The sequence below is a fragment of the Rhopalosiphum maidis genome, chromosome 1 (genome assembly GCF_003676215.2).
Source record: "Rhopalosiphum maidis isolate BTI-1 chromosome 1, ASM367621v3, whole genome shotgun sequence".
Lineage (NCBI taxonomy): Eukaryota > Metazoa > Arthropoda > Insecta > Hemiptera > Aphididae > Rhopalosiphum > Rhopalosiphum maidis.
The window spans coordinates 75,514,685-75,658,863 of NC_040877.1; the positions used below are offsets into that span (position 1 = coordinate 75,514,685).

General features: G+C 29.6%; 8 protein-coding genes across 8 annotated transcripts; 2 read left to right on the forward strand and 6 right to left on the reverse strand.

The window, feature by feature from the left end:
- Positions 1 to 676: 676 nt before the first annotated feature.
- Positions 677 to 2,966, reverse strand: LOC113557030 (cytochrome b561-like). The gene is made up of 6 exons (XM_026962306.1): positions 2,818 to 2,966; positions 2,564 to 2,660; positions 2,360 to 2,501; positions 1,278 to 1,486; positions 1,036 to 1,190; positions 677 to 932 (listed from the first exon to the last, which is right to left on the reverse strand). The coding sequence occupies exons 2-6, from the start codon at positions 2,609 to 2,611 to the stop codon at positions 779 to 781; spliced, it is 708 nt and encodes a 235-aa protein (XP_026818107.1). The 5' UTR covers positions 2,612 to 2,660; positions 2,818 to 2,966; the 3' UTR covers positions 677 to 778.
- A 9,550-nt stretch (positions 2,967 to 12,516) lies between these two features.
- Positions 12,517 to 59,886, reverse strand: LOC113556351 (dual oxidase). The gene is given in 23 exon segments (XM_026961230.2): positions 12,517 to 12,943; positions 13,032 to 13,160; positions 13,252 to 13,407; positions 13,500 to 13,664; positions 13,775 to 14,038; positions 14,040 to 14,290; positions 14,381 to 14,755; positions 14,856 to 15,019; positions 15,105 to 15,250; positions 15,326 to 15,529; positions 16,084 to 16,212; positions 16,643 to 16,942; positions 17,711 to 18,040; positions 18,501 to 18,702; positions 18,781 to 19,031; positions 19,134 to 19,325; positions 19,470 to 19,706; positions 19,831 to 19,997; positions 20,086 to 20,290; positions 20,589 to 20,776; positions 20,867 to 21,028; positions 31,983 to 32,063; positions 59,456 to 59,886. Coding segments are annotated over 23 exon segments (4,530 nt in total). The 5' UTR covers positions 59,559 to 59,886; the 3' UTR covers positions 12,517 to 12,814.
- Positions 59,887 to 64,399: 4,513 nt separating this feature from the next.
- Positions 64,400 to 65,262, forward strand: LOC113558682. Its single transcript, XM_026964185.1, has 2 exons — positions 64,400 to 64,754; positions 64,817 to 65,262. The coding sequence occupies exons 1-2, from the start codon at positions 64,566 to 64,568 to the stop codon at positions 65,108 to 65,110; spliced, it is 483 nt and encodes a 160-aa protein (XP_026819986.1). The 5' UTR covers positions 64,400 to 64,565; the 3' UTR covers positions 65,111 to 65,262.
- A 271-nt stretch (positions 65,263 to 65,533) lies between these two features.
- Positions 65,534 to 69,311, reverse strand: LOC113558873 (EF-hand domain-containing protein D2 homolog). Its single transcript, XM_026964457.1, has 4 exons — positions 69,163 to 69,311; positions 66,202 to 66,349; positions 66,001 to 66,117; positions 65,534 to 65,936 (listed from the first exon to the last, which is right to left on the reverse strand). The coding sequence occupies exons 1-4, from the start codon at positions 69,309 to 69,311 to the stop codon at positions 65,919 to 65,921; spliced, it is 432 nt and encodes a 143-aa protein (XP_026820258.1). The 3' UTR covers positions 65,534 to 65,918.
- Positions 69,312 to 76,397: 7,086 nt separating this feature from the next.
- On the reverse strand, positions 76,398 to 79,991 carry LOC113559334 (ADP,ATP carrier protein 1-like). Its single transcript, XM_026965028.2, has 3 exons — positions 79,686 to 79,991; positions 77,239 to 77,500; positions 76,398 to 77,176 (listed from the first exon to the last, which is right to left on the reverse strand). Exons 1-3 carry the CDS (start codon positions 79,855 to 79,857, stop codon positions 76,699 to 76,701), a joined length of 912 nt encoding a protein of 303 aa, XP_026820829.1. The 5' UTR covers positions 79,858 to 79,991; the 3' UTR covers positions 76,398 to 76,698.
- A 2,451-nt stretch (positions 79,992 to 82,442) lies between these two features.
- On the reverse strand, positions 82,443 to 89,612 carry LOC113556013 (staphylococcal nuclease domain-containing protein 1). The gene is made up of 15 exons (XM_026960704.2): positions 89,030 to 89,612; positions 87,529 to 87,638; positions 86,769 to 86,944; positions 86,536 to 86,687; positions 86,158 to 86,325; positions 85,854 to 85,997; positions 85,622 to 85,786; positions 85,411 to 85,556; positions 85,128 to 85,337; positions 84,848 to 85,034; positions 84,646 to 84,787; positions 84,210 to 84,511; positions 83,879 to 84,125; positions 83,377 to 83,795; positions 82,443 to 83,307 (listed from the first exon to the last, which is right to left on the reverse strand). The coding sequence occupies exons 1-15, from the start codon at positions 89,102 to 89,104 to the stop codon at positions 83,197 to 83,199; spliced, it is 2,754 nt and encodes a 917-aa protein (XP_026816505.1). The 5' UTR covers positions 89,105 to 89,612; the 3' UTR covers positions 82,443 to 83,196.
- A 3,361-nt stretch (positions 89,613 to 92,973) lies between these two features.
- Positions 92,974 to 101,928, reverse strand: LOC113557136 (pyruvate dehydrogenase phosphatase regulatory subunit, mitochondrial). Its single transcript, XM_026962463.1, has 15 exons — positions 101,803 to 101,928; positions 101,434 to 101,698; positions 101,141 to 101,353; positions 100,900 to 101,063; positions 100,410 to 100,646; positions 100,220 to 100,330; positions 99,739 to 99,908; positions 98,904 to 99,096; positions 98,616 to 98,774; positions 98,220 to 98,380; positions 96,206 to 96,354; positions 95,845 to 96,142; positions 94,057 to 94,236; positions 93,770 to 93,970; positions 92,974 to 93,698 (listed from the first exon to the last, which is right to left on the reverse strand). Exons 2-15 carry the CDS (start codon positions 101,688 to 101,690, stop codon positions 93,468 to 93,470), a joined length of 2,724 nt encoding a protein of 907 aa, XP_026818264.1. The 5' UTR covers positions 101,691 to 101,698; positions 101,803 to 101,928; the 3' UTR covers positions 92,974 to 93,467.
- On the forward strand, positions 96,499 to 97,213 carry LOC113557137 (acylphosphatase-2-like). The gene has a single exon (XM_026962464.2). It carries the CDS (start codon positions 96,836 to 96,838, stop codon positions 97,133 to 97,135), a length of 300 nt encoding a protein of 99 aa, XP_026818265.1. The 5' UTR covers positions 96,499 to 96,835; the 3' UTR covers positions 97,136 to 97,213.
- Positions 101,929 to 144,179: the final 42,251 nt, after the last annotated feature.

A 144,179-nucleotide genomic window follows, 5' to 3' on the forward strand; every position in this document is an offset into this window, starting at 1 on the left:
TTTTCACAGATATATATATATATATAATATTATTATTAGACATATATTATTATGCTAATTAGTTATTATAATTTACAATTTACGAAATTTACGTAATGCCGAGGTCAAGATAATAAATTAATAAAATTAAAAATAATATATTAGATTTATAACTTCGTCAATAGTATCTATGCTAGTTATAAAAAATATTAGGTTTCGTTCTTATGAGATTTTTTTGTCTCGTGAGAGACCATACCTAAAATTTAACTTAATGTATTATTTAAGCAATGTTACACGGGAGTTAAGCAATGCGAAAACAGTCATTCCCATATAGTGATTTTCAATGAAAAAAAAGGTATGTATACAACATAAACATTTTTTTTGTTAGGTATTTAATTTAAAATGTCAGTAATTCATATAATATATTCCATTTCAATAGTACGGCGAATAGGGTTTGCAGATCTATATTGGCTATTTTCTCATAACTAGACATAACTGTACAATGTAAACGTTAGTAATGTATAAAGTACGAGTCATTAATACCAAGTACAAACTTACTAATTACAAATTTCTTCAACTAATTATACATTTTAATAAAAATATCTATTATTGGACAAATTTAAAATATAAAACTATTTCAATTCACTTATACATCTGTTTCAGTTTATAGGTATCAAAATAATAAAAACAAAATAGGTAATTTCAAATAATAATTTTTGTTATAATTTTAAAGTTCAGTCAACATCTTTGATGGAGATACAAAACACAAAACCTTAAAACTTATACATTATCTAAAAGTTTATTTGAGTAAAGTTTCATATTCTAATTTAGGACGTCTCTTGAATTCAGGTTTGGTAATCATATAAACCACTAGTACACAGTAAAATACACAAAAAATTCCCAAAATATTTCCAAGCACACCTTCTGCCGGAAACAGTTTGTATTTATTACTTCTGTAAAAATAGTAAATATGTAGTAAACGTTTGTGTTAAAAATAAATAATACCATTGATCATAAATAGTATTTAATAATAATAATAATAATAATAATACATACAGAGAAAAAATAATTTTTTCACAGAATCCTAGTACAGCAGTTGCAATTGCTAAAGTGAAAATGGAAATGCCAAAAAATACGTGATAAGGTGCCAAAGTTTCTCTATGTTGGGCAGCTACTCCGGGATACAAGAAACACCAGAGTCCACTAATAAACTACAGAGTATCAAAAATATATAATTTTAATTATAAAATATTATACATTCTATAAATTATATATATATATATATTAGTTAGACTTACCTGGGATAGGAACATTAAAATAGTGATAATTCCTAACCAACTGTGTAAAGAATACAAATGAGGAATTTTAGGTACACTATATTGGTGTGAAACAAAAGCAGCAAATCCAGCAATTACAATAAGGATTAATATACAACCATGAATAAGTGAATGTTGTTTTTTTAATTTTTTTTTCGTATTATTCGGAAATGTACGATAATGAAGAATAGCTAAAATAATATAAATAGAACAGTAAAAATCATATTTAGGAATAAAAACAATTTAGCATTTTAAATTAAGAATGTAAAATATTTTTTACATCATTTTGTTTATTCAAAAAAACTTAATTTTATTTTATTATTTCAATATTTTTCATAAATTACATTAATCATTATTATAAAGTTATACCCTCCTCCTCCACAACACATGCATAGAAACATTTCATCATTATCAGATATCCCTCTAATTTGAATTTTGAAACGTTTTTGTTGCTAATAATTAGAGTGCTGTGAGGTACTGATGAGTGAATTTGCGAGACTTATGTCGAAATTTGTTCTCTACTTATTCTACTTGCAAACATTATATCATATAATTCTGGGGAAATAAGTGAAATTTAAAAAAGTCATATTTTTGTTGGTATATATAGAACGAGTTTCCTATTTTTTTAATCTAATCTGATTTTAAAATTCACATTTGGAGAGCTTGTAATTAAATTTATTTATTGTATAGAATTTTAGAATATTCTTAGTTATTATTAAAAAAAAATGCCCTTCTCCATTTCTAAGTCCTAGGAACGTGTATTATTTCTCAATATAATATACATTGACTCTCAATATATAAATTGTAAATTAATAATATTATATGATAGAAAAACGTGAAGAATATTTCATTGGTGACCAAAATAGTGTACTGGCCGAAAAGTGTCCCGCCCTTATATTTCGGGTATACAGTAATCCAGGGTTGTATTTACAACTTTTGAATGTAATTAATAACTGATATAATTATTTAGTTAAAGATATCAATTTGATTTTGGTACAAAATAACAAAATATTTTAGACAATAACGTTTTATAAATTTTAATTTAAAATTTTGTTGAAACTTACCATTTGCAAATAAATAAACGAATGCGATCGTCATCAATAATGGGTGCCAGTTAAATATTATTTTTGGTTCGGTAAAACTAAATCCTCCCCGATATTGAACAATCCAATAGTATACAAAATATATTAGTGTTAGTCCAATAATCTAAAATTTAAACTCATAAAAACTAATATAATTTATCAAAAGAATGTATTCAAATATATTACCTGAAATAGTATGTAGAATTTTGTATATAAACCAATCCCACCAAACATTTTTTAATATTAATTAATTGTATTCTTCAAAATTATTCTGTTAACGTAGCTGCAATATTTTAATAAATACTAATAGTTTGTTACTTAGTTCATATTAATATAACATCATGATGTTATATATACTAATATATATCTTTGAATCAATGCATTAATTTTATTAAAACCTGTTTAAAATGTATAGAATTAAAAATGAATATAAAATTTACCCGCGTTTCGGTATCCTAATCCTAGTGTATTGAACGCGTGTTAAATATTAACTGTTACCTAGTTTTGCTAGCTGAGTAGCAATGTAGTCATGTCGTTATAACATATATATATATACAGCGTGATTCTTTAAACGTAAGACAATCATTATTAAAAAGATTTTGGTCATTTGTTTGACAGGTAGGTAAACTACAAACATTGAAGAATTGTGAAAAAGTGAATAAAAAAAAAAAAAAATATTTAGTTTAGATGATATTTATAAATCATGACATTCTTTATTTATAATTTAGCTTAAAGATACATATTTATATTTAATAACCTACTGTGAGTAATATATTTTTACTTAATAACGTTTTAATTAGGTAAGTTAAATTTTTCTAATGTCTAATAAAAATGATAAAACATCCTTTTTTTTTATTATTATTAGTGACCTATGCCATATTTCAATCAACGATGAAGCAACATATTATCAGAAATGTCGGTACCGTGTACAGTAGTGTACTCGGATAATTTTCACTATTTAGAATTTATATTTATAAATACGATATTTAAACTTGAAATTATCTATAACTATAGATAGATTTTGAAATATAATAAATTGAATAAATCAATTTAATCAAAAAATGGTTTAGCGTAAAAATTTCAGTTTTTCCTCAATTTTTTTGTACTTTTTTTCGATTATAACATAAAATATTAGGAATTAATAGTTAAATTAGTTATTTAATTTCGATATCTTTAAAGTACAAACTAGATCCAATTTTATATCGAAAACCATTCTTAAAGTTGAAATTCAAAGTATTTTATCGATTACTTATCGTGAACATAAACGTCATAAACACATGCAAAAAACACACATCATTGTAAAATTAATATACATTCATCAATCCGCTTAAAATCTAAATCATAATTTAGTAACATAATATATATTCTTCATATTTCATAATATACATTAGTTTAGTTTAAATCGTTAATACATATTAATACATTTTAAATGATTTAAATGATCATGCACATCTACATATAGATGATTGTGCTTTATATCATAGACAGCTACAGTTACATATGTCAATTTTAAATTTATTTTGATATGGTAAAAATACGATAATTTTATCTAACTTAATTTAGTTATAGCAAAAAACCAAAATCGTGCATTCCTTTTTTTCATCGTTTAACATAACTACAGCATGACGCAAATTATAACAATATGCATAGACGAAAACATTTTTATAAACTACCATATTATATGATCAAAATGCTGCATAAATATTATGCTTAACCGGTTACTTATCTGTAAAAAGGTCAATAAGAAAATGCATACTGTAAAACGACTAAATTAAATTATTTATATTTATACATAAAATACAGCAAAATCTAGGAAGGTCCCATATTACATCAAATAAAATCCGGTTTATCAACTATATTCAAGTTTTTAAGAATACTTTTTATTTAAATGTAAAATATTAAAAAACAAAAAAGGTGGATAAATTAATATAACTTTGCTATACAATATAGATATCAAGTGTGTGTCACTGTTAAATGGATGTGTTAGATTTCAATTCAATAATATATAAAAGTACAACATTGTACAGGAAACACGATTCTGATCCGAAATGGTCTATCAATCTATTATATCACTAAGTACATTTCATAATATATTTTTTTTATTGCTTTTAGATATTTAGTTGTTTATAGTAAAATTCATAATATTATACGTAAAAGTTTTAAGACACCATTAACAATGTTTTCTAAAGATTCTAAAATTTCTTATGCCTATAAATAACTCAAACAGAATCAAAATATTTTAGAATTAATAATTATACTATAATATGAAGGAAATAATAAAATAAACATATGGTACAAATTTTAAGTATTTAAAATTACTGGTTTTTGAATTACAAAAAAATATCAAAATTCAATTGAAGAGAACTAGTTATTATTTTATTAAGGATAAACATTCAATGTTGTAAAAAAAAGAATTTCTAGCATTCGTGAAAAATTAATGTGACTTTCTGGTAATCTGTTTTTGTTATTATGATTAGAAATATTAATGAGAAATCATGTACTAAATTTTTAAATTTTAAATTTAAACAGAAAATTTGTTACGAATTTCTAACTAAAATATAATTTATATTTGTTCGCTACTTTAATAAGTATTATCAAAATTTTAATTTTAAACGTTTATTAATATTGCATTGCAACTTTGTATCTTCGATTTTTTTTTTTTATTGTAAAATGAATAGGCGTGCACACAAAACGCGCAGGGTGTGTCCAGTCACACCCTGTGATATTTCATGGTATTTATATTTTTAAAGCGAATTTAAAAAATGATTAGGATAATTCACTGTGTGCACTCTATTTTTGAAAGTCTGTATACAGTTTAACGTAAAGACGTGTAGTTACTAGTATTATTTATTACAAATTGTTATGAGTTAATTGTAATTGTGTATTGAGAAATCAATTATTCAATGTTTTACTTGTGATTATCTATTATTGATAACATTATTCATTTATTTTTATTTTTTATTGTATTTTAACTTCAATGTTAACTCACCACGGCTACTCTCTCGAAATGATGTTTGGTAATGTGAAACTTATATTTTTCTATAATATGTATATTAAAAGCACATTAAGTTTAAAAAAGTTTAATAGTTTTAATATAGAGGACCGTTAATAATATATGGGTACTATCTGCTTTTGAAGTCTGCGCACACTTAGGAGGAACTCTATATTACATTTTCAAACTTTTTAATCAAGCGATTTATTTTTATCTACATTTATTGATACAGATATTTTTATATGTTATAAATGCTGCAAGTATCTCAAAAAGTGTCAAAAAAATTATACCGTGTACTAAAAATTTTTATTTTTGGACTCTATATTATCAAATAAATCCAATTTATTAACTGAAACTACCCTAACATCGAAAATCAAAGAATATTTTTTACTGCCTCAATTCTCAAAAGATAACAAACTAAAAAAAAACACTGAATTAATTAATTTATAAGTATTTAGATTCACCTATAGATGATCCGTGATTGACCAATGTATTATGACGTATCCATGTGTCACCTATTCTAATCATCAAAAATTAATTACATAATTTTGACTTGTAACTTAAATTAACTACTAATTTTAAAAAGTATTATTTATTAATATATTTTTGTTTGTTATGACTAAGTAGTTTATATAAGAAAATTATTTTTAAAACCGTTTATAGCTTTTGCAATATTTGGCGAGTATTTTATGTTAAAAAATCTCTCTCTGTATACTATATATATTTATATAATACTTATTGATTAGGTTATTTAAGCCAGTTTTAAAATAAAAAGTAAACCAAAAGTTGATTAAACTATTAGCTAAATATTATTAGTAATACTATTTAGGTAGGTTCATTACTAAATAAAGTAGGTAATTATTTATCTATGATTTATCAATAAGTAAAAAAATGAACTAATATTTACAATAATAACTTATGTAATAATATATTTCACTAATTTATTATAAACCGAATACTTTTATAATTAATTATTACAATTTATAGTTATATAATGCTACAAATATATTAGGTTATTATCTATAATAGTGTTATCTATTAAAGAACTAATCTAGTACTTTATTTTAATGGTAATATAAGATTATTAATATTATTTGACATTTGTACGTGTTATATACTTATACTATTATAAATTATAATGAAGTATAAACTTTCATTATTTAAAATTGTTTTTCAGTATGAGTTCAGCTAGTTTTGATCTAGAATCATTTATTCTTGAGATATCCTAAGAAAACTCAACCTAGAATTTAGGTAAGTATTCTTTTATCACTCAACTGTGTTTTTGATTTTACTTTGTATAGGTAAGTATACAATTTTCTGTGGTTTCTACAAAATGTTTTCTAGAAAAAAAAAACAAAACATCATTATACAATTCAAACATTCATCGCTCCAATCTGAATCTAAAAAATAATTATTTAAATAATTAAAAAACAGTGTTACCGAATTAAAATTAATATATAAGATAGATAATAGATAGTAAATATATATTGTAACATTAGTAACTAGAAAACGAGAAAAAAAAATTAATAAAATATTTTCGCATCAAATTATTAATTATTTTAAAAGTACATATTTTAAGTCTTATATCAAATTGAAATAAATAATAGATAACGAAATCGAGATATTTATGTTTATGTATGTGTTTTGTGTTTATAATATAAACCTATAATACCATGTTTGTATGTATGTGTGTGTGTATTGTAGTGAACAAATCAATTAACCGCGGAGTAGTTACTCAGTAATCGTGGTGAAAATAAAAGGATATGGTGAAATATTTTCTAAGAATTATTTTTATTGAAAATTTCTAAATTTAATTGAAATTACTCTAGTGTTTTACATATGGAGTTGCCTATAAAAAAGTCATATAATTTTACATGTAAATTTCAAGAGCGGCTCGTCAGGAGAGACTGTGTCTCCCTTTAAAAATAAACTAGCTACTTGTAAATAATGTAATTAATTAAAAATAATAATGTATAGAAATTAGAAATATTTTTATTTGAATTGAAAATATTTTATATCGTTTTCATTGTTTATTATTATAAATTAAAAGGTTAATATCTCGATGAAAATACTATTTTAGTCATTTCTGCGAGTCATATTACTGCTCGTTACGACAGTCGCCGGTTCAGTGAAACAGAAGCTCGTCAGTTGCAACCGTAACATTGAATGGCATGGCTGGTTGGTCGGAGGGAGCTGCGTATCATAGACGCTATTGAACCTGGGTTCACGACAGTAATTGCCATACAGCTGCGTCGTGTAGCAAGTGTTTAATTATTTTTTCTAGTTTTAGACGTTTTATTCACGATTTATTAATTATTTAATAATTAATATACATATATTCGTCTAATATTTATTATTTTTTACATTTTTATAAGCATTTCGGCATTTATTCATATTTTAAAATGCAAAAAGAAAATATAATAGAATTTTTACTGAACCAGTGGTTTTAATGCTTTAGCATACGAACAAAAAAATGTTCGTTGTTATATGGAATTTATGTTATATAATTTTAGTCTCCCCAGAATATTTACCCACGAGCCGCTACTGGTAAATTTAAGAAGGAGGTAATATTTATTGATAAAAAGAAAGCTTTTGATTCTATAGCTCAAAATATTATGTTAAAAAAAAACTTGAGTATTGTGGTATACGAGGAATATCTCTAACTCTCTTTAAATCATGTTTTTCGAATAGAACTCAAGTGGTTAAAATAGAAAATGTTCTAAGTAATGAAATTGAAAATCCTTTTGGAGTCCAACAAGGCATCACTGTATATTAGGTTGTATATTATTTTAGGATTATATTAATGGATTATTAAACCGCAACATTGATGGTAAAATTATCAGCTTCGTGGATGAAACAGTTATATTATTTAATGATAAATTCTTAGATAAAGTAATTGGCAAAACGAATGAAGAATTATCATTAGTTAATCATTGGTTATATAATTACTCATTTCATAGATACTTTCATAGGTACCTTTGTCCCATTAAATCACGTCTACGTAACAGTACTCCTATTGGATATTGTTATTATTATTATTATTATATTGAAATATTGAATAGTAGATATCAAAGCACGTAGTACCTCCCCACAAATAAAAAAAGGTTTATGTCTTCAAGACAGATATTTTCTAAAGTCTAATACAATGAAGTTGAGTTACAATATGCTTCAATACAAGTAATTAAAACTTGTTTTAGTTTACAATATTTCTAATGCATTTTACAATTGTTTGTATGCTCTTACATTTACATTTAGACATTTTCGCTTTCTTAGTATTTTCAATTTTACAATCAGTATGATGTATGTTGATTACAATAGTGATTAAATAGTTTGATAAGTATAATAAATTGGTTAGTGGTATCATTATTATTTTTTTATATTTATACAATAAAATGTGTGATTAGCGAATAATATTATTAGAATACACGTGATTAGTATAACCATAGGCGTAACTAGTTCTTTAAGTTAGGGAGGGAGGCTAGATTAAACTGTTTTATAGCAAATATGCTTTAATTAGTCTATTATTTATTATTTCTAATGCTATTTAAAACTGACTTGAATGATTATTCGTAAACATTATAATTATGTTTTATATTGTAGGCAAAAATAAAGTTAATACTAATATGTAAAGTGCTGGATTTGTATGCATTTGCATATTTATTCTTGTTGATCGTATGATATGCTAAGTGAGCATAAAATTTGTTTCATGACATAACAATTTAAAAATGAAACTTTTTTAGCGCATATTTCGACATATTTCTATTTAAGGGATTATTTTACAATTTTAATAGCATATTTCATATTTTAGTGCATATTTCGATGTTTTTGGTTTTATTAGATATTTTTTAAATATACAGTATTATAATATAATATTATAAAATGATTGTTATACAATGCAATTCACATTTAGGTAAGTTAATTTATTTTAAGATACATTTTTTATATAAATTGATTCTTACTTTTTTTTTTATATAGATTAAAACTACCTACAAAAAAAAAAAGAAAAAATTAAGAAAAATAGATAAGTATTTATAGTAGGGTTCGATAATTTTTTTAAATTTAAAAAAACATTTTTTAATTGTATTAATTAAATCTTTGAAAAACAAATTTTTTTGTTAATTTTTTTTATGCATATTTTAACATTTTAGTGTATATTTAGGTTATTTTAGCGCATATTTAGTTGGTTTTTAATGCATATAAATCCGCGCTCTACAGTAATATGTTTATAAGCAAATACATTTAGCCGAAAATTCCAGTGGGGGGGGGCTGAAGCCCACCCAAGCCCTCCCTTAGTTACACTATGAATATAACTATGTCATTGTATAATAAATTATGTGCTGAACATAATAAAATTATTTATTCTTGTATCTAATAAATAAATCAATTAGTGAAATACAAATAAATCTTCAATAATAATTTGTTAATATTATGAATAAATTTCAGTCTTATAAAGCATAATAATTATACAGTTTTCATTTTTTTTTCTATTTTTTGTTTCTTAGTTTTGCGATAGCCGTCAACCGCAGCGCACGCGGCTTATCTGTGCGCTAATGTGTTTAGGGTGAATCGTCCAGTTATTGAACACCCTCCAGTAATTGAACATCGCTAACAAATGTTTTAATTTTCAGAAAATTATGTATCTAATATGAAAAATTAATAGTTAATATTGTTACTTGTTAGTTGTTATCAGTTCACACACTGGGCTTGAAGTGTTCAAACACTAGCTCGGTGTGTTCAATCACTGGGATTACAATTTTTTTAAACTATAAGTCTATAACTTATATGCTTAAGAGTAATTTGGTTTTAGATTGGTTTCTTAGTAATAATTTTAAAGTATACAAATATACCAATCTACCAATCCAAATTGTATAAATATAAAATAAAAAGCCTATTTATAATTACATTATAAAAGTAAACAAATCCTAAACTGTTTAATCATTGCAAGTCTGTTTACCTGTTTTTTTTCTTACCTACCTCAAATTTCGCAAATTTGGATTACTGTGTGTCGTACTAATTAATTTTATTTTTCTGTTCGTACGGTTATATTATGTTTCGTATTCACTTGCTTTGCTGTAAGCAATATAAGCAAACGACGCAAAATAGCTGTTTTCGACAACCATCTGGTGTACGTATATATACAATACGCTGTACACGCTGTTTCTTATCGTAGGCCGCTACGATGGTCTTGTTATTGATGTTGTTATTATTATATTAATAAATACGTTATCGCAGTGTAATATTTTGACGTTACCGTTAATTAAACTGAATACTAATCACAGTTTCTTTTTCTATCTCTAAAAATGTAAATCAATAATAATAAACCTCCTTCCTTGTCAAAAAATATACAAATAAATATTGGATCTTATTCGAAAAAAATGTAACCACAAGTAACAATTCATCAGGTGGAGAACGGATAAAAAAGCAAAAACCAAAATGAATTCACTTTGATTTTTCGACATTAAACCTTACCTTACCCCTAACAAACACGTAACACACTATTTTCTACGGCAAATTTATTTGAAGTTCTCTCTCAGAATGTTAATACAGACCAAAACCAGAGAATAATCTTATCGATTTAGATCAGGGTGATATTCCGGCTACAATAAAACCACTTTCCTCTGTCTTTGTCAAAGAATTGAAGACTTTCCTGCACTATACCTGTCTTTAATTGAGCTCATCGATATCGATAACTTTACATGTAAGTCTGTGACTGATTGTTTAAAAATCCGGACATCAAACCCTGCATTAGTGCACTTTTTTAAAGATGGAAAAGCTGAATTCCATACTTACCAGCTTAAGGAGGATAAGGCTCTGCAAGTCGTTATTCGTATTCTCCACTCAACCATACCATTTAAATAAAACTAACTATTCGCTCATTCGAAGTAAGACAAGCAACATAATAAATTTAATAAACAATTTTATTTTTATTATCACGTTATTAATTTATCATTTAAATTAAAATATTTAGAAAATTTATTCTGCTTGAGAATATAAATATAAAATTAAAAACATGTCATTCTATAGTGATTTAAAAAGTAAAAGATATAAAATAATAGTAAAAATGTACGCCCTATTATGTGAGAAAAATAATTCTGAAACGTTATAACTTTTCTAGACGAAGAGTTGTCATTGTTAAACAAATAATAATAGTTATCCTGTTTATTATTTTATACACATCGTCATACATGTACATATATTTAGTTGTCTTAATAGTTCTAAATACCTACTGTATAGTTTGTTGTAGATAATATAAATTAATCGACTTGTGGAAAGTAGTATAAATAAAATAAAAAACACATCATCTTGTATTCAACTGCATTTATTTGACAGAATTTTTAATAATAAACCGGCTACATATAATATAACCATATTGTAATATACCACTATTTAATTCATTTTTTATTCCAAACATTCCATCATACAATCCACAATTCAATTGCGTTCTTATATTATATTTATTGATAATATAACAATTAAAATACCATTACCAACTATACTTGGGACTCAATTGGCGAACTTAACGGTCAGCGTTCACTTTACGATAATCATAATAACCATAATAACCATACACTATACAGACATTTTTTATACACACTATTTGAGATATAATTATAAACTTATTAATACTGAAAATATTAAAAGTTAAATAGCTTTAAATATTGAAGAAATATTTAACACAGCTATATGAGTGTATATGTTATGATAACATTATTTACGTTCTATTGTGATACTTCTTAAATCCGTATGAAAGTATATTATTGTAATTTCGAAATAAAGATTAACTTTATGATCACTATTTTTGAAACTAATTGAAAAATGTTAATCCAAATACATACCTATGTTATAATGCAACGTATAGGATTAATATTATACTATAAATAGTATAAATACTAAATAGCCACAGGCGTTATTGTCACAACGTTATGTACCATACACATTAAAGTTTATTAAATATTTATACATTTTTGGACGGCGTAAAAGTATGCAATTTAGCTACATCATTGCACCATATTATTGAAAACGGGTCGGTTTATTAACCAATTGGTTTATATTCACTCAATATCAATAATACTTCGAAATAGAGACTTGTTAGGAAGAATTTCTTGTAATTTATAATTATGTATTAGAATTGTAATAAAATACATAGTATACACAAATGGATATGTAATTTTTCATAACGTTTATATAAATTGGAAAACATCCTCATCGATATATTTACGTGTACACAGAAATAAACATGACCGAAAGGTTATGTTTGCATTCAACAAAATTTGACGCAACTCACGGTAGATGTATAGTAAATAAATTAACTCTACAATATAATGATAATAAAAAAATTATTTTACACAAATTTTAATATTTTAATAATTAGGAAATAAGGCACCTAAGAATAAAATGTAATGGCCAAAGATCACAACGTATGAGTAAAAACAGACGATTACTGTTTATCCAAAGTTCTCAAAGTGATGAATGAAGTATGGCAATTTTCTACCCTTATTTACTTCTTCGCACGCCGTCATAACGCTCTTTGTCAGCGGCCGTGGTCCGCAGCTGAACACTCCAATCTTGCTTACCTATAATACGATTATTATAAATATCATTATTACCGCCGTAGTTAAACAATCGGGCGTGATAGATCACAGTAATGGATAAAAGACTTACGTAGCTATGTTTCTTCTGAACAAATTTCAAAAATGATGACATGTCCGGTCTACCGAAATGATTTACCGCTTTCAGTCCAGTAAACATGCTCATTTTGCTCAGTCGTTGAAAGTGATTTTCACAAATATACTATTTTAAGAATTACATGAAACCATAAAAAATCTATATTAATGAACGTCGCGTGTTGTGTGATTGCTGCATAAAAGTTATATATACGTACCAACATGGTAGTTCGCAAATCAAACTTATGGAAGAATTGAGTAATGAATATATGTATTTCTAAAACATTAGTCACGTCTTTTTTCTCGACGTCACGCAGCACGTCAATGAACCATTCAAAGTGTTTGTGCGAGGGGCATATCCATAAAAAGTATACCTAAAATCGAAAATTAATAAATTTAATAAAGCATTTTACAAATTATTGGAAAATTTAAGTGCTTTTATCAATAACAAAAAAATTGTACATACTTTTTTACAGGAAACTCCTGAGTAACGGTTTGTCGACGTACCGAATACTAAATCGTTTAGGATAGAAGCGTATGGAGTAATACCTATACCTCCGCCGACCATGACTGCCACTTCAAACTTATACCAGTCTTGATTTCCACCTCCGAATGGTCCTTCGAGACGTATCTGCACACGAGACAAAAAAAAAAAAAACAAAAATTAATTTTTACATATAACAATGCTTGTTAAACCAAATTTTTGTAAAAATATTGTAGTTTATAAATCTATTACATTACCTTTGGCTGATGAAATTCGGGATTTATATTGCTCGGATCGAAGAAATTTCTCAACTTCCATGTCCAATGTCCTTGCGCCTTGATATGGCAGGACAAAAAGTTTTCATGTGGGGCCGAAGTCAACGTGAACGAATGATATTCCGTAGACTTCAGAGCAGTACAATTCAAACGTATCCATTGACCTGACAAGTACTTAAAGTTCGGTGGGCGATAGAACTTCACTTTGAGTACATCGGATGGTAGCAGTTCAGTTTCTAATATGTCCTAAGGCCATATATTTAGTCCTCAGACTCACCACCTTATCCAAAATGAATATTATCCCAGGACCGATGAAGTATTTCCAGAATTTCGGTGGCCCGGTTATCCTGGCTAGCCCGTGTAATAACATGAGTACATACATTGCCACGTACAGACAGTGAGTGGACCAAAAGTACACATATGCTTTTTTTCGTATTATGGGATGCGCAAACGTAAATATGATGATCATTATCACGAACAAGCATACTCCGGTTACTCCTGAAAATAAATAGGTAATACACTATGAAGTTTCCAATTTATATTTCGATTCTGTCGATTACAGTACACACTCGAATTGTGCTCACGTACCCGTAATTGTTTTAAAGAGCCAGAATGATATTCCTGGCTTATAGTCTGACGGGAAGTGTATTTCGGACGTCAAACAGTGGAGGTTTTCTAATGGCTGAGTAGATACGTGATAGAAATTTATTATATGACCGACGGTGTGTATGATGGAAAAAAAGAACGCAGTGCACGCGATCACTTTGTGGAAAGGTATGTGAGAGTCCAGTGGTATATACTGTTGTATTGAAAAGTCTTTTAGCTTCGTCAGCAGATTTCTCGACATGGTGAGCAATAATAAACAATACCCGAACGACAAAGAGGCCGCGGACCCTCTTGTCAACGCTATGCCTACTCCCATTATGTGCCGGAGATCGGTGTGTTCGGCCAAAAATGAATAATCTGAAGAAAAAAAAAGATTTGTTAACAGTATATTAACATAGACGCAAAGTTATATGTAATAAAAAAATAAAACCAATTTTAAAATGATCAAAACGCTTACATATGAATTGGTGAACAAACAATGCAATAGTGATGACGTAGAAGACAAACAAATAAAATATATTTTGTCTGTTCTCTTCCAAATAAGTGACAATGCAATCAATACGACTCTTGATTTTTCCTTTGTCGTCGTGGAGAGACGGATCCACATGAAAACTAGTCATTCTGCAACAAAAAAAAAATAAAACATATAAAATATGTTGTGATTTTTTTTTTATTTGGAAAAAAAAATGTTTATTATTATCTTTACCGCGCAACATTGGTCGATGTGTCTAAGAAGTTTTGTTTTGCACCTTTGCAATCTAATCCAATTGCAACAAAATCACCTTTGTACTCTTTCATCATGAGTTTAAAGTCAGCATACGTCATAAAATCTTTATTCGACAATCCCACATTCTACGAATATTGAGTTAAATAAATTATTTAAAAAAAAAAAATTAAAAATTAAATTGTTATTGTTATTATCAGTACTTGGAACATTCCATCAATCAGTTCAGTGACATGAGCATCCGACAAACTAGTGGTTCGAGCGATCTCCACTAAGGATCTTAACATTTCGGAGAATTCTCCTTTGTCAATCACTCCATTTCGATCGTTGTCACACATATCGAATATGATTCGAAGTTTGTCTTCAGTTTTACCTCGTGAAAAAAGAACAACTGTGTCTAAAAACTCCTGTATACAAATATTCAACCGTTAGTAATATTGAAATCAGTGTGCATAATTCACGTGCAATATTATAAATTAAATAATAGCAATAATATTTATTTATCAATAGGTAGTTTAAAATAGTAAGCATTCGATAGTAAACAGTGATCATTATTTTTTCATTAACATAACACGGTGTATACAATTTAAGTTTTAATCAAACTATGAAAAGTTGAATGGTTATTCAATAAATGGACGAATAGATTGATTTAAATAGTTAATAACTGTACATTTCGCGTATTAATAAATTAGTGGCTAAAGCTTTATGTATCAAAGATTTATTGTATAATTAATAACTTATAAGTAAAAACTATCACGTTTAAGTCATTTTTACGAAAACAATATTGACTGTACCGATAAAACTAAATGAAAAACATTATTTAAATTGATTAAATAATATGGTCCGTTACCTTTTATTATAGCCATAATTATTATCAGTACATGGTTTAGTAAAATATTATATTTCAGCGTTTACAGTATTATAGACATGACACCAATAATATAAATCAAGATGTTCAAACCTGGAACGATATTCTCCCGTCGCTGTCTTTATCTACGATGTTGAACATCATTCTGACAAACACTGCGTCTGCTTTCATACCCAACGCAGATGCGAACTCAGCTTTCGATAATGAAGTCCTCATGACCACCTGAAAAATTATAATAGTTAAATTCAGTTATAATCAATTAATTGTCAACAAATAGAGTCGAATCACACGTTGTAAAATGTCGTGGTGAATATTGCCTTGGACTTCAGGTTTTAGTCGTTATTGGTAGAGTGTATACCTACCTTACTTTATCGTATTCATATACTATAATATGTTGCGTACTAACTCCAGAATTGTACGATTAATTGTTATTGTGAAGTAGATATATTATATTGAATATTTAAAGTTTTGTAATTTTTGCCTAATGCAATAATGTATTGTCAGTATTTTATTATATCATCATTTTATAGCAGCTTATATAATATAAGTTTACTATTTTTACAGATAATAGATATAGAAGTTTTATGAAAAAGTATGGAATTCTGAACTTGGGTACTTTCACGTAATGTAATTTGAAATATTTGATATTTACGTCTCCGTCTTCGTCGCCTCTTCTTCGGTCACCGGGTCGAAGTCCAAAAGTGAGCGCGTATGCTTCTCTGAAAAAGTGTTCTAGTCTTTTTTGTCTCCTCTCTCGCGTTTCGGCTTGGGCCAACAGGAAGTCTCTAGGTGCCTGTAATGTGACTAAGTGTTTTTTGTGCGAATTTAAAAATGCTTCGAACTTGTTGATGAACTTCCGCCTCTCGCCGACAGAGTCGAACTCAAGCACCAGATCGTGGTCTTTCGGCACTCTAATCAAGACCAATGGACGTTTTTTTTTGCTACCATCCACCTGTATATAATAAAATATTACATTATTTGCATTATGTAATGGGCTCATAATCAAAAGCTGCTAATTTTTTTTTTTTTTTTGAAAATTCATTTTTATTTTTTGTACGAGTATATACAAATAGTTATCAATGCTCACGTATTCAAAACCACGAATAATAATTATATAGGGCCATTTTTAAAAATATTTTCGACAACTTAAAGATTTTAAATCAACACATTTCATATATTTGTTATTTAATTGGGATCAAATTATTAGTTCTTATTTCTTAAATTTTATTGTATTCTATTTTATTTACATAAAAAATGTATTACCTAGTGATAACCATAAATTGATATATTGTATTAATTTTTTCAACCATACAACAATGCAATAATACAATATTCTTAATCATTGCATATTTATCAACAAAATTAAAGATATTGTAAGTAATTACACCTCTATAATATTTTGTGTTTTATATTACATCCTATTTTGTTTCCGGGAAACACATTTAATTAGAAATAAAAAATTTCCTGGCATATGTATTTAAATTTACAAAAATACGTTTAATATTATCATTTTTTCACGTCATATTTTTTACAAACCTAAATTACAAGACTTAATTCAACACAACTTAATCTATAGAAAAAGATATTAAAGATTTAAGTTTAAAATCGATTTCCGTGTTATCGGTAATTTAATATTGTGATATAGCGCCTTTCGTTTCCGAGTACTCGTTTATACATACAAAAAGATTATCATTATCAATTATTTTGTACTCGTCGTTACCTGTGATTCTTCGACAGTTATCGTGTCACATTTGGCAAACTTAACCGATCTCAGCTTCTCTCCCTTTCGGTCTACTGTGTGCATTTCATCTTGCGGGCCGAACCGCACCTTCACCAAACGTCTATGGTTCGCATGTAGCCATTCTCTCACCGACATCTTCTCGACTGTTATGCCGTTAGATTTATTACCCGATTTCATTTCTTCTTGCTTCATTCTCAAATGTCTCTTGCGTTTGTTCTGGAGTTTAACGACACCGTAGCCAGCTCCGGCACAAATGAGCGGAACGACTCCCAAAAATATACAAACGTAAATGTACGCCAATTCGTTTCCCTGCAATTGATTAAAGTGACAGTTCATAATTTTATTGTAAGAATAATAATTATTTCATACACATACAATTATTATTTATAATACAATTTGTAGGAGCTTACGATTATAGGTATTCAAAACTTAATGTAATAAAAATAATATAAAATATATTCTTTTGATTAATGATAATTAAAATAATGCAATTAACACATATTACTATTATAACTAAAGGTCAATAATATTATACGACAAAACATATTCTTAATTTTCATCAAGATAGGTTTTATAATTAAATATATATATGCAATATTATTAACCAACATTTAATACATTTTACATATCAATAGAATATATTTTATTTGTAGAAGTCGTAGGTTAATTTATTAGTGATTTTGCTGTTAGCCGTTAAGTAGTAAAAATAAAAAAAAACAGTACAATGAAAGTGATTAAAAAATTCAAAATCATTAACATTTGACATTACCTCAAAATAGTCAAATCCTTTTAGATACGAACATGGTTCTAGTGTAGACGGTTCTATTTGACCCGGCTGTGGACACGGATCTCCTTCGTTCCAGAAGAAGACTTCCCGTTGTATCATATCCGGTTCTATATCTGTACTGTTTACTATTACGTCCCACAAAGTCACCGAACGTACCCATTCAAGCTCTTCGTCCGTGAACATACTGCAAATACATTTTTGCAATAGTTCAGTATATATTTTATGATGAGTTTTCATTAACTAAAAACGGCCGTAGACTCACTCGTTTTTGTCATTCTCAAACCAGAACCGATCGGCTTCTCTGATTCGAACAAACTGGTCCACGATTATTGCGGTGAACAATTCACCGGGACCGTCTTTCGACTCTAACATTCCTCCGATGTACAAATCCACATTGTCTACGCTGCCGTAAGCTTTTTCCAATTTTTCCGCCAAATCGGGATGGCGCCGGAACAGCTCCTCGTTGATGTCTTCGAACTTTTCGACTCGGGGTAGTTCGAAATACGTTCTAATCTAGGAAACACCACCATAATCAATATTACCAACTTTTATAATGCAACTGCTAAAAAGCGCGCGATTTCCTCTTTTACTCTCTTTCTCTTTCGTCAACACTACCGTATTGTAATCTGCCAGCCCGTTGTCCCTGCCACGCATTATGTTGAGTGCACCGAGATCCCTCCGGGAAAATTCGTTGGGCCCGAATAGTTTATCGCGGACATCCGAACACAGGACCGCGTCTTCTCGCTCAGCCAGTTGTGAAGCCATGCCCAACATGAACTCTTCAACGCTACTGTCAGACATCACGTCCTACATACACAATGCAAACGTGATTATACGCAGACGGGCTTAACTTATGCAGTTAGGTATGCGAGTACAGTTGTTTTCACGTGTCGATTCGTCGTTACGTTATTTACAATACACGCGTAGGTATATAATAATATAGATACTCACACTGGAGTCCCACCAATAAGCGCACAGTCTCAGAGCCGGATTCCCCATAGCTGTTTTCCGATAGTTGCATTTTCCGTCTCTCCGATAAATGCCGGGCGGAATCATCGTGTGCCCAAACCGGAAAGCCGACGATTGAAACACATGGCTGATACCTGGGTGTACGTCTAGTTTGTAGCCCGTATACTCTGGCAGTTCTGTTCCTAAGAATGCGGGGATGTATTCGTAAGCAATGATGTTCTGAAAAACGAAGGCAAATAATATATGTATAAAACTATAAAACAATAAATATTCAGTGATCCTATGATAGGCTTGCACGTTTACAAATAATGATCGGCGTACGGTGAACGCGTATAGCGCATACCTGTAAAGTGGCCACCACGAAACGCCTAGCTTTCTGAAACACTTCTTCGTCGGACCAGTCCGGGTGGTCTTGCTGGACCCTGTCGGCGATCACGTTGTGCCATTTGAACAACAATATCCCAAACGATAACAAAGCTGGATTTTGATTGCTTCTGGGATCTCCCAATACTGTACACATACACACGTAATCGGTATAGTACATTATAATATAGTGTGAAATGTTTGTATTATCGAAAGACCATTATGAATCACTTACGGAAAAGTCTCTCGGGACTCAGTGTCCTCAGAATATTGGGAACAGGATTATTGAATAAAGGAACACGCATCGTGTTCCTCACCGGAAATCCATTACTGGGCTCACTTAGTAGCGTACCGTTTTTAAAAGATCTCATGGCGTTTATCCACGCCTCACTTGTGCTATAGATAAAACTTCCGTCGATCCAGCTGGTCACACGGTTTATCTGAAATAGATAGTTTCGTTGTAATCATAAAATAGACCTCATGCTCATAGATCATCCCTGTGAATTAAAATCGGAACCACGGTAGAAAGCACCGGTAATACTATAAACTAAAACTATATTATATATATATGTATACATAATTGCCTGCTTGCATTGGTCACTAAGTTATTTAATAGTAGCCTCATGGCGCATAATGTTAGTAATATAGACAGGGATGGTCTGTGGTTGCAATCGAAATGAAATTCGTTTTTAAACACAGTGTAAAATATTACATGTGTATTAATTACTTTATAGTTACCTGTTGTCTCGGCGTATTTGGACTTTGACCGGTGTTCCGGTCATAACCAGCTCTGTGGAACGGTATCGATTTACCGCCTTCGCACTCGTGGTCGTACATCTCGTCACACTTTTCGATTTCAATTGGATGCACTTCTATAGGACAACCACTTTCGCTGCCCATTACGATTTCAGAACTCACGACTTGACCTGTACCGATTATCAACATGATAAACAATTAATTTTTATAAAATCGTTATTATGCTGGTATTTGTTATATTGTCTTATTATTTTATGTACCGAAAAACGCTAAAATCGCAGTTCTGTTCTTCAGTGACGACAGGCCGTCCGATCCTTTCATGAACAACGAGCTTAATTTTCTGGGGCTGGGTCGGTCTTGACCAGACATCATGTATACGCCATCGGAGTAACTGGCGGGTGTTTTCCGGGTCATGTGACTATCTATAAACAAAAAAAAATGCGATGAAAATAATTTTTTCCAACGACGTTGAGCACATTAATTAAAAACATTTATTTGAGTTAATTAAATTGAGTCAACATTAAAAACGTTACACTGTGAGTTAATATGTATTAAATAAACAAAATATTTAATTTTAAAAGTCTTAAAAGTTAATAGATATAGAGAATTATAATGATTTAACTAAATAGATTTTTTTTCTAATATTACGACTCGGACTCGGGTTACAATTATTTATTTATTTATTACTAAATATTTGGTTTAAAATATAGGGTCTTATACTACCTATTAATATTTATTAAACACTAGCTCTAGTGGCTTAGACTAAGTGTATGTATCAACTAAATTATTAAATAAAGGCATTTTTATTTGTTTATTTAAAAATATTACAATATACTATATTGATAGAGTTTCAATGGATTAAATAAAAATATAACTAATTAATTAGCTATAACTACAATAAATTATAACTTATAATTTGTAGTTATATTCTATAAACAAAATAAAAATTAAACGTACTATTTTTTAAATTTAACTAGAAAAGCCAAGTTGTTACTATGGACTCTTTAATTTATGAAATAATTGTCAAATAACTAGAAAATTACTAATTAGTTAAAATCTTTATAGTTAAATCCTGCCTTTAGTTTTTGGGCACATTTTTGTGTAAAAAATCATCATCAGGTAAATTCATATAATGAATTATTATCATTAATGTTGTAAAAGGTAAACACTCTAGTTCTCAACTTTACCGAGGCCGTTCTATTCATAAATTCGACTAAACTATGAAGGCGCGGCAAATCAACCGGCCATTGTTTGCTTGAGTTGAATAATGTAACTGTTGCGACAAAAGAATGCGCGCAAATGACAAGAGAGATCCAGTTCAAGTGCCCGTTTTAACCTTATGCCTTATTCGATCATTGGGTTTATGATCGTGGTTTTAAAAGCAATAGTATAATTGCGCAACTATAGCATTCGGAGAGTATCATATAAACATTATGGAAAGTAATTTATCAATTAAACCTAACTTTCCTAATGTATGCGATTCATTGACATACATACATATATATAGATATATATTATAAACATTTCAACTGTATGATAGGCTTGCTACTTTCAGCCAGCTCATTATGAGCTACTATACTATTGTCGAGTTGTTTATTATGATGCTTATTACTACACACGGGTTGAGTGTATGTTAATTTAAACTTAATTTTTCTTTTTTAGTATAATATGTTTTTTTTGTTTTCGAAAGTGTTTTGCACACAACTATATTATATGTACATGAGGACATAGTAAACATCTCTACAGTTAAACGTATAATAGGAAAATACTTTGAATGAATTCATGTCAACTCGTTTTACAGCCATGGAGGCCAAACCATCATCACGATCTCACAACTAATTTATAAGCAGAATAATAATAAAAAAAAAATAAAAAAAAAAAACGAGAAAATAATACCATCCATTTGTTTTGTTTTGTTGTTTAGGCGCATTTGCGAGTTGAGCACGATTATTTATTGTCCTTTTTCCACATTATAACGTTACATCATTCCAAGGAAATGTAATTCAATGGAATTTATTTACTCATATTTTATATACGACATAAAGTTTATTTATACACAACACACCAAGTGTGAATCACGTGCTGTATATAGAAAAAAAAACAAATATTTAGGGTAAAAGTATGGTTGCCTTGAGGAAATATTTTTGGGCGCGTAATGCTAGGAGCATGAACCGTCCTTGAGCCTCGAGCAGCTTAGTACGAATGCGGTGAGCGCATTCTGCGTGCGATATAAAAAAAACTTAAGAAAAAAATTAATACATAAACGTCATTACTCAAAGACCAATTCATTTTTTTTTCATTTACATTAAAACGACGTGCCAATGAAAATTTAACGATTAGTAAAAAAAGAAAAAATTACGTTTGGTTTGTATAAATAATAACATCACGCGATAGAGCGCGCGACACTGACGAAACTCGGTAGATCCGAATAAGCAAGGCCAACGCGCGAAAAATTATAAAACAACATAATCTAAAAATTGTGGTGATCGGGAATAATAACAATAAACACAGAAAAACGTTATACTATTAATGTTGGTGTGTTTAACTTTTCGAAAGGACAATATTTTACGACATGCGCACGCGCCACGGGCGCATAAGTACAAGAGAACGATGACCGATGTGTGAAAAACCCGTTTGTCGGCGCGGGGTGTTGTGCTTCTTGTACAGTATAATAAGATAAATACACACTCGACCGAGGCCATCGGGACTTACGCAGAGTCCGAGACACGAGACGGATTTTCGTCGTATCGACTTGGCCGCGGGCGTCGGTCCACACTCCCAGAGGGGATTGAAAAAGATTGACGTTCGGGCGGTGACTTTGTTGTCCGCCGAGTATCTGTATTATAGCTGACGAAATATTTTATTTATGCGTAGTGATGATTGTGAATTTGCGATCCCGTTCCCGAAGCTCCGGGTTAACGTGTTATCTACAGTATCGACGCCTATTGGAATCGCGATTAATATTGATGTGAATTGTGCATAAACAGTTTGCACTCGATCTGCTGTCCACGCGTATGAACTAAAACAAGCATGTAAACTTACTGTAGGTACATATATGTTGTTAAGCGGTGCGTGCGTGAGGTGTGAAGGGTTGTATTTTAAGGGATTATATTAATTGTTGAGTTTTTTTTCGCTTTACGGATTTTTGATTTTTGTGTACACATTAGTATAAATAATATAATGCATTGACTACGTACACATTTAATACACTATTAATATACTAAAACTCTATGAATAATCAACTAAACAACAGACTGAAAATCAAAAGTATCGACACGTAAAAACGTTTGCCTTTCAACCGAATTAATATTGATTAATTTACATTTTATAATCAAACTTTTTAATGAATGCGTTTCCCGCTTATCGATGTGTATAGTATAATAATTATACTTGTACGTATATCGTTTATTATAACAAAAAAAAAAACATAGATAACTTAGATAACTCAGTGTAGTATATTTGACGTTTTAATTATTTACGCGCAAGGCATCGACGCGTTTTTAAAGAAATTGGCAAGTCAATAAAACACAGCAAAAAAATAAAAGTGCCAATATAATAATTACACTGCACACCGGTATGTCTCCGAGGTAGGTATTTCACATTGCCGCGTGTTACTATTATGGTATAATATTATACAGTAGATAATACTCGTTAACTGCTTTTCTTTACCACCCGAACGTCAAAATAGATCTTCGACTTTGATAAAATGTCCACGTGACCACTTATCATAATTTATTATGCGTAATTATAATATATATACATGGCTATCGTAAGTAGATGTACACGTATTTCAATCGCAGTTCCGTTTCGTTCCATCGGTGGCAACCACGTATGATGATTTATATTTCCTGATATTAAAATGTTATTACTTTTGTAATATACGAATATTATGTATAACGTCCGTTTTGCAAAATGATTTATAATATTTATACACATGTATTTGTGCATAATATATCGCTGTATTAACGTACAAGATTATTAATCAGCTAAACAACTTGCGCATTACAACGACTCCAACCGTTCTACATTTAAGTCATAAAAATATATCTTCGTCGCCGTTGCAACAGTTGAGAGTCAATAAATATTAACCAGTTAGCGGTTCTCAAACTGTATTCCACCGAGCCTTAAAAGGCTCCACAAAGCGATTATCTAGTAACTCCGTGGACTAATCCAAATTAAAATCATATTCAATATTCATTTAATTCCATAATGAAAAATAACCCATCGTTTTGTTTTTTGTTTTTGGCTTAAGATAAATCTAAAGATATTACTTATTTTTAGAGTTTTGTTTTAGGCAACTTCAGAGCTTTACGATCAAAAAAGTTTGAGAACCATTGAAATTAAGTGATGCAATTTAATATCCACAATGCGTTAGGTCAATGTCATCTTATTATTGCAGATCGTTCGTTTATAATCTTCGATAATTCGATAAGATAAAGTCTGCAGGGCTCGATTGTCTCGCCATCGCCATGTGCCCACGTATCTTCATGAATCATAAAATTAATTTTATTTTAACGACTTTCACAAGCCACACAATTTGATTTGAAATTACATTTGTTTAAAAACAGTACCCAACAAAAAGAGATTACTCTTTGCAAAGTAAGGGGCTTATATAGTTAGTATCACTGGACCACGAAAATTGCAAAATGAAAGACTAAAATTTGTGCCTGTAGTGCTGGTAACAAAAAAATAGCACATACTTTAGTTAGTATAGACTGTAGACTAAATGTTATTCAATTTAGTAATATACATTATGATTATAATATAATATTATATTATTATAATATTCTTATTATCATTTTATCAAAAGAGCGTGTCATAACCATCATTGATCATATAACGGCATTATGCGCATAGTCAATCCTCATATTTTCGGAAATCTCAAAATATTATTTCTTACATTTATTAGCACTGTCAAAAATTACTAAGATATTATAATATAATATCAACCCGTTTAAAATAATATCAATCCATACAATTTCAATATCGATGCGTCTATAATATAGTCATTCTTAACAGCGTCCAACTACAATCATTGTCGATGTATAATGACGAATGAGTAACAGTAATTAACCGTGTTTAAAGAATTTGGAATTAATCAGGATATGCGTTAAAGTCTTTATTCTACAAGATATACGTCAATAAATATACATTATATGTATATATATAGATGAATAATAATCAGTCTCCGCGGCGATTTCATATATAACCTACGCATATTTGTAATGATTTTTTTCCTTTTCCGTTAAACACCTTGATCGTTATACATATACGTCCGTTGCGTGCTGATAATGTGCTATACTTTAAGTATTACGAATTAATAAGATATGCCGTCACTCCCTCGTCTCTGCGTACCTACCTATTATACGTAGTCGACTGTTACGCCCGCTGTATTGTTGTATATATAAATATTAATCACATTATAATATATTATTATAAGCACACTCGTCGTGTTCATACTCGATACTATAATATAATAATTCGCCAATCGACGTGAATGTGCTAAACTCTTATATTACTTTAGCGCTGCAGCTATATCATATAGTCGGCGAGTTAAATCAAAAAAAAAAATCGTTTAGCATAACGTATATTATTATATTTTTCTTTTGTCCGTGAAATTTCCGAATTCAAGCATGTGTATAGCGTGGATAATATCGTACTCGATATAAACGGTATATACTGCCGTGTCGGGCGCTATCGAATACGTATCTGTTTATAATCTCCGTGATGGTCGTTTACATATTATTATAATAAAACAATAATAACATACAAATACTGCACACCGTACCGTCCACATAATCACGACGACGCGACGTAGACGGTGACGATGTAATATATAACATTATAATGTTGTTAGCGAGTGATTACACACGTTTCCCGCTTGTTTTCATCGCGTGTCGTATTCCTGTCGATTATGAACACAATCGCATGTGGACATTTGATGATAGGTATGATGTGCGGGATCTATGTGTACGGTTTCCGATGGAGTACTTGAAATTGCTCCGAGCCGTGTCTATGATATTCCATCCGCCCGAAAAACACGATAAGGCACTTACTGTCATGTATTTTTAACCACCTGTCGGCTGTCGCGCGCATAGTAAATACTAAAATACCATGGATAATATACTAAATTATTGCTCCTTAAAAAACGTTGAGGATGCCGTCTCTGCTTACCACTTCGCCGTGCCACTGCTCCAATATAGTATCGGGTATGTTACTATTGCACTTGCGCATATGGTGAGATAGTTTTGTCCAGATGCCTATAACAAACTTTTTTTTTGTATATACGTGTCGATTAAAAAATTGCGATTGATTCGTTTTCGCCAACACGTCTCTCCAAAAGAAACTAATGATCAACAATAAACGCATATTATCCGTCGCACCGTTCAAAATAGTCGAATATTGATATTTAGTTGTGCGCGAAACGAATATAAAAGGCAATTTTATAAAACAAAAATCACAACGAAAAATAATTTCATCGTACTCGGCGTACCGAGAGACGTCTGCGTGTCGCTTGAAACTATATAATACGACGCGTTCGCGTGTCATAGATTATTTGCCATCCTTCGAATAGCCAGTACAGAAGAGTGTGGAGTGTGTTCTCGGCGGCTAGAAATTTGACGAATTCTCGTTTTTATTTTCTGCTAGATAAAGACTATTTTCGTTATTATTATCATTATTGTAATTATATTATTATTATATATATATATATAGGATATTATGTCGTGTTGGAACAGCTGCTGCTGTGCCCGGGAGGATTTATTATCGTTGTACGTTCACCCGTACGACCGAATACGCGGCCTCGGTGGCATTGGTTTTCGTCCGCAACAAGAGATATATAACCATCTCGTCGTCGAAATAATACTATGTGGACGATAATCGTTTATTGAATATTATTATGTATAACATATTTACTGCAATTACAACATTCTATAAAATATACGCCAATATAATAATTAATATACACGCGGTGCCTATGTCGTGCTAACTCGTGTATTATGTACACATAGAGGATATTATAATATATATGTTCGATTTTATTGTATGTTTATCGAAACGACGACCTTGCTTCAGATTCGAACAAGGAATAATTCGCCCTTGACGAAAACGCCAGCCAATGGTTGCTGGTCGCTGCGGTTTCTTCACCGCGGATCCCGACGACGTGAAAATCCGCCTACCTCTATACCTGTTCAATGGTATGCGTGTGTTATGTAAATGTAATTAAATTTTGTCTAATAATAATTCGCCCAGTTTGATCGTGTCAGTTAATAAAAAATATATTGCCGTCGAAACTCTGACGTGGCCGCCCCTATATATTATAATATATTACACATTTCGACCGTAGATCGCAATACATCATATACGTGCAGAACGAGACTGCTTTATAATAATTTATAATGTTGTGTATCGAACAGTTTTATTATAATACACATATTATATAACAATGTTATAATATGTTCTATCGCAGAGTCTTGCAGATCTCGCAGTGGTCGTCAGGGTGATCGTCCCTTTATTGGTTATTTTATGTATTAACTATACAATATTTATTTTTATCGACTCATTAAGACACATTTTAACATCTGTCGCCTCCTACGTCGTCATCGTCCGGCCCTCCCAGTCGCGAGATTTTATAAGGCAATATAACTTCATAGATTTACGTATGGAGAACTGTTGTGAAACACAATTTTATTTTATTTATTTTTGTTTTTCACATCTATCAGTTTGCCATAATTAAACTTGGCGGCAGTGGATAATGAATGAGAAAAAATATAAAATAATATTCCCCGTTTCTGGTGGGCGACAAAATCCGTTTTTGGACTGACGCATGCGAATTCTAAGAACAGTACAAACAGCACAATAGGTGCTATCTACTGCAAATATCGTTCGTTAAAAATAATCGACTTGATCGCCAGCGGGTGGTAGGAAATTGACAATCTACAACTAAGTGGGCATTATTAACTAGTTAACAAGTTTAAGCTTCGCTAAAGAGTTAATTTTTCTACATTTTTAACTTTATTGATTAATTAAAGAATCCATCGTAATAATTTAGCTTTTTTCAGATAATTTGAAAAATAAAAAGGTTAAGTTAAAATCATATAAATCATGTTTAATCGTATCTATAACTATAATTATAGTTATTAGTTAATTATTTTAACATAAATATGTTTTTGGGCTGGATATAATGTATTTTTCCTAACCGAACTTTTTTTTATTCAATCACCCGATACTATATATCATATACAATGATTTTAAATATACTAATTTATTTTCTTAGATTTCATAATTTATTTGGTAACATATAAAAGTACTGATCTAAAAAGACATTAGTATATAAAACAGTTGGTTTTAATCTGTTTTTATATTGTTAAATGAGTTTTACAATTTTATACCTTTAAATTGTTTCACAATTTTTTTAGCGTAAAATCACATTTATAGGGTTTGGTTACCAAATCTATTTGGTAATTATGTTACGAAATAATGAAAAATAATTATTTTAAGTGCCTAATCACAACATGTTTGAGAACTGTAAAAAAGTTTGAAAAACTCTACAAATTGAACACCAATTTTACATTTTTGTACAAACTAAAAAAATTAAAAATTAATAAATAAAATAAACCAACATCGACCACGAATAAATATCATGTGCTTGTTTTCGATGCGTCACCCGAATGGTTATTGAAAATATCATAGGAAACACTAATGATAATGTATAGTGACGGTGGTGACTAGGCAATAGCCCGGAAATAATATTATATGAATCGGGTGACGCGTAACTACATTGGTAAGGTCAAATAATAGCACTTATTTTTGTCTAATTGCGCTAGAGACAGAAAATTTATGTTGAAATTAAACTCTTTTAGATAAAATAAAAGAATGACATATACAAAAATAATCATTGATCGTATACCAGTGCTTTTTTGAAAAAACCCTTAATTATTTTTCGTGTTGATTTATACGATTCCATTAATTCCACAACATGTTTTGTTCGGGTGTGTTTCAATCTGTTGTGAACTATTCTCTCGCGATTATAATTATTTATAAATATCCATCTGATAAGTGCGTTCACGTGTGATATACGTATAATAGATTTGAATGACATTCACGGTACTGTAATTGTTCTTATTATCACAACGTTCGTGGTGCTATTGTCTGATAAGTAGATCATCGTTGTACACGTCTTGAATATACGTTTGGTTTATGAATTAACACAAATTGATTAATTTAAATATAATATATGAGCACGAGAATTGTTTTGAGCGTTCAATTATACGTGAGATATCTGCTCGATCGCGAAGCTCAGTTAATCGTTTCAAATTTGCAACGTATAGATATACCACATTATGCGTACATGAACTATAAGCATATGTATATGTATTATGTTATATAATAATAATATACACAATATATACAAATCTCATTCCTTATCTCATTATGCGAATATATTATTGTGTGTGTGTGTGAAATTGTCGTAATCGCAATAGTGATGTTTAATTTATTCTATCGCAAATAGTATGTAGGAAGTGTGTACAGTGAATTAATACATATAATAATGTGCAACAAAGCAGGTTATCACTTATCATTATGATATGTTGCGAATATATGCAATACTACTGTACTGAGAAAGAGAAAAGCGTGAAAGAGAGAAAGAGAAAACTTCTCACTGCACCCAGCACCGGCTGCGAAATTATATTATCATTATTATTTCGTCCATCCAGAGTCCGTGACATTGACATGTGCCGAACGACAGCTGCAATAACCGTCGACCACAGAAACGTAATCAATCAGCATCATTACGTTGGTCACGTTATTACGACGGGTAAACCGCGAATACTGCACGTAATTCAGAAGGAACACAACGACGAGGCAACGAGACGACGACACGACTAATGGACAAAAAGACAGTGACCGACGGGCATAACTATCTATTTTTGAAGGTAAAATATTCGTTAGTTTTTTAAAAAAAAAAAACGTTCTGAATATGACTGAGCGAAATAAAAATGAAGAATATGAGAGACGAAGAAATCATTGATATATAGAGGTCATACAACAAGCCAAATAACAGGATATTCCGAAAGGAAAAACATTTCGAGTGGACTGGCGTTAAAATAAAGATACGTAATTTGCACCACTGTTAGTAACCAAAAATAGTGTTAATAATTTGCACCAAAATGAATACCGCCCGTCTATGTACTCAATTATTTTGTCGATACCCTTGTTGATGTCGATAGGTATTCGACTGACTCGAATGAAAATAATAATTTGTTGGGATTTCTACCTATATCTACCGCATTATCTGATAATCAATACACAGAATGAATTCAATCCACGTAATTGCATTATTGCAAAGTATTAAATTTTGAATTCTTAACAAAAATAATGCATTTATTATTTTATTAATTATTATGATATTATGTATAAATTATGTTTTCATTTAGGTAACATATAGTATTGTTAAGCTCATTTTAACAATATCGTAGGCGCATATTACACATGTTGCATAATATATGTTAGATTGATTTTGGTGCAATCGAATACATCCGGCCAGGCACGTTTAGCGGACGGATGCGAATCCTACACGAAATGTCCTGCCCCGAAACCCCTCCCTAAAAAGAAACGAACGACCAAAGAGAAAGACTCGGCCATAAGGCGAGCAAAGATATTTCAACTGATATCGACGAGTCAATGGAAATGGAAAATGCAAAGGATGTGCTAGATGAAAAAGATTGGTAGAAGCACGCAAACGTCCTCAGTAGCAGAAAAAATGTGACTGCGTAGGAAAGGCGAGTTTTGTTAATTCCGTATTACGACGTGTTTTCAGTGCTGCATTGTACACACGTATATATAATATTATACTAAACTTCGGCGTGCACAAAATGTTTAAATGTATAATAACAACGATAAAAAACAAATAAACCTACAACCGAATACAACTATAATATATATATATATATGTATATTATATCGTACTTATACGATTCGCAGTGTACAACCTCCATTCGATTATACGGCAAAATATTGTGTATATCGGTCGTCGTTGGCGGCGAATGGCGATAGATTATTATTATTAATGACTATTGCGATATATTATCTAGATCGCGGAGACGTAGAGTATAACAATAACGTTTGTACTGAATATATACATAATATAATATTATATTGTTATTATTACAGTAAAATATGATAATGCGACCGTCGTCGATCAGCGAAAAACAACCGGACGACTACGGCGCGATCGTATTTTATATAATGCGTGTCTGCCACTAAACAATGGCGAACGACGTTGACACGACGATAATCTCCTGACATCCGTCGGATCGCTACGATCTGCCGTCGGGTACATTATAATGGGATAAACAACAATAAGCTTTGACATACCGATCGAACCCCATTGCGGATGCGCCAGATTGTTGAACCATCCATCAAACCTCTGTTTTTCCGTGAAGCTGAATTGTTTTTCTGAAAAACAAAAACAAGACGTTATAGTATATAAATCGACACCTGTACATAATGTATTACTCGGTACGGTACATATTAATGTGTTACGTTGTAAAATTTGAAAACTACGATCGGATAAACCCACACTCGTACACCAAGTCGCGGCGTTGCGAAATGGTTATTATATATATTTTTTTTTTCGGCAGTGGCCTTAATGAGCTTATGCGAACACAACGGCCAGTCATTATTAAAAAAATAAAATATAATAATAATAATAAATACTCGGAATTATGACAACGGCCGCGGTGGTCGGTGGTTGTTAAGTAACGGGTCTTTAGGCGCGAGATTAAGTAATTTCTTCGGCGGTTCTCACAGTCTTCACACACACACACACACACACACACACACACACATATACAAAGGGCATCGTCACGACTATCGTTTCGATGAGATCGTGAAAACTTCCAATGATCTGCGTCGGGCATATTACTCGTATTCTAGTCGTATGAGCACTGTAAGTGCTAACGTAGTATAATATGCGGTATATAGCAGCAGTATAGGTCATAACGCATTGCAAAACTGTTACTTATAATTTTTGTGAGTATTTTGATTTACTTTGATTTGACTAATTTATCTTAATTATACGAGATACACACAAAATTATTTGAGTGATAAAAATCAATTGACCGAAAAATATTTGCAAAAAATAAAATAAAAATGTTGAAAAAGTTAGTTTCAAAAAGAATAATATGCATGATTAGACTAAAGAAATGTTAACAATCAATACTTAGCGATGACATCCATAGCTTTAACATGAATTAATTAAGAATAAGTTAAGAATTTTGATTCATAGATTATTTTCTGTTCATACTAACTTACAATATAGGTATTTTTAATTTTTAATGTGTAAACTGTAAAGTACCTATTAGTAGATATCGATCTACCACATTTTTTGTATAGGCACTGTTTTTATTTTTAACCAAATGCTTTAGGTTAATTCATATAATATAAAATCACGTTTTAATCATCTAATAATATAACTTAATTATCAATACCCATTCCGAAAAAAATTGTATTAATGTTTTCGTATCTAGTAGGTTAAAGTCTAAGTCTTAAGATATTGAGTCGTTTTAAATATATATATATGTATTTTGACATCTTGTTAATGCAGCCGCATTATGAAAAGGGTAGTCCTTTGTTGAGTACTTTCTGAATGTAAAATTTTTAATTTCAATAACTTTATTGAAACCATTAATGACTGTGGTTGATTTTAATTTAGTTATTATCTGCAGTTCATAAGTAATTGTTAGCCACTGAAGGGGTATAGCAGGTCTATGTGTGCATTGCACCACTATAGTACTTTCGAACTACCTCTAACCATTAAGTATACAAAACGTACAGTAGGTATACCTACATCTACTTAAAAAAAAAATGTGAAATTATTTCTATCATATACATATTATACAACATCATATTATCATAGAGTATAGTATATACTAACACTAATATTCATAAATCATAATATGTGATTACGACCTACTCATATAATAATAGTATATTTATAAAAGGTATACAATTTGTTTTTACCCAACTTTGTCTGTAAAATTACGACTTACGTGTCGTATTCTTCTATTCACGTAAGTTTCATCTTCAAAATACACAGAAATATTCAATTGTCGTCCGATAACGTGAGTTTTCCGCTCTTATTTAAACGCGAATTTCTATAATAATAACAATAATATTTTACACTGTGTATTGTGTCCGTCGGCTTGTTATAATAACAATAATAATAACATCGTTGATATACAATAGAGTAATCAATCAACGGTATTATTACGCTCAATATAGAGTGATATAACATGTGTAATACAGTTATATCTATTTATTGCAGTGCGGTTTTACACTAACAAATGTGTTGGCGCACACTAATATGGCAATGCACACGCTCAATCCTTTTTTGTCGTTAATACCCAGAGCATGTTTTAATTTATTTATTATATATTATTGTCAAATTAATTACATCAACCATATTACCTAGAATTTTATTATTTAAAAAAAATGTTTTTATATTTAATTAAATAATATTTATTACTGCTTTGTCTGCGGCCGTTAGATAAATTGTGTTGTATATATATATATATATATATATATATATATATATATATATATTAGTATAACTCATTTTTCTGTAAAACAAATAAGAAACTTCCTAGGTTTATTAAAAAACAAAAACGTGATTTAATTTTATTTATCTACAACTCAGATCTGCTATTCATTTATAGTTGTACACGTTACGCCTTATGATTCTATAGCTTTGTATATTATGTTTCAAAACAACCTCAGACCGACAGTATAGATCTAACACCACTATATAATTCACTTTAGGCGAGGAAGGAATAATGATGGTTTGATGGTTAGAATAATGTGTACTTGTTTTAAGTAAATTGGAAAAATCATCACAAAAACAGTAGTTATAAAAATATTGTCAAAGCAAGGACACGAAGCTCACGAATTCCAAAATCACAAGTAAAACATTATTATTTTACAAAAAATTTGGACGAATCGCTCACAGAGTTAGTAAATGCGTTGAGGGCCGAAACATATTTATACCTATGAGGGTATGAAACACTACTGATGTATATAAAATAACCATAGAAAATAAATGGTTTTTCGAAAAGCCAACTATTTGTATCGCGCAAAATCCACAACGGTTGACAATGGAGGTTGCAACCACAGAAATACATATACTTATAAATAACATATGATGAGGAGATTACATTAAAAATAATAAAATTATGAATGATGGTAATAAGAAGAGTTTTTACATCTGATAAAATAAAAGAGACTTTAACGCAGTCACCATGTGAACTCGTTGTGTCACCCGACGCGATGCATGTTGTCGACCTCGCCTAGATGAATCGACTAGCTGCGACAAAGTCATAATATTATAAAGTTATAATTTATATTATGTATACCTATTATAAATTTTATTAAACAGATGTAGACAACGAATGTATTTCGGTCGATATATATAACATAGACAGTACTATACACATTGCACACATATACACACACACACACACAATCATTTATCATATAATATATTACCATATACAATGCGTAAGACGGGACATGGAATCGTGACACTGATACAGCTCGACTTAAAATATTCCGACCGCTGCAAGCTGTAGCGTACTTGGAACGTTGGTAATTAAAATCGCACGCAGTTACATGTATATATCGGAATATAATATACGATAGATGCGGTTGAAATGACGAGTATTATTTTTATTTTTTGTATAAGGAGAAGCGGTTTGATACGATTCGGATGTACGCGCGCACACACATACGGGTCACGTGTGTCTCGTCGATGTGTATATAAGTCAAGGCAGCCTCTTCGACAACGATGCTGGTCGCGCGAGTCGTTGTATCACATAAAGATTTAATATATTATTGCTGCGTCCGTTATATTTATATATATTTATTAAACTGCAGTAGACCCGTTTTCGTCTACGCGGCACATAAACTATTTACAGTATAATATTCTCGTCACGATTGTACGGAATACATGATAAAAAAAAATCACCGTGGAATCATTAGAAACACAACACGTTTCGTGGTGTCCGTCTCTCGTGTCTTGCAGCGAAATTCCTATCGTCCCCCGCCACGGTGCACTTGGATTCCCCGAGCGTGCACACCGCCATTCTTTTCTCGATTAATGAAATTATTCAAATAATTCTAATTTTTTAAGTTGTTAAATATGCATAAAGACCATACGTATGTACTCATTCAGATATTTAGATTTATATAGCATTTAAGGAGTATCCTATAGTAATATAAATTTATTTTTAACAAAATGAAAACAAATTCTGAAAATGTCTAGGTATTTAAATCAAAATTTAAACCAGTAGTTTTTAAATTTTTAATATTATGTATGTTATTAGAAGAAATAATAAGGATAATATTGTCCTTAAAAATAGTTTAACAAAAATTAAAACAGGTGTAATATCAAATGAATATAGGTAGGTACTGGAATTACATAAGATACTCCATTAAAAGTTGGTATTGCCAAGAGAAATTCCTAAAACTGATATAAAAGTCTAAATAATTAAAAATGTGATCCTTAAATTATATTTAAAGTACAAAAAAAATCAGAATTTGAATAAATTCATTATTAATGGAATAAATGAGAGTGGGAATATAATACTTTGTGAATCGGCCTGTATATAATATGATTAATATGTATAGTCAAGTATAATATATATATATATATATATGCACGTTATGCTATTATGTTTTATATTTTTCACAGCCCACTCGTCATCTTCTCCGTGGCAGCACATATCGTCGTTCAACGTCAACATTGTCGTCGACTGAGTTCATGTTGCAGCGATTGCGTAAAGCTCGTTTGACACGGCTGCGGAATTTACACGCACGTGGTTCAAGCTGTTTTCGTACATAATAATTAATACATGTAATATACATAAGCTGTAAATAATATAACATAAAATATGTTCCTATTTCGCACGCGCGCGTAGGATGAATCACGATCGCTTTGACATGCTGTGAAGCTATATATGTATATGAATGATTGTTGACGTTCGCGATTTTTTATATATTTTATTTATGTCCCTACACGGCTACGCCACATCAAAAAAGAAATTCCTGCCACCTCAGTATTTCTTCATGGCATTTCGATTTTTGATCTCGAGTTTCAGTCTTGAAATTAGATCGAGTCACTTTAGAATTTCAAATTTTCTGTCTCCGTGCTCCGCGGATAGTCTTACATATATTTTGAAACAAATACAGTTCGAGTGACAATAGATACTACCAGTAATTAATCGAATTGCTGCCAACGAGATATTTTTTCTCTTCGTATGGGTATCCCACAATATAGCTACATTATATAATAATAACAAACATATTTATGTAGTATTATTTAAATTTTCGATCAAATTGATGTTGGTCGTTTATAAAAATAAATACAATTTAAAAAAAAGTTTTTAGAAAATATAATTGTTAATATTATTGCTTATATATTGTTGATTGCATAACTATATGGGTGTCAAAAGAGTTTTAGCGAAAAACTTACTTCTTAGCCAAACAAAAAAAATAATATATTATTAGTTTACAAATCATTTATTTTTCAAAATAAAGATTATATCCATTAATTCAAGCTATTGTCAAATACTAACTTAGGTATCTTATTTAATCCTTAAGAATACGGCATATATAAAAATCTTGTTATATCCTTGAATAAATTTCAGTGATTTAAAAATATGTTTATGTCCATATGTATTTGGAAATAATATAGTTTTATGACGATATTCGATGGTTGCGATTTAAAAAAAAAAAAATGATAATTGCACACTCCATCAGACGTCCTTTTTGGTCCAGTCATGGACCGACTGACGCATTAAAATGCTTTTTACATGTTAACACAAATTTATTAAATGTTACTTTTTTCGCCATGACGTATTACGGCCTCGTAAATCATACGCTGACGCTACAGAATTGTTAAACATTAAATAATAATACTGCGTAAAACAGTATGTGTGTATGTAAGCAGTAAGCCTCAAGGGCTCACTACCGCGGCAAGTATGCGACTGCTCTATCCTATAAAAACATGTACGATATATCCTATATGCATATATATTGTGTATTATCTATAAATATAATATGCGCAATACGCGTGTCCTGTATAGTGTATAATAGGTATGTACAATTGCGCCACCTCGGTGCAGGGTGATTCATTACGTTTGGCGGGACATGATATTAAAATATATATATATATGCGCTGTCCGTTTCACAATCTGCACAAGTATAACAGGATGAATAAAAATCAAAGTTCTCTCTCCCTCAGTATCTCTATTTATCCGTTGTTAATTTTAAACAACTCAATTTTATAGGGACAAATAGCTGTGTAAGATTTCCATCGAGCTGTTAAAAAAAAAAAAAAAAAGCCGACGAAAATACTACAAGATTTACGATTTATATGTGTATATTGTATACAATACTATACATAGTAACGGTATTAACATAATATTTTACCAGACATTACCAAATTATTAGATTATTAAATACACAATAGTGATAACAAATACATCTATTTTACAACAATCATCAGTAAATATGTAGATTGTATAGTTCACTGGACAAACAAATGATAAACCAAAAATAACTTACATATTCATTCAAAACTAGAACAGTCAAATTTTGACACAAAAATGATTATTTGAAAAAAAAATGGCGAAAATGGTATTATAAATATGTTAAATAAATTTAAATATTTTATGGGAATAAGACAAAATTTAAACTTTCAATATATTTTGTGTATCACAAAATGTTATTAATTTTACAATTATACACTTTTTTGCGGTGCAATTATTTAACTGCAGCATTCCTTTTACCCTCCTCTATATTTTTAAAATAATGCTCGTCTCAAATGAAATTCGTCAGCCAGTAGACCAAAAATTCGTAAATTGATGTTCAATTTTCTTTGTTAACAAATTCATATTTATCTCTATTATGTAATTGATTTATAATGCCACACATGTATGTGCGATGTCAGTAGTTAAAAATAATCAATATACCTGTATCAGTCATATGTGCATCATTATAATAGAGCTTCCTTATTATTGGCATAAGTAAAATATTAGATTTAAAAATTGAGTACAGATCTAGTATTAATGTTCACATAAATCTCCATATTTACTGTTTAAATCTATGAAGTATGAACGTACAATGTAGTTACGACATAAATTATTACATAAAATGTCGAGTAAGTAATCACATTTTATCAAAATTATCAACCAATACAATAAACTAATATTGTACAATGTATGGTACATAATATAATAAATTTCTAGCAACACAACAGTTTTTTGTGTCTTCTGAAAAGTCGATAGAACTGAGATTGATCATAATAGTTCTTAGGTGACGATAATATACATAGGTAGGATTATATTATTATTATAAATTTCTTATGACTCCGGCCTCTGTAAATGTCAACATTCGATAGTGAATGATATAATATGTATAATGTATGTAGTATGCATATTGTACCGCAGTTCAATTTTAAACAATACATCGAGATTATAGCCAATTATTTTGGTGTAGATATGTCAACGTTCGTAATTACTTAAATTATAATAAATAATAATAAGTTATTTTAGTATTAATATGTTATATACATTTGCGTATTACTCGATCGGAAGTGTAAAGAGTTGCATAATGTATACGGTTTTATTTAACTATGTATAATAAACAATAATATAACTTATAAAATAAACATTTTTATTTGACTATCATCATTATAATAAATTTGTTGTAATGGATACGTGTTTACCTATAAATATAATATAAGCTCAGCGCAATACAAGATGTGATAAGATCTCGTCACTCCGATCTCTCCCGCGTGCAGTAATAACTAATAAGTATCTACGCTTGTTTACGTGAGACGAGACGCGACAACGGACTTTTATTCCGTTATTCGCGACAACAGCATCATGTGCGTGCGGGCGAGCAAACTTCATCCAACCGATGTATAGAACCGATGTTTTCGCATATGAAAACAAATATAAATAGTTGTACACGGTTGCGCATATACTATGATTGTTTTATTACGAGTAATTGCAGTGTGCACATATATTCTTCAAAACAGTAAATACTAACTATCTCGAAAAGTATCAACGTATTTTAAAATAGTTTTATCGACACAATAATTAAAAAAGTCATTAAAAAAATCCAATCACACTCATACAAATAAACGATCACATAATGAATTACCTGCCTCTTCCTCTGAACAAAACGTTGGTATCACTTATAAGAATACATGTAAATACCGAAGGCTTACACGGACAGTCAACACCCATATACCGAATGTCATACTTTGAATAACCGCTCTGAACTATTACGACTTCTAACGTATTAATCTTGAAACCAGACATTTTCTTTAAAAGCTTCTCCTCGAGCCAATACATGATCTGATGAAATCCAACTCCAGAACTTAAACATTAATAGAATCCAAACCTTCCAATCGAAATATTCTTGTTAAATTACTAAAACACCCATCTAGCTACGTCTGGAATCACACACTACATCCTCATAAACCATTTTTCCACTCCACATTAATTCTCTTATTGTAAAAATTAAAAAAAAAAAACTACAAATTGTGAAATACATTTCTAATACTCATAATAAAAAAATACGATAATATATACCTTAGCATAAATTACCTTTGTTATTAAATTATAAAATTCAAAAATACAATTAAAAATATATTTGATCCACAACTTTTATTTTTTCAAATTCAATTAAAATGCATAAGTGGTTTAAAAAATTAAAAACTGATGTAGTTAGTTGAGTCAAATATACTAATAAATATTTAACGGCCAATCTTAGAAACTAATTTCAATAAAAGTTATATCAATATTTATCTTGAGACCTAATGTTATAAACTTCTTTTTTAAACCACTATAAATTACTATAATATATATAGTGTATTAGAGTGACTATTACACATGAATTTCATTTTGGCTCACAAAAATCGAATATTTTTTTTTTTTATATATATATATACATAAACAAAACAATATTCGATAATACGTTGCTATTAGTTACGAAAATACAATTTTGTACATTTTTATAGACTATAATAATAGCTAACCCCCCCCTCCAACGTTACAATAGATTTTTTTTAAATACAAGAAAATCATACTTAATTTTTGCTTATTATTTAAATATCATCTTTATTTTTGTATCTTATAGGTTCAAAAACTACTTTACTACCAATTTTTTGGAAGTTTTAGATTTTGTTCTTAGAGATATTATGAAAGTTTAAAATATTGAATAACGTTTAAAAGTACTCCAAGTACTTTATCCAATCCGTTATAGACTGATGTCCATCTACTTCGTGCCCTCATCCCGAATCAAATTAGTTCACAGAATAAAGTAAATACACCGATACTGATTTGCCAGTTAACTAAAGTACACTATAAAACTGTATACTGAAACCGAGATACACTGATAAAGCATTGTAATTTATGTCGGTTCATTTTTTCCGTTACAAATGTTTATTTTATTTAAAAATGTTTTATTGCATTGCATGTTGTTTTAAAATAAATATTTATGCAATCAAATATACGTTAATAATGTAATATATTATATATTTATAATGGATTATAATATAAATTCGTTTGCTTTTAATTTAATATATATATATATTACAATTATAATAATAATAATAATAAACTAATAAAAAGTGATAACACTTGACGGAAAAATAATAATATATTAAACGTATTATTGTAGTACTCGTAAGTTATGTAGGTATATTGTATTTATTAAATATGGCAACATTTCTAATTATAGTAATTTCAACCGGACGAGTGGTCCACGCATATAGCCGTGTTGACTAAGAATTACCTATATCTACTCGAGAGTCAGAAATCGTCCTTTGGTCACAAAACGCAGTTAAAGTTTATTTATGATTATGACATGAGCAATATTATATTAACACGCGTATTTGAACATTAGTACGCGAACACGATTGTATTGTGTTTCAAAACAAACGACAATAAAATCACAATATCGACAACGGTGGCAACTGCAGAAGCGCTGTAAAGATATAGAATAAATCTGCAAATACCTACTCTAATTTTAGCTAAACTATTACGTTATGTTAAGACTTTATATATGAAATGATATGTTAGTTAGATTAAAATTTTTAAATCTAAAGTGTGGATTTTCAGTCATAATTAATGTGTTACCTTTTCTCTCACTTTCTACATTAAACGTCATGAAAAATTATTTTTTATTTATAAATTAGAGTTCTTTATATTGATTATGATTTTTAACCTCCCTCTCTCCACCCTACATTTTTTCTGTTTGTGTGACCGCTTGTTGCGCAACATATTTATTATTATTACAACGTCATTAAAATTATTAATTCAGCTATATACTAATTTTCTTAAAAAAAAATAATAATTTACGCGTATATGTTTATACCTACATTTATTTAAGCATCTACACGCATAGTGCATGCCGCGACGTGGTAGTTTTAGACCTCAGTAAATAGATGCAAAAAGCAAATAAAAAACCTATTAAATAATACTAATGAAATAAAATATCAGGTTTTATTAATTATATAAGTAGCCTCCGGTGGTGTTACGAACTACGGAACTGTTCTTTTTTTTCAAATAAGAGGTACATTATTTATTTGTATTATTTTATCTATTAAGGTCATTCGCAACAATAATATAATTACAAGTGTGTTTTATATTATAATATATATAGAGGAACGAAGATATATTTTTTTCATAGGAAAATCTGTGACTGTATAAGGATTAAGGACAATATTATATTATCTGCAAAAATACGAGCGTAGGTATACTTACGCCGTACTCGGTCTAATTATACAATATTTTACTGTAGTATTCACGTTCATATCTCCACCCGGCAGCGATTCATGTTTATTTTATGGCAAATAATAATATATTAGTCGTCCGCGATTACATATTATGTAGGTACATTACACTCATATAAGTACCATTTTACTATCTCCATATAGGTATATGGTTACACGTGTCCGCGATCATTTAAAAAAAAAAAAAAAAATACAATGATATGATCAAAAAAAAATATATAAAGGCGGTCGACACGAGTCGTCAAACCCTCACATTTACCATAGTATAACACCAATATAGGTTTTACAGATCGTGTGAGACTGTAACATTAAAATAATAAACATATGTACGATTATCGTTTAAACAGACAACGCCCCCGAAAAACGTATCGAATTCTCGATTCTCGACAATATCACATAATATACTAAATAATAATATTATGTTTAGAATTAAGACATCGGTATCAGCATCATGCTATCATTCTACGCGCGTTCGTCTATATAGCGTGCCAAAACTCAAATTTGGGTCAAATACATGTGAATTTCTTATTTAGTGTAACCGCATTTCATGTCTGAATCTTATCGTACGATAAAATAATACAATTTTCTTACATACTCTTTTAGACTCAGTTATCCATTAAAAAAGTTTAACTGTTGCAGTTAAAAATCGTACACATCATAACATTCTATCATATACTATATTAATATTTAATGACTATAATGATTAAAATACGTACACATTTAATTGATTAATTATAATAATAAAATATATTAAAAATAACTATGTTTAAAAGTTAATTCGTATAAATTAAATTTTCGTTAAAAATATGTATGCTAATTTATCAATTAATTTAAGCCATATTAATTTGTTGTTTTCATATTTATTCATTAATAGTAATTATATATCTTATGAAATTTTCTTTGCTATTGCTTTTTTTCAACTTTTTTTTATGTAATTACTACGTATTACACAATAACATCAAGATTTACGATAAAGTAAAAACATTTGACAGTGTTTAGGGCTATAAATTTCATACAACACTAAAAAGGTATTAAATGTGCATGGTTTTATGCACTGAAAAATTTCGAAATATGCACTTAAATAAAATTATTTCAAAAATGCTCTATAAAAATATTTTATTGTAACAATCTAACGCAATCACAGTAAAGTGTCCAGATATAAAATACAAAAATAAAGGACTAATTTTTTTTTTTAATATTCAGGTATACTTGCCTATTAAAATAAAACATTTGTTTTTATAAAATATCATGTTATCATAATTTAATTAATAAAAACTTCTTTAGGCAATACAACTTAAGTTTTAACCCTATTAGGTCTGACTAAACCTATGACATTTAAGTTAAACAAAAACCACCTAATCTAACCTAACAGTTTAAATATACACATGATTTATACATTTAGTTCTATCGACAAGTGCCGAATACTTAAAATTAATAACGAATTATAATATAATTATTTTAAAATACTATATAATAAGGACTGTGACAATTTTGATATGAGAAGTGAGTGTTACATTATTATCTATATCAAAACTCTAACTCAGTGATTCTGTAGAATGTAGACGAGAGTTTATTGTTGTCTTGCCAATCAGATCCGATTGATATATACATAATACAATGTATTAAATACAAATACATATATCTAATATAAATTATAATCACTTATTCTGAGTCATTGGATTTAATTTTACATTGTACGCACCTTTTACCAAAATCACAATAGAATAGGTGTCCGTGATTCGTGTGCGATTGCGGTGTCATATTATTACATTAGAAATAAAGGAGCCTCGTTAAGTTGTTTTACTTACATCCTTTACTTACGATAGTACACCAAGTATATGTATACCTACAGCTTTAACCTATTTGCATTAATGGTTGGTAATGATTTAAAAATGGCCCGCAAACATTTAGACACCAACTACTGAAAAACTGAAATAACGCCCCCGAACTATCTACTTTTGTTACATTATTGGGTACCTATAATTTGGGTGTTGGCCGATTTCGTCAGTATGGTTTGTGTAGGTACAGGTAATAGGGAACAGCGTGGCGTGGCGGTTGTTGAAAAAAGTTGCTACACATACACTAACATTATTATTATTATTATTTGCAGGTGACTATAGAGTCGTACGATTGTAACGAGTAGTTCATTAAACGTGTTACGAAAAACTATATTATTATAATAATCAAAATAATTGTTGTTATATTTTATATTATTATTATTAGGCCACAACTGTTATTATAGTGGGCGTGAGAAACGTCGGGAGCGCGAAATGCAATAATAAAATACTAAAATGCTAAATATAAATAATATAAAAACATTTTTTTATTATACTATTATGAACGACGTGCATTACTATAGTTATATTGTACCTGCACGAATGTCTCTATGGATATTAATAGCTATGAGTTATAATTAATAATACTATTACATTGTTATTATTATATACGCCTGTATCCCTGCGTCAAAGTTTAGGTAACACTGCGAAACCGGAGCAGATCAATTATAACTAAAGAGAAAAATTGCCATTTATCCATTTAAACGTGTTTAACAACCCAACTTTATAAACCTATTGACCTCAGACCTAGTTGATCTCATTTCAGAAAAGCAATCATTATATTATCCACCTTGATAGTTGATTTGTCATAAATATCAATAATGAAATAATGATAAAAATAATGTTTAAAAAAAAATCATTATTATATCGAACATGATTCAATATTAATCATATCGGATAACCAGTTTTTTACGAGTCGTGCAAATAATGTGTGTATAATATATACTAAATAAAATATTGTTTATTATATTGATCGATCATTAACTTTACCTATATGGCGAGCATAATAAAACATACCAATACGCTGATCCATAAATCGCGACAGACGAACACTCCGAGCTAAGGTTGGTACACGCCGAAGCCAATGCCGTATACGTATATTTTTCCAGTCTCATTTCACAAAACCCTATTTTTAAGCCCCTCCAACAAAGAATAAATATTTTTAATACTTTAAATATATTACTAGATATCGTTTCGGTATACTTAGTACTAATTTACGTCAACAGTTTATGTTATTATTATTGCATATTATATACTATATATAGGAATCTATACACGCGCGATCCAAATTAAATTTATAGCTTCCGTGAAATGTGTAAAACAATTTTATATACCTTGAACCGAATACCTATATTATTGCTAATAAATAAAGCAGTCAAACGGGAAATTTACCATAAAACGCCTACTATCGTTGTAGATACCGATCGTTTGTCTCGCTCGATCGGCGAACGGAGTATTTATTTTTTCAAACCGTCATCATCGTCTGAAATACCACTCAAAGTCGCGATTTGTCAGCTGATAATATCTGCAGAAAATTTTCTGATTGACAGTTCCAGTGGCGGATCCAGAGAGGTCATGGGGTCATCACCTCCCACCCCTCAGAAATCAAATACGTTAGAAAACCTACACGTGCACGGAGCATGTCATTTTTTCAATTTGATTATTGATTTATTATTAATAATATTGTAGCTTGTTGCAGTCACGACTACACAACGAATGCTACAACAGCACCGATCGACCAAAAACCAGAGATCAAAAATTAAAAATGGCCCCCCCCCACATTGAATAAGAATCTTTAATAATATTTAAACGTAACGATTTTTAATAAATTATTTATGTTATCGATGTTTATTTAAAATTGTTTTATTACTATAGGTTTGTATATTTTCAAATGAACTTCATTTTTCTGAGAACCAACTTCAGAAGTTAACGCATTAAAAAAAACTTAAAAAATTAATTTAAAATCTCAAAAATCAGTATAAAATGCACTCGGTGGCGGATCCAAGAGTGAGGTAAAAGGGTAAATACCCCCTTTGAGCTTATTATATTTTAAATTTTATAAGTTTATAAAAGTATGAAAATTTTATCATTGATACCAGTTTGTAAGAATAAATTGTAAATGGTGAATATTAATGATTAAATAATAAGTAATTAATTATATTTATATTAATAAGTATGTTATTAAGTAGGTATGAATAGTATCTGATGGATATATTTTAATTACCCCCCCCCTTGATGAATTTCTGGATCCGCCCGTGAATGCACTTTCGACGTATATATACGATTCATTATTTGAAAAATATAAAAATCTCTCAAATGTAAAAGATTTTAAATTCATGATATTATTAGTTGAGTATAACACATATGTACAAATTGTGTAAAATATTTATAAAATTAAAATTAAAAAATTATTCATAAAATATATGTAAAAAGTTCAAACTGGCAAAATAGCAAAAATTCATGACTAGAATGATAGACCTTTTTATTTCTTCTTAAATTAACAATTTCAGCAACAAGCCACACGCAATTTGACACGTAGAGCAAATTAAATCTAACCAACACTTTTATTTGACACATGTGTGATCACTGGTGTACACCAATTCCAATTTCCATTGTAGATGAATAGATTAAAAAAAAATAGTACCGCTTTTCGTATGTGACGGGGTGAGTGATGTTTTTTTGAACAGAAAATTTAGTATACAAGAGAGAGTACTTGGCATCGGAATATCGAAACCGTGAAAGCCTTCAGCAGTCGTATGGAAAAACTATATCTACACTCTCTCTGGACAGAGAATATAAATGTCTTAAAATCGATGAGTGGTCGTTTTAAGAACTACATTTCATATACTACGAGTTGGTACGCATAAAATGTTGTAGGTTGTCTCCGCACGCACTATTCAATTGAAAATAATAAATTTAAGCTATTGAAAATATTAGCGATACATAATTTTTAGAGCTATTATATGCAAACAACAAATAATATCGCGATCGAGATATGTTGCATTCGTCGTGTGAGCAAGGACAGACAGAAAGCGGGAAGCTTACATACCTATACATTAATATTGTTATTTAATTGCTATTTGTATTCGTAATGTTGTGCAGTGCGGAAACAAATGTGTATAATTTCCTATGTATATGTATATAGTGCCTGAAGGGCCGTAAATTAATATTGGGTTTCAATGTGGATTAATTTCGTGCCGACTGTCGGATAATATACAATACGAATATTATAATATATTACTATATTATTACCTACCTCCTGTTGATGATATTTTACTTATCAAAAGTTCATTGAACATGTATATCGGCTCACCAGAGCATAGTATAGTGAAATAAAACGTTTTTATTTCTTTTAATAATAATTATGAATATTGAAAAAACAAAAATCTTCCTCGAGACAAAAGTATGATTGTTATAATGTAATTCTATACATTTTCCGCATAATGCCACGATGCCATAGCTGTGCGCCTGTGCATAGAGACCATTTGATTCATTACAATTGTGATCAACATAATATACACAACCGTAAAAAGCCATAATCGCAATGCAACCGCATTGTAATATAATATTAATGTGTTTGATATTATGAACATCGACACGACTCGTTTTACCCAATTAATATAATAAATAAATAATTTAGAAATTGAATTGAATGCGTTGATATCAAAAAGTCAAGTATAATTTGTAGGCAGTTTCAAGCTGACTGCAGAACGCGAGATGATCAATTACGCATTTTATACATTTTTTGTACTAATAAAAAAAAAATAAAATACCTTATTCATTGCTGCCTTCTAATAAAAAAAAAAAAAGAAAAAAACGTAATTGCATCATATTCACATACTTAGCTCAACAGATCAACAGATAGTAATGGTTATACCTACTCATAAATGCAATTTTATATAGGAAGTTATTTCGTAATAGTTTTTATTGGATTGGTATATTAATTATTATTACATATTACCTATTAATATTATTAACAAGCTACCCATAAGAACATACGGCTAATATTATAATAATTTTTTTCATTTGATTAGACTATTTATAAATGTTATACCATTGCTTCTTTGAAAACATTGTAACTTTTAATTATTTGTTTACCTGTTGTAAATAAGTATATGATGTATTATATATTGACTATTAATGTATATAGTAGCAAGCAGCTAAATAGTATAATATAATATTATGTAGCCGTCTTAAATATGTCAGACTGGAGGAGTTTGATTATTATTAGTTTTATATACGATATATTTCAAGTGTTTTATCCTAATTGTTTTTAATGCGTATTGGTCACAAGGATGGTGGGGTTCTTTGTGCTTGAAAATGAAAGTCATAGCTCATAAGTCATAAAAAATTAACACACAAACATTAATGAAACATGTTCCTATCTATGTATCGTTGATCTATAATGGATAGACAGTAAGTATAACGATAAAACCGAACTTGGCGTTGAAATTATTTTTACTTGGATTTTTGCGCAATATTTTTATGGTTTAGTTTAGATGCAATAACTACGGAATTTTACTGCGGAATAATTACTATGGATAATTAATGATAAAAATTTGTACACTGCAAAAAATAACAGCTGACCGACATATCTAGATACTTCAATATGGGGTAAAAAAAAAAATGGATCGTTATCTCTGTACACATATATCGGATATTATTATTTATTCCTATATCCACATAGCGCTTTATAATATACCTACAATACCGGTTGTTGCGAACAATGGGGGTCTCGAGTGTATCAGAGCTCAATAATAATTACGGTGATCTGAATTGATTGCGGAGATCGTTAAAAAACAAATCTCTGGCCCATTATACGAGAGCTGGCTGAAAAAAAAACCGTAATGCCCCGCTGCAATATATGAACGTACAGCGAGACCGCCGCAGCGGCAGTGTTAATACAATACGCATGTATACGAGTACATGTAAATAATAATAGTAATATTATTCTATATATGTGCGGTTATATGTGTGTGTGTGTATTATCTATAGTAATATAATTGTTTCAACAGTTAGCCTGCGAGGCATGTGGTTCAGTCCAAAAGGTTAAGGCTTTAATGGACCGCCGCGCGTGTGTATACGCGAAAAGTATTCACTAATGACCAACAGACTACAAAAGTTGTAACGCGCATGCGAGTGAAAAAAATAAATAGAAATTAATACGTTATGGTAAATTTATCTACAGAATGATAATAACTAATTATACATATTTTGCACCTATAGACAACCCCGTTTGACAATCGCGTCACCGCGATCAAAAACACCTATCCCAAAATGTTTGCGGTTTTATACAGAAGACAACAAAATGAATTTTTTTGCGTGCGACCCTATTGCAGTTGATAGTGTTTTTAATAAATCAAAATATACGTTTTTTTACAAAAACGTAAGACATGTGCGCATGTTGCCTCTTAACTCTTAAGCGATGATATATATCGTACTAAATATGTTGTGGCCATATAGACCGGTACAACGTGTTGCTGATAATCGGATAAGTATATATAGCTATAGGTGTGCACTTACATATTTACATTTAATATAGTATAGGTATACATTACTTTGACAAAGTAACTTATATATAAGTAACCATTGCACATTTGCACCACATGTCGTGATTCTCCATTAACGGCCTCGGACGAACATCGCGGTTCAACGATCGACATATCGACGTACAGTTACATACGTCGAGTATACAGAATGATTTACCAAGCATGCTCACACCATTTGTTCTCCATTATTACAGTTAATTGCAAATCTGATTTTTGGTTGTTTTTTTTTTTTTTGTACTCTAAGGCGATATTTACAATTTCTTGAGATAATGACAATGTGTACTATTATGGAGTGTCCTGTGATGATAAAAACTCTCCTGTTCTTTACTATAAATTACGTATTTACCAGAACATTTTTCTAAAAGTTGTGACAATGTGACGTAAAGATTAAAATTTAATTTCAAGCGAGTCAATTTTGTGTACTAAAGATAAAGTTCATGATATGCAAGTTTAGAACCTATGAGAGGGCTATGGTGATTTGAAAATTGTAATCTATCAATATTAAAAATTGTCAAATTTGATGAGTAGTATAGTACTTAAGTGAAACTTAAACATTAATTTACACGTATCAAATATTGCACTCATTAAACATAAAGAAATATGTAAATATAATGTTTTTACATGCCTTATAGCAATGGAAATTATTAGAAGTTCAAAATAAGTTAGACGAAAATTTAATTTTCATTATTTTAGTTTTAGATTTTAACTATTTTCATGTTGTTTTTGCCTATTTAGAGAAAAAGTGATGATGGCGTTAGAGTTCTATGTGTCACTAACACTATACTCTACCCCCCGTGAATATTGTGATTAACTTTAATTATTACTTTTATATACAAGTATTTACAATTTTAGGAATTTTAAGATTTTTTTGATAACTATAAATAAAAATATTTAAGCTCGATTAAAAAGTTAGAAAATTTAACTTTCAAAATCACGAACAGATTTTGCAAATTTTTCATTAGTTAAAAACGTTTTAAGTTTTCAATTTTAATAGTTGATACTTAAAAATGTAATAAACTATTCGCCATACAGAAACCTATCTTACGAGATAAACACAAACGATGCACAATTTTTTTTATAATTATTTCGAGTTTATTTTTTTACGAAATTAGATATTCAAACGAAAATAACGATTTTAATTATTTTTTGTAATTCAAAAAATATTATTACTTTTCGTTTATTATTATTGACTATAATGTCTATAGTGCACAATTGAATTTTTCAAAATTTCAATTTACTTACACTACGAGCCTATTCAAATTTCACAACGTTCTACAGTGAGTACATATATTTTTGATTACACTACGTTAATGTTAGGTATACAGTGTACGTATTCGCTTACAAGTTATAAATACTAATAACAAATAGCGAGGCTACAGCATCGGCGCCAGCGGTTTATGTCCCACATAATTCGTAATGGACAGCTACGGAGGAATGCCGCAGTTGTTTCGACAATAATGGTAATAGTATAAAATGTGCGTTAATATATTCATTTTTATAATAAATTAAATGGGCCCTAGGAAGACTTGACCGAACCGTATAATAATAGTATATAATGTAATAATATTATTACATTACATATTATTTTACGCGCTATAACGGTGTACGTCCTGCACGAATCGTCGACGACCTCCCGGCAGCTTGACGGATCGCAGGTCAAAAGGTGTCGCCCATATATTTTTTATTGAGTTATGTATTATACAGAGACCTATATATATATGTGTGTGTGTAATGTAATAATGGATTACAAAAATAAATTTATTGCGCAAAACTGGCAAATGATTTCATTTTGATATCTCTGACACTATGCGCTATACATATTATACATAACAGTGTAGGTATATAGTGTATACCTGCTATATATGTATAGAGCTATGGGTATAATATTATGTTATATATGCATAAGAGTTATACAGTATATTACTATATTAGTCGTGTTTGCATACGACCAACAACGCCACTGTACTTAGGTTTTGAATTTTTTTTTTTTTTTTTCATTATTATTTTCTTAAACAAACCGAGATATATAAGAATTATTACTTTCTAAACACTTATTATGCTATATACAATAAAAACACACACAAACAAATCATATATTATGTGTATATTTACATGTCCTACTCCGGTCGTGTTACTATAATATATTAAAACATAATCTTGTAACATTTGTATTTTGTGTGCACCGATTAATAACGATTTATTGCCCGTAAAAGCATGTAATTATTTTAATTATTGCTTATCCTCGCGGTGTGCATTACTCTCACTAATATGCAAACGACTTATAACACGTAAACCTTATGGGATAGTCGTACAGTCTGACGGTGGGTAACTTAAACGCGGTAGTTATTATATTGTACTCTTATAAAAGTATTTCTATATATGCCGATAAAATAGGTAGGTGTATAACTATAGGTATACCGGTATACGCGCATTAATTTTACATTGCGTTTTTATGATGACCGCGGGTGTAGCTTCAATAAAGCTTTTACGTGGATTGATTAATCAACTCTTACCAGAACAATATAAAAAATAAAACCGCGAAAGTTGATATAACACTGCTAGTGTTTAACGATTAATAATTTATATTCTATTGATATATTAGTAATGTCTGCTAGATATTGAGCAAATTGTTGTCAAAAACAAATCACTTAGGTGCTAATAATGAAATATTAAGTACCGCCTATACAATAATTATAATTATTTATTACATTATAATTTCATATAATAGTTACTACTAGCAACTATTATTAACTTATAAGTCGATATAAAATAATTTTTAATTTATCTTTTTCTAAGCATGATATTATTTAAAAAATATTTTTAAGCTTAATGGTTTTAAGCTAAAATAGAAATTATAGAAAGTAAAAATTTTAGGCTGTTTTGATTTTTTCAAATTATGTTGATAAACCTTTTTTTAAGACGAAAATCTTGAAAACGTAATGCATGGTTCCTCGTAAGTTATTCTTCCACTAGTTAAAAGTATCAAAAATACTCGTCATAATGACAATTGTGTTTTATGTTTATTTTATAAATATTTTTATAACTCGTTAAAATCACGACAATTTGTTAACTATTATGTAGTTGAGAATCTATGAAATGAACAACTGGCCTGTTTTATATAACGTTATTCATATAAATTGTTATTACAAACATAATATATATTCACAATATTTTCTTTTTATAGACATTTGAAGATAACATTTTGATATAATCAAATATTTAAATGAATAAATAACGATTTTAATCATTTTGTTTCAATTGAAATCATTTCGCTATCAAGCGCTATTAATATTTTATAAATAAAATCAATAAAATTTAAAACTAATTTTAATTTATTAACACCACAATCTTATCTACATAATTTTAAAATACCTACTTATACGTTTTATAAGGTTGGCATAGGAGTTAATAAAAATAATTTGGAATAAAATATGCATAAAAAATACTTGAACATATCATATTACTAATAGAAATAAAACTTACTCATCGTAATATAAAAAGATTATAAAATATTCTGAGAAATAAAGGCAGACGCCAAACATGTTCCTGCTTAGAACCGATCTTGGGATCTAATGTTTTATCATTGGATTTAAATGTAACATATCCAATAGGTACCTTCTCGATGATAAGGTTTACTCAAAAGTCAAAATCTGTACAATAGAACGACCTCCCCTGTTTTTTTGTTTAATTTTCGTATAGATCGATAGAACACTGTTGCGGTAATTTGCTACCGTTGTTTATTATTTCTAACTTAACTGCTAGATGTACTTTAATGTAACATTACTTTAACCTATAACCTATGCCAATAATAAGATGTATTTTAGTCTTTCCGTAGAATTTTTCAACATAAAACAACTATCAATAGTATGTATTCAAATAAATAATTTGAGTTAGGAGTACGCCATACATAATAAAACTATTTAGAACACTGAACAATATATTATACGTATACCTAATCTAAATTATCAAACGATTATATGATTTAAAACTAAAAAAAAATACGGTTTTTTTTTCTAAAAATATTATGTAGTTTTTTAATATAGAGCCGTGATTTACACATAAGTAATTGTTTTCGATGATGAACTTATAAGTATCGAAATATGTATTTCAACAGACTTATCAAATTTTAAGAATAAATTAATACTCAATGCATTTGTGCCGCCATTAGTGCTTATATTATAAACGATTTAAATCAATAAACATGGGGATATTAAAAAGTACATATTGCTAATATTTCCATTGATCTGCATAATATTATACCTATATATATATGATACACAACGTACTACTAACACGAAATGTATCAAAACAACCGCCAAACTATTTCATAGGTAGCTTATAATTAACATTAGGTACTTTTATTTATTATTATTTTTATAAAATATTTCAATGCGTTGACGGTTCAATTTTAATTACATTATATTTATTATTTAGATTAATTGCAATCATGCCTAACCCAACAAACGATTTCAAAAATACTGGGTCAATATTAAAATTATATTATTACAATATTACTGTTATTATTATATGCATTTAATTAAATTATTAAAGTTGTGGTTTTGAAGTGTTTAAACTCTTGTAATACCTACCTATTAGACAACTGAACCCGTTGCATCATAACACGATCAAGACAGCATATCAAAAATTAGATACTCAATGATTTAAGAGCGGCATAACTGCGTAAGAAATAATATTTCATTTAAATGAAGGGCCTTGCTCGAGTATCATTCATTCATTTCGCAATAACTTGTTTTTATTATTATTATTATTATTATTATTAATATTGATAAACCTAAGTGGCTAAATGTTTTCAGAATAATTATTATAGGTAATACCCATTCAAAACATTGCAAATTTACCCAACTATAATAATGATACTTATTGCAAATCATTTATACCTAGGTAACTTGGATTAGGTGTAATAAATATTATAACATTAACATTACAATTTACAAATTTATAATATTAATTAACATTGACATTTTATAAAATATTAACAGCTTAATAATCTACCTATTAATTAGATAACATCTTTGACCCTTGTGAACATGGCATGTTATTAATCGACTTATACATTGTATGAATAAATCAATTACCCAACGCAAGAACAAAATTAATTGTAGGAACATAATATATAGTTTAAAAGATAATTGCTTCATTTGATAAATTCATCTTAAAAGTACAAATTATATACCTAGTTGTCAATTTAAAACGTGTTTTATTTTTTTAATACATAAAATAAAATAAAAATTACATAAACGTTGTAAAGTATATAAACAATAATTGAAATGTAAATATAATTATTGATTAATATCAAAGAAATACTAACACATCAATATACCTATGTTTATTGAATATATCTAATACTAATCTACAACGCACACATGACTTTAACGCTCGTTAAGTTGTTAACAATTATTATAAAGTATTTTTTTTTCTTTGTAGTATTGAAAAGTCTATATAGTATAGATATGAAACACGTCAATACAATCGTAAAATTAAATTCAGTTAAAAATTAAAATACATTTTTCTCAATATACTCGTCTATTAAAATTAAAATTAAAAAAAATTTAACCCAATTAAAAAAATAAAATTATAACGAAAAATTTAATAACAATTATAAATATACTTAAAAAAATAGGGGAAAGCACTATACTGTATATAGTAAGTTTCGAATATCTTACATCATCATTGAGTAGGTCACTGAATTGGATGTGTTTGAATATATTGAATCCAATAATAAATCACTGTATCGTCTGTATCCAAAAATGATTCTGATCAAAAAAATTATATCAACCTCTAATTTTAAAGATATTTTATAGTATTTATTTGTATCACTATATTTTAATTTATTTTTCTTAATAGATTTATAATATACTGAACTATTTTTTTTTCTAAAATCATTGCATATCAATATAACTATTTAATAACTATTATTATATTATAATTTTATAAATATTAATGTAGCATACGAGTATATATTATTGTTATTAACTTATAATCAATACCAATATAAAGTAGAGTTCCTTGGAATAAATAATTTAAAATTAATCTAAATATATGTAATTGAAAAAAAAGTCAAGTCCTTATGAGTAATATTTTTTTCTAATTACAAACAAATAACTATAAAAACAATTGAGGAGAAATTGTTAATTACTTTTGAATATCTAATTTTGTTAAAATGTAAGACTCTCATCCTAATAAATATTAATGTAGATTAACGCTAAAATTTTTTTTAAATTTCAGTAATCATAAGTTCATAACATCATTAAGGAATCTTGTATACAAAATATTACAATAATGTTATTAGTTTATGTTTATTTTTGCTTAAAAATAACGAAAAAAATATCTAACATTACAAATGTCAACAAAATTCATTAAAATTCATTAAAATCACAAAAACATACAAATAACTATGTTATTACAAATCTAAATATTTTCTAACTTTAATACCTCAGTATTGAAAATGTTATACGATGTTCCTCATATTTTTTCTTTGGTTAAATTAAAAACACTTTTAATGGTGACTGAAATTTAAATTTTGTCAACATTGGACAAAATAACGATTTTTAACTAGACAATGTTTGTTATTTTGTTGTTTTTCAATAAAAATTAACTATAGAAACTTGAAATATTCCACAATCGAATTTTTAAAATTTTTAGATGTTTAGACTAATGAATGGCATTTATTGGCAAATGTTGATAGAAAATGTTTTAGTTGTTTGTTCCTAAGTTGTTTTTCACAATAATTAAAAATATACAATAGATATATAAGCACATTTTTTTATAACCGTTTAAAGTTAAAATGTTGACAAAATTTGTTTGTACAATTTCTATGTACAATATATTGACTTTTATAAGTTAGTGACAATAATGTATTATAAAATATTATAATAATTAATATTTAACACACCGGGTATAATGAATTACTAAATGCTTATTAACTACTTGTGACCTACTTAATACATTTATACAGGAGAAATACTTCCTCAGCTTCTTTTTTAAAATACTTAAGTAATTCAGTTTTAAATTATAACTTAATATTTGTGCATATATACTAAAATCTAGAATATAAGAGTTGTAATTTTTACCAATAACAAGAATTTTTAGTTAAACGTATAAAATCAATAAAACCAATTTTAAAATTCATAAAATATATTTTTGGAGGATAAAAATTATTAAATTTTATAAATTTCATAAGCACATATTATATTTACATTTAATAGAAAATATTAATAAACGGTAAGTATATTTATTAATATTTAATTTGAAAATAAGATTTGTAGCCGATATATTATTATACATAAGAATTTTAAAGAATTTCAAAAATGAATATGAAATAATGAAATATTATACCAAATGTATAAACTAACTACAGTAATAAAATTTATTTCGTCATGAATAATTTTTTATTAATAAATAATATATTATGTTATATTTTACGAGCTATATATAACTACGTACTAGCTTTATTTAGTCAGCGTATAACATTGATGGATTAATGGTAATTAGTATTCGCCTTGAAATTAGTCGAATTTGTGGCACTTAAAGTAGGACAAAAAATATGAATCACTATTATTGAGTACCTATACCTCCTTATAATGAAAATTAAAAATGTAATGTTTAGTAAAAAAATAAAAATAAACTACGTTCCATAATTTCAATCATAGCCAACCTATATTTTGAGTAAACCTTCGATTAAAGTTCAAGGATAGGTAACAGATAAGGTTGTAAATAATAAAAGAATAATATTTTGTCAATTTGTTATTTCTTAAATGCATAAACTGAAGTTATATCTAGTAAATATATATTATAGAGCAATAATGTCGGATAACACATTAACACAGTACCAATACTCTGACCAGCCTACAATTTTATAACAAATCTGCATGGGAAATTGCATAACTGTACGACGTACCTACATCTTTCCATACATGCGATATATTTATAGGTACATGGTATATTTTTTTAATAATATTCCATTTTCCGGAAATAATTAATTAGAAATTATATTCCCTTAGCGCATATTGATTTATTCCAATTATAAATTTATAACTTCCTACATATTCCCTATATTTCTTTCGTTTTACGCCACTTAAATCACTGAATATATAATCAGATTAATTAATTTAATTTGAATAACAAATATTTTAAACAGTACCATGTAATCATTTAACATTATGCGTACATAATTATAATTTTTTGCGAGCAATATTATTATTAACATCCGGGCGGATTACATTATAATGCAACACCCAACGGTAAACGATATCAGCGTCACTGGCGATATGTCGATACTGACAATTTATTTAAATACGGTTTTTTACATAGTTAAACTCAGATAAAAATTGAATAAAAGATTATACTATAATCTATTGGGTAAACAAATATTTTTATGTAATAATTAAATAGTATGTTAATAGTTTCAATTCATTATAAATATATATTTTTTAAAACATTTTCGTGTAATATATTAACTTAAATATCATTCTATAGGTAGTTATATATTAAATATAATACTAGTAATGTAATGAAATATGAACAATTAACTAGTATATTAAGTACTCATTATTTTGTTCATAATTATAAACTTGATTACGAATTAAAAGATAATATGTATATTTATATGTAAATAAGAAGTAAGTACAATTTATAAATTAATATTCTAGTAAATTACGTAGTTCCGTTATAAAAACGTTAAAACGTTATAAGAGTAAAACTGCAGACGCATGGCTTTCGCTCGTGGATTTTTAGATGAACAGTTATATAATGATAGTAGTAAAACCCATAAACTAAAAATGGGTAATGATAATAATTATACATTTTTTTTTTTTAAATGTTGATAGTTTCCTGATACTATACATTTGTAAACTGAGTAAAATATAATTTAAGAATTGTCCACTAGAAAGCTATTGTAACTTATAACAGCTATACTCTTTCTCGGAACTAACAAATGAATTATGCTTGTAAAGAAAACTATGATGAACTCATTAAATAACGTTACCTATAGATATAGAAACTACGACTAAAAAGTTCGTGTTTGAATGTATGTTTTAAACACAGTAAGCCTCCAACAACAGAGGAATCCGAGGAGACCATTTTTGCAAATATCCGAAAATATATAATTGGTAAGAAATGCAGTGTTAACCTACACACTGCCAGATAAATTTCGTTCGGGAAAATTTAAAAACTTACTGTTATGATTCCTTATCGTTATATAGAATAATACACCTAGAGGAAAATGATTTTTTTTATTCATACTTTGGTTTTAAATAATTAAAACTTATTTTTTGTTATATTTAATATAAATTTAATAGCTACATTAAATACATAGGAACATACTAAATTCAAAAATTTATTTCCTAATTGTCAGTTAAAAATAATAAATGTATACATATTTTCAATATCTTAAGACTTAAATAATACTGCTTTCGTATCTTCAATGTAAAAAATTGAAATTCGGACATTTAGAGAGAGAATGTAAACTTGACCTATGGTATATGATGACGGTATAGAGGAAAGGGGGGAAATCTTATACACTGTAGACGAAAATCTTTAAAATGGAACCTGCCCTGTTTTTAAAAAACAAAAAAAATGACTTACGTGCAGCTGACTGTGTCGTGGATAGTAACGCCGTGAGCGAGCACAGCGTCAGCAAAAACAGCACCGGCACCGGAGCCTTTGAGTATTTGGCGACGTTGTACATCGTCGTCTTCGTCTTCGTTATTTTTTCGATATTTACAGAACTACTATATAATTTTGTATAATATATAAACCTATATGATGCCGCGCACTATCTAACGGCGGCATTACGTCAAGTCCTACAATACCCACTAAATAATCGTTCCCGTGTCTGGCATATAATAAACGTATAATATTATTTATCACGGGAGAAAAAACGTTCAAATCGAGTATTGAAAAAAAATAATATATTTATATATTTACAAACACGTTACAGGCTAAAACCACCGTCGTACGTCGACGGGCGTGCGTCGCGAACGAACCGTGTTGACGAACTGTGTGTGTACGGTATGCGTGGTGGACCCGGAGGTAACGTAGTCGGGTCTGCGGTGTTGCAGTCTGTGAGCGCGCGAGCTGGGAGAAAGTCGACTGTGCGTGCTGCCGCCCGGTTTAAGTCTTCGGCGGCGACAGTGAAAGTGTACAATGTATTATAATATAATTATATTGTGACGGTGGTTGTTTAGCCGAAACAAGGTCGCCCATCAGCCGACCTGTGAAATGTACGAAAATATTGTACTTACCTACCTATATTATATTACACTTTTTGTGTATATTTATATCAATTATTTTTATTTTATTATGGACAGCCGAATAAACGCAACAATTATTATACAATAATAATATTATATCGTACACACTATATATTATTACATATTTATATCATCTCATGTTCCGTATAAACACAAGATAATTCTAAAATATATTTACATAATACATGTACGATATTGATAAGCTATCGTCGAAACGATTACAACAATAACGTCACTACTCTACGAGATTATATGTGTCTAAGCGGTCTCTGAACAGTACCATGCATCTGCAGTGTGCACTATTAATTACTGTATTTCTCTCTCTCTCTTTTTTTCTCTCTCTGGCGTAACGTGACCTGCCTTAATATGTTACAATATTATTCCATATCACCATATTACCAGCAGAACACCGCCACCCAATCCTGATTATAACGGATTAGTGAGAACGCATCTCTATTTATTAATTATATATATATATTATATACCAATGTTAAGCTCATATTATGAGAGCATGTCATAACAATTTTTGACACGGTCATTATTAAAAATTTAATTTTATAGAAATATAGAAAACAGATATTCGCCTTTTTCATTTTGTAAAACAGAATTAAATGGCTATCTGTAAAAACCAAGCAAATACGCTTTTTAACGGAATTATAAATAAAAATAAAAATGTCCTTACAAATTGGTGAAACAACCAGATTAGTTGATTAACATATTGGTCCGTTTTTATTATGCAAGTTTAGTTTTTATAACAAATGGACTTCTACGATTTCGTTTTTTAGGTTCAAGTTAGAACCGGATAAGAATAGACTTATCTTATTTTGTCTGTAACAAATATTAATTACCTTTCAACATAATTAGTAAATATATGTATTATACGCATACATTCTAAAACTTGATTAATGTCAAATATAGTTTTGTTTTATTTAAAACCATATCATAAATAAACTTTAAACGTTATTGGATGACCAATACATTACTTAATTTATGAAGAGTAAAGAAATATTACAATTTACAGTTTATTAGAGCAAACTATACAAATACATAATATATTTATTTATAACCTGAAAATGCAACACATCGACTGTTAAAAATGTAAAATTTAATATGGATACTAAATCTGCAAGGAGTTATAAACCTGAAGTCAACAAAAAAAATAAAAATACACAACTTCTATTAATATAATTTCTAAGTCTGAGAACAGGAGCAGAGCGAAACTTGGTTTTACGTAAAAGGATATTAATAATAATAATTTGAACTAACAAAATTATTTAATACTTCCAAGGTTATGAGCCTCAGTACTTCGCCTATTAATACATGCTATTAAATTAATGTATTTACAATCATTTTCAAAATTAAATACTATCAAATATTACTTGATTGTATATTATAAGAGTGTATACTGTATATATAGTTGATAATTTGGTTTATAAAATAGGTAGGTAACTAGATTAATCTGAATTTTGATTAACAAATTAACCTAACAAAAAAAAAATGTTCTATTTTATGATATATACATACAGAAAACAAATTTTATGAATATACAGTAAACAATATCACAGAAAATAAAAATATAATGATGAAAAAAACCCTGACAGACAGACGACAGTTTCAGCGTAAGTTCTTCTAGTCAATAGTACCTACCTATTTCGCGACCTTACAGATAATTACATAACACTTACACAAAATAAATACTATTCGGCATAATGCATTTATGTATAACATAATAGATAGTAGACACTAGTATAAAATTATATCTAGCTACTAGTGTTATTATTTACTTTTATATTTTGAAATGATTGCTACAAAATATAGTCGCACCTATCTAAGGTCATTAAATATATTTTCATACCACCCACAAGTGTAATATTGAAAAATAATGAGTTTATATATTATATAGTGTTTTATAATAGTAATATCACTTCCAATGTTTCGTGTTGATGGCAAGTGATTATATAAAATAGTTATTGGTCAATACTAGACATACGATTTATAACAGATGTAATTATTTACAATATCAATTTATACTTGATCAATCAATGCTTAATAAGTACCTACTTATAATAATATTTACTTTAAGAAGAAGTTCTTAATGTTTAAATGATTAAATAATTGATTTAGCTTTAATTTTAAGTTGTGTTTTTTTAATTATTATTATTATTGTGTAAGAACGATGGAGTGTTTTCTTTTGAACTGACGAAGAGCAGATTGTTGCTTAAATGATAATATTTCACACCACTTAGATATTTTGGTTTGTAATCATTGATTTATAAAGTGGTAGAAGTCTTAGGTTAGTAAAATGTGAATGACACTGCTGTGCACTTTAAAAAATTTAGAATACTTTTCCATTTTTTCGCCCTGTATAACTTAATTTTGTTAATATATTGTAAATTTTCGGTAATAATGCTAATATCACTGGATCTTGAATAAGCAGTACTATCGTCAGTTTATAGAAATATTTCTCACTTCTATATTAGTTGTGGTTGGGAAATGTGAGATGTATAACGTGAAAAGTAGTGGTGAGATTTTTGGATCTACTGAGCCATTAAGGGACATTAGTTGTTATTTTCTTGATTTTTGAGTTGTAGTGGTTTATGCAAACGAGAAAACAGCGATAAGAGGAAAAAGATTCCATTAGATTATAAATTACAGACGAGGTGTTTTTAGTATTTTTAGTTTGTATAGAATAGCTAGAAGGCTATCATGTCAGATGCGATCAAAGGCTTGCGCTACATCTAAAAAATATTCCACTAGTATGAAGCTTTATTTTGGAAACTAGAGTCTATATAAGTGGTTCTTAACCAGTGTTCCGTGGACTTGGTATAAGTGTTCCGCCAAAATTTTAAAATCTGTAAGAAAAAATGTTTAGTTTCATTGTCTGACTTCATCGTGCAAACTGTGTTACGTATGCAATACTACATGCATTGTTTAATATATTAAAAAATTAAAAAATGTATATAATTATTGTTTTATTTTACGGCTGTATTCCACGAAAACCTTATAAAATGTTCAGTGCCGTGTCGTGGGGGGACCTAGTGGGCATGCGCCCCAGGCGTATGGTTTAAAGGGACACAATATTTTTATATAATGTATAATATATATGATAAATATAATAGGGGGCGAATATTTTTAATTTTGTCCTAGGCGACAAATCTTAAATTCTTAACGGCACTGCTCTGAAAATTGTCATAAGTGTTCAGTCATTCAAAAAAGGTTAAGAATCACTGGTCTATATAATATGCAATTAGACGAAAGAGTTTATAAGTGGTTGAATGTTTTGATTCAAAATTAATATTTTAACTTGCAAGTATGAGATTACTTTGATTTCATTTAGGTTGTTTGTTGTTTATTAATCTAGATCTAAAACATTATTTTTCAAGTATTTTTGATATTGAGGATAATAGGATCATGAGTCGGTAACTGTTCGGGTTTTTTATGATTATTAATTTCCATTTGATTAAAAAGTCACCGATGACTTTTAGTTGAAAGTTTAATAAAATAAAGATGTACCGTACCATGTGATCATGATGACATTTTTAAAAATATTTTTATAATTTACATTTGTGATGAGATCGTGTCCAAGTGATTTTTAGATCATTTTTTGATTATTTCATTAGTTACATTAGGAGTAGAGTATGGAAATATTATATTTTGAGAAAAAATATTCATATCTATTATATCAACATTTTTTGTTTCGAAATAAATTACATATTTATATCATTTGGTGAAAAGGTATTTCTAAAGTTTTAGTAAATAGTTTATTTTTGTCATCATGTTTTTTTGCATCAAATAAATGTTACTTACCCGATCTCAATGGAAGTTTTCTCTATTCAAGCATATCATAAGTTCTGAATTATGTATTGTGGATAGGTATCTTTGGTACGTCGTATGTACTATATATGTACTCTATATTCCTCCAGATAATAATAAATAAAGTTAATAATAATACTAACTAATGGAAAAGACGATTCTCTCAGAATAGCAAAATACTGCAGCGCTGACTGTTAAGAAAAATATTATGTTCATTGTAACTTATGAATTTATGATTAAAAAAATAACATTTTTTCCCTCTTATTTTGAGTTTATCTTTTTTGTGCATAGAATAGGCAACTAAATTGACATGACAATAATATTATAGAATTTTAGCTTTGAAAACCATAATTATATATATTATTGTACTTGTTAAATATTGATTTTGAATCTTGGCTACACTGCTTACATTGTTATCATTTGTTATCACAATATAATACAAATGCACTAAAATGCGTTATACGTATTGAAATTTGAAATTTATATTTTGTGCTGTAATATAGTAAATTTTTATTATGTAATTTTTTATAATCATATTCAATACTGAATATTAAAAAATTCAAAATTCAAATTGTACCTAGTTAGGAGACGTTTTAACTTAATATTTTGTTTCTGTATAATTTTTAAAAATGATTAAGCCCAAGAAAAATAATAACCCGTCGAAAAACCAAGCTGATGATAACGACAATGCTTCTCATCTTAAAAACAACTGTAAATATGTGCCTAAACCTACTTTGTATTCATCTATCGTTCAAACAGAGTCAAAGTTAAGGAATATTACACTTTCTCATTTGGAGCCCAAACCAAATACGATCAAAGTATGTACAATGTATGTTTAAGTATATACAATTATTTATAACTGTATATTTTTTATACTCAGAGAGGAGTCAGGCAGGTGAATTTTCCATTGACCGAACATGTGTTCGACTATAATAATATGGTGAATGTCGGATTAAATAGCAATTTAAATACTGTACCAAAACCCAAGCCTAGGGAACCACATTCAACAAAAAATCCAGAACCCAAGTTAAGTGATTATTACAGACCAAGTTTTGATAATGTCCAACGGATACAAATGAATAACATAAAAACTAATCCAGAATTAACAGTACAGTATGATGGTTTAGCAGTGTCGAGATTACTAAATGAAATTGATGATTTAATCTTTAGATAAACAATTGGTAGTAAAAGAAAATAAGACTTCCTTTTTGTTGTTAATTTTAACTTTGTGATATTTTTGAAAGTGATAAAATTATTATTTAATTTAATTGCTATTTAAAATAATTCTTTGAATATTAATAAGACCCCTTTAGATTTTATTAATTGTAATAATATTTTATTTTTGTGAAGTTTTTTTTTTTTCAATAAAAGTGTATAGTAAAATATGATCATTTTTAATCAATCAAGTTCTTATCTAGTAACAACTAACAATAATATACAACATATATTTTTAGCTTATAATATATCATGTTTTATTAATTCTTTATATGTCTTGTATTATATTAATATATTATTATTTCACAACATAAATATAATATGTCAACACATAATGAACTATACATTATTGTTCGGAGGTTGTTTATATATTGTAAATCACGTTTATTAATGTGTTTAACCAATTTTTTTGGAAGATGATTTTGTAAAATTCAAAATATTACATATTATATGTAAGACATACCTTGACATAAAACAATAATGGAAGCGCAATGATAAAGTGAAAGGTAATTTATACAGATTTTACTTTACATCGTCTGTTCATGTTTTGTTAGTGTTCACAACTAATCTTTTTGAATGTACATAATAATTTGTAGAAATCTTGGATGTAGTATATTATTACAACATTATTTGATAAATATGAATAATATTATTTCAAAAATGATATGTTGATAATAATCAAATGTATAGCTTTTAAATATTATATTCACTGGTACTGGTAAATTAGACATTTCTTTCAATACATTTTTCTAAAACTGCAGTACTGTTTATTTGGAATACTTAGCCTGAAAAAAATATTTAATAATCTTATGCATTTGATTTAAATTGGTTGGTAGTGTATTAGTGTACCTTTGCCTCGAAGAAGTCTCTTACACCTTTTATACCAACTTTGTTAAAGTCTACTTTTTCTTGTTTGGCCAATGCACGTTGACAGTACTCCAAAGTTTTACGGTTTGTCATAACAAACTTAACAAAATTAAGTAAAAGAATATTTTTATTTGGTTAAATAAGTCATTTTTATTTATATCTAATATTTAAATTTAAACATACTTCTCTAAAAGTCAATTTTCCATCTTTGTCTTTATCCACATCATCGATCAGTTGATTTAATGAGTTTTCAGTCCATGGAACTCGACGTTTGATCATCATTCGTTTCAATTCATTCCGACACAAATATCCATCTTTGTTTGAATCATACCTATGAATAAATATTGTTTATTTATTTTTAGATAATTATATACAAAATAACTTAAAGAGTTCCATTCATAGATGGTTTCTTTTCATTTAATGTATGCCTGGTCAATAAACTAATAATCAGAATATGAGCTTCTTATACCACATTTAAGAGGATGCTGTGCCGCATATGTTGTCTCTGTCTTACTAACGTACATCATAACAAAATTTCGTTCAGCAAAATATATTTTGTGATGTTAGCTTTAATATTGAAGTAAATTTACCTATTATTAAATTTGAAGGTAAGAATATTATCTAGATAGGTAATGAAATGCTTTTATTGATATTATTTTAAAGTGAGTTACAGCTGTATAAAATATTGCAACTTTAAAATGTTCATAACTCACTTTATTATTAAAATAATAATGCTTTAATTTATTTATCTTAATGCTTAAGAGGGCATCACACCAGCATGTGTTGTCTCTGTCTTACAAGTACGTAACATAGCAAATTTACGCTCAGAAGATCACGTTTAGCTCCGTCAGTTTAAAAATTAAAGTGAATCGACCTATTATGAATTTGATGAAAAGAAAATTATCGGTGTTTATATGTCGGTTTTTTACGATAGTTCAATTTTTTAGCAAGTTATGCGGTATATAACATAACGTAAATTAAAAATGCTCATAACTCACTTAAAAACTTAACAATCCCAATAAAAAACCAACATAAAAATACAGTTAATGTTCTTACCATCAAGTTTCATAATAGGTCGATTCACTCTAATTTTTAAACTAAAAAAGCTAAACGCAGTAGCGTAACTATGGTATGGCAAGGCACAACAATGCCCCGGGGTCCTCAACTCTTGTAAATACAATTTGTATTATAAAATAGCGTGGGCAAGTGGGTATTGCTCTGCTGTATAGTGTATAATAAAGATGAGGAGTAGGTCACTATTTGAATGCAATGACAGGTATCATTGTATACAAAAAACGATTCTGAACAGAGATGATTTGTCAGTCTAATATAATTATTAATTAGTAGGATATATTATATTATTACCTATATTTAAATTGTAATATATTGTTATTTATGTTTTCTATATTGAAGCTGGAGTTTTTTTTACAGTTATTTGAAGGAAAACTTATGGAAAATCTTGTTTTGTTTTAACCTTAGATATAAATCACAAAAATGTTATAAATTTTCAACTTCAAAATTCTTTGCTAATTTTTGCGATTTTGACATATTTCGTAAACAATTGAAATTTAAATGCTTATAAACAAAAATTGTAACTAACGTTTTTTTATTTTATTTTTTTTTTTTACTACGATAAGTACAACTCATAATAAACATTGTATTAAATTTTAAAGATTTTTTGGAAAACCTAATTTTTTTTTTATCGGTATTTCAAAAAAAAAAAATTTTAATTGTCTGCAAAAAGCTTTAAAAGTCAAAATATTTTGAAAATTTAATAGTAAATATATAACACTAATATAAACATTTTGTAAAATTTCAAGTATTTGCAATGATTCATTTTTGAGTTACGGCGAAATAAAAAAATCGATTTTAGTCGAAAACTGATAATGTTTTTTAAGATTTTGCCTGTTGCTTTAGAAAATTCCTGGACATTTTTTGACCCCCCCCCCTTAAAAAAATATCAACTAAATTAATTTTCTTTTTCAAAAAGGAGCTGAAGTAAAAAATCAAAGCATTATTTCTATTCCAAAACGTGATGACTGATGACAGACACAAAAATAAAAAAAACATACATCATTGTAAAATCAATAAATTCCTCACTCCGTTCAGAATCTAAAATGATATACAAACATTTGAATTTCATTTTAAAATTCACGAGACAGGTACTCTTAGAAATTCTAACAGCACTTAGAAAAAAGTTCAAAAAAGCCAAAACATACCCCATATTATTAAAAAACAAACAAATGGACACTAAAGAACTAATACTGAAATGGAATTCTAGAAAAAAAAACTTTGAATAGCTACTTTATAATTTTGTACATATAACATAAATAAACTATATTTATAATAAGTAATGACTGTTTTTTTTTTAATTTTGCTAATATAAATATATGAGGGGCCAACACTTGATACTGCCCCGGTGACCCAAATTTATAGTTACGCCACTGGCTAAACGTAATCTGCTGATTATAAATTTGCTATGTTACATACTTGTAAGACGGAGACAAAACATGAGACTATTACGGCCTCTTAACGTTCTTAGATTTGATTTAACTTAACTAAAGTTAATTATTTTCATTAACTTGGATAATTTATCTGATTACAGCTTGGCTAAAAAAACATCATCGCACTTTTAAAAATGCCACGTACACGGTTGTACAGCATTTGACTGAAAAATGGTCATCTTGCCTGCCTAATACATATACTTATTATTCAGTATTAATTAGTTAAGTATGGTTTTAGGGTATTTTAAAGGTCCTCTGTAAAAATTATGAATGAAATGTGTGTTAAATTAAAAGAACATTTTCCATTATTTTGAAATCGTATTCAGAACACTATACTTAATTTAAAATTTTGACGATAGACAGAGTGCAGACCATATAAACTTATTTATTATTCGCATAAATCTGAGTAATCTGACAATTAGTTTTCTACCCAAACTATACAGACCGTATGAAGTAGTAATTATTAGATAATTAAGACAATTTATTATACCGTCGAGTGCAGAAATTATAATATTATACATGACGTATAACCTCGGCCCCCGATGATAATATTATATACCAATCTATGTGCGCGCGCGCGTTTAAATCGCATATTATGCTTATGTAACATACAAGTAAGAGTAACCTATAATCTACGTACTGGTTGAAAATATCTTCGATCTTTCGTATCTGCGCCGGACTGAACTCGGAAAATTCCAAATACACCTGTCGCTTGGTCGTGTTGGATGCGTATTCATTAGCGATCAACGTACCGCCCTCGCCGTTCGAATCAGACGAATCTTCCTGCATGGTCGGTACCTATCTGTAGATGACAGAATGGAAGAATTCGAGCCGGTACGAAACGTTGCGATCCGAAAACGCGTATGTACAACCGAATCAGGGATGTGAGTAAATAACCGACAAAAACAAACCTACGGAAATAAAGGTATATCGAACCTGCGAGTTGCAACTGCTATATAACACTCCGCAATTGTTCGTGAGTTATCCTCTGCCGTGTAATACCAACGGTATAATTATTGTCGTATTTTATGAATATTGTATTGCGTTCTACGTAACTTAATTGTATATTATACGACTTGTATATGTAAAACAATAGACTTATTCGAGAAAAGACGCTTTACTGTGGCGTAGTACCTACGTCTATCGCCGTTTCTCCCGTAGCGAGGGATGTTTGAAAAATGAGTCAGTCTCATTATATACTCTGTTACTGTGTCACGTCACTAAAATAATATAATTATTATTACAACGCGACGACTCGTTTAATAAAAATAATTAATTTATCATATATATATATACATATAAAATACTCGACACCGCGGTTACTGTTATTTCTATGTATCTACACATATTGTACATTGCAAATTGTAATCGTCGTGTCGTAGGTATATGTATATTTTGTAAGCGCGTGTTTGTTATTGTGTTTTTACATTGTTCCGATGTCGTTTAACGGCTGATAAATCCAACTGAACTTGAATGAATATACATGTATACGATGTTCATGTATAGTGTGTATGAAAGAAAACGATTGTTCGATGGCGGTCATCAGATACGTAATATGCATACATTGCTTATGATTAATCGACAGCGCATTTATCAAAATATTGAATTTCCATCATTCGTATTGTATAGGTAACTCACTTGGTTTACGCATAATTGATTGATTTTTTTTTAATCACGTATTATTAATAAACGCTAATATTTTGGACTGTTTTTTATCTCTTTGCACTAAAGGTCCGTTTTCATGCAATTAATTAGTGCCCCGAATATTATGATACAATTATTTTAAACAAATTTTAATTATAATACAATAATCTCATTAATGCTCAAAATAATTAGATAATAGAAAATAGATCATTGTAATCAATGTAATATTGTAATGCCTAAGCGGTCAATTTTTTGGTAAACATTTTTTTTTAATAAGTTATTTATAATTATTTGAGTAATCAATTTTTTTTAAATAAAAATAACTAATTTTGATATTAATAGTAATTTTTTCTTTGGTCGAGTATACTTATTATTGTACCTTCAAAATTCCAACTAAATTTAATTTTCTTTGCTAAACTATACTTACATTTGAAGCATTATTACTGCACAAAAAGGTATGGTATGTAAGAATCTGCTCCTTACATAAAAGTAGTTCAACACGTTACTGCATGAAACTGTAAGAAATTAAAATTAGTTTGAGTACCTGTTAGTGTAAAAATAATGCAACCACTTATTACTACTTGAATGGAGTTAATTAAAACATAAATACGTCTAAGTGAAATATGCAAATAGATTCATGAGTTAAAGTTTTCTAAGTAAAAATTGACTATCATATATTCAATGATTAATTACATATCAATCAGTAATCATTCAGTTTTATTTTTTTACTTTTCTACTAATTAAATGAAAGGTAATTGTTCTTATTCTTTTAGATTTTTAACAAAGCAATAATGAACGTAACAATTTAAAATCATTTGTTTTTATCTGTCGTCGCCTTTCGTAGCAGTTTAACAACGTAAAACTTCAATTTTTACCTTAAATATCTTTTCTGATAGAAAATTGAATCTTGTTGGTACTTGGGAGACTTATTATTAACTTAATATGGTTTATGACGTATTCATAATATGATTACACACAGTTTGATATTTAATTATATTTCATAGTAATTTAAAAATTTAAACTTATAATTCACATTAGCATAAATAATAATTTTTTTATTGTAAAAATGTATCCATTTATTTAAATTGAATGAAGTATAATATTATATTAAAAAATAAAAAGACTACCTAAAAATTTAAAACGGCTACAATATGAATCGAAAAAACACTCGAAATCTTTTTATACTTATCTTATTATATAATATTACTCGATAATAATAATAATTAATAATAGTACTTGGAATCCTATATCAGCCGATTAGAATTGATGAACGTACCTATAGGCTATAGCCATAGGTAGATACTCTCTGGCTTGTAAATTGTAATAAACGGCGCATGCTGATGCTGTACCTCATAGTTTGGCTGATTTTCGAGATTATCTGCCACGGTGGTTAATGGTACTCGGCTATGGAGTAGACATCACACTAGCCGCCGTAGCTTTTTGTCAATTTGGCTGCACAATTTTCAATTTTTTTTACATTGTGTTCACTCTTCACTGGACCAGTTTTGGAAGAAAGCACATTTACATGTATATTTTTGTTACATAATGTCTTGCGTGCAATATCATGGCGTACTTGTGTTCAGCGTGCAAATAATAGGTACTACTGTCGTACATACTATAGAGTATATATAAGACTATAAACATTATAATGTAATTGTAATATATATTTAACATAGGAACCTGGACACACAATATTTCAATACATATCTATATTATAACTATTATAAGAATGGATCGTGATTTGTGACCTCGGAACCAAATGTTAAACAGCTGATTATTAATAATATTAATAATACATTATAAATGTAAATACATATTCGGATTAAAATATTTTTGTTCAGTGGCGTAGGTTAGGGGTTATATCCCCCCTTTGATTTTTTTTTTTTTTTGCTGACTTTCAGAAAACAAATTATTATGAAAAAAATAATAATAGATATAAATAATAGATATAAAAAAGTTGTTGCTTTTTATGAAGTCATTGCTTTTGATTATTAGTAATTGCTTATAAATTATATTTATTAAAATATACATTTTATTATAATTGTATTCTTTATGTTTCTCATTCTCTGCCTTTTTAATTTTATAATATGATTTTTTGCAATTTCCCCATTTTTTTTATTTTTTTTTAAATTTCGTGTTTTAATGAACAAAATACTTAATTTAACTAAATTTATTATTACATAAATAGATTATTTCACAATGGTAATTAATTTAATATTAAAAATCTAAATACATATTATGTAACTTATTTTGTTTATTTTAGGAAAAAAGCTTTCCTAGAATAAGTGCCATCGAAAATAAAATAAATAAACAGAAAAAAAATGCGGGTTATACTTTTACCTATCGAACTTATTATTACAATATGGGAAACATGGTTAAAACTGTTAAAAGCTACGTTTTTCTATGTAAATAATTTTGAAAATTTTTTAATTAATGATCAAAAGTTTAAAAGACAATGTTAATCCCCATCAGTGTAGAAAAGCAGAAACAGTTTATACAAAAATATGTAGTCAAATGTGGTTTATAGCGTTATTCATACAATTATACACTTATCTAAGTTACCCATTAATCTTACAAACTTGGAAGAATCTAATAGTTAACTAGGTATTTAAAATATGAATATGTTTAGAAAAACTGAAGATATTTTAACAAATATTATTCCTGTTCCAAAAGGAAAAAAAATTAAAGACATAAAACTATTAAATCTTATCATGAAGTCATATCAGGTAAAGCAAATGTTTATTTAGATATAGCATTATAACGTCTGAATTATTGAGTTATTTTAATATGCACCAATAACTATAGTGTAGTAGAATAAACATATTCTAAGTGATAAAAGATTTAATTTTAAAGAACATAATTTGGAAATATATTTAATAATTAATTTTAATTAAAAAATTTGATACATTCATCAATTTTTTTTTTAAATTAATTGAACTATAATTAAGAATTTAAAGTTTTTTTAAATGACTTGTTTTTTTACAGTGCAATTTATTATGTAATCTGTATGTATTTTTGGTATAATTGTACATTTTTATGTTTTTAATCCAATTAAATCCGGCTTTTTTTATAACATATAACCCCCCCCCATCGAAAATTCTTGGGCACACCACTGGTTATGGGCCAGGCCATAGCCATGTAAATTTTAGGTAAGTGCATCTATGTAAAATGAAAAATGTAATAAATTTGTGTAGCGTAGCAACGTATAGGTTATCACATAAAAAATAGCATCTATACATCTACACACTATAAGGTATATGAGTGTATCGTGTATGTCAGTTTATGACTCGTATGAATCAAGAATATAATTTTGCATATACGAAAATATAATATAGTAAGTTAGTAGGTATTTAAATCATATTCAAATTCAACGAATTATAAATATTAATTGAAATATTTACTATTTGAGCAATATTTTCCATGCAAACTGTGAAAATATTTGAAAATTTGCACTTGTTGTTATAAGTCTATGTAAATTAAATCAATGTCAGCCATAAATAAAACAAATAATTTGATTTCCACACGAAATAAATCGTAATAGATGTTTTTTTATAATATCTAATCAAACGATATTAAAATAAGGTTAAATTATCGATTTTAATCAAATATTTAATATAAGTATCAGGTACCTAATACCTACTTATAGATATTTTTTTGAATTTGTTCAACAACAAAAAACATTTTTCCGTAACAGTCCGCCGCTCAGAATTGTTAATAATATAAAAATGATAATATGATATAGGTAACATTATTGAATTCAAATTTTACACATTTTTACAGATTACAGTGAATTGACTACCATGTACTCCATGACAAATGCCACTGATGTATAATACATTAGTAGGTACCTAGTACCTTCTACCTAATATAGTAATATATAGTATTCATTTATTTTATTTAACAGAAGGGCTGCAATGAGCATGCTCGTACAGGAGCCAACGAAGAGTATTTAACAAATGCTTTTTTTAATATGAATTTAATCTATTTTATATGATTTTTTAAAAATTTTGAAAATTTCAAATGCAAATATAATCGGTTTGAAAATCTAGAACGCAATTGTTTAGTAGAACTTCTCAGGTTTAATGCTTAAATTGAGGAAAAAATCATGTTTTTACGAATAACGAAAGCTGAGGAAAATGGGAAGTACGAAAGCATGATTTTACAGTCAAAATTCGTTACCAGAACGTCTTCTTCAATTATAGGTAAATCAGAGGTGTGTATTTTTTTTTGCTATGTATTTCCTTTTCGTCTGCAACAAAATCCAAAATTGTTCTGATATTCTATAAAAATCAAAACAGTAATATACTAATATTAGATCATCGTGTTATAGTTTCTGGCCTTCTGGGTCATAAGCTTAATTATAAACAAAAGGTAGATATAATATATTATAAATCTACTTACGCAAACCGTCAAGATTTTGTGTTAGTAAGTTTTCCTTGGGAGATTCGATACAGTTTTAAAAGAATTCAGTGTAGCCAATATTGATTGTGCATTTGTGCGTGTTGGAGGTGTCAATATGTGGATTATGTATTTACGCATAGTAACTAAGTTAATGTTCTTTATAATATAGCACAGAGCCACAGAATAAATGAAAATATGATATAGTTATCATTTATTCTACGAGACTGTGGTTATAGTGTGTAAGAATCCTGTACAATATTTATCATATTTACCACCATTAAGAAGTAGGATCATAGCCTATTTAGTATTTTTTTTTTATTTTCGAATACATTTCGAGGGCATAACCCCATCCCCCATGGATAAGACACTATTCGGTACCCTCATAAATATCAATAATAACTATTAAAACAACATTTATTTAATATTAAAACTTAAGACTTTATGAATATGTGAAAGATGTCGCTCTAGAACAAAAATTAATTTATGCCCATGTTAATCCGACCACGATTAAAAGGCCTTTAAATAATATGACGGTACTGAAATTAGGATATCGATAACATGGCCATAAATAGGATTTAATAGTTACAGGGGCTAGAGTCCTAGAAAACCTAAGTTAAAAATAATTTGAAGGCTAATTGAAGCTAAAAAGTAAAACCTTATAGGGGGGCTAAATACAAATACAAAGGGGCCAAGCCCATCCTAGACTTCCCACATCATATCAATTTTATATGAGGGAAAATTCTGATTTCCCTACCAGCACTGCTAAAGAAAAGTATAGAAAATAATTAAAATATGTAATGATGAAAAGTTCTAAACCTCTAATCTTTACGATTAATATATTTTGAAATACACCAGACTAACTTAAACTGTTATGGGAATGATCATTGTTTTTATCATAAATATACATTTCGTCAAATGTTGAAAATCAAACGTAAATAAAAAAAATATGACCTTAGCATTAATATAATATAATATATTAACTTTTAGACCGAGAAAATAATTATCAATAGAAAACCGAATTCTTATTAAAAAATCTATGAATAATTCAAATCCCTAACATATTGAAAAATTACACCAGGATAATTTTAAATATATACGGGTAATAATTAAAACTAAAAATAAAATATATTTCATCAAAAATCGGTTTTCCTTGAATTTCTTTTCTTTTCCTGAATTCACAAGTACAAACTAAATTAAACTCGCTACCAAAAACCATCAATAAGAAAAAAATCGTTCTTAGTGTTTTTACACATGATACATGAATAATAAAAAAGATACACATAATTCACTATTCATCATTAAGAGAAATAGTTCCACCGATCAGAACTAAAAATGGTGAAGATAAATTGCTGTTTGTTTTGTTTCTCATATTATTACGATATTGTTCTCCATACCAAACATGAACTATGTACCAAGTGTCCAAGTACTTTGTACTTATCAGAAAAAACAAACAAATAAGGGTTGCACTATTTTGTAACGATTAGTATAATACTATGAACAATTTATTTTACCTTTTTCTTTCCACAGACAAATATTTAAGAGTATAGATGTAATAATATAGTCTACAGGTACATTGCACATTATGTATTATTGCTTAAAAATTGCATTTGTTACTTAGATAAAAGTCTCCAAACATGTACTATATATATATTATAAATATAACAATATAACAATATTACAGAGTACAAAGATTTTAAATTATACTAGCAAACAAATTATAATCATTTATATAAGTAACTGTAATAGCTTCAATAAAATTCATGACTTTTAAATATTATAATTAAGTATTCTATGGATGATTATACAAATAAATAAAAATAAAACACAAAATAATTTTTTTTTAAACTATGGTTTATTATTAATTATGAAATAAATAATACAATATCAAAAATAAACCATTAAACGGACCTAAATAGTTTGTTTACATAAGTAGGTTTTCTAAAAAAATTTGGATCATAACTGATAAAATTAAAACAAATACGGTACAGAATAATACATGAAAAATTGGAATGAGAAGCCCAGTTATGAATAATAAATGTTGCACTTGTTAGGAATGTTTATGCTACAACAGTGTCCATTGAATTACATTTAAACTGCACAATATTGTTCAATTTCATTAAAAAAATGAAATTTACATGAGGTTTTTGAGTTCGTCGTAGAAGACCAACACCAAGGCACCACCAGTACCTCTAAGTACGTTGGAGAATGCACCCTTGAAGAAAGCAGAAACTCCTTCGTTCTTGTAAAGTTTAGACCAGCAGTCCACTGTGCTCTTGTACATGCGTTGGTCAGCAGCACGTCCAGATTGCATCATCATACGACGTCTAACTGTGTCGAATGGATAGGACATAATACCAGCGAATGTTGTTACAAATTGGGCAATACCCCATGAAACTAAGAATGGAGTATTTTTGGGATCTGGCAACATTCCCTTAGCAGTGTCGAAGAATCCAAAGTATGCAGCACGGTAGATGATGATACCTTGGACAGACACAATGAAACCACGGTACAAACCAATAGGGCCATCAGATTTGACAGTTTTAGCTATACAATCACCAAGACCTTTAAATTGCCTTTCAGCTGGTCCTTTACCGACATCAGCTCCTAATCTATAATATTAAGAATTTAAATTATAATTAAAGAACAAAGTAGTTTAAAAATCTTAACTTACCTTGTACGAGCATAATCGAGTGGGTATACAAAGCACAAAGATGTTGCTCCAGCAGCACCACCGGATGCCAAGTTACCAGCAAAGTATCGCCAGAACTGAGTCTTTTTGTCCACACCGTCCATAAACAATTGTTTGTAGACATCCTTGAAAGCAAAGTTTAATGCTTGTGTTGGGAAGTATCTGATGACATTGGCGAAATTACCTCTCCAGAAACTGGCAAAGCCTTGTTCTTTTGGGATTCTCACTAAACAATCCACGATTCCTAAATAACAAACAAAAACAATATTAATGTTGCAAAAAAATAAAATCATTAAGCATTTACATAATCATTATTAGAATTAATTGTTATGTTAATTTATTTAAGTCAAAAATTAATATTCTAAAAACATAGCCATAACTATATTTTCGAAGACTACCCTTCCACTTCACCTTCTCTAAAACTTTAGGTAAAAATATTGAATATTTAGGAAATATAGGTTTATAAAAAACGAATGAATAAAAGATAAGCATATAACTAGGTATTATTTATCATTTATAAAAAAATAATGTAAATTTAGTTTTAAACAGGTAATTTTAAATTTTATTATATTTTTTCATCTTGTTTTAAAACCTTGAATTTTTTATGGGTTAGATATGTCTTTTCTAATAACTCTTCTCTAGTTGTTTCTAAGGTTACTCTTCTTTAACTATTCAACTTTTCCTAAGTTTTTGTTCACTTCTCATTAATGCTAATATTATTTCTTTAATTGAATTACCAAGTTTCATTATTTGACCACTTTTTATGTTGTAAATTACTAAATTATATTTTAATTAAAAAAGCAGAAAAAAAATTAGTAACCTACATTAAACATGAATCGACAATTTTAATATATTATAATACAAATAATAAATAACTAATTAAGTAGGTACTAGTCATATTAGTTTATCAACTAAAATTTATATACAAAATAATTGTATCGTTGTTTTAATTAAAGGTAGAACTTTTTTTCCGATCAAAATAAATTCCAAGAGATGGAATAAATTACTAAAAGGATTTTGTTTTAGGTGACTCTATTTAATAGTTAAAACATAATATTAATACAACAGGTTAACGAAAGGCATAACCATACATCTTAATAAATTTAGTACCATTAACTAATAAATAGAAATTTTATGAGAAGAAAAGCAAGTTTTGTTAACAAAATATCAATAATAATAAAAAAACAATTAATATTTTTCTGCTTAATAATTAATTTCTATGACACTAACCCAATATTTTGAGTCAGTTTTATTCTAAATCGGTTGTTAAAACATCTTTAATTTATTTAGTAGTTTGTATTTAAAGTCTCAATATTGATCTCTTTATTAATTTTGTAATTAAAATTATATAGGTATCATCATTAATTTATCATTTTTATGATATCAGTCAGAATTATTTTATTATATTGTTAAAATGCCTAGCAAATGATCTTTATAATTAATCAATAGTCGATAAATACATGTGTAAAAAAAAAAAATCAATCAATAAAAACTAAATCAATTAGTTTGACCGTGAAAAGTGGATGGTAATAATTAAACGCATTTAATATTTGAATAAAATATACGTTGTACGTTAAAAAACAACATACTCTGTACCCAAAACGTTTCATCATAATTAGTTAGATGTTTCAAAGAACAAATTCCGATCAAACTGTGGAGTAGTATTGTAAACTCGATAAATATCGAACTAACGGGAATAAGCACAACGATGAAACTGCAGGGCGTGCCTGATAGGTGACGTTTGCATTATTGGTGAGGTCCGGAGAACTGCTAAATTCCACGCGAATTGTATTTGTATGTGTTAGTTTCGTCCCCACCGCAACAACGCTTTTAAATATTTATGTAGAAAAACACATTTTACTGATGGACGATCCAAATGTGAATCATAATAATACGGAAAACCGCGATCGAAATAAACCTAACCTTAAAAAGTATTACTCTTAAGACCGCGTAAAGAGAACGAAAACCGGAATGGACAGGTAAAACGTCTTAAACCGAAATAATAACCAAACAACGGACCGGGCAAAATGGCGTTCTACCTCACGGAGCACAGAGGGCGCCGGTAAGGACAATGTAAAGAAAATTGTATGCCGTCAAACAGGGGTCATACATTTAAATTGATCTATGATAAATCTAGCGCGATCGATAAATCAAATGGGATTTAGGACGATTATCTAGACGGTCAGAAAAAACTACAACAGATTAAAAAGCGTACGGCGACGTCGACGGAAGCCCCGCCCGCCGCGCGCTAACCTAATTCTCCGGAATCGATTGTGCCGCCGCCGCGTCCCCGGGCCAATATCTCGACATGAAAAAATACCAGACAACTATGACTTGAGCGATAAGCCACTTTGATCAATTAATATTAATGGTTGTATGCAAACGGAACACAAAATCGTTTGGAAAAATACTCTATCACGTCCCCTTACCTTTGTATTGTTTGTCAGCGGCGATCTGCGTGGAAGCGGCCTGCACTTGCAGGATAAGCTTGACGCGCTCAATCGGAGCAACGGCGGTCTTCGACACGGCAGCGGAGATACCACCGGCCATGAAATCCTTCAAGAAACCGTACGGGTCTTTCGGCGCTTTGGTTTCAGCCATCGTGGTGAAAAAGGTCGTAAAAGTACTTTGTGAAAAATGAACAGAAAAAGGACAGCTAGCTGTGTGCTGGCTGAGTGGTGCGGAGCAGGTCTGCGCGTGTCGGACGGTGCGATGCGAAAGAAAGACAAGTAGGCCGCCGCGACTACGGGCGGCGCTCCGCTCGCAGTTCATCGAACGCCGTGACGTCACGACCGCTGAACAGCTGTTTTCGCTGCCGCCGTCGTCCTAATGACATTATTTGTTGTACAAATAATTATAATATTATCGTTTGCCATTTTTCTCATGTCACTCCTCAAGCTTTTGCACCGACGAAAACTGTTCGAATAAATATTGTATTATTGTATCCTATTCCGTACCGTCGGTGTGAATTTATTTATTTTACCATTTTAGTCGTTTCGACTTTTTGAGGTTATGCTGTAGGGACGAACCACGTTTTTTTGCCGGGTATATTCGAATAAATGAATCGCAACGTCGCGCTGCCCCGTGACCGTCACGTAAACGACATGCGTAATGCTCATCGAAAATCACGTGCCATATTCGTTGTCCGTATCCATTGCCGTCGGACTGGATCTTCTTATAATGATCGATCGATCAATACCTCCTCCTCAGATGCCACAAACTCAACCACGATTGTGCTTTTCCCAATTTTCGTGTCATTAAGATTCTACCAAACCGTCCGACACGAAACCCTACTAATTACAAGCCCTTTAATCTGTATATCTACATCAAATAATTTATTTTGCCTTGGTATGTAGGTAACAAATAAAAATCTCCACCAAGACCTAAAATCGCCTACAATCGTCGAACTGTAAACAAACAAATGTAAACATCTAAACCAATTCTTTGATCAAATTATACAATATCGCCAATTTCTTTTTTAATAATATATGTCTCTAGAACATTCAAAGATAACGGCTCGGGAACCCGTTTTAAATGATAAACAAAAAATAAATCAAATTCAATGGTGATATATATGATGGTTGCCTTCCCGTTCAAACCAATTTTCAGTTTTATACCTAACCTATCCTACATGGGCTATATGTGATATGCACCACTCGCCAGCTGATGACTTCTGATTTTACCATACAACGTAATATGTACCATGATTTTACTTTTGTGTAGATCGTAAATAATTGTAATAAAAAAAAAAAATTGTCTACCATTTTCCTCGGTTTTATTATACAATCGTTTATTTATACATTATACCCACGTATAATATGGATTTCGTTCCTATCTATTTTGCATATTATTTATCTACCTATATTTAACTAAAAGATTATGAAATGTAATAAAAAAAATTAGGACGATTCTAAACAGGCGACGGCCAATTATTTGTTCACAAATCACGAGCATTGTACAACCAACATAATATGATACACATCTCACAGCGTTTTCGGTTCACGATTAAATTTTGAAAAAAAATGTAATAGAATTTAGTTCCGGTTTATCAAGGGTTATCGAATTTCGTTTAGATTAGGTTGTGGATAAATTATACAAAACGTGTGCATTAATGAAATAGCAATTAACTCGTTTTCCGCATCTACTTTGTATACCTATAGTATATTATAGAAATAATAATCCGATTTTAAATAATACGTAAAAAAAAACCTGCAAGTATATTTGAAAATCTCAAAGTGGAATTAGAGGTATAATTCCATGTGGGTTTCAGTTGTCAATATTATTAGGGTCTTTTTGAGTTCTAAATGATTTAAGTTCCTCTTAAACAACACAAGTCTTTATTACTCAGCGAGACTTGTACCAAGCGAGATTAGGTAATTATAACATAGTATATTCGTATTACCATGTAAAACATTATGAATTATCACTATGATTGCTGCAAGAGCGGGCTGTAGGTTTTTATGTTTGTATATAATTATCAAAAAAATGAAGATTACTCTTATGACATTAAAGAAACCAGTGATGTGCGGTCGTATTAAAAGTTACGTCATTTATTTTGACATTCACAAGTTTATAGTACTTGAACGGTTTGTACTCGATCGTATGAACATTTTCATTGTAAAAGTTGAAATATTTATGTACAGGTAAGTATTTAAGACAATCGTTCAGAAACATTTATCATTTACCTTAAAATGTATGCGATAACAATAACACACAGTCGGAGCGTTACATAGTAATTATGTTTATTTTACAACGCGCAGTTAAACCAGTCAATTTAATCAGTAGCTGTGCACACTATTAGACCGATCATTGTAAATTAGAACGCATAAATTACGAAATTATAGTCGGCGATTAGATAAGACAATAATTTCATTGATACACAGCGTACGTTCGTAAAAAATAGAAATAGACGGGTCACAAACGCATAGGTCGATTGTGGCACGCAGTAAGGTCGTACCACCCGTACAACAAAAACAATAATTTATAAGATAATTGAATATTCAATAATTAAATATGTGTCATTATTGCACACATCCTAACCTACTGCGAGTACATCATACAACAATTTATTATAATAATAAAATAATAAGAGATAGACCACTAACACACATATTTTATTTTAAAAGATTCAAAGGAATACGATATAACGCGACAAACACAAACGGGATGATCAATGAAAACGCAAATAATGTAAATCGATAATATAATCCATCTGAACAGTCTTTACACTACACATCAGACATAATAGTGTTTTACAAAATATTTAAGATTTAGATTAAGTATCAGCAAAGCATTAAGTAATAATAAAATATTTTTACATTATTTTTTAAAATACAAGATAACTCTTCAGAGTTCATAACGTCCATATAATCACGCCAATTTAAAATTTTATATGTACAATGTATTTTATAGTTATTCCCAAAATCCTATAATTAAACAAATTAATTTAGTTACAAACAAAACTATACTTAGGATTTTTTTTTAAATTCTTGACAATCTTTTCCCAGATGTCTGAAACATTGTTTTATTTCAAATTGTACACTTATTATATGATACTAATCCCAAAATTGTGGCATAAAAATGGTTACAATATGTGAAACTGAAAATATTTTAACTATTACAATTGATACAATTTTTTTTTATATATATAGATAGAAACAATTGTTCAGTACAATTTTACAAGTAATAAATGGTACGTATTATTAAAATCTTTTATTTGTTAACAACCAAAAAAAAAAAACGAGATGAATAAAATAAAGTATTATTCATAATAAAATATAATCAATTCATAAATAATTATTATCTATCAAACTTTTAGATTAATGAATGTAAAATTAGATATTAATATGGCTGACTAATAAATTTGTAAAACACCTTTTTGTACAGTTGTAAAAGGCCTGACCAGTGGATATGAGTCTTCTGGAGATAAAGAAAGACCATTTATTTTGCATAACCAAATTCTTTTGCGTCATCTTCTGTGATGTCACCATATTCCCACATATGTAACCGATCTTTCTTAGCCTTTTCTTGAGCCTCGATGTACTCTGTCAACTATATATAAAAACACATGGAATCCTTTAATATAAGGAAAATTTGATTGATAAATATAATTAAAATTACCAATTTTTGCAAATATCTTTCACGACGTCTTTCAACCAACAAGAATCCTTCTTCAACCAATTTCTTGACAAGATCCTCTTTTTTGTCGGCATCTTTCACAGTAATATGTGTAAGATTGTCGTAAGTGTATTCTTCATTGATGTTGATTGTCTTGTTAATGAACTCATCACGTACAACAGCAATGGAATCTTCTTGATATTCAGGCAATTTTGGTAGTTTAACAAGTGCAAATCCATACTCTTTGGCATACGGTCGGTCATTTTTAAAGTTTGACGGCAAATTGGCGCACTCATCAGCAGTTACTACATCCCTGTTACCGTAATCAATATACAAAACATGTATACTCGGACCAGCAACTTTTTCTACTTTAGCACGGTACCACTGTTGATCTTCTTTAAACTTAGCTGCACATATTTCTCCTAAAATTTAATAAACATATGACTATTTAACAATTACATTAAAATTGAAGAATTAAAACTTAAAAATATGAATAATAAATTACCTCGTTTTGGACTGTAAGAACCAGCAATAGGAGGATTAGAATCAAAATGTTTCCTCAAGTTATCAGTAAGACTTTCTAATTTGGGTCCTTCAGATATAGGTTGTACATAGACGTGCAACTCAGAACTGATTTCTGATACAAGCACTTCAACATAATTGGTTTTTCTTTCCTTTACTACTTCTTCATGAACAGGTTTGCTTGTGTTATTGTTTGCTTCTTCTGGTTCCTCAACATAATTCTTCCATAACTAAATATAGGATCACATGGAATACAATTAATTAGTGTCTGAGAAATAATGTTTTACTCATTAGGTATTGTAAGTTATGTTTACATTAATTTTCTTGTCCTTGGCTTCTTTTTCAGCTTGTTGCAAAAGTTTGAAGTATTCTGAACGTTCAGCTGATCTGTGTACTTTGGCCAGTCCTTCTTTGACAAGCGCCAAAGAAAGATTGGTATTACCAACGAACAACCAACCAATCATGCTTCCACCCTTATTACAGGATTCTACAGTAATTTCTACTTCACGGTGCATTATCTTTTCTTTTGTGAACGCTAATGCTTCTTGATGGTATGCTTCAGCTGCTGAAGGTGCATCACCTTGGTTTGGTCGTTCACCACTTGGACATGTAATACCTAAAAATTTAAAAGTTTCATTTAATTAGCACAAATAGGATTACTTAACATTAGCATTAATTTACACGTGGAAAACAATTAATATGCATTATAAAAATAACATTAATTTAATGAAATGTTAACTATTTACTAACCAGCCAAAAGGAAGGTAATCAGAGAGTATTCTCTTCGAACGTAAAGACGCATTCTAGAACCACTGGCAACATACTCGACCAAAGCTTCAAACCTTGGGAAACGTTGTAAGCTAGGCAATAGAGCCTTGGCACGAGCAGATTCCTAAACATAAAAATAATTAAAACAATATTAATTTATTATAATAAAGATAATTTTACTTACCGCAGCACTAGAACAATCGGTGATACGTTGTTTAGGGGGAGACGATTTTGAGTAAAGCCCTTTGTGAGATTGTTTGGCAATTTCTTCTGCCTTCTTCAAGTCATCAAAGCACTGAGACATTTGGTCGTCTCGTGGATTGTTCATAACAGTTGCCAAACCTTCTTTTACTAATTCTTCAGCTAAATTTCTATGCAATAATAATAATAATAAAAAAAATATAGAATTATTTCTTAACAAAAATATTACATGTATTAATAAAAAAAAAATAATAAAACCTTACATTCCATTAATTGTAACAGTGGCACAGATTTTCTCTTCAAATTTATCTGATTTGGGTTGTATGTAATCTACAGATGCGTTTACTTTTTTACCAATACAACGTGTTCTCAAGAACTCACGTGCTTCATAAGCCCATGGTATCTCGTAAAAATGTTTAGCCAAAGTTCGTGGTGCTCGTGGAGCAGGTGGTTGGTCATCACCCAAAGGTTCACTGAAGATGATAAATAAAAAATTGTTTAAAATTGTGTTAAAATATATATATTATAAAAAGTGGTAATAAATACCCTCTTGGTGCTTCAACTCCTAGTCTAGCAGGTTTAATATTGGATAAGAATATTTTCTTGGGCTTATCATTGTGGGAAGTTTTAAGTAATAAAGCTTCTTCTCTTACAATTTCAATAACAGTTCCAACTATTTCTTTTTCAGCAATCTAAGCCAAAAGAACCAATTTAACAAGAATTCTTAAAATATTAACTCAAAGTTAATTATTAATACTTCTGGTCCTGTATGTGTGTACGATTGCCATTTCCTCAATTTCTTTTCTTTAGCTTGTCTTTCGGCTGCTCTAAGTTTATCAGCACTTCCTTCTAAGTATTTCATACTACGATTTTGACAAGTAGCGAAACCTTGTTTAACCAATTCAACAGCAATTTCACCAGCCTTTGAAAAAATATAATTTTATTATATAGTTGTAACATAAAACTACAAAAATTATTTAAATATGTACCGGATGATGGATAGTTCCAAAGAAAGATGGAGTTTTATTATTAGAAAGCACTCCTTCCAAAGTAACCTCGACATCTTTTTGCAGTAGACGAACTTCAACAAAGAATTTTGCTTCATCTCCGAATTCTACACTTTCTGGCGGACACTATATACAATTTAATAGTACATATATTATAATTAATCCATCTATTTATCAAACATATAAAAAATGAATTATTATGTCATTTATGAAATAGTTAAATACACTAAATGACATAATACTTTATTTATTGAAAAGTACCTGTTTTGCAAAAAAAAAATTTTACCTTGATTCCTGAAAGATAAAGAGTGATCATATTTCCTTCAGGCAACAATAGTAGCTTGATAGTGGATCCGTCAATAACAGATTCAACAACAGCCTTAATACGTTTTTTTGAATTTTTCTTTAAAAATGCTTCGACATCATCGATAGAATTATTTTTCTTTGCAGTATTCTAAATTATAGAAAAAAAAATTGTTTTAATAATTTAAAAACTTATGATTTACATTAACAGTAATACAATCATTAAATTATTATAATATATTTTTTTATGTCAAATCATAATACAAATAATACAATAAAACAATTTTCATAATATTACATCATACGTATCATTAAAAGTTATTTTGTTTATTAATTTAATAATAAATTTTGACTATAATACCTTAGCATTAGGATCCCATTTTCCAACCTTGGCAGCTTTAGCCTTGTTCTGAAGATCAACAAGAGTTTGAACATCAGAAGTTGGATTATTAGATTTCACATTTTTAACAGTTACTAATCCATTTTCAACAAGCTCGTTAACAATGTTATTTTCTAAAAGCATAAAATATTTATTTATTATTAAATAAATGTATATATTAATATAATTAAACATTTAAAAGTAAATTTTCTCACCCAATGTCGGGTAAAAGATGTCACCGTAATAACGAGTAGTCTTTCCACCACCGGATACTTGACCCGCAGTTTTGAAAAATACTTTCTTTCCAACTAGCTTTTTACGAAGAAACTCACGAGCTTCCCATGAAAACGGTTCATCATCAGTACCTTTGGATGTTGGATCATTATTCGCTCTAAAAATGATAAAACAAAATATAAAATTTATCTCAAGTTTAAACCTGTTATTGACATAATATTTTATATGTGTAATTAAGGCCTTGAAATTAATAATAAAAAAAAACAAACTAATATAGAAATTATGAATTATTAAAAATGTATAACTATATTTATCCACTTTTTTTTTTATTGCCATTAACATAAAAGTTTTTTTTAAATATTTTTAAAGTCATAAGAAATAATGCATATTGAGATTAAAAATAAAAGGTTTTTAAGAGGGCTACAAAAATACCAAGAAATTTCAGAATTTTCCAATAACAATATATATTCATCAAGCAAGTTAATTCATATTTAAAAATTTGTATAATTGACTTACAGAAAACCAGTCTAAAAAAGGTCCATAAATTTGATTAGTTAAAAAATAAGGTATATTGTTTTAAGCCAAATTTGAAATACATAGAACAACTTAGTTTATAGTGCCTATGATAATAATTATAGTTACATACGAACTATTACTCAAAAACCACAAATAAGCTTATACCAAATGACAAATAGAGAACAAACAAATTAATCGTAATACATAATTATAACAAATACTCACGCGCGACGGCCCAATTTGGGAGCAATGATGTTGTTCAAAGTAATTTGTTTTTCTTTTGGATAACCATTATACACTTCCTCACGGATAGTAATGGAGTCACCAGAATTAACCTGTACAACAAATTAAATTATACTAAAAATAATTGATAGTGAAAATTATACACAACTTTTTAGAATGTACCTAATCCACAAAGGTAAAAAAATAGAAATGCATTTAAACCATTAAGAGTTTATGCAGATGGGCATTATTAATAATGATGTTAATATTTTAATTGTAAACAGAATTCATAGTGTTTTCCTAATCATTCATATAAATATTAAATTATCATATTTAGATAAAATCTTAGATCTTAGTATTTATATAAGTCGTGATGAAAAATCCATTTTTCAAACTTTATTTTTTTGATCATACCACAGTCATTGTAAAAAATGTGAAATTCAAAAGGTCATGTTTATCTTATTTTGATGTTATGTTTAAAGCCAGGTAAATAAGCTTTATAAATATCAAAATAGAGAACAGACAGATACTCACAAAAACATTCTAGTCGTGGGAAATTATTCTATACTTCAATCAGTATAATATTAGTGAAAATACCTAAATGACTAATTTCTTTTAGATGAAAATAAATAATAATTTTAAAAAAGTAGCAGTTAATATAGTTAAGTTTAAAGCAGGTGCATTGGGTACCTATGTGAAATACAATTTTTTTTTTTTTACTGCTGAATAATTAAAGGTATCCATCTTTGAAACAACATTATAATTGGGAAAGTAGGGCAATGTTTAAACATGTTAGTTAGGCCTTTCACAATATTGAAAACAAACCTAATTCTTGCCAATAAATAGATAGGACACAATTTAGACTTTGGTATTTATTTATTACTTATTTGAATTTCAATGGATTAAAATAATGATTATTGGTTAATAGTATATTTTACTCCATACCTGTTACACGAGTAGGAGGTACTTCGTGAAGAAATAAAAAACTCAATAAAACAAAAATTCCTTTATAAATTATGTAATGTACCTAATATCAGCTACCAGCCAATCTAAACCTCTATCTATCATAGATTAAAATTAAATCAAAAAATTTCGTAGTACCTACTCAAGTAATTTTAATATTTAGGCATTACTTTACTGTGATAAATCCAGTCTGTACATGGACATTTCCCATACTTGGGCAATACTAATGTAAAATTAAATAGAATGAGTACCCAACCAATCCATCTTATTCTACGAATTTAGAACTTCGAAGTCGCAGATGATGTGTTGGTTGGGTGTTAGATAACCGAATCGGTTCGTGACACTGGTAAGACAGAAGACATCTAGTCAAGATCATATGAACATACGAAAGGTCGAGAGCTAGACACGCAATACACCACCGACAGCTCAGTCCGTGCCCAAAGTCCAACATCTGTAAGGGTGAAGTCCTAAGACGGCGGCCACAGTGGCAGGAAAAAAAACGTGGTGCGCGTGGCCGCGTATTGGCCACCCAACGACGTACCTGTTTGACGACTCCCTCGAAGACCCTGACGGATTCCTTTGCGGGGGACACGGCACCGGGTGGCTGATTCGTCATCGTGGCTTGGCTGATGGCGATGATACTTGTACGATAATATTGTTAAATCAAGATGGTTCGCAAAACGGCAGCGGCCAGGATTGCGGTGCGTCACGGCTGTGTGCGTTGTCACGTGATTCGACAACGGCGGCGGCGGCGGCGGCGATACGGTGTTACCGTAAAGCGAGCGATCGGGTGTCGTGTGAGCGGGTCTTAGTAGCGGCGATAGTTCGCGAGCACGTTGTTGGCGACAGCGACAGACATGGCGATTACGATATGATAGTCAGATGAGAGTAGCTGAAGAAGAGACGCGTGTCCTTACGGGCGACGACCACGGATGGACACGATAATCGATTTATATTAAATAGGCGATATTAATAGACCGTGCACGGCGATCTGATGCGATAATGCGATACCGCTGCGTTCGACGTGTGCGGAAAACAATACGTCCGGACTGCTGGCGGGGTGAGAGTAAAAGAACGAAAACGGTAAAAAGAAAAGAAAACACGCGAAACGGGCCAGATCAGCAGCGACGGAGCGCACACGTTCGGCGACGGAAGGCGGGAGCGGGCGGGCGGCGATAGGCAGGCTGGCACACACTCACTCGCGCACGCAATGGCAGTCGGCGCGCGGCGTGCCACGGCCGACGGTTTTTACACACTTCCCCCGTAAACTTTGGAGCACGGCACCGTGACGACCGCGAAGCCAACACTCGACCACGGTAACCGTACGTCGACTCGCGTGGTCGATGCGCACGCACCTCCCCAGGCGTCTGCACGGCCGCCTATATGGTCGGGTGGCCACCTATGCGGTCGGGTGGCCACCCGAGTGGTCGGCCGGGGCCGTACCCTTGTTGTCATACCGCGGGTACCCTTATCTCGACTGTCGTCTGTGCCCAGTGACCTTTGGGTACGCGGGTGTCGTTACGGGGAATTACGATACATCGGCGTTTTTTTAGGTTAGGTGCGGTCGTCTCGTGGACAAAACGTGGAACTTAAAAATGGCAAATACACGATACGTTAGGTTTGCCGCCTTACGAGTCATAGTTACGACGACGGTCGCTGTCCACAGTTGCGGCAACGTGCGCGCCGCGGAATATCACCGGCGATTTTGAAACGCGTTTTGCCGCGCTTTCTGCGTGGCCGTACATAACATTATTTGATTCGAGTCGGTCTCGACTACCTATGTACATTGCTAACATTATCGTGTTACCAGCTTTTCTGCGCCCCCGATTGCGCAATGAATTCCGTTCAAGAACAGGGTCGCACCCGTCAACATTTCCGTTTTTCGTTTTTTCCACTCAAAACATTTCATTATTGAATATTATGCGTGTTATGGTCTTATCATACATAATATATTATGTGTAATAAAATGTTAATCGATTCGATACCGTTTAAACGTATTTTTTCGCCAACGAACAACAACTAAGACAGTAATTACAATTTCGAGTATTTTTTTTTTCTCCAAAAATTACTGCTATTCATTCCAATCTCGAATCTATCAATAATCATTCTTTCCGTGCGATAAACGGACGCATGTAAAATTACATAGGTAGTACCTATTTACGAAAAAGTACCTACGGGTGTCTTGCCATTATCGCACTTTGCCGTCATTATACCGACATATTGCGCCTATACACATAATTTGTGTGTTATTGCTATCTTCGCTACACAATGAACATTTAACTGGATTTGTGTTTTACACCGATATTTGTGATAATATTATTATCGCTTGTATACACCATACACGTAAATCGTAATCGTAATCGCATTATTCGAGTGCTACATGTGCCGTCGTTATAGGTATTTCCATTTTCAAATATCTATAAAATTAATGCTGTACCTACCTATTTAAATTTGTAATAATAAATATGAAAAATAAATTATATTTAAATAGTACAAACTGTTTTCTATGTATTCGTACAGCGTCCTACAAAACGTTTCAAGCAATTAATAGCGACCTAATTTTTAGTAGCCCAAATCTCTTGAGGAGAGAGTTTAAGTTTACATACACACTATCGCAACACGAATGGGCAACTGAATGCTACTAGATAGAGGGCCAATTTTTTGAAAGTAAAAATCTAGCGGGCCCAGAGAACATAGAAAGCAAAAAAAAGTCAATAAAATTTATAATTGACATTTATAGTTCAATACTAGTTAATAGTTGATACCTATTACCAACGTTTTACAATAAGAATTGTGTCAATTTTATAAATATAATAAAATAAAACAGAAAAATCCTAACACTTATATTTTCATAAATTAATTTTAAATGTAGCACGGGCCAACGGGCGCAACGAGAAAGGGCGCAGGCGCACCCGGACCCGTTGGCTTAGGGGGCCCGAAATAAGCGTGGCGAACCGGCGAATTGTTTGAACCTTTTAAGCCATTTGAGGTAGCGAATAGTGATCGGTCAGTATTCAGTGATCACTGATCTCTGTTTGGTGTCGGACACCTGTAGGTGGCAGTTAAGGAATAAGTCTTTCAGCCCCCCCCCGTCATGAATGCTATGTGTTAATTTTTTAAAATATTTTGTGGCCTCCTTATTTGATTTGACAGTGACATATCATTAGTAATTATTTATTTGTTTGTATAAATTTTTTCATAATTATTATTTCAAATTTAAATAGTTGGGTATAGCTAGGTAGTAGGTAGCCATTGATGTTTCATTGCCTACAAGTATTTAAAAAAGATTAATTTTTAAAAATTATGAGTAGCACAGTTTAAACTTAAAAATTAAAAGTTGACTTAAGTATTTATTTTTTAGTTATTTTTTTATTACATTTAATTTCAGGTTTTTGGTAGAGGTAAAAATAGATATTGATTTAACTTTGTGGTTTTATAATTGTTCATATTTGTGTATACTCTCAAGTAGTCAAGTGTCACCTAACCAATACCATTGATTAAATCTGCATGGACAGCCCACAACTATACGTAGGTATATTTTGTCATTGCTAATAGTAAAATAATATAAAATGTTAAACAACCTAATCTCAGTTTTTAAAAAAAATCTTAATTTATTTTCAATCAGTACTAAGTGTCAGTACATCGAACCACCCTCAAAGTCGAATATCGAAGCATTTTTTCAACAAGGTACTTCTTATCGTGCATACTGTATACGCACACAAACGTTAGTAACGTTACATGTAAGTACACACATTCTAAAATAATAAAACTAATTTATCAGTTCCCTTTAAAATTTAAAAAGCCATGATATAATAAATATAATATAATATAATATTATTTTACCTACTTGTCCTACTTACTATAAATTATAACATTATGTTGAGATTATTTATATCTATATCAGAAATAGAATCTTTTAAATTGTTATTTTTATTTAAAAAAAATTGTTATTAATATTTTAGAACGCTAGGACTGATTAAAAATTAAATAGTAATTATAATTTAAATACCAAAATACTAAAATAGTTATGCAACTTTTGGTATTAGTTGGATATGAATTTAAAAGTGTCAAAAATCAAGACGTGAAATATACTTTGAATTATACAATGTAGGCCGATTAAATAGAAATTAATGTAACCTTGGTATATGTGTACACATGCACTTTGATAACCAATTCTAAGTAGGTACTCATCCAAAAACAATCACAATGATCACATGCATTTAAATGTATTGATCATTTTACAAACATTATAATGACATTTACAAAATTTAATATAATAATTACATGTATAAATTAATATTGTTATATGTAAATGATTAATAAATACAGATGTTTTTATATTATGTATTAGTGTTTATTGTAATACATAATTAGAGTAAAGTCCAAATTCACGAATTGAACAGTGAATAGAATTTTCAAATATTATTATCAATTCATAATTATACTGTCATAGTTTGAAATTAATTTGTAAACATCCATAAGTAATCTAAATAAGTTGACAACAAATTACATAACGACTAGAGTTTTCATTAACAGTCATAACAATATTATATTAATATATGTTGTACAGAATCTTGATAATGGATAAATAAATAAAACAACCTGTGAGAATCTCATTGAATATAACTTAAAACACTTTGTTGAGATTTACAGTATAAATATATAATAAATAAAATTGTTGTATGCATTAACTACAATTTCTATAAATGACACTACTGACGCGAGCTCCTTAACAATAGTTGAGAATCAAAAAACATCTATTTATTGTGTTATTTGAATAATTTATACAACTTAAATCGATTGACGCTACAAGTAAACGTCTGTAATACTTTTGTTTTTTATCTTCCTTTTGACAATAAAATCAAAACAATATAAGATCTAGGCAATTGGTGAGATAAGTAAAAAATAGGAAATTCAATTTGTTTTAATTTATAGGGAAACTCGTAGGATGGATAAATTTAATTTGTTGCATAAATTTGTCAATTGTTTCTCAATAATGGTTCAGATACCATTTTATCCCTGGTGGCAAGATACGATTCGCGTTCCTTGTCTGGATATTTTGTTGGTAAATTTGGACTGTTGATGTTTACTTTTGCTGGGTACCGAGTGCCTGCTATTTCTACTTCATATTCTCCAGACAATACATACTCATTTGTCAATGGTAGAGCATTACCATGGCTATCTAAGTTTTGAACAAATCCTAAACATACCTAAACAACAAATATTTTTGATTAGTTATTTCATATTAAATAAACAATATTATACTGTTTATGAAATTTACTTGTTTTTTAAATGTGAACCCATAACTGGTCGTCGTTGTGGCACCAACATATTTCTTGTCTCTAAATATTGGCTCACCACCCCAAGACCACATTTCAGTGTCTGGATCATGATCATTCAACAATAGTTGAACATATATTCGTTTTATACCCTCTTCTTGTTGACGCAACAGAGCATCTCTTCCAATGAAATCCATTCCTTTCTGGAAACGATAAAGACAAAGTTAAGAATATACATAAATAAAAAATAAGTTAATAATAATTATCATTAAAATTTTATCAGCCTCACATCAAACTTCACTCTCCAAGATCGTCCGCATTCTAATGGTGTGGTTGATGTATCCAAATCTTGGCCCCAAAACGCATAGAATTTTTCCACTCTCAATGCCTTCATTGCATAACAGCCAGCATGTTTCAAATTATACTTTTTCCCAGCTTGAATTAATGAATTGTAAACATGTAAAGCAAACTATAAAAACAATTTCTTCATAAATAATCTTTGTGAAATTCAAATATTGTCTTACTTATGAAATGTAAATATTTGTGTAATCTTATATTATAAAACATTAATATTAATATTAATATTATATAAAAAAAGTATAATTTAATAATATTATATTATACTCTACAGAAAACATTAAGAAAATAATATTTTTTAAGGCAGTGGTATTTAACAAGGGTCGTTTTAATAATTTTAATTCTACCCTTTTCTATTGTTTCTTCATTTTCTTTTAAGCCAATTCATTGATTGATAGAAAATGATAATTTGTTTATTAAATTTTTAAAATGGATTAAAATACTTTTTTAGTAACTTGAAAAGTTTTTATCATAAATTATCTGACAAAATATTTGAGCAAAACCTACTATAATTTACAACTTTACAATATTTACTGAATAAGTGTTAATCAGGTGCAGATTCAAAGGAGGTTACATGAGCTAAACTTACCTACTTAAAATATTTCAAAGATGTCTAATCTAAGAAAGACGTACAAATTGACATGTGCAACGAATAAGGCAGTAACTGCATCTTATTGTATAGAATGGGGTGGCAACCTACAGCAAGCACATTGATCAAATTTTAATGGCACGAGAAAAAATTGAAATTATTAAGATTTATGCTATTTATAATAACTGTTATAAGAAATTCAAAGAAACAAATTATATACATTTTAAAAACTATAAGTGCTATTTAATAAAATAGTAATACATAATAAATCTGTAACTTAATTTTTATCGTTAGAAAATATAATTTCCTTTGGGTACGTGATAAAATTTCTAAAACCTTGGTTGGGAAAATTTGGCACTTGATTCTAAAAAGGTTTGCCATCCCTGGTATAGAACATCTTTAGCTGATTTATACTACTGCCAGATTTGTTGGAAATCATTATTTACTATGTACAGATATTTAAAAATATGTACATATTAACTATAAATAAACAGTGCCGAATTTAAGGGTCTTGGGGCCTCAAAGCAGCTACTAAAAATAGAGCCTTTTAAGATTATATTAATAAAAATTGCTTTTCAAAATATATAAGATGCGGTTCCAATCACATTATCACTTTTTACATCTATAAGTCAATATAGTGTAACATAATATTAATGTCCAGGTTACTACCTATTTCATAATAATATTCTTATAAGCCTATTTTTATCTAAGCATTCAAAAAAAAAAAAAATAATAATATTCTATACACAAAATACTTTTCCATATTGATTCATTTTGTAGGACATTTTTTTTTTTGGTACTTGGCCAGAGGCCTGGACCCTGGAAAGGTAAGGGATTTACCTAGGTAGTTTGCCTAGGTGGAAGTTTGGCACTGTAAACAGTGTAAACTAAATGTTTGTTTATATATCTGTATAACTATGTTAATATGTTTTCATTATTCATTACTTGAGTTTAATATGCATAAATGTTGCATTTAATATTAAATTTTAAACTTAATACTTATGCTTTTATGTACTTAAAGTCTTAAAGTAAATTTTTTCATCTAGGAAGATACATATACAATACGTTATGCTAACATTGTACTAAACACAATATAAATGATACGTTTGAATAACTATAATAACATCTTACCTCATTTGGTATGTACAGAACATAGCCCAACTCTCCAGTGTGAGTGAGATTTAAAGCCCTAATGCCATTAGCTAGGCCAACATCTAGTTCTTTGTAAGTGAAAAATGGAAATGATTTAGGACTAAGATCGGTTTCAGTCATTTCAGACAATAGGTGTCGTGTAAAAGGTCCCATGAGACAAATGGCAGTGAACATGGAAGTGACATCTGTCAAGGATACAGAGTTATCACTTGGCAAATGGCGTTGGATCCAAATCTTGCAACGTGTCTGTTGGATCGTCGGGGCGATCATCATGTAACTAATACACCACAAAGTTACTATTGAAACAAATACAAACAAATCAAAATGTTAAAAGACTTACTGATTTTCCGACAGTCTAATGAGACTACAGTCATTTTCGTAACCGCCGCGAACATTTTGCATGCCTGTGTGAATAATACTGCCAACTGGTACGTCTACGTCATTCGAACAAAGGTATTGTAACAAGTCAACCACTTCACGGCCTTTTGACTAAAAATTTAATGTGATAATCAAGCTTTGTTTAAAAATAACGAAATAACCATGTTATATTATAAGCTATAAAGAAACCAAGTACTTTGTAATTTAAAAAAAATAAAAATAGTTTTAAATTATTAATTTTCCCGCTGAAATATTTAAATTTGAAATTAGACGTGTGATGCGACGAGGTTACGTACGTTACCATGGTTACATTATGATTATAACTCAATACCAAAGATACATGCTCAATACTATCTTGTTCTTTTGTAGTGATTCCGGATTCTATTAAAATTTTTCCTATCCTATTATCAGTGGGCTAAGCTGAATAAGTCGCAAAGGCAAGAAAAGCGGGCTTCTAAAGTATTAAGTAGTAAAATCCAACAATTCCAACACTTCGAAGTATATTAACTACTTCCAAACTTCAAAGAAATACAATTACAATAGGTTAAGTATATTAGATTTATTAGATTTTCAGCTAACCTAACTAACCGGCATGTCATCTGGACTTAAAACTGTCGACTTCGAGGTGTTTGGTCGAGTGCAGAAAGTTTTTTTTCGCAAATGCACCCAGGAACATGGTAAAAAATTGGGCTTACGAGGTTGGTGTCAAAACACCCCAGAAGGCACGGTGATTGGTACAATACAAGGACCGTCCGACAAAGTCGTCGAGATGACTGCGTGGTTGCGAGAAGTTGGAAGTCCGGCAAGCCGCATCGATAAGTTAGAATTGAAGAATGAAAACAGTATTAGTGATTATACGTACTCAGATTTTGATGTTATTAGAAAAAAATAATTTGATGTTCAGTCTTATTTATCAATTTTAAAACTTGACAATGTCATTGGATAAAAAAATAATATAATGATTGGATAATTGTTATACTCTATTGAGTTTTGTTTAGATTAAAAAACAATAACCTATTGACAAACACCACTTAGGCTAGGAAATTACTCTCATAGAATGTTTTTTAAAGTGTTAAAATCCTTAGCTACATTTATTATAGTTTGGCTACATTACTACTGCAACTATTATAACTAATTAAAACATTTTTTTTAGTAATAGATATGAAAAAAAACTATAAGTGCTCTAATCTTAATATATTAAAACAGCTATTATATAAATACTTAGGCCAAAAAGTATTACAAATTTATTACCTAAATTTAAAAATAAAAGAAATATTTTTGACTAAGTTCTTGTACCCATTATTTTAAATACAATTATCTGCAAGAAAAATAACTAGTCTCAATTAAAGAATGATATGAATCAAAGTAATTAAATACAACGTTTAAATTAATATATTTTTTAAATAATTCAACTTCCAATGCATGTATAAAAAAATATATGAACTAATATGTTTAGTAAAAATGGTTTTTTTTATAGTCTTATAAATAATTAAAAATGGTAAAATAAAAGATAAACTTCTTAAATTTAAAACTTATAAACATTTGAATGTTTTATTTATTTTTATGTAGGAACAATATCTAATAAATACACAAAATTTGAGAATTTATATTAAATTGGTTCTATTAATAGGTATTATAATATTTCTTAGTTAAAATTTATTTATTGGGATTAAGAAGGCATTCATTTCTCATCATGTAAGAAATTATCAGGAAATGTGAATGTAAATTATGTAAATATTTTAAAACACAATGATGTGTTAAAACATGTAAATTACTAACATAAGCAGGGTTTAAAAAGTAAGCTGTGTTTCATTTAATTTGTTACAATGAAATAATAATAAAAAATATAGGAAAAATTTGGTATGCCTAAAATTCTGAATTTCTTTTGTCAAATTTAAGCATGAGTTTTCAAAAACATAAATATATTTAATATTGTTTAATTAACCGTAGAAATAAAAATAAATATATTTACTCACTTGTATATCCAATTTGGTGAAAGAAGAATAATCTAAAAGACTAACATTTTCTCTACAAGCTTCGTATTCAGCTTCAACAATGTCAAACCAATCTGGTTTTCCAAATGTATTAGTTTTAGCCATAGTAAATTTTCTTGTATTGGTGTAACTATGTAAATGTTCTAAAAAAAAAAACTAAGTTGTAGAACATACAATAGAACAAATAATTATAAATACATTACACTTTACAAATCTAGATTTGACAAAATAATAGATAGATAATACTTTTATAATATTAAGATTCAAATTTTTTTTTGGTTTTTATATGCTTTAACAATATATCATCTAAGTATACTAGCATCTGATTGAAACAACAGACTATATTGTGATAAACTCTACTATATTGTATGTTCATACCTTTTGATAGTTCTGGTTCAAACCAACTGGGTCTTTCATATCCCATGACTTGTTCAAATACAGCACCAGCTTCTTTCAATTTTGGATATATTGGAGACATTCTTAAATTACGTCCAGTTTTAAACTCATTGTTTGGATACTGGATGCTATAATGTCTACCTAGAAATTACATTTTTTTTCTAAAATTAATTGTGTTTTTTTGATTTACAAGTAAGAGTTTGTATATTAAAATGTTTTAATATGTTTAGGAATGATTAAAATGTTTTCTTCTAAGAAAAAAAAACATACCAGGTACTTCTCTTACTCTGTCTCTAAGGAACCTTCTGTTATTGTGCAATCCTAAAAAACGACTCATTTCTAATTCATATAAATCATATTGTGAGTATCCATTAACAATAGTTTGAGCAACTCCTTGGCCAACGCCGCCTGCAGCTGATATACCAACAGTCTTCATACCAGCAGCAACATAATAGTTTGCAATCTATAATGTAAATTATATAAACATTATTTATACATTTAAAATATTGTTTTCATTTGTTTACACTATTGCATTATTTTGATAACTAACTTATTATGACAATGATATATTATTTTTAGATTTAAAGAGATATAGGAAAAATTCTATGTTTGAAAATATTAATCACTGATTCAGGATAATTACATTTTTAGAAGACTTGAAATAATATTTATTTATGCAATATTAAATATAGATATATCATAAATAACCTTATACTCATACTTAAGTTATAGTATATACATATATTTTTATTACAAAATATACAACTTGTGTCTTAAGACACAATAAGAATATACACTACAAGATAAACAACAGGAAAGGAGCCATCCAGTGATAGAACTACTTAAGTTATGGAATATCAATGTTAAATCCAATAAAATATTAGAAACTGCTATGGAAAATCTGTAGAAAAACTAAGTATATGACTCACAAAAATGTTTTTTATTGCCTTTTTTTAAATCAAAAATATATGTAGTATGTTTGTTTGAGATTTGTGAAGTCATGTGAAAATGTATCCAATGTCTATTAATCATTATTAGTTATTTAATTTCTTTTCAACTAATTCAACATGATATTAGAAGAATGTTTAAAACTATAAATATATACTTCTGGTGCTTGACCGACAATCCATTTACAATCTGGAGTAAATGTTTCAGCAATATTCACTAAGCTGTCAAGTGAAGCATTTGCTAATGATGGCACTCTATGCAATAATTGTTCGAGTAACACATGAAAGTGATCCCAGTCTGCGAGTAACTGTCTACCAACTGAAGTATCTGTAACCAGTATTAAGGACACAATGAATACACATTTTATACACACAAAAGTATATTTATAACTTAAACAGTCAATGAGTATCATAGATAATTCCATAAGTGTACCACTTGATATTATCTTTACAACAAAAGATTAACATGTCTGGGATAATTATTTACCCTATTCAGAAATGCTCATTACAAGGGTTTTACAATTTTAAAAATAAAAATTTATACCAGTACAATTTATATTATGGTTTACTTTAAGTTCTAGTTATTTTAGTAAACAAAACCATCAATTATAATGAATTTCTTTAAGTATTTCAAATTACCTGGACATCTTGCATTTTCAAATGCTGGTTTAGCTTCGAGTTCAAATCCACCAGCTAGAATACATCCATTTAATTCTCTAAAATATATAGAGCCATCTTGATCTCGAACAACTAGAAAAATGAATAAATAATTTAATTGTTATAAGGTCTGTTATTTTTATTTCATAAATTTAAAGTTATTTATGTATACCTGGCGTTTGAGAGTTAAGATTTGATATAGGATTAGTACGGAGATAATAATGTTCAACCGGATGAAGAGGTATTTTAACCGAAGGATTACTACGTTGTCCAATTTTACGTGCCCAAAAACCTCCACAGTTTACATAATAATCACAATCAACTGATCCCATCGATGTATCAATGGCAACAACTTTACCATTATCACAGACTACTTCCAATAATTTACAGTTTTCGAGTACTACAACACCTGTAATGATTAAACATTTTTATTTATTTTTGTATGCATGTTCAATAAAATGAATAATTTAAAAAATACAAAACGTGTTTTTATGGCACAATACTAAAATATAAATCATTATTTTAGTAAATTGATAGAACACTATTGATTCACTATTTATTTTAAAGATTTCATTAATTATGTTGCCAAAAACTAAATGTATTTTATTTCTGAGAATATTAACTAACATAACATAAACTTAAAGTAAAATAATTTTAAGCACCTTTTTGTTTTGCAGCTTCTAATAGAGAGAGACATATTTTGTAAGAATCTGCTACGCCGTCTTCAGGTATCCACAAAGCTCCTTTAATATCGTCGATTCTAATAAGCGGACAGAGTTCTTTTGCTTTTTGAGGATCGACTATTTCACATTTAATACCCCAAGAACTAACAGGTATAAAAACAGTATTATGATGAATTATCAAACAATAAAATTAATTGGAAATAAATATTGAACGTCTTACACAGATTGGGATTTCATTCTTTGAAAAACAATCATACGATCTCTCGTTCGGGCAACACAAAGGCTACCGCACTGCTTCCAGCCTGTTTGAAAACCTTGAGATTCTAATTCTTGGTAGAGTTTGACACTGGATTGACAGAGTCTGACTTGACTCAGTGTGGGTTTGAACACACCAACCAGGTCTGACGAAAAAGAATTCTCTCCACCTCCTAACCTGGGAATGAAACAAATATTAATGATATTATACGTTATATAAAACTATATACCTAAAAGTGCAGTCACAAGATTGTTTACTTGTCTTGTTCGATGACTATGGTCTGTGGACCCCATCCTAGTTGAGCTAAATGATAGGCGACAGAGGCTCCCATGACTCCACCTCCGCAGATTGCAACTTTGCAGTTCTTCGGCAAAATACCGGAGCTGGTTGAATACTTTTGGCATTTTTGATCCCTACGACTATCAAAATACCCTTTCAACAGAGAACAGCGTGTACTCGCCACGGAGAGAGCATTACAACTACGATTCGAATAGGCTCTAATGAAAACCATCATTAATCAAACTGAAAACGAAAATGCACACTGAATAACATTCGTTAACGTTTACACGCATAAAATAAAATAATAAATATTAATTAAAAATCAATCGAATGAAGACGATCAGTACCTGAAGAATTGTGTAGTTGTTGGGCACCATTGCAACAATATAACAGTGAACTATGAAGTAATAAGAAAACGATTGCGATAAAATACTCTTAAATAATAATATTGTTCTTTTTAAATTCTGTCGTCGTTATCAACCAAAACGTGATTGAATTATCAGTCGGATTGATAAAGATAAATTATCGTTTCCAAAACTAATATAAATGTTTGTAACTTTGTGACCATTGTTCGCCGACGTTTCAAAAAATTTAAAATTCTGAAAAATAACAATGTTTAAATTTAATGATTTCAATATAATTACTTTGACAGTTGATAAAATGAATCGACTGAATTAAATTATGGACAATAATATTATCGACTATGAACTGAATAATTACTTAATAATAATAATAATAATAATAATAATATTGATGGTCTCGCGAGTCACGGCGGTCGGCGATATGCCGTCATGACGACATGTCCATATATATATATTATACATTTATACAATATTTACTTATTAACTTATTATATAATTGTAAATATTTTTTAATAAAAAAAAAAAAAATTAATTAAAAAAATGTTACATTTTATAGTGTATATTTAAGTTGTAAATTTGTCTTTGATTAATGATTAAATAAAAACATGTACCTATTTTGCAAACTGTATACTTATTATAATGTTAAACAATTTCAAAATTTCAATATTATTGCTATACATACTTTCCTGATTAAAAACATATTAAGCATGTGTATGTTTAAGCATTAATTCTTAATTTTTCATGTGGCATTTTAATCATTTTATTAAATTATTATGAATGAATTACGGCATTATACATTTTTCTCAGTCATACCCAAATGCAATAGGTATATAGCTATTAGTTAGAACCTGAGACCGTATATTTTAGGTACTCACCGTTGACGTAATTTGGACTGTTTTCACGTGGGGGCAAAAATTATTTTTGGGAATCTACACATTTTCATAATCTTGTTTGAATTTAATTTTTATAATAAAACTGTTTTATCATTTTTACAACCACTTTTCATTTAACTAATTTCAAGCAAACATTTTTTTTATGCACACTATAATTTTTTTACCAACAATAATAAAATTGTTACTTTTTTTTAAACCATAATTAATATTTATAATTATATGAAAATTACAAAGAAACTTTATAAACTTTATATAAAACTTATTATAAAACTTTTTTAAACATAAGAATATTGTATGTTGATAAAATAATAATTAATAATAATAATAGTACCATGGGCGCCGCGAGGGGGGTGCAAAGGGGGTGCAAAGGGGGTGCATTTGCACCCCCCTGGCTTTATAAAAAATTAAATTAAATTAAAAAAATTGAATGGTATTGAAACTATTTTATTTTGCATAATTATCTACATTATATTATATTACGTATTTAACTATTATTATTATTACGTATATAAGCATTATTTAAAAATTAGCGTATACCTACTTGCACGACGCACCCTCTGATAAAATTCCTGGCGGCGCCTATGAATAGTACCAACAAACATAAATTTGAAGCCAAAATTATTTTAGTTGCAATCGTCTTCTTCGAATTGTTGATTGTGCATCGAATGGATCAATGATTATATCAAAATCCAGCAAAATTCTTTAGTCTTTCTTATGGCCAATACTATTTTAAATGAACGGTTTGATGAAGCCAAACTCGTAGGAATTGATAAAAAAATTTCGAATAGTTTATATATAATAGACGTGTTCTAGAGATTTTAAATGTTTATGTCATATTACCACGGACATACAATTTATGCCACAAAAGAAATATTAATATAGGTACTATTATATTTAGCTGTATGCGTATGTGTAGCAAATGAACATAATATTAGATACGACTATACGAGTGTACTATATGTGCCTCAAAACAGTCTGTAATTAATTAATGGTATAGTTCAGTTGTGGGGGTAGTTGCCCCCCTATTTGCCCCCGCCAAGTTATGTCTACGGTACTCACTGTTGTAATAACGTAAAAAATCGATATACAGTAAAAATATAAGATTTATTTTTTACTTTAAATATATGTTATGTGTATGTGATTTAATTATGTATTAATATCAATTTTTACGTAATTACCTTCCTTCTGATCGTCGGAGGACTTTCGGTATTGTACACCGTATACAACCTATACGTATAATTTATAATATTACTAATATTCAAAATATAAAAAATAAATCTTATAACATCTTCTCATATTTTTTTTTTTATAATTTTAATAATGATAACTTAATTCAAATAACGAAAGTACACATTGAAATACGATTAGAGGATTTCACTATATTATTATTCTAAATATATGTGTCACGTGTGCGTAGAGAGAGAGAGAAAAAATATTTACTATTACTCCTTCTACAATTATTTTTATAATTTGTATTAGATATACCTTAACATGAAAAACTCTCACTCTCTTGTCACAGGACACGTCCCTACCTATTAAGATAGAACTAATCAAATTTTTGCAGGTTAGTCGTAAATGAACTTTGATTTTCACGAGAGATGCCAATTGGTATTTTCTATGATTTTGACTAGGTCTCGACAATTTTCCTATCCTCGGTCGATCTTCCAATTTACCTACACCTATTTAACTATCGGTTTCCTTGTGCATCGAGTGTATTTTTATGAAGACAATTTATTTTCATCTTGATGAGTGATCTTTTTTGAGATTGACTAAATATATTTTTTTGTGTTTTATTCATCTGATAACTCGCTCTAACTAGTAACTATCCTAATCCAGTAAAATTATATATAGACTTGTTCAAAAATTAATGAATCTTATGTAGTTTTCGCCAAGTTGTTTAAATGTTGATATAAATAATAAATTACATAATTTCACATAACCAAATAATTAAAAGGCGAACCCGTAAAAATATAATCCAAATTTACAAAAAAAAGGCAGTTAATTTCGTAAATCATTTATAAATTGTTAAGTTATTAGTTATTAGTTAACAATCTATCGATTTTGAACTTCCTCGGATTGAAAATGAAACTTTCGTTCATAGCTCACTGCAAGGCGACGAGTATGGAGAATATTTTCTCCCAATTTGATAAATATAGCTTATTATATAATTGTATTTGCACCTCGGATCGTAAGAACTATAATGGTAGTATAAGGTAGTATACCTATAAGTATATTATTGTTATAATAGTTTATTGTATGAGCTTCCCATCTGATATGCGCGACGAAATGTGTTTTGATCTGTTCTATATGCAATTTTGTACAACTTTCAAGAATGTTTATTGAGCGTTCAATTGATTCAAATAATTGTCGAACGTTACCATTTCTGCAGATTTATAAAATGTGAAATATGTTCAACAAATAGTTTTGAAACGGTTCAAATTATGTAAACAAAATAATATTTACAATACTTTTGAAGATGAACTGTGTATATTGTGCATATAGCTATTAATATGCAATAATGATTTGTTGTTGAAGCATTATGTATTATTAATAATTCATATACAGTTAATATGTCTACTTGCGATAATCTTTAGTGATTCTCTTAGCACCCTTATGAGTATCTAAAACTCTTTTAGACCAAATGAGACTGCCAGAACAATACAGAAACGAATATATAAATTACAAAAAGAAAACACTATCACAAAAATAATCTGGATACCAAGTCACACTAATATCACCGGAAATGAAAGAGCTGATAAACTTGGTAAATAGGCCATTGTGTCACCAAATGCAATCCCTTGTCAAGTTTATTCAATAACCGACATCAAACAAATAATTAAAAAAACAATTCTTAATATATGCAATAAGAATGGAAAATATCTAACATCAAATTAAATGAAATCAAAAATCATATTCTTCTTTGGCTGAACAACATACTTACTAGGAAAGAAGAAGTAGTCATCAATAGGCTTAGAATTGGCCATACCAGATTAACCCAAGCCTTCCTAATGAAGAAAGAAGACCCACCCATGTGCGATGTGCCCGACCTGTAACGTTCCCATGAGGCCATGACAGTTAAACACATCCTCACCGACTGCAGAAAGTACGAATTACGACGTCAACAATTCAATCTAACCCATCATCTTGCGGAAAACCTCAACATAGATACAACTAAGGTTCTAAAATTCCTCAAGGATACAGAACTTCATAAAAAAAATTAATAAAAATACATCTAAATAATATATATTATATAAGTATAATATACCCACCTATAATGTATTACAATCAATTTTATATACAGCCCCTATTTATTTATTGTATTATTTGTATTACTTTAGTTATCACTTATAAGTTTATATTTAATGTAACAACCCTCAGTTAATGAAAAAAATTAAGTAATTTATTGTAGCCAATGGCCCGAGTAGTCGCCGAGTCATTTGTTTTCAAATGAAAAAAAAAATATACCTACTTGTTTATCAATATTATAAGATTACATTGATACATTATATACATTTATATCTATGTATATTGTATACAATATATTATAATATATTATTATACTACACACACACACACACACACACACATATATATATTTATATATAGCTGCTCATACAAAAAAAAAAAAAATTATAAATTTACGACGGCGCTGTGAGTATGCAATTTAAGGTCATTTTGTTATATTTTTCTATTGTTTACAGTAATAGTGTAATAAACTAAATTGTATAAAATATAAAATATTAATAGATATTTAATATTAAATACTACAATAATAATTTCAATCTATTTGTGGTTATTTTCTATAGAAGTTTATTAGTACAATATATATTGTTACTTGTTAGACCGACATAGACTCAGACTCATATGTGCACGACATAATATTATAATATATTATGTGCTTTGGTTAAATAATTAAAGAGTAAAATATACATATTATATAATATGTATAAACTTTTTAGTTAAGATAAAAAAAAATATTAAATATGCAAATGCATCAATCGTAAAATTAATTTTTTTTAAATGTATAAATCTCCGGCCGATATAGGCATCTATATATAGATATAATCACTATAATTAGTTGTAGATATATTGACATAGTGGCCATAGTGTAAACGCGGAACAGATATAAACCGGAGGACATACATACGTATAGTTATGTCCAATTTAACAAGTGCTAACGGATACACGCAGTGATGACTTCCATCAGTCATAATGACCATTCTCACAAGATTTATAATAATCTCGTCTGCTAAAATGTTTATTAAATATTATAAATAAATGATTCTGAATGAGGGAGGAGAGGAAATAATACTTATTTAGGTCCCCTTTACGTCGGTTTAAAATCGGTGAAAAAAGATATTATTATTTATTATAAATAAACTTTGAATTATTAAGTTATAAACGTTTTAATAACAATAATAGTTATTCTTATTAAAAAAATATAGATTTTAAACAATTATTAGATTGTTTGTCTTTATAAATGTATATGTTGATTTCTGTTCTGCAAGGAGGTATAAATAATATTCACGCATCTGTCAAAAATATTGACGAATGTAAGTGCACCCTTTTTGTACCCTCGAGATTACATCTATCGACGAATAATGACTAAACTATAATGAAAATGAAAATTGTATATTTTTATAAAATTACTTTGAAAAAAATTCAATTTTGATTCACCCCACCGAGTATATTTTATCTTAATTGTGAATTGATGAGGTGGGTTGCTATGGAGACGCTCTGTGGCCTATATACCTACATATTATTATGTTATCAGAATAACGTTTTACCTACTTTGTACCGTAACGATTTATAGTATGACAAATAATAAATAAAGGTGATTTGTTATTAATTTATATACAATAAGTTAAGTAGGTACGTAAAGACTAACTTTGCGCGTAACCGATGCGATAAATTAATTTGTTTATAATTATTTATTATTCATATTAGGTTTTGTATATACGTTGATAGCTTTTACGTCTATACAAATTGGAGTGATGGTTACTTATGGTGCGTAACGGGAGAAAATAAAAGCGAATATCGAAAAGAGTCCGGATAACGGAAAGGTCGGAATTATGTTACCTAACCGAGTTTGACGTGTAGTTTTGGGTTTGAAATTCCCCATCGCGTGTATTTTTATATTCTATTTATGTTTTATACTTTTGACATGTTATTAATTTAAAATTTAAAGGAAAAACAATTTTTAACAAATTGTTAATAACATATAGGTATTAATCCACAACAATTTTCTTGATAAAACTTTTATTGAGTTACTGTAAAATATAGTGTACATAGGCACAAATAACTCAATTACTTTAGAGAGACTGAAGTTCCCCTTAACACCCATCCAAATATTTTTGCAAAAATCTTTGCGACACCTTTAATGATATAATTTATTTATAGTTTATATTAAATGCAGTCTACTATAAAATAATACATACACATTAGTTTATAAACATTATCAATGGACTATGGAGTTATGAATACCTTTAAGTATGTAAAATATTACGTGTTGCAGTATTTTGAATTAAGAATTATTGAAAATTAATGATAAGCCGCTGCAGCATACCAATATACATGTATGTGTACTATATAACATTAAATATTTATTAAAATGGGAAACGCGAATAGCAGCTATTAATCTCACGGGTTTGCGCAGCACATACACACACACACACACACACACACACACACGTATTAATATATATATATATATCGTTTATTATAATATGCGGTGTTTACCTATACTAATTGGAAGTTTTCCTCCTCGCTATACCCTGTACCGGATTCGATCTTATCCGCAATACATTGTAAGTCTGCAGTGCACCATATTATATTATAATATACTAGTATTTAATATATATATATATATATATACACACACACACGATAAGAAGGTATGAAGGTATGTATATAATGGTAATTATATATTACACTCGCAAGTCTTATCCTCTTACACTGCACTTAATAATCAAATAATAATGTTATAATGCGTATCCGAAAGCAACAGGCATTATATTCAACACACTCATATAATAACATATCGCCAATATAATAACGTGAAACAGACGCATTATAATAATAATAGTAATAATATACGTCCCACGCCGCGCATAACACAACTGCAACAGCAACAGCAACAGCAGCAGCAGCAGCAGCAGACGGAGTGCATCAAGTGCAAGTGCGTTTATCGACCGGTGCAGGTGCAGGCTGTCACAGATGTGTAATACCTACGTGTATTATACGTGTACACATGCATATGTGTATAATAGACGTGAGTCCCCCAAGGGCGCTACTGTATGGAAATCGACGGCTCGCGGGCAACAAATTACGTTTCGATCCGCGACTTGTCGTTGTAGGTATATTATATGCGCCCGTTTTCTTACATTACACACACCGTACACAGTGTACCCGCAGTACGTACACGGTAATATATAATATTGTATAAACGTAATATATCATGCATGACGCGCGTATATATGCAGTGTAATGTATGCGTAGGTGATCGGTGGTGGGTCGGGGACGAGTGTGTTTGATACTTACGCGCGGGTAAATGGGTATAAACGTACATAAAACATAGATAGCTGGACTTGTACCGGGCACTGAGTAAATTATTGTTTTTGACAATATTTTTTTTTTGACATAATTTAGTCATTTCGAAAATATGTACACATTAAGATTCTAAGCGGAACAGATGAATGTATTGGCATTGTGTATACCTATAGCGGCTATATCAATATGTCTATGTTTTATCGAACGTATTATCTAACTTGTTTCGTAAATAAAAACAATGTACGGATGGTTAACGCTCGGGCCGTAGACACGGACTATTATCATTTATATTTAAAATGTAATAAATCGAAAACCTCTCATTAGAATTTTGATTTAGATAATATGTACAAACATAAAAATAAACAAAAATATTTAAAAACAAATGTTTATCTAACAAGTTACAGAAAACAAGGAGGGTTTCCATTTGAATGATATGATTTTGATCGCAAAGCCAACGGGACCACCCTTAAGCGGTATAAAAAAATGCATGTATTCGACAATATGATCTTCATGTGTACTAAAATTTCAAAATTCAGGTTTTGAATAATTCCATTATTAAAGAATAAGCGGGATGGGCGTCCATGGTGAATCATCATGTACAGTACATAGTATATAATGTAGTATATAAATTAATTACACATAAATATTTTCAAAAGCTGTAATATAGATTTCAAATATTAAAAAATTCCACTTTTAAGCTTTTATACTATTTCTGTGTACAGGTGGGGTAAAAGTGCGGAAGAATCGAGAGTATGACGTATTTATATATTATTTGGTAGGCATGTCGTAAACGTATACAGAGTGTCCCGCGAGGATTTACCCATTGCGATATCTCCTGAAATAATGGAGATATCATAATTCTGGTTTTTTAATAAGATTCACAGGAACAAGAACTACAAATATTTAATGTTGTAATTTATTTTTATGTTTTGGTAAAAAAGTTAAAAAATGTATTTTTTATTCAATTATTTAAAAAAAAATTTGAAGATAGCAATTTTGTAGAGTTTTTTTTTCTGAAAATATTCACGTTTTAACATTTTAATTTCATCAATTTCCTGATTTTTAATATTTTTTCTAGTTTCGAAAAAACTGCGAAATTATTATTATGTTTATGTCTTGCCAAAAAATGGGACAAGATAATAATATCAAAACATTAAATTAGGTATTTAAATTGTGGACTATGCCATACTCAAATTACCAACAAACCATAAAATATTAACTATTACGTATTTATACGTAAAACACCTTATTTTTTTTACTAAATTCATAGTAAACAAAATACATTTGTTTTATCTATTTATTATAATTATTATAATATAACCGTATTTAATACTAGGTATAACAAAAATGTACATATTGATATTTTGTAAATTAGTTATTAACTTGATTTAAAAATTTAACAATGTTGAAGAAATAAAATATGACGTTTATTGCGAGCCACACTGAAACCCGTTCGCCAGCCGTACGAGCACGCGGGCCACATGTTTGATACAATGATACCACTATCGTATTAAATAATTCGCAGTATTTTCGAAACTAGAAAAAATATTAAAAATCAGAAAATTGATGAAATTAAAATGTTAAAACGTCAATATTTCTAGAAAAAAAAACTCTACAAAATGGCCGTCTTCAATTTTATTTTAAATAATTAAATAAAAAAATAAATTTTTTTAACTTTTTTACCAAAAAATAAAAATAAATTAAAACATGAACAATGTGTAGTTCTTGTTCCTGTGAATCTTATTAAAAAACCACAATTATGATACCTCTATTATTTCAGGAGATATTGCAATGGGTAAATCCTCGCGGGACACCCTGTATATATATATTTATACACCACGTATTGTAGACGTGGGGAGGACTTCTCGGCTAGAGATATATAGAGTTGACGTGTGTTTGAAAGAGAGAGAAAGGTAGAGAAAGAGAGAGAGAGGAATATATTTATTATTATTATTATTAGGCGTATTACACGCGTACATGTTATGTTATGTAGGTGTACCGCGCAGATTTATATCGCGCGAGCTCACACATTTGTCGTTATATATTATATTGTCAATGTGTATATGTAATAATATATTACAGTTTGCATGGAGGTGGGCGATTGTCGATTGTCAACTCAAATCCGATTATGGGGTACAACAACTATTATATATAATTTAATCGATTAATCTATGTATCGTAAGTAATTATCTATAATATCAATCTAGTCGAATTGTAATAAAATATTTTATGTGAAAAAAAACGAAAGTTTGGAACACCAGACTGAAATTCGAGTCTTTAGTTTTTTCGCTGGCGATTATACCTATAAATCCATTACCCGGATAATTGTACTATATGAATAATTACGCATAATTTTAATTAAATGTTTTCAACGGTATGAACACTATACTTTCGAATACGCAGATATTATTTCACTCAAGAGTTAAAATAACCTTTTGCCTATCGAAATATATGTATAGGTAGTATGTTCTACATTTGTAAATTTCCTGGAAGAAATAACGCTCTCAATTATGTAAAATTAAAAAAAATCCTATACGGTAAAAAGGAATTAAAAAAATCATTTCAAATGGTATTATATGAAGTGCGTGCAGCAATTAATCACAATGACAACCAACCTAACCACACGGTTAAAACAAATCAGACCGTGTATAGGTATCGTAAGTATAAAATAAACAATAATCATGTACTCATGCCGTATTGATGAATGATGATACCGCGTTGTTTACCGGTCGAGTACAGTTATTAATATTATTATTGTATAAACTTTGGGTCCCAGATGACGCATGTATAAAAGTGCATGAAATATGAACATTCGTTACAGATACACTACACATAATATGCAAATAAAATTAATATTCACACTATAATTTATAGATAATTAACTAATAAACCTAAACATAATATTATTATTTGTTGAATTGTTTGAATGCAAATCATATTATCAAACTGATGTGAGAAATGTTCAGATGTTTAATAGAATTTAATTTTAATTGTGGACATTTTAAAATTAGTAAGTATACTTTTATTATACCTATGATAAACCATATGAATTATTTTAACAAATTCTTAACTGTTTTATTAAATATTTACAAAATATGCGGCTTGTATATGTTATCATCCAGAAACGGGGAATTGATAATATGCATTATTTTCTCCGGAGTATGCAAAAAATTCGACATTTACAACCGTCAACAAGTACTGAATTGTTGAGATTGTTAATCAAAATGATTCTATAATATCATACATCAGATAATATATTAAATAACAGGAATTTGCATCTAAATCCGGCACATCTACAATAATAATGCACTATCCGTATCGTCGGCGATAGAAAACACGTTTATAGAAAATAATATATATATGTTATTATTATTTTACTATATCATATTATAATTACATATTTATATATGTATTGTGTTACACGCATCACAAAATGCGTCAAACGACGATTTTTAGACTTAAAGATTGAAATCGAAAATAACAGAAACACGTAGTAATAATGTTTTGGTCATGCGTACGGGATAATACACTATCGTATTATTTGATACTGTAATACATATATTATAATAATAATCGCCGTTTCTTCCGACGCACGTTGTTATTAAAGACCGCGGCAATGTATAATATTATAATCTGTACATATAACTGCACCTGGGCCACGCGGTCCATATACCCGGTAGTTCCAAAACTTCCACTCACAGTTTATACGCCGTGTATAATTTTTTTTTCATCTTCAAACTATTATGATATATACTTAAGCTGCTGCTACTCCGAACGAGACTGAAAACGTATAATTTCCAGCGACGGTCTAATTACTCCCACGTCTACATTCAACCTATTATACAACCGAAGAACTACCGGACTGTGTGTTTTTTTTTCGGTCGAATCGTGCACGATCATTGCACACGCCCGCGGATAACTGCTGCACATACAGGGCGATCCATCAGATATGCTCACTCCAGTTTATTTTACAATCGCTCGTATATTTAAACTCTAATCATTGTTTTGGAATTTCTAATCATGCTTTAAAAATCTAAATTTTAGAAAATTTCCCACGACGATACAAACTCTATTGCAATATGATCTTTGATAATTGTAAATGTAACCAACTTTCATATTATAAAAACACGTTTAAAATTTCAATAAGTTGAGTATTTAAATAATAATATATACACGTGCATACCTTTAACCTTTACAAATACAAGTTCATGGATCCCAATTTGAGAATTGCCGTTTTAAACCTAAATTATTATTATCATGGACTATGATCCTCGGTATAGATTGATTAAGTTCAATACAATTCATTCGAATTTTAATTTAAAAATGGATTTACATTTTCAAATCATGTTTAACAATTTACAGTAGAAAAATAGTTTTTGTTTGAAAAAAAATTCGTATCACCATACAAGCGAGTACTTACAACCTTGTTTGGTACTTATATTTTTGTATTAAAAAATCCGAGTAATTAAAAATATCTGGACTTTAAATACCTACAGTTTTTAAAAATTAAAAAAAAAACCTTATTTAAAGAAATACATAGCTCCTCTTCGAAGGTTATTTGTCATTATTACGTCTAATCTGCCTCCAGTTTTCCTATAGGATGATCGCGTTTTCGAACTTGACCTTCTTATTTTTGTACAAGTCTTTTACGTCTTTCCTATAATTCAACGAAAGACGGATGTGGGGGAGTGGTGGTGTGAGATGAACGCTCTTGGTGAATCACTCTGTATAGTATACGATATGCGTTTGTCCGGCAGTCGTGTCATATATGTTTATTATATCCGTAAGAACGGCGATAATAATATTATAATAGTCGACGAGGTGCAGGACTACTGCTGCTATACAGCACACGAGCATTGAGTGTACACGATCCACATACATGCTATAGCCTATCCTACGTATACACGCTGTCGCTGTAGAATTTATATGACCATAACCATAATAATACCGACGTATTCGTGGTTTTTCTCCGCATATTATCGTATATTCTCTGACAAGCCCCCGGAGCCCGAAAACACTTAACACAGCATGTTGTGGGAGGAGACGTTCGCCTCGCGCTCCGGACTTTTTCATTCCGACACATTAAAAGAAATTACAGGCTACGCGCGACCAGTATACCTACGTAGAGGTATATTATGCTTATTATATGTAGGTATGTATATGTATTTAGGTGTACCCAGTTTACGGTATGTTCGCAAATCCACCGCCGCCCCCGACAACATTAACGGCATGTGTATACGTATACCTATAGATACGGACCATTGACGAAACACTATACTTATATACTTGTAAACTATATACACGGTCGGTGGCGGATAGGCTTATTAAATATATTTTTTGAAACCATCAATAATATCATACAATTACTCGGTTTCTGTCGTCGATAACCAGTACGAATCATTTAGCTGATAATACGTCAACAAATGCGATTTTTATATTTGATTAATATTTTGTCTTATTATTGTAATCGTTGCATAATGCTATACATGCTATACTTAATCTATACAGACTACTGACAGTATAATGTATATAGGTATACTTAGGTATACCTAGAACTACATTATATGATACATAAAGCTTATAATTACTGAAATTACTTATTTTTAGTAAAATATTGATTTTTTTAAATATATATTTTTAAACATTTTTAATATATTCTTTTTCTACTTATTACAGTATTACCTCTCAGAGCATAATATACTGCACACACATAGGTTACATTAAATTTAGTGTTATATGATGTGAAAATGTGGTTTGGCCACAGTTTGTATACAATAATAACAGTATTAAAATTTAGTTACAGCAAGTACATAATAATATATACATAATATTGGTTGTAAAAATAATAGAACATTTTATTGATGACCACTAGAGAGCTCACATAACTTCATATTATCTACCGTGAACACATATGTACAATATACATACACAGTGTGTTTCTATTTAAAGCTAACACGAAATATTTCATTCGGTAACCTCAGATTGATTTGGGGTTTTCGGGAAGAGATATCTAAATATACATTTTTTGATGATTTTCAAACTTTTATAAATTTTAGTGTGAGCATGTACAATATAACTTGTATTTTTTAAATAGCAACATGTGTAATATCAAATTCGTATAGACCGTTTTTTTAAAGTCATTTTGACCTCTTCACCATGGATGATGGATCTAAAATAAAAATTGACCGAATGAACGAGCAAATGTTTTAATTTAAATCATTGCATTTTTAGACGATGTGTTAGCTTTAAAAGGGAACACACTGTATTATATTGTATATAATATTTATATATTATGTGCACAAAGACTTGCGAAAGAATAAGAATTTGTTTTTGCCGTTTTTCTCCTCGACGGATTTAACACATAGATTGGTTTCGTAGGGAATGAGTTTTTTAATTTTTCTAACGCGCCTTGACAATGTAACCGGTCACTCGTTGATCAGACTCGGATAATTTTCACACCCAGACCAGTTTTTTGGTTTTGTACGTAAAAAACATTCGGTATCATATTATATTGTATATATAATTGAAATTTTAACCCAACGGCGCAGCGATATCATTCTATATCTTTATAAAGTATATTCATTTAATGGGCGCGTTCAAATACATTTTATATAATTTTGACACAATTTCTATTCTCTAAATCGATCAACTAGTGTATGTGTACAATGTATACTTAGTAGTTATTGATGTACTTATAATACATAACAATTAAATAAAAATTCAAATTTTGTAATATTTTTATTGAACATCGTAATTTTTTAGTATCTTAAAAATACATTTTACACCACGGGTTTCCATTAAAAAAATATGAAAAAACTTGACTTGACCCAACCTTATATGGTATTTTGTTTTACGACCACAGTAATAAGTCTCATATTTTTTGTCCAATTATACTAATTATTTTATAAGAATAACTGTATAATAATATATAGGTACGCTGGATTTTCTGAGAATTACACTCGATAAAGTATTTAATAATATATATTATATTGTTCGTACAGACTGAACTAATTTTTTTAAATCGTACTTTAGTTCATATATCTCTATTATTATTATTTTTTTTTGATAGAATATGAATTTAAAATATGTTAACAACTATTATTGTATATAATGTAATGTAAATTGATCATTATTATATTGATTGTATAATAGTTTATCTAAGAATTGTTTGCGATTCGTATCGCTGCAGTTAAGCACCTATCTCGTGCTTGTGCGTAAGATATTTCAGATATTTGCATTTTATATGCTTTATTATTATAATAGTAATTTTAACGCTTTATAAACAGAAAAAGATTTTTCTACACACACACTGTGACTATATGATATGTAAAATTATTCATGTATTCATTACGTTATATTGCAACATTAGCATTCTAAAATATTTCAAAGAAAATGTTGCACGTTCCATAATTTAATTTTAAATAATCGATTTAAATTCAATTTATATATATATAAAAAAAAAAAAAAATAAGTAATGACTTTTAATTTACGTACACTCTATACTATGCACATTATAATAATATTATAACAATTATACGATACACATATTATTACGTATTACACACGCGAGTAACATGTGCAGCGGCGAATAAGTATATCGCTAAAATTCGGTTCTCATAACAATATCATTTGTACGGAGTCGCGAGCGTCCTGCACTGTACATATGCCGTATTGCCGCCACTGAACATTGCGGTGGTCTCGGCGCGAAAACCACGAGAACATGTCACTTAATCGATAATATATAATATTATGTACACTGTACAATATACTACAGTGTTTAGTGGCGGGTATATATCATACATAACAATATAACGCAGGACGCTCGCGACTCCGTGTACAAATAATACTACAAGTATGTGCGCGCGCGTACAGCTGTGTAGTGTTTCGGAGAAAACAATTTTTTTTATACGGTCTGCAGCCTGCATTATATCGATAGGAGTTTAAACGCTTGCTGCAGGTATCAGCAAATGTAAAACGGCATAATATAGTATCTGATTAATTAATAATGCGTATGTAAAATGTATACAAAGTGATACGCAAAACATGCTCCACCTCTATTCCTTATTAATTAATTCACTCCAATTCTGATTTTTGGAAATTTTAAACGTATACCATGTACATTCTAGTAGATAATTAGATTTTTCATACCATTCAGTAGTTATATTTCAAACGAGAATCACTCCATACTCCTATAGTATCTATTAATAAGATTACTAAATCCAATAGACAATATCGCATGTATTTTATATTTTTAAAGACTATAGCTTTTGATTTAAAACATTTACACAACTCGGAAACTACTCGTTATAGTAAAAAGGGTTGGCTGTCATTTGAAAAAAATTAAGTTTGTATCGTCACAGAACACTTTAAATTGGTATAAAAATCTAAAAATTTAAACTAAGTTCCTATGTGTACCTACTTAAAAAAACCAAAAAATCAGAATTCGACTCTTTCGAATATAATTATATTCATCTATTTTCTATGTAGGTAGGCAGCGCCGTAGATAGGGGGTAGAGGGCTTCTGGGCTCAACCCCCCCTCCACGAAATGTCTGACGACAATAATTTTATTAATTTAATTACCGTTTGTCGTGATAAAGCAACGCCGCTCTTATCACACTTACTCGATCTTGATTTAATAATATGCATAATTATATGAATTATATTGTCGGGAACACTGTGCAAACTTAATTTTTTGTCATAGTTGGCCATCAAAGATTAAGCACCCCCTGAGACTACAGCACTGTAGGCAGGTGATCCCCGTTGCTTTCATATCCACTCCGCTCAGCAGCCGCGGCCTTGTGCACAAAGTCTGCAGTGATAACAAACACAATGACAGTCGCCGGAGCATATAAGCATTTCGCATATACCGCATATGCGGTCACGATAATATGTGTCCCGTCGGTTACGAAATGCGTGTAACGGTAGGTATATACCATGTATACATAATATGCGACCATATAGGTATCTATAATGTGTGTATATGGATAACAATCGGGTGCGCTGGTGCAGAGAAGACGCTAATTAAACTCCACGGCGTGATATGGCCGTTGCGTCGCGGTACCTATCACAGGTATCACCTACCTATATATAATAATATTATTATGTGTGCGACTTTTTTCGCCGGCTTCTCGCTCGCGCGGCGGCAAAGTCCTGGCCGATTGATACAGTGCGCGCGCGCGACACTTATCACAATGCTTCGCGGGAGAATCGGGTGTCAGGTCGTCGTGACCGCTGCCGCGGTATACAACAGGCGTCCGTTATATATATACATATACCTATACACATGCGATACGGCCGCAGATTGGTTACCGCAGATACCGCGCCCCGTTGTGTGTACTCGCGAGTATATATACGAGCTGAGGACAATCGTATCGTTGCAGCCGCGCACGACTCTGGCAAAGTCGTTGGCGGAGCAGAAACGCAGACGGATGGACGGACGGACGGACTGAATGAGAGAGATAGAGATAGAGAGAGAGTGAGAGAAAGAGTATGATTGTATATATATATATATATATATACAATATCCGATACAAGCATGATGGCGGAGAGATGAAAACGGAGAAAAGTCATCGACACGAAGACGTCGAGCGGCGGCGCGACGAAATATCGTCACGGCGACCCAAAGAGGTTTTTTCTTTATAATTTTAATTCTTGTCTCTCGAAATCGACGCGATCAGACCACAACGGGGGTGGATAAGGATTAAACGTAAAAGGATTTCGTCGTGTATCGCGGTAAATGTTATTAATTTAACAGTCACACTTGGCGTGTGGTCGTTGCAGTGTCCCCTCGCGTATTACGATTATTAGAAGTTATAGAAAGTACTGCATATGAACTATATACCACCCGCTGTTTTTCACACAAACACGTAAACGACGACAAATCGGTAATGACGAATGGATTTGAAAGAAAATATATCATTGTTGTGTGATCAAAAATTTCCCCGCCTGAAAACAACACATGCAATACATAGGTGATGAGTAACATAATAGAGTGAGAATACACAAAACGCACGGGTAGATCATATATAGGTAAGTGTTATTTATATTATTTGAAAAAAAACACGCCGTCACGGGTTTTTAAAATTTAAAAAAAAAATGTTACTGTTAATTCGACACTTCAGATACCTACTCGTACGTTTGCATAATCATATCCCGTAATAAATAGGTAATTATACGTGAGCCGGATTTCGATTAAACGGTATTATATAATATTATAGTACATGACTGCACCGCGAACGTCGTTGGACAGATTATTTTTAAAGCTGATTATTAATATATTATACGTATATAATACACGCGTGTAACCGGCGACCAAATATTACATATTATTTAATAGTAATATAATATAATATTATATACAGTGTATATATCGCATGCGCACGTGGATGTACTTACATGTAATATAATATTATTATCCTCCCCAAAAACCATATTATACAGGGTGTTCATAATTTAGCACGGCCGATTAAATGATTAAAATAGAAACCAGTAATGTATATGTAGGTAAGTACAACGAAAACGTATTATGAAACACACTAAATAATAATTGAAAAATGTAAGCAAGTGGGCACCACTCTGCTGTACTACATTAGATGTTGAGTTGGTCATCACTGTTATGCGGATGTGTTAAATTTGAATTTAATGATTTATCATTGAACACGAAAACGATTCTGAGTGGAGATGGCTTGTCAGCCTATATCACAAACTATATTTCTTGATACGTTTTTTTATACACATAGGAGTTACTAAAGTAATTTATTATATTATTAGTATTTAATTATTACAATAATATATTATATTTTTACCATATATATCAACTAATATACCTCAAAATGTAATAAAATCTTTCTGTAGATACTGTAAAAAAAATAAATCAAAAATGTCATTGTGAATAGTCAAATTCATAATAGTAATATAATAAATAGGTATTTCCACCAATAATGTTTTTAAATTATAGTTTATAACAAAATAATTAATAATGTTATTTAACATTTAAATAAGTAATTTCGTCTAAATTATAACTTGAAATGTTTGTAAAAAAATGAATGTCTTTATACACTTTTTAGATATTATGGTTTCAATATGAACTACTTTTGATGAATCTTGTATTAAATTTACAAGACTTAGATACAAAACGAAATTTTTTTATGAATCTTTAAGTACGAAAAAGCTAGTAGTTTTTTGCAATTTTAATAAATCTCGTCTTTGTCCCCCCCTACAATTGGAGTATTAACAAATTGTTATTATTATGATATAAGTAGGATGGACAAGTTGAATTTATATTATATTGAAACGATAATAATTTATTTTTATTTTGAAAACGAATAGAAATCGATCGAGTAAAATAATAATAACTATTAAATTATGTATACACAGATTTGAATTCACACGCTAGCGATCGAACAGGTATAAATTTATATTTTACCATCGTCCACAAAAGTTAGGTTTATTCTTTAATCTGTTTGGTATGTTGTAAGCGATTCGCAATATGTCATAATAAATCATAGAAATCGAGGAAGTCGTTATAAAAATAAATAATAATTATTAATCGTTTTCTAAGAAGTTTTGATTTTATGTACCTAATAAAATATCGCTTGGTTACTGAATGGGTGTGTTACTACTGTGAACAGCGTACGCATCCATTGAATTTATTTAAATTTTATAATAACTTCAATAGTTTCCATAATTAGGTATAAATCATAGTATTATATAGTATGTAGTAGGCAATTGTATTATATTTTGGTGTCATAGTATCACCGATTAAAACAATCGTAATTAATATTTAATAATATATTTCATCTTGTTTGGTAAGTGAGTAGGTACTATTATAACTTATATTATAGAGAGTAGTTTAATTAATATAATTTATTATGAATGCTAAAACTATTTTCACATATTTATTTTAGAATATGAGTGGAGTGAGGAATATGTATGTGTTTTAAGTTAAATACGTCTTTTTTTTCAATTCATTTTTTGATAAAATTTTCAATATTGTTAGTGGTGTTTAGCATCAAATTTAATTAGAGTGATACTTCCGGGCCACCTTGGTGCGTGGGGAGGAGAAAAAGAAAAATTCACAGAATTTTTCAATATAATAGGGGAGATCTAAAAATTTACGGAATAATGGGAATATTCAATTGGTACTTACGCAATACCAGTTTTTTAGGAAATCGATTTTGTTTTATAGCTGTAAAAAATTAATAAAGATACTTGATATCATCACCAAAATATTTTTGTTATTAAAATTTGAAATTATTAATGAATATAACTAAGTCTTAAAATAATATGAATTTTACTTATACATTCTATTTCTATGCAAGTTGGAGAATAAACATTCTTTATAAATGTAAATAAATATTAAATTTATGATTATAATAATATATGATATATATTTGCATATTTCACCCACTGTTGTAAGCATATCATATAGCTACGAGAAGAATAATAGTTCTTAATGTCATCAATGATTATCATTATTCGTTTAAAAATATATAAATTATTATTCAACTTCTTTTAAAATATAAGTCGATTATATAATATATATTTATAATTAGACCAGTAAATTTAAAAGTTCGTTGGGTGTAGACCTCTCGCAATAACTAGACAGTAGACATATTAAATTTAAAATACAGAACAACTAGACGACTAAATCGACTAATCGACCATAATAATTTTCAAATCATTGACACACCTTGTTCAATATTTTCGTATTTAAACAGTCTATTTATTAATTACGGTATTCATTTTTTCATTTAGTTTTGAAAATGTTGTTTTACAAAATATTATAATTTAGTTTTATTATAACTAATTTCATTAGCCTGGTCGATCGACGATCGTTATTAAAATTATATAGATCATATAGGTATAAGCTACAGGTTCCAGAAACATGCTAATAAAAGAAACAGATAATCATATTATAATTGAATGATACAAAAAATAATATTCTAATAATTATGTGCATGTATCGATAACTGTACACTACACATTATATTATACATATTCGATTAATCTACAAAAAGAAAAAAAAATGTTAATTATTAGTAAAGAGAATCTCCTATTCAATAACCTTATGTTTTTTAAACGCATAATAGGAAAACAAAGGGAAGTACGTGGTGATCAAACGTGAATATTATTATAACACAAATGTTTTTTATCCAATTTATTTTTACACATATACTGACCAATAGTCATTGAATTGAGCTTAATGAATAATGATCTAACCACAGATAAATGTGTGGACAAATTGATAATATATGAATAATATATTATAATTACGTTCAAATATTTAAAGAAAATAATATTGAAATTGTTTTATTAGAAAATACTTTGAATCGAATTGTTGAAAATATAATTTATAATATATAACTACGTTTTAATCTTTTACCTTCATAACTTATTGAAATTTCGTAAATGTGTAGCTTTGAAATGTATGTGTGAAAATACTGAAAGTGTAAGTAAAGTAAAACAGTGAGCTTTTATGCGCGATTAGCAAAAGTGAAAATAGTTTTTTATTTTTTTTTTTTTTTTTACCTTAGAAGGACAATATCTTGGAATAATTGGGTTAAAATATCGTGTTAACAATAGGTTGTGTGTAGTATACCTGCGTCTCAATAATGAGGGTAAATTGTATACTCCTGAAAATGGCTGGTTTAAATACATAATTTATACGTGTAATTTTCGTAATTCACCCACTGAAAACGTAGGTGTGATGATAGCAATATGGGCTGTATGGTAGAATATGATAACATATCATCTGCAGACGTCTTTTTCAATTTATTTAGCGCACCAAACCTCCAACCCTATTGATAACAATGCACTGAATTTAAATGTATTTTCTGATAAGAATTTACTTGTGCTGCGTCTTCTGTCGATGAAGGTAATTAAAAAAGTTTTGAAAAAATATTTTATTAAATTTGATCAAATAGTGTATACATATATATATTTACTCAATTTAAAATTGATCTTAATCTAAGCTAACAGTCATATATACTCAATGATAAGGATATTATATACACTCAAAACCTACTAGACAGCAAGCGATCTCTGGTTATGTAATAATTTTTAAAAGTAGTTTTTTAGACAATCTGCCGATGGCAACTGTGAATGTTGTGATTAATGAACCGAATAAGTATTTAATCCAATATAATAATTTATTGTCAATTAAACCGTTTATTGACGAACACAATAATTTTGATGAAAAATATTATACATCGGCTATTGAAGATCGATTGTTATCTTTATACTGTGGTTATTTATTTTGTTAGAAATGGTTAATGAAATTTAATTTTAAAAAAAACAACAACAGACATAACTATGGATTCTTAATACTTATTTCTTTAACTTTTTTTCTTAAATTCTTTTTTTTTTTTTTCTAGCAATTTAAATCTAACGTTTTTGATTTTTAGATAGTGATTAGCAAATTTCCATAATTTATAATGATGACTGCTGCAGTGGCGCATGTGCGAACATTAAAAAAGAAAACTTATTTTAGTGCGTAAAGTTTACAGCGCCAACCGATAATATTATAATAATATATCACGCGCTGAGCGCGTATTAAAAAAATAATATTATTATTTTACGCGCATTATACCTATTACACGTAGGTACGAAAATACAGGAAATACGAGTGCCGTATATGATTTTGCTGCGCGGTACATAATAATATAATATATTACGATATTATTATAAGCAGATAAAACGTCATAATAATATATATATATATATAATATGCACACACACACACACATATATATGAACTCGGTATGTTCTATAGGTTATTCGTGTATATTGTACTCGTATGTACTGTATACTTATACGGTCGCCGCCGCGCGTTTGCGATTTCAAATTGCAAATTGCAATATAGCTCATGCTGCCGCAGCAGCGGAGGTTGTGTTATTATGTATACGCGCACGCGTGTATGAGTTAATATACAATTACACTGTTTGTGCACAGGACGTCGTCGTATTATGTGCGCGCACAGGTAGTCGAAAGAATAATGAATGTATCTCGGGTCGGATCTAGACACTCGGGCGGCGCCCCGAGCAATAGGTGAAATATCACAGTATATTTTTTATTTTCTTCGTAAGATTTTTTTTTTTTTTTATGTATATCTAATATATAATATTTTTTTTATTACTTTTTTATTTGAGAGAAAATAAAATTATGACGCCTGCACAAATCCCGCAGCGGCGATTGCACCAGTTCCTACGCGCGGCATAGGTAGTTACGTATTATATAATATGCACTATACATGTATTTATAATAACTATACCGCGATTATAATAATGTTGTATCAGACGATCGCGCGAAGTCGGCGATTTTATATTTTCCCAGGCCTATATTATGATGTAGTTTAATGGATAACACTCTGTTAGTCTTTCTCGGTCCCTTCAACGTATATCAAGCCTAAACTAACAAATATTTTTTAATCGTATGACAATCTCGAAACAAGGATTTTACGAATTTGTTTTTCCAGGTGAGGGGAACTTGATACTATTTATATTTTACGACAGAAATGATGTCGGAGCGTACTCAGAAATTGTTATTCCGACCGAATAGCTTTCGCGCCGCAGTTTGTTTCGTGGACCCGTTAGGTTACGTTTTGTGTATCAAAAATATATTATACACGTATACGCGTGGGGGTTTCGGTCAAGCGATAAATGTCGTTAAAATTCGGTATACGAGATAAACGACGATACCGTGAAATATATTATGATAATGGGATAAACGCGCACAGTATACGTACAATACACAATAATATTATACAAAATAATAGAACGCAGTGCGATCGATATACGACCGGAGCGGCGGCGCGCGAGCGTGGTATTTACTAATTGGTGTCGGGAAGATCGTACACTTTAGATATTGTATTGAACCATGCATATATCATGTGACCGGTACCTAGGTATACCTATTATTTTCCGTCGGTTTCGTCTTGTAGGCGACGAAATGTGTAACGATTTATTTCGGGCGCGCTCGATCGTCTTTGCCAGTGTTTACGAGAGTGGGCCGGGCCCGTATCTCCGAATTCTCGCGCCGCACGCACACGTAATATATTATTATAATATATGCATCGCGCTGTGTTTCCAGAAATGTAAAAAAAAACCCGACCGGGTCCGAGGAGGCCGCGGTGGACGGATGAACGGGCAGGCGATCGGTCCCGATAGCGAGCTCATCGGGGTTTTTGTTTATTTTTTTTTTAAGAAGAAAAAAATACATTTTTTTTTTTTATTTGTGTCGTCTCGACAACCGCAACGGTCTCTCCCACGCACGCCCGTCGTCCGATTATACACGCTGACATCACGAATAATATCCACCCGTCACCGTTTGTTTTTAAGCCCAGCGCAACTGCAGCATCCATACACAACACTACAGGCTTGGGCGAATCCCGTACATACGGTCTCGTTATAATATTATATTTTGTACGACTATTTTCTCTCTTCCCCTTCACCACAGTCATTTCTTTCGGCGTTTGGGCGGGCGTATCGTGTGTCCACATTCCATATACTTAATAATATTAAGTAATATGTATATGGCGGTGACGGCGGTCCCATGAACGAATTATATATTAAAATTGAGTATACGTACTATATACTCAATGATATTATTTACAAACGATGATGACGACGATAAATACCACCAAAAAAATAATATATTTACATAATAATACATTATACTACCTACAATTCGATATCAATAATTAATAACGAAGGTGACAAATACTGATAAACGTCATATTCTCATGTGCATCTTCTATTTCTTCTACATCCGTCTTGTACGCGCTTTTAAACCTTATTTCTAAAATCTAGACGGGTTGACGCGTACTCTAGGCGGTAAAATATTTAAAAAGAATTATCTTGTGAAATTTACAAGTTATATTAAGTCATGGTAGGAACCTTTAACATTAATTCCAAGTGGTGGTTTTGCTTTGTATTATATTGATCTACGAGTAGTATTACATCCAAATCAAGCTGATTGTGAACAATATCACTCTCAATATATTGTGTAGATTTTAGAGATTAGATTTTGAGAATATTATATCATTGAGGTTCTTTAAGATGTATTAATTCAATACATAGTCAAAAACGAAATGTCGCAATTCATAATATGCAAAATCAATTGATAATACTATATCAGTATTAGTTAGACAATCAAATGCATTTATACATAACTCAGTTGATATGGGTGCAGTTAATATATAAATACGGGGCAATAATGACACATAATACTCATATATTTGTGACAATAGTTGTAGCTTTTTGTGTATGTTATTTCACTATTATTTTGGACGTAAAATATGATTAGCCACAAAAAAATCTGACGTGACTGCGTTTAAATCACCCATGCATCCCTGACTTCTTTCCAATAATACCATAATTGTAGGTCATCCATTATCTGCCACAACGTAACTATATATTATGATATAATAAATGTAATTGCTACCACTATGCGTACATACTCATTCACTAAACATAGCATGCTTACTCCAATTTTTCTTTTAACAATGAATTTATTTAAATCATGATTTTTGGAATAAACTTACAGACTATATTTTAAAATTCTTCAGATTTTTCGTAATATTTAAAGAGTATCCTATAACAATACGAATTTCTGTTTTTCAAACGAGAATCAAGCTTTTTCGAGTAAATTGTATAGCAGATAATTTTTTTAAACATATTGAGGTATTAAAATCCGTGTTCAAAACTCTAAAGAGTAGTTTTTCATCAGTTATACAAAGGATATAAGTCCTTAGAAAAATAAAACAAATGTAATATTGGATCTAAAATTTACTAAGCTATGATCATATTTATAAATTATAAATATTGATAGATTAATATAAATTACTAAAATTTTCAAATTACCATAACTTCCAAACCCATTATCATAAATCTATTATCCTTAGTAATTAGTACACAATGTTGAATAACTCGAAAACTACTCGTTCGAATATGGATTTTTATGCGTCAACATTTTTAGAAATATTATCCGCTACATAATTTTATATATAAATGGGGGATTGTAATATGAAAAACAAAAGTTTATATCTCCACAGGGCATTTGTCAAACAAAAGATCTCAAGAATTTGAAAATATGACCGTATGGAATATTTAAAAATTTGAAGATCAGATTTTGAATAACAGCATTATTGAAGAAGAAAAAGGAGGCGAGCACGTATGATCAATTCATTTTTATATAGGAAAATCGGAGTGATTTTTATGTATACGTTTATTTGAACGGTGTATGATGGTGCTACAGACGAGTAGGGATTGTGGGTTACTGCTGCAGTTCGTCAACAGTACTCAGTTAAACTATTGTTTATTATAAATTGTATTTATAATCAATGGTTAAACATATTTCGAGAACCTAATATTGGACCGTATTGGATGATTAGTGCGAGTAAGTATATACTGCAGATAATAGTATATACCTGGAACGAGCAACTAAATGTTGCAATAGAGAGCCAATTTTTTGAAAGTGAAAATCTAGCGGGTTAGAGAATGTAGAAAGCAAAAAAAAAAAAAAAAAGGTCAATACAATTTACAATTGATATTTATAGTTCAATAACAGATAAGCATTCATATCTGCGTTTTACGATAAACATTTTATCGATTTTATTATAAATATAATAAAATAAAATAGAGAAAAACATTTTATATTTTTACAAAGAAATTTGAAGTGTAACACGGGCCAATCAAAATGGTACGCGGGCCGTCATTTGCCCATCCCCGGTATCGAACAAAAGCGGAAACGCAAAGGACGAATATATTTTCGTGGGCGCAGAGTAGGAGGAAGCGTTATTATAATATGCGATCGCGTCTTCCTGTACAGGTCAGTGGTTAATATTTTACGATTATGACCGTACAAAAGAAGTCCGCACACGAGTCGTACAGCGAACTGCACACGCGTACTGCGTACATAATAAACTTAGTCACTTGGGTGTTTACTGCAGTTAAGCGTATTAACATAATACGTGGTGTGCGGGGTGCAGTTACCTCGGACACATAATTAATTACCGCGGATTATGGTCGTCGTCGTCGTCGTCGTCGCAGGTACATCATGGTAGACGTCCGTGTAAAAGTAACGATACTTTGTTGCATTGCACTATCGCGGTATACCTATATATATATACGTATAATATAATAGCTATAATACCTCACACCTAAATAATTACTAATTACTACAATGTATCGGACGCACACAGCGCTGTCGTTTCAGTCAACGCAGATGGCCTCTGCAGTCGGTGTGTTTACCTATAAATATATATACATATAATATAATATACAATACAGTATAGTATATACTATTGGTACGCTTATAACATTATTATAATGATGGATTATGTAAAACAAAAAAATCGAGAGAATAAGCCGCTTCTACCATTCTCCCACCTCTATCGTCACCGCGAACATGCCAGAATATATATTATAAACGCTATATATATATATGCATAATCCTAATTCCCAGTCTATTAAAATACATAAGTATTATATTAGATATGCATATATACATATATAATATATATATATATACACTAATACAATATATATCTGTGTATCGTAATGACCCCGCACGTAATCTTCGTCGTCGGACGTAATTATAAATTCCGCCCACGTGAAACCGAGTAGCTCTATCGCGCGCGCAAGACAATAAAAAGTACAGCAACAACGTTTCAATCGATGTTAAAAAATAATAAAATAAAAAAACACCTGCAAGTCGACGATTGATGGAAGCAATTTGTCAATTTACGTTCGTATAATAATTGATAGATCGAACAAGTAGTCGTAGAGGTCACCCGAAAGATCACCGCGCGCAACGGAGTCGTGAGACTACATCTTCGTTATTATAATAGCAGTACCTATACACATATTATCATATTATAGTATATTAACTTGACGTTCGGTGTGTGTATCTGTGTGTGTGTGTTTGTGCGTGTGTGTGTGCGTGTGTGCGCGCGTTAATGTCAGATTTTCGGACGGTTCAAAACGTTATTTTATTTAAACGAATGGTGATATTGCGTATAGAACAATATATTTCGAATTTGATTTGGGTAAAGAAAAAATAATCAACAAACCGTGAAAACTCTGCATATTGGACCAATTAAGTGGTTTTTTCTATACCACAATATAAAAAAAAATCGTTCTGATGTATAGTATATGTTTCCAGTATAGGTCACTGCAGTACATACGGTTAAATTTTAATTCATTTATTAATCGTTGTACGCGAAGAACGTGATACCGGAAGAAAGAAACTGGTGAACTGTTTTTTGTTAAAAAAAGACAAAAGTTGCATATATTATATAACATATAAGTCGATTCTGACGTACTACATAATAATGTAAATAGTTTCCTAGCATAAATAGCATAAACTAAGCTTAAAAATTATGAAAATTCAATTGTATATAGAAAACAAAATGTCGACATAAATATTTGGTGAACAGTATCGTCATTCCTTAGTCTTTTCTGAAATTCAACAAAAAATAAAATTGATTTTTTTTTTTTAAATGCTTATTGCGAATTTTCCGTATTCCGTTTTACCTGTTTCTTATTAGTCAAAGTATCTTCAAATTTGATACTACAAATTGAGAAATCATCCTTAATGTTTATGACCTAATCAATTTTTCTTTTCTTCAAGACATGATGAGAAACATATACTATTGTAAAACTTTCTGGTATAATCAGGCAACCGGTATTGAAGAGGTTAGAGTATCTGGTATCTAACCATTTAATATTTATTAAATTGCATTTAATTAATAAAAAAAATAAAAATAACTAAACCAAATAATAACAATAACGTCAAAATATTTTTAGTTTCCGAAAATTTTCCTCAGAATTCAATACAAGCATTATTGTAAAATTCATAAAAAAATATGTACATATAAATTGTGTATTGTGGTTTTGATGCAGGCGTGCTGGAATCGGTCATTTAGTGAAAACGGATATTATTGGTGGAATAGAGCAAGGTATCTACACTTTTGACGGAAACGTGTTTTGCCCTATATATTATCGTTATGCACAGGTAAATTATACGAGTTAGAATGGCTCGATGCACATTTTATGTATAATTAATACGACGTGGCACTGCTGTTTTCTCTCGGCGAAATCCATTCATTCGTCCGTCGCTGCCGACGCCACTCAGACGTAGGTCACACCACGTGCGCGTATAAGACGTATATTATATTATTATTATTACGCGTCGCGGGAGTTTTTTTTCTTTTTTTCTTCTTCTTCTTCTTCTTCTTCTTTATTTCCTACTTCTCCTCCTCCTTTGCCATATACATAATAATATATGCTATTATATCTATTATTCGTCCTTTTGGTTGATATCAAGTCGCTGTTGCAGCCACCGTGGCTTCCTGAATATAATAGACTCTCGTTCGATTATCGCGTACGCGGTACACACGCAATACATACCTATAACATAATAAATTATCATCATCATGATGTTATATGAGCGCGGGTGTGCTCGCGAAGAAAAATACAGCATTAACGAAGCCGTATTATTATATTTTATACTTATACGGCATATAGGTAACCTACACACGTAGATGTTATATTATTTCACATATGCGAGTCTTTTGTGTGCGTACACCGATGGCTCAGCGTACCACCATACATCTACCTATATAATAATAATATAATGCAATAAACACTCGACGACGACGACTATGCCGCCGCCGCCGCTGTATAATACCCTCGAGCTCGCGAAATGGCCCTCAGAAACTATTATTATTATATTGTTGTGGCTCGGAACTCTAGCGAATATAGTACTATATTGTGTCGCGTTATTATGTTGTTTCAGTGAGTGCGTATTGATATTATACTGTTGCGGCAGAAAGAGGTTTTTTCATTTTTTTCCCCCTGATGACCGGTAAAATAATAATATTATTCGTAATGAAAAACGTATTACACGGAATATTTACGGTCAGGCGTGCGACCTGTCTTTGCCAAAAGAGGGTCGCGTGCTGTGCTCTCATATATATATTATTATATCATGTCAGTAAGCCAAATGATGGTGGACGTCTACACACACGGTATCGTCATTCAACGTATTATCGTGACAGTTTTTTGTCATGTTTAATACGTCATAATAATAAATTAAATGTATATAATAATCAAAAGACTAAGCGAGTTGACCGAGTTGATATATTAAGAAGAAAACAAATTAGAGTCAACCGCGTCGTAAGTGTTCAGACTATATTTCAATAAAGTTGAGAATTTCAATTTAAACGATCAAAACGCTTTTTGTAATCAGAAATAAAAAATTGTTCGATTACTATACTTAGTGTTTAAATTAAACGTTATTATTGCTTAAAATTTGAGCTGAAGATAAAAGGGGGAATGTTACAGATCTTGTTTTATAGAAACATATCTTTAAAGGATTAATGGCTTACGGCGTCTTGCTTTGCAGGGAATCAGCAAAACTCTCAATCTTAAACAGAGTCTAAACTGTCTAGTCCATATTAATATTATATTTCCATAAAAGTATCTTTCTTTATCTCAAATATTACAGTATTACAATAAAATGTTATTACATTCCACACAAATACCTCTTTGATCCGTCAGTTCAAAACTTCAAAACGTCGTCCAAAACCTTTTACAAATGCTTTCACTACAATTCATCCGATCGCCGCATCCTTGAGTATCTGACCTACCCGTTCATAGTAATATTACAAATTACGTTTAAAATGGCGTGTCGTATAATTTTAAGTGACTAAAATCAACCACTATGCAACAACATCATAAAGCACTACATCACAATAGATGGTTTCTTTTCTGAAGACTCCTGACTACTTAATATAATATAATTATTCATATTTTGTGCTTGTTGTAAAATAATAATAATTGTTTACATACTGAAACAAGTATTAGTATTACGATACCTATCTGTATACCATATTAACATACAGTATAACATAGGTATATGCAAGTTAATCATTTTAGTTAAAAACCATTTGTTGAGTTATATTAAGACGAAATATAAATAACTCGTTATGTAACTCAATTTCAATTTTTATGCCATTTAATACGACGACCAGCCGTATTTATCTATTATACAGGTGCACTCCGTCACATTGCATACTATACTGTAAAAACCGTACGTCCTCCTATGTACGATATTATGTTATATACATATACATATACATACGATATACCTATGTTCCGGTTTCGTTACCATACACCGCTATATTGTGGTATATTAATATAACACTATTGCTATATACAAATATATTATAGGCGTACCTGATACCAGTGATACCTATACTAAACATATATTATTATTATATTATATATTACTCTATAACCACCGCCGAACGCGCATTACCCCACAGCGGTGTGTCGTCGTCGTCGTCGTATAAAGTTATATTACGTACCTAGTAGTAAATCTAATAGGAAAGAAAAGAAAAAAAATGTTTATAACAGGATCGATTACAGGTGCGATGGGTTTCGCAGGTAGACCGCTGATTTTTGGCAGAAATCCAAGACTCACCGCCGTATCCCGGCAAAGTACCAATGCATATATGCAGCGACATTATACTATGTATATACGCTTTCCTATATTTATATACCTATATAATATGTACGAAAGATACGATATATTTGTAGAATACGCGTATATTATAACTACACACACACACACACACACACACACACACACACACACACACATGGTATACATATAGTTACGCACGCAATCGTCCGATGGACCGTCGCCGCCGCGCATAATGTATTTTCTGTCACATAAACTATTCGTCCCAAAAACAGGAGAGAAGAAAATATATATTAATTTCGGATTCGGTATCGTTTTTGATAGTGCGTACTGCGTCGTATACACATATTATATTTGTGTGTATGTGTGTGTGATTCGTTATTCGCCTCTTCTGTGTATACGGGCCGGCATTCCTGAAAAGAAAAAAAAACGTGTTTCTCGAGAATAGGTGAATTTAAAAATTATTTCTTGACGTATGATAAATCGACTTAGAAATTAAAAAAAGCGGAATACCTGTGTTTTTTTTTAATCAAAAAGTAATAGAAAAAAAGATTTCATCTCCGAACGCGACACGACACGGCAAAGACGACGATGACGACGAATATATAATATATATTACTATAAATAACATTATCACTGTTTCACGATAGGTATAATGTGGTCGAATTCGGTAATTTACTGTTTACACTATGCATAACGTGTAACGCATAAACATATAATGAGGTCCGTTCAGTTTCATTGTAGCCGTAACTATTAAAGTAAAGGCAAAATAATAATAAAATACATCGATTTTATTGGTTGATCATCACAATACTTACACAGTAAAATAACATATTTTTTGTAATTATTTTACGCTTATCGCTTATTTATATCTCTGTTTCCCAATAGAGGGTATAGCAAAGTACTTTTCTAAAACTGTTGATGTAAGTATAAACACGAAACATTGAACGAGTGGTTTTTTTTATTGATATAAAAATTTTATGATTAGACGAGCAGCAAGTGGTTAAGTTGCGATATTAAAATATTTAAACGAAATTAACTCACAGAAATGATATTTCTTGTATGAAATATTATATTTACAAATAATTAATGGACAATAAAACATAATAGCTTAATCATTATAATATTATTTGAATAAACAAAAATAATATTGATACTGTATATTTTTATAATTCTACCTCAATTTAAAAAAATAATCCATGGACAAAAATAACATTTTTTTTTTAGAGAAGAAAATAATTTGAGGGAATGCTAACTAGAGAGTAGAGATGTTATTTAGACTTTGCGACTTGTGAATAAACATATTACAAAACGATGAATTTGCTGGAATACGTAAGCAATTATCTCAAAAATCATAACTGGATTATTAGTATTAAGGATTGAGATTAAGACATCAAAATATGAATGACTTGAGACTGATATGCGCTTTTGAATTATAGTATCTCAAATACTTGAAGTTTGGACAGTTGATTTACTACGGTTAATTGGATACATATATAATAAATTGGATTATATTACAACACTTATTAGTGCATCTAGCAAAGTTGAGTAAAATCGTGTATATTTTTAATTGTAACATAGTGAAAATTAAAAAAAAATATCTTATCTTGTCAACATTATTAAATCGTTAACGTTTCAACTAGATATTTCGTTAACTATATAATGTATAATATTATGCATAAGAAAAATATCTTTATTGTATTAAATGTTTATTATTTTGGTATTTGACGAATTAGTATACTTTTAAAAAAATTAATGGTAACACCTTTACTTCTGAATGTAAGGTTTATATTATCTACAATATTTTTAATTTATAAATATGAATAAAGTATACACATTTATTGAATTTGTACGATTTATCAGTATAATGAACCGAGAATATTTCTCTCTTCGTAACCTTTTCCACTTATAGATAAGGCTTTTTTTCCAAAAAAAATGTAATTTCGTATATACATTTCTCTAGCTCTCTACTTTCAAAATATTGCAGTTTTGTATAATTACCATGAATATACATGTTTTTAGATTAGAGCTGAAAACATTTGTCCAGCTTTGTCAAGATAAATATACTTGCATCTGAATTTCTGCGCCACGTAATTTACGTATATTACTTTATTTAGCACGTAGTTAGCACAAATTTGCACGATCAAACTTGAAAATTGCGCGTCACTCAATCCCGCGACCTACAAATCGGGAAAACGAAAACCCCCCCGCGCCAAAGTGAAATAATGTAATATTCAAATTTTTTCTTATACCAATATTTAGCACGTAATTAGTACGAATTTACACATGCGTATAATTAGATCATCACTACCACCAATTTTTTTTTGAAATAAAACTGATACATATTTCTGTTTTTAAATTAATTGATTTTAGAATTTATAAATCATTTTCAACCATAATAATTTAATTTAATTAATAAAAAAAATAATAAGATTGTACGAGGGAAGGAATCATATTATGAAAATATGTAGATGGCCATGCAAATTCATATTCATTATTTTTCGTATAAAATTGAAATATTTTAAAAATAGTGATGGAGACTCAGAGAAACGTATTTATATTAAATTCTAGATAAGTGATGAACAATCTGTAGACAATCAGAAATAATATATTTTATTATTATAGAAAACATGGAATTTTGAAGATAATCAGGACCTGCGTGCATAAGACGTATAAAAAAATTAAAAACTCTAAAATTGTAAAATTAACTTTTACTAGTATAGTTCATAAAAACGTTTTTGGATGGACCTATTTAGAACCCTTCGAATGTGATGGCCGCGAAGCGTGTTTTCAGAAATTTAAAAAGTACCAAATATCAATGTATATATTATAGGTAAGTATATGTGTATATCATAGCACGCATATAACGGGTAAATTAAAATATTATAGCGCGTTATTGAATATAGCAATATTATTTATGACACATTATGTAGGGCACGCTGCACGCATCAGAAGCTGATAGGCGTATAGTTTGTATTTTTTCATTTTTACCGGTGTCGACGTCGTTTTAGAATCTTTATTTTCTCTCTTCCCAACACCCCCCCCCCATCCACCGTTTACTCCTACTAGTTATCCAAAATTTGTATATTATATATTATGAACTGTAAAATAATAATACTGAATACGGTCGGTCCGATTTAATTAGGTGGCCAGAAATCCGTTCGCGTATTCTCCGGGTTTTGACACGGATCGACGAGTTGTTTTTCTCATAGTCGCGTACCTATATAAATATTATCGGTCGGATCTATCTCGCCGACGACGACTTCCTCGCGGGAGACTTTGACGTTCCACTCTCTGTGGCGGCGGTAGCGAGTAGAGGGCTACCGCTGCGCGTATATTACACGTTGCGTGTACATAATATCACGCATACGCATATACGCTAGACCGGATAGGAACACAATGATGTCGGATTGCCCGGCGGGAGCCTGCAGTCTGCGAGACGGGAACTTCGCCGTATACTACCTACTGCATATCCCGAGTTACATAATATACGCACCTATGTATACAGGGTGCTTCATTTCCACGGTTAAGTAGGTTTCAAAAAAAAAAACAATTTACTATATATGATGTTTATAGGTACTTTATAACTCTAAATTTTTTTAGTATTCATTATCAGTGTTTTTTTTTTTTTTTTTGGAGAGGAATTCATTTTTGTCTATTGCAAGTATTTATAACCCATGTTTTAAATTTCAGGAGTATACATTATAAATTATTTTCTAAAAATATTGATGTATGAATATTAAATATTGAATAAATACAGTTTTACTGAATAATGCATCCCTATTTAAAGTTGAAACGTGAGTTTAATGATATTTTATGGTAAATGTTATGATTTATGGTCGTCCTCTGCTTCACTCGTTTAAAATTTAAACGCTTATTAATAATAATTAATAAAAACACAATTTATTTAATATTTGATATTTTATGCATCGATATTAAAAAAAATAATTCTTCTTTCATGATCGTGAAAAAATATGATAAGCAAAAATTAATTCAGCACCACGAAAGAGTTAAAAATGTACATGCTGTCATTTAAAAAAGTTAAAAATCAAAACACCAAAGAACCTTTTAAGATAAAAAATTATTATTTTTCACAAAATTAGAGTAAATATTACGGATACTTTATAAACATGAAATATTATTTTATTTTCAAAAAAAACATTAGTTCACTCGTGAAATTAAAATGTAGCTAGTTAAATGGATCACTCCGTAAATAAATAATATAGATAATAATAAAACGGCGAGTATATGCTCGTTGTGCGTGCAGTATATCTATAGCTAATTATATACACTCACATATCTTATATATTACATTATACTACAGGAGAACGAGTGTGCGGAAAAATGTTTTGCCGCTGCTGATAGTCTTACAAAATCAGTCTTTTATTACGCGTATTAATATCATGATGTTATACCATTATATTATCATGTCGTAGTGATGCCGCCGCCGATGCTACCCGTGCGTACATCACTCCTATTGTTGTAAATACTCGTATTTCGATATCAACATGAAAAGACTGTGACGAAGCGTTAATGTATAATATATAATAAATAATATGCTCGCGCTTTTGTGTGTGTGTGTGTGTGTTGTTCGGTATGTGAGTACGCGTTGCAATTATTATCATTATTATTTCTATTGGTGTTATAATAATACTTGTGTCCTCTGCCCCCGTCGTCTTCACGCGTGTCAATACTCAGTAGGTATATTTGAGTATATGACGCACCGTCCAAGCAAACGACTTTATTACTGCGTCTCCTTCGGCGATTCGTCGTCGGTAGTCACGATATTTTCATACCTGGTGTATTTATATGAAAAATCAAAATGACAAGGACGATAAATAAAAAAAATGTCGAGAAAGGTCGATGAAATTGAAAAAAAACCAACGTTCTTCTGATACCGGTATCGCGAGAAGTGATGGACGGATGGTGAGTCGTCGTATTTCGAGCGAATTTATTTTCATCCATGGAAATCTGACGCTGTGAGTGTACTGCAGTGTATTTACAATATATTACTATTATGTATACTCCATTGTATTCATTCATTGCATTATATATTATAACATGGAACAAAGATATAATAACACTTCTAAAATAGTCAGTAGCGCGTAGGTACACATACGCTTTGTATACTCCATCTCCCACGATCAGTGGAAAATACTTTAACCAATATAAATACAAAGAAATATACGTTTAAAAGTGTTTAATGTTTACAAATTTCAAAAAAATTAATAAATTTCAATTATGTATGAAAAATAATCTTAGGTAAGCATCCTAAATTCAAAGGCCTAATTTATAAGATTATATTCACGCAGTTATATTAACGACCTTTGAGAAAAATTTTAGTTTGTATAGTACGATATCTTTAAATTATCATGATATTAACGATTAAGTTTGTAACAATCGCTTTTTATTATCATTTTATTATATTTGTACTATACAATTACGGTATATAAATATATAATTACATGTATTGCAGATATGTACGTATCGTAATAAACACAAATATGTATTATATATTTAAAATAACTAATTAATGTAAACAATGAAGTAATATTATAATTGTTATTGAATCATAGTATTTTTTCTAAAAAAATGTTATTTTATAAAATGTCTTTAAAAGGAAAGACATCCCTAACTTCATCCCCTTATTCCCTTTATGCCCCTCACGCTCACAATAATTATGATCAATCTCTTGATTCGTATCACGAAGAAAAAGGTGTATATTATCATGTTCACGAATAGAGTCAGATGTCATTTTTAATATCTAAAAACACTCACAACTCACGAGCCGTTCGTGGTGAGTATTTTTAAGTTTGAACCATCTCGAAACGACATACATTTGCGATGATCGAGAGTAAGACACTAAAACCTCGGCTAAACGTTAAAAAATAGCATACCTAATACCTAATAATTAATGTATATTATTTTATATTTATTATAGTTTATTATTTGCGATGCACGCGTTCCACCTACCCTCCTTCTATAAATGAATCATATCAAATATTTTATAGTTAACATCGATCATTCTAAGTAAAATATATGTTTAAAACGTACTGGACATAAGTAGAACGAGTACATATTATTATTATACTATTTTAAACGATATAATATAATATAGTACATAATATCTAATCATATAAGAGCCTTCTAAAATGAAGATAAGTAAGTAGTATGTACTTTATATACAGTAAATGATACGTATAATACTCGCGGTCACAACACATTATCATAACAATAACATCTACATATTATTATATCCTTTTAGTTAATTAGCACGATTTATTATGCGTAATATATTTCACTTGATGACTAGATCTTCATTTTACCGGATTTAAAACGTTACTCCTTTTGCTATACAGAAAACATAAATAAACAAATTTTATGGTTTCGTTTACTACTAACGCCATTATAAATATTATTAAAATAAATAAATGTTACAATACAATTATTCTATAATAAATTAAGTGCACGTGTTTGTTACAAATTTTTTGCATGCATTTAAAAATAACACTTTCCAATTTAAAACGAGTCATCGGCTAAGTTTTTAGTGTATTATTGTAAATTAATGTTAAAAATCTTCTATCAGTTTTTAAGCCATAAGTAATTTACCGTACGGGAATAATTTAAAAAACGCTTCAGTTCAACGAGTGCAATCGCGGAATGCATTTTAGAAAAAAAAACTAATAATAATATTTCTGCATCGCATCAAATCTTGTGATCCACACTTAACGGTCCATTACTTATAACGTGATCTAAGAATATATCATCGTCTTGTGTGGCTGCGTAATCGTACCCACCGTCCACAATAATTCGTGACTAACACAATTAGCATCGCAACACATTTAATGTTATTATATATATATTATCCTAGTGTAAAAATGCCCTCGTAATTTACAAGGATTAAAAAAATATAAATGTATACAATGTCGAAGAGACTTTCTAGAATAAAGCAATTAAATGTTGGTACTACTAGTTAGTAGTTTTATGATTTCAATAAATCCACTATGAGCCGGGGTGGTCCTAATTGTGTTTGCCAAAATAGTCTTCGATGAAAAAAACGGCATTAAAAACGTTGGTATATAATATAATAATATACGTATAAGTACTACATATAATATATTTTACAAAGCTCCAAAAGCCGCACGAAAATATCAATGTCGTTTTCATTTCATATTTTTAGACTTTGCTGTCTGTTTAAAACCACAAAACAAGACTCCGAACACCAGTAACTGTCCTATTAAAAATGTCCAAATATTCGTACAAGTGATCAGTGTAGTAGATGTGTTCATTTTTAGTCTACAAACGATGTCCACGTGTGCAACAACCAAAAACTGCTACCATTACATAAATATATTTTTTTAAATAATATATTACAAACTTAAAATGTTAGCGTATACGATCCGATAAAATTATCCGTTTTCTATTAGCGTAGCGAAAAAGGATTATGAGATAATTGTTTCGAAATGCAATTTGATGAATGGAGTGGTATCCATATCATCGTATGTAGATAGGTTGGTATGGGAAAGTAATTACAATGCATGAATTGCGATGTACATGTATGGAAGTTGAGTAAGTCTGAAATTTGAATAAAACGTGTAGTCTTATATTTTATAGAAGAAATTTAATGGAAATAATAAATAATTTGTAATCACGATTGGTTATGTATGATGGTATAATTTTTTAACTATAATAATACGGGAATTAATATTACTAGGTGATAATGATGAAGAATTTAATGGTATTTATTGCTATAATCAGAGCCGAATCTAGGAGTGGGTGAAACGCGGCATTTACCCCGGAAGTCTTAGTCGGTTAGGTTAGGTCTTAGTCGCCAAATTACCAAAATAACAGTGGAATAATAGAGGGGGCTGAATTATGAGAGAGCGCTAATTTAATTTTATACTTTGCCCCGGGTAAAAAATATGCTTGTTCGGCCCTGACTTTAACACTTATTTAAATATTATTGCTTTTTGCTATTTTTATAAGTATGATAATTAACTATAAATAATTATTTACTTATTTAATCATTATGTACAACTTGTTTATAGTAAGTTTTGTGAATTATGCACTGTATTATAACGGTTATAAGGTTAGATAATGTAAAAGAACAATGAGTTGTTGCTTATTAAGTATGAAAGTTAGTTGATAACTTCAGTAAAATTTGACATCAAATTATAAAATAGGTATATATAGTTTATTTATTGTTTTTGATACCTGTTGTTTGGGGTTGTAGGAGTGTAGCAGAGTGAATGTGTGTGGGTGGCTCAACATTATTAATGTCTCATAATTTAATGTAAATTCACGACGCCACTAAAACATTCACTCTAAAAATAGCAGTTTTACTAACTCGACAAATCTCAAGCGAAATAAATGTAATATCAGTGAACGTAGTTACTAAAGTTTTCTACAATATTTACTACGCGACGTTTCAATATAACATGACTTAACAACTCAACAGAAAAATCATATACCTTATATTACCGACAATATAATATTAGGTATGCATGTATAAGTATATTATCATCATATAGGTACGTATAGAGGAAGTATATTTTACGAGTTGACGTTTGTATTATACATTTTTATCGCCTAACCAGCCGTGTGTTGCGGCGCTAAAACAAATTCATAATGCTCTGAAACGCATTTGATCTGATAATTATAATTTTGATTCATGTGGTATATGCTCGTTAATTAAGTATTTATGATTAACTCAAAATCGTTAGCGTAATGATATACCCTTCAAATTACGTTTATACCGATGATATGTCATCATTTTGGACCACAGGCCTAATTGGTCCTAGAAAGAAAAACTTCACGGGCAATTGACTATTTAATATTATAGTACTATTAAAGACACCATCGAGAGTTAGAATTTTATTCTGTTTAAACCGTTTACGTGGTTCTGAAAATTGACAATGCCATGTGAGTATTTTTAATGGACATTCTAATTAAATAATGAAAATGTTTTTTAATTTTAAGCAACAACTAAATATATTATAGGCAAAAATGTAGGTGAACTTATAAGTAAAGTTCACTGACATGAAATATACTACTGATTTATGTTAAATAAATTAAAAATATACTATTTAATTCAGTGACGCTTGTGGGGCGTGGGAAGTATGCCCTTTGGTTGTGTGTTGAATAATTTTGTACTTAGAAAAGTTTTTAAATTGTTGGATTTCAATATTTAGTTTATTTTTATTTTAATATTGATTATATCAGCGTTTCTCAAACTGTGGGTCACAAGTTAATTTTTGATGGATCGTGAAATTTTTTTTAATTATATAGATTCTAAGATATTTATGTTATTTTATACCGTATAATATAAACTTTATAAATTATAAAGTTCTGTTATCAGTTACAACAAGAAAATCAAGCGCACAATTCGTATACACCTTATTATTAAAAATACATTTGTAAAATTATATAAATTATGAATCTATAGACTTGATAGTATAAAGTAAAAAGTAATAAAAATAACAAATACATTTTGATTTCCTAGTATTACTTATTGATCCTGTAAGTGAAACCATTATGTGAGTCGTAATACATATATATCATGCATTCATTATACGATATTTATAAATTCCATTATTAATTGAAAAAACGTACATTTGGACAATATTTTTTAATGCAAGTGTAAGAAATTTCTATCAAGAAAAAAATCACACGTCTCTCTAAAAATATTTAATATAGGAAGTTATGTTAGAAAGTATATGACAAATTTTGCATAGTATTTTTCAGGTTAATTTTTATTGAAAACCATTAATTTTTATTTCTTCTCAAAGCTAGAATTGAAATAGTTCTGACACTTTTTTTGAATAGATAAAGTATTTTATATTTTTGTTAGTTTGAAAACCTACTTATTTATATTTTAATTATTATTGAAGCATTACTTATATTATTATAAGTATTATATTACTTTGGTACTTATTATAGGGTGACTATTTAAAAAAAATAAAAAACAGGACAGTTGGTATACCCCCTCCCCCCAAAATAAAAAAAATAAAATTATTAATACTTTACCCTTTCGAGTTAATTAACCTAAGTTAAAAGTGTTATAATTTTTAGGAATATTTATTTTTTTATTATCAACACGATGTTGCATTTAAAAACTTATACAATTTTTTTTAAACAATTAAGAAAATTTTCTTTTAATTATTAAACACTATTGTTAATTTAATTTGTTCTTTAGCATGGGCCCTTGATTCTTGTTTTACTGTTATCTGTTATTTATAAATTTGGTTATAATACTATTTTAGATTTATTCTATAGATCGATTTACTTTAAAAATACAATGTAATAATATGTTAAAATGGGATTAAAATGGGACCATCTTATAAAAACGGGATAAAAAGCGTCCCGTTCGAAGTTTGTCGGGACAACGGGACATGATGATCAAAAGGGAGACAATTCCGTTTTAAACGGTACGTCTGGTCACCCTAACTTATTACAATACTTAAAGCATACTAAATAATGCAAGTATACCTACTTAAATCGTGTACCAGAAAAATAACAAAACGCATTAAACTTATAAGATAAAATGTATGCGTGGTGTTAGTTGAAAATTAAGATCCATATCATAAAGTGATTTTTTTGTTACGTCTACAATATATCTTTACTTTTTTCAATATGTCAAAAAGTAATTAGCGTAACCCAAAACTTTACGATAATTATATGAACAAAAAATTATACATAAACGATCCACAAATGTGTGAGTCTACTGAAACTGGTTTATCGAGGAAGTGAGGTAACTATACTCAAAATTGAATCTTATCTGTAATAAAACTATAAAAGTTCGGACAGTAAGTTATAACACAGTTTTTATTATTTTTTCGTCAAAATGTGATATCTGTCACTGTCATCAGATAATGCGCTATGATTTTGTTTTGATAAAAGTTATAAAAACAGATTTGTATTCGTAAAAAAAAAAAAAAAACAAACAAATAAAAAATAACGTGTCCTTGTCCGGAGCACTGCAGCATATTATTACCATTTAAATTCGCTAAAAAAATTTGTTGCATTCTACAAATTGTAGGTATTTAAAGTGCGTGTTTGTAATGTGGAAATTTAAAATATCATAAAATTATAAAATATGGGGAAGGTCACTATAAAGTACAATTTTATTCCGTGAACGAATTTAAATCAGAAGTGTCATGTATTATTATAATAAATTATAGTATCGCGTAGTCGATGACGACCAAAATAATATAAATATACTATAAATGAAATTCACGTTTTAAAATGATTGATATTGAATTGCTAATTCGATGGCCAAATTTAAATTCTTTTTTAAATCGACGGTATTGAACATTTAAAAACTTTACGTCGACTGTGTACGCCTCTGTCTTGAAATTATAAGATATTAAGATACAAATTTAATAAAAAGGTTGTCTGCTATAAGCATGCATTTTTATCGCAGGTATTTTTAC

Bases quoted from the DNA above. Each gene is read 5' to 3' on its own strand.
- LOC113557030 (XM_026962306.1), bottom strand. From the start codon at position 2,611: ATGTTTGGTGGGATTGGTTTATATACAAAATTCTACATACTATTTCAG. The intron at 1,191-1,277 runs GTAAGTCTAACT...GATACTCTGTAG, and splicing joins TTTTAATGTTCCTATCCCAG to TTTATTAGTGGACTCTGGTG. The intron at 933-1,035 runs GTATGTATTATT...CTATTTTTACAG, and splicing joins GAAAAAATTATTTTTTCTCT to AAGTAATAAATACAAACTGT.
- LOC113558682 (XM_026964185.1), top strand. From the start codon at position 64,566: ATGATTAAGCCCAAGAAAAATAATAACCCGTCGAAAAACCAAGCTGAT. The intron at 64,755-64,816 runs GTATGTACAATG...TTTTATACTCAG, and splicing joins CCAAACCAAATACGATCAAA to AGAGGAGTCAGGCAGGTGAA.
- LOC113558873 (XM_026964457.1), bottom strand. From the start codon at position 69,311: ATGCAGGAAGATTCGTCTGATTCGAACGGCGAGGGCGGTACGTTGATC. The intron at 66,350-69,162 runs GTACGTAGATTA...ATTTATTCATAG, and splicing joins ATCGAAGATATTTTCAACCA to GTATGATTCAAACAAAGATG. The intron at 66,118-66,201 runs GTATGTTTAAAT...AATTTTGTTAAG, and splicing joins GAAAATTGACTTTTAGAGAA to TTTGTTATGACAAACCGTAA.
- LOC113559334 (XM_026965028.2), bottom strand. From the start codon at position 79,857: ATGGCTGAAACCAAAGCGCCGAAAGACCCGTACGGTTTCTTGAAGGAT. The intron at 77,501-79,685 runs GTAAGGGGACGT...TTTGTTATTTAG, and splicing joins CGCTGACAAACAATACAAAG to GAATCGTGGATTGTTTAGTG. The intron at 77,177-77,238 runs GTAAGTTAAGAT...TTAATATTATAG, and splicing joins CTCGATTATGCTCGTACAAG to ATTAGGAGCTGATGTCGGTA.
- LOC113556013 (XM_026960704.2), bottom strand. From the start codon at position 89,104: ATGACGAATCAGCCACCCGGTGCCGTGTCCCCCGCAAAGGAATCCGTC. The intron at 84,126-84,209 runs GTAAACATAACT...TCCTATATTTAG, and splicing joins CCAAGGACAAGAAAATTAAT to TTATGGAAGAATTATGTTGA. The intron at 83,308-83,376 runs GTAATTTTAATT...TTTTATATATAG, and splicing joins AAAGATATTTGCAAAAATTG to TTGACAGAGTACATCGAGGC.
- LOC113557137 (XM_026962464.2), top strand. From the start codon at position 96,836: ATGTCATCTGGACTTAAAACTGTCGACTTCGAGGTGTTTGGTCGAGTG.
- LOC113557136 (XM_026962463.1), bottom strand. From the start codon at position 101,690: ATGATGGTTTTCATTAGAGCCTATTCGAATCGTAGTTGTAATGCTCTC. The intron at 100,647-100,899 runs GTGCTTAAAATT...TAATCATTACAG, and splicing joins AGAAGCTGCAAAACAAAAAG to GTGTTGTAGTACTCGAAAAC. The intron at 100,331-100,409 runs GTATACATAAAT...TCATTTTTCTAG, and splicing joins TCTTAACTCTCAAACGCCAG to TTGTTCGAGATCAAGATGGC.